Source organism: Ranitomeya imitator, chromosome 1 (assembly GCF_032444005.1).
Source record: "Ranitomeya imitator isolate aRanImi1 chromosome 1, aRanImi1.pri, whole genome shotgun sequence".
In the NCBI taxonomy this organism is placed as follows: Eukaryota; Metazoa; Chordata; class Amphibia; order Anura; family Dendrobatidae; genus Ranitomeya; species Ranitomeya imitator.
Genome location: NC_091282.1, coordinates 14,376,426 through 14,520,604, shown reverse-complemented (window position 1 = coordinate 14,520,604; position 144,179 = coordinate 14,376,426). Strand labels below are relative to the sequence as shown.

General features: G+C 46.5%; 1 long non-coding RNA gene and 1 pseudogene across 1 annotated transcript; both read right to left on the bottom strand.

Moving 5' to 3' along the window:
- Positions 1-29,348: 29,348 nt before the first annotated feature.
- LOC138658406 (zinc finger protein 585A-like) lies at positions 29,349-138,167 on the bottom strand (annotated as a pseudogene).
- On the bottom strand, positions 80,920-82,297 carry LOC138657483 (uncharacterized). Its single transcript, XR_011317055.1, has 3 exons — positions 82,207-82,297; positions 81,421-81,567; positions 80,920-81,118 (listed from the first exon to the last, which is right to left on the bottom strand). It is a non-coding gene; the product is annotated as an uncharacterized lncRNA (long non-coding RNA).
- Positions 138,168-144,179: the final 6,012 nt, after the last annotated feature.

The following is a 144,179-nucleotide window of genomic DNA, read 5'->3' as shown; positions in this document are numbered from 1 at the left end:
GGGACCCCAAAGCAGGATAGAAGCCCCCCACAAATAATAACGGTGAGGTAAGAGGAAATGACAAACACAGAAATGAACCAGGTTTAGCACAGAGAGGCCCGCTAACTAATAGCAGAATATAGAAAGGTAACTTATATGGTCAACAAAAAACCCTATCAAAAATCCACACTGGAAATTCAAGAACCCCCGAACCGTCTAACGGTCCGGGGGGAGAACACCAGCGCCCTAGAGCTTCCAGCAAAAGTCAGGATACAGATTAGGAACAAGCTGGACAAAAATACAAAACCAAAAACAAATAGCAAAAAGCAAAGTAAAAGACTTAGCTGAATAACCGGACCAGGATCAGTAGACAAGAGCACAGCAGATTAGCTCTGATAACTACGTTGCCAGGCATAGAACTGAGTATCCAGGGAGCTTATAAAGCAACGCCCCTAACTAACGACCCAGGTGCGGATAAAAGGAAAGACAGAAAAACCAGAGTCAAAAAACTAGTAACCACTAGAGGGAGCCAAAAAGCAAATTCACAACAGCGCTGCGCCCCAGCTTTTGCAAACCTTTTTTTAGGGTGGTGGGAGCACACTGTCGTCTATGTCTCCAATTTCTTCATCAATAAGGTACGGCATTGGTCGCGATTCATAGACGACATTTTCTTTATTTGGTCAGGCTCTATTGAGGAATGTCTGGAATTTCTGGACGTCCTCAATCATAATCCTTTTAATATTTTTTTGACTCACCAGTTTTCTTCTGTTGCAGTGCAATTTCTGGATCTTGAGGTTAAATGTCAGAATGGCAAATTATCTACTTGTCTTTATCGCAAGCCCACAGCGGTTAATAGTCTGTTGGAGTATCGTAGCTTCCATCCAAAACATACGAGGGATGGCATTCCGAGGGGACAATTCCTCAGGGCACGACGAAACTGTACCGATGACGAGGATTTTCGTAGGGAAGCCCATGATCTTACAGAGAGATTTAGAAGGAGGAATTACCCCAAGAAATGTATCTCTCGGGCCTATCAGAGAGCAAAAATACAGACACAGGACACCTTACTGGTCCCTACAAAGAAGGAAACGGACAAATTTGTGCGCTTCATTACCGGATACCATACTCAGTGGAACCAGGTAAGGGACATCCTGAACAATCACTGGAGAATCCTGACTGCTGACACGCAAACAGCACAGGTGATCAGCCCACGACCCTTAGTGACCGCAAAAAGGGCTCCCAATTTTAGGGACATACTTACGAGGAGCCATTATTCTAGGCCCACTCATAAATTGAATCGTGGTATTGTCCTGAAAGGTTCTTTTCCGTGCGGGAATTGCACGGTATGTACATATATGCACCCCACGCGAGATTCCTTTATTAACCCAACAGATCAGACGCCACATAGATTAAAGTCCTACATTAATTGCAAAACATCTAATGTTATCTATGCCATCATATGTACTTGCCCTCGTGTCTATGTAGGCCAGACCACACAGGAGCTGCGCCGGAGGATTCAGGGACATTTTTCCACGATCAATACAGCGGTGGCTGATAGACGCAAAGGTAAGACCCTTACTACGGTGGCGGCTCATTACTTGACGCATCATGCTGGGAGTTATACCAATACTAGAGTTATTGGTTTGGAACATCTGAGGACCTCCGATAGGGGTGGCACATTGCATAAGAAATTGCTACAGGTAGAATCCCGTTGGATCTACCAGCTCCACTCTATGGCGCCCCATGGAATTAACGAGGACCTCCTTTTTACAGGTTTTTTGGGATAACTCGGCTATTCTTCTTCAGGATTTCTGCGGTGGTGGTGGACGTTTGGAATAGAGTTATGCATTTCCCGAACAGCATATTGAGTGGCATCGACTCCCTCTGGTTGTGATATGGAAGTCTGGAGAAGAATTTATATGTTTTTTTTTTTGTTTTTTTTACAAAACTTCGGAGAAGAGGAAAAGACTCTGGACCTAAATGGAACATTATATGGGGGAAAGGGAGAGGGATCCAATTCTTCTCCTCCCCATTGGACCATATACTACATAACAGGACAATTGAAGTATCCGCCTGTAATCCTGTGTAATATCATATCATGGAAGTGTTATCCATATATATTGTGAGGATGCTGTATATATATTGATGAAATAATCTGATTCAGCATAGTTTGATAGTATTTAATTCTGTCTTCAATGTACTGTATGTTCTAATGAAGTCTGCACACCGGAATACATATATATATATATATTTATTTCATGTTATAACACTATGATCTATATATGTGCTTATTTATTGGTATACATATGTACATAATCATAAAATCTTTTTTCAGGATTTAATCTTCTGGTTCTATATTAATCTTATAGGATTTGTTCTGCTTTCTCTTCCTTGCTGTGTACTTGCTGCCTCTCTCTATGGACTGTACAAGTATGCTTCCTCTCTTGTGCCCATAGATGTGCTGACAGTCATGCATCGCAGGACTGTCACCACATCTGCTCCCGGGAGCTGCGCTGTCATAAACACTTACGTTTCTTCAGGCTTTTTGCCTGTATCCATTCAGCTGTTTTGACCTTCCATTGGCACATGTGCAGTGTGTTATTCAGGACACTTTCATTTTCCCTTCTTCCTGGTGAGTCACTTCCGGTTTTCCGGCCCCCATGCTCTGCCAGCCACACACCTGACCTGACCACACAATTGATTATAAGGTATTTAAGCGCTATTGGGGGTATTTGCACTACTTCCCCTGACGAAGCTGTCCTAGAACAGCGACACGCGTTGGGCTTCTCCTCCGGTCGCATTTGCCCTGTGACTATTCAGCCTCACAGCATCCTGCAGCAGGATTTATCCTATGGTGCTTTCTCCAGCACTATCTTCACCTTTTGACCACTCCTAGGATCAAACTATGCAGGGTATTTCAGGGTATATATTTGGACATCTTCCCCTGTCCCTTTCTTTGGATATCTAGGGCAGTTTATTTTATCTGCTCCTCTGGGTCCATAGGTTTTTTTGCTGGAAGCTGCATATTGTGGTGGGGTGTTGCATGCTATTTGCATGCTGTGTGGCTTGTATTATACTTGACTGTGTGCATATTTGTTGTTATATGGTTGTATACAGCGTGTTCATTTCAAATTTTGACTATATATAGTTACATTAATAATATTAAGTGCAGAGGGCAGGGACACGTCTGGAAGATTTCATACGTTTATATATCTATGTATATTTTGGCATACAGTGTTCACAGGGGCATCTGCACGGAGGTTATGTGTGATTTTAGATGTTTTTAATTATGTTCCCAATAAAGCTTATATTATTTTTATCATAACTTTGGTGGTGTGCAGATATTTTGATGGCTCTTGTTTCTTGTGCTTTTGTTAGTTTGCATTATTAGCCATCAGTCTTGCACCCCCTTTATATATTATATCTGCATATTGCAGTGGTGCGTCAGCTATCCCATATGAACCACGAAAGTTGTTGTACAATTTGTCCTGAGTACGCTGATATCCCATATGTGGGGGTAAGCCCCTGTTTGGGCGCACGGCAGGGCTTGGAAGGGAAGGAGCACCATGTCACGTTTGGAGAGCCCCCGTGTGCCTAAATATTGGAGCTCCCCCACAAGTGACCCCATTTTGGAAACTAGACGCCCCAAGGAACTTATCTAGATGCATAGTGAGCCCTTTAAACCCCCAGGTGCTTCACAAATTGATCCGTAAAAATGAAAAAGTACTTTTTTTTTCACAAAAAAATTCTTTTAGCCTCAATTTTTTTCATTTTTACATGGACAACAGGATAAAATGGATCCTAAAATTTGTTTGGCAATTTCTCCTGAGTACACCGATACCTCACATGTGGGGGTAAACCACTGTTTGGGCACATGGTAAGGCTCGGAAGGGAAGGAGCGCCATTTGACTTTTTGAATGAAAAATTATCTCCATCGTTAGCGGACACCATGTCGCGTTTGGAGAGACCGTGTGTGCTTAAACATTGGAGCTCCCCCACAAGTGACCCCATTTTGGAAACTGGACCCCCCAAGGAACTTATCTAGATGCCTAGTGAGCACTTTAAACCCTCAGGTGCTTCACAAATTGATCCGTAAAAATGAAAAAGTACTTTTTTTTCACAAAAAATTTCTTTTCGCCTCAATTTTTTCATTTTCACATGGGCAATAGGATAAAATGGATCCTAAAATTTGTTGGGCAATTTCTCCCGAGTACGCCGATACCTCATATGTGGGGGTAAACCACTGTTTGGGCACAAGGCAGGGCTCGGAAGGGAAGGCGCGCCTTTTGACTTTTTGAATGGAAAATTAGCTCCAATTGTTAGCGGACACCATGTCGCGTTTGGAGAGCCCCTGTGTGCCTAAACATTGGAGCTCCCGCACAAGTGACCCAATTTTGGAAACTAGACCCCCCAAGGAACTTATCTAGATGCATACTGAGCACTTTAAACCCCCAGGTGCTTCACAGAAGTTTATAATGCAGAGCCATGAAAATAAAAAATAATTTTTTTCTCAAAAATGATTTTTTAGTCTGGAATTTCCTATTTTGCCAATGGTAATAGGAGAAATTGGACCCCAAATGTTGTTGTCCAGTTTGTCCTGAGTACGCAGATACCCCATATGTGGGGGTAAACCACTGTTTGGGCGCACGGCAGGGCTCAGAAGGGAAGGCACGCCATTTGGCTTTTTAAATGGAAAATTAGCTCCAATCATTAGCGGACACCATGTCGCGTTTGGAGAGCCCCTGTGTGCCTAAACATTGGAGATCCCCCACAAATGACCCCATTTTGGAAACTAGACCCCCAAAGGAACTAATCTAGATGTGTGGTGAGCACTTTGAACCCTCAAGTGCTTCACAGAAGATTATAACGCAGAGCCATGAAAATAAAAAAAAAAAATTTCTTTTCTCAAAAATGATCTTTTAGCCCGCAATTTTTTATTTTCCCAAGGGTAACAGGAGAAATTTGACCCCAAAAGTTGTTGTCCAGTTTCTCCTGAGTACGCTGATACCCCATATGTGGGGGTAAACCACTGTTTAGGCACATGCTGGGGCTCGGAAGTGAAGTAGTGACGTTTTGAAATGCAGACTTTGATGGACTGCTCTGTGGGCGTCACGTTGCGTTTGCAGAGCCCCTGATGTGGCTAAACAGTAGAAACCCCCCACAAGTGACCCCATTTTGGAAACTAGACCCGAAAGGAACTTATCTAGATGTGAGGTGAGCACTTTGAACCCCCAAGTGCTTCACAGAAGTTCATAACACAGAGCAGTGAAAATAATAAATAAGTTTTCTTTCCTCAAAAATAATTTTTTAGCCCAGAATTTTTTAATTTTCCCAAGGGTAAGAGGAGAAATTTGACCCCAATATTTGTTGTCCAGTTTCTCCTGAGTACGGTGATACCCCATATGTGGGGGTAAACTATTATTTGGGCACTTGCCGGGGCTCGGAAGTGAAGTAGTAACGTTTTGAAATACAGACTTTGATGGAATGCTCTGCGGGCGTCACGTTGCGTTTGCAGAGCCCCTGATGTGACTAAACAGTAGAAACCCCCCACAAGTGACCCCATTTCGGAAACTAGCCCCCGAAATGAAATTATCTAGATATGTGGTGAGCACTTTCAACCCCCAAGTGCTTCACAGAAGTTTATAACGCAGAGCCGTGAAAATAATAAATACGTTTTCTTTCCTCAAAAATAATTTTTTAGCCCAGAATTTTTTATTTTCCCAAGGGTTACAGGAGAAATTGGACCCCAAAAGTTGTTGTCCAGTTTCTCCTGAGTAAGCTGATACCCCATGTGTGGGGGTAAACGGTAACCACTGTTTGGGCACACGTGGGGGCTCAGAAGGGAAGTAGTGACTTTTGAAATGCAGACTTTGATGGAATGGTCTGCGGGCGTCACGTTGCATTTGCAGAGCCCCTGGTGTGCCTAAACAGTAGAAACCCCCCACAAGTGACCCCATTTTGGTAACTAGACCCCCAAAGGAACTTATCTAGATATGTGGTGAGCACTTTCAACCCCCAAGTGCTTTACAGAAGTTTACAACGCAGAGCCGTGAAAATAATAAATACGTTTTCTTTCCTCAAAAATAATTTTTTAGCCCAGAATTTTTTATTTTCCCAAGGGTTACAGGAGAAATTGGACCCCAAAAGTTGTTGTCCAGTTTCTCCCGAGTACGCTGTTACCCCATGTGTGGGGGTAAACCACTGTTTGGGCACACGTCGAGGCTCAGAAGGGAAGTAGTGACTTTTGAAATAACATACATAGTAACATAGTAACATAGTTAGTAAGGCCGAAAAAAGACATTTGTCCATCCAGTTCAGCCTATATTCCATCATAATAAATACCCAGATCTACGTCCTTCTACAGAACCTAATAATTGTATGATACAATGTTGTTCTGCTCCAGGAAGACATCCAGGCCTCTCTTGAACCCCTCGACTGAGTTCGCCATCACCACCTCCTCAGGCAAGCAATTCCAGATTCTCACTGCCCTAACAGTAAAGAATCCTCTTCTATGTTGGTGGAAAAACCTTCTCTCCTCCAGACGCAAAGAATGCCCCCTTGTGCCCGTCACCTTCCTTGGTATAAACAGATCCTCAGCGAGATATTTGTATTGTCCCCTTATATACTTATACATGGGTAGATCGCCCCTCAGTCATCTTTTTTCTAGACTAAATAATCCTAATTTCGCTAATCTATCTGGGTATTGTAGTTCTCCCATCCCCTTTATTAATTTTGTTGCCCTCCTTTGTACTCGCTCTAGTTCCATTATATCCTTCCTGAGCACCGGTGCCCAAAACTGGACACAGTACTCCATGTGCGGTCTAACTAGTGATTTGTACAGAGGCAGTATAATGCTCTCATCATGTGTATCCAGACCTCTCTTAATACACCCCATGATCCTGTTTTCCTTGGCAGCTGCTGCCTGGCACTGGCTGCTCCAGGTAAGTTTATCATTAACTAGGATCCCCAAGTCCTTCTCCCTGTCAGATTTACCCAGTGGTTTGCAGACTTTGATGGAATGGTCTGCGGACGTCACGTTGCGTTTGCAGAGCCCCTGGTGTGCCTAAACAGTAGAAACCCCCCACAAGCGACCCCATTTTGGAAACTAGACCCCCAAAGGAACTTATCTAGATATGTGGTGAGCACTTTGAACCCCCAAGTGCTTCACAGACGTTTACAACGCAGAGCCGTGAAAATAAAAAATCATTTTTCTTTCCTCAAAAATGATGTTTTAGCAAGCAATTTTTTATTTTCTCAAGGGTAACAGGAGAAATTGGACCCCAGTAATTGTTGCGCAGTTTGTCCTGAGTATGCTGGTACCCCATATGTGGGGGTAAACCACTGTTTGGGCACACGTCGGGGCTCGGAAGTGAGGGAGCACCATTTGACTTTTTGAATACAAGATTGGCTGGAATCAATGGTGTCGTCATGTTGCGTTTGGAGACCCCTGATGTGCCTAAACAGTGGAAATCCCTCAGTTCTAACTCCAACACACCCCTAAACCTTATCCCAACTGTAGCCGTAACCCTAATCACAACCCTAACCCCAACACACCCCTAACCCCAACACACCCCTAACCCTAACCCCAACACACCCCTAACCACAACCCTAACCCTAAGGCTATGTGCCAACGTTGCGGATTCGTATGAGATTTTTCAGCACCATTTTTGAAAAATCCGCGGGTAAAAGGCACTGCGTTTTACCTGCGGATTTACCGCGGATTGCCAGTGTTTTTTGTGCGGATTTCACCTGCGGATTCCTATTGAGGAACAGGTGTAAAACGCTGCGGAATCCGCACAAAGAATTGACATGCTGCGGAAAATACAACGCAGCGTTCCCGCGCGGTATTTTCCGCACCATGGGCACAGCGGATTTGGTTTTCCATATGTTTACATGGTACTGTAAACCTGATGGAACACTGCTGCGGATCCGCAGCCAAATCCGCACCGTGTGCACATAGCCTAATTCTAAAGGTATGTGCACACGCTGCGGAAAACGCTGCGGATCCGCAGCAGTTTCCCATGAGTTTACAGTTCAATGTAAACCTATGGGAAACAAAAATCGCTGTGCACATGCTGCGGGAAAACTGCACGGAAACGCAGCGGTTTACATTCCGCAGCATGTCACTTCTTTCTGCGGATTCCGCAGCGGTTTTACAACTGCTCCAATAGAAAATCGCAGTTGTAAAACCACAGTGAAATGCGCAGAAAAACCACGGTAAATCCGCGATAAATCCACAGCGGTTTAGCACTGCGGATTTATCAAATCCTCTGCGGAAAAATCCGCAGAGGACCAGAATATGTGTGCACATCCCTACCCCTAACCCTAGCCCTAACCCTACCCCTAGTTCTTACCCCAACCTTAGTGGAAAAAAAAAATTCTTTATTTTTTTTATTGTCCCTACCTATGGGGGTGACAAAGGGGGGGGGGGAGGTCATTTACTATTTTTTTTATTTTGATCACTGAGATAGGTTATATCTCAGTGATCAAAATGCACTCTGGAACGAATCTGCCGGCCGGCAGATTCGGCGGGCGCACTGCACATGCGCCCGCCATTTTGGAAGATGGCGGCGCCCAGGAAAGAAGACGGACGGACCCCGGGAGGCTAGGTAAGTATAAGGGGGGGGAGATCAGGGCACGGGGGGCGTCGGAGCACGGGGGAGGGGGGTGGATCGGAGCATGGAAGGTGGATCGGAACACGGGGGGGTGGATTGGAGCACGGGGTGGGGGATCGCTGTGCGGGGGGGGGGATCGGAGTGCAGGGGGGTTTGATTGGAGCACGGGGGGTGTGATTGGAGCATGGGGGGAGCGGACAGGAGGACGGGGGAGCGGAGCACAGGAAGGAGGGGAGCGGACCACAGATCGGGGGGCGATCGGTGGGGTGGGGTGGGTGCACATAAGTGTTTCCAGCCATGGCCGATGATATTGCAGCATCGGCCATGGCTGGATTGTAATATTTCACCCGTTTTTTAGGTGAAATATTACAAATCGCTCCGATTGGCAGTTTCACTTTCAACAACCAATCAGAGCGATCGTAGCCACGGGGGGGGGGGGGGGGGGTGAAGCCACCCCCCCTGGGCTAAACTACCACTCCCCCTGTCCCTGCAGATCGGGTGAAATGGGAGTTAACCCTTTCACCCGATCTGCAGGGACACGATCTTTCCATGACGCATATGCTGCGTCATGGGTCGGAATGGCACCAACTTTCATAACGCAGCGTATGCGTCAAAGGTCGGGAAGGGGTTAAAGGTGCAAGTTCAGTAGACAAGCGCACACTCACACAGCGGAGTACAGATACAATAGAAAGTCACAGAGCAGAATGGATGTAGTCACACATCGAGTAATATCACGGAACTGATAGTGAGATCTGTGACACTCAGAGCAGGAAATAATCTGACCCGATTTGTGACTCAGACTCGGACATTCAGGTCTATGGGGATCCATGAGGCACAGATGCAGATCGGAGGCTCCACATATTCTTCCATTTTCCATCACGGATCTGTTGCTTTGTGATAAACTTGAATGAAAACGTGACGGACAAAGGATTTTCTTTTTGGCTTGGAAGCGAGGACCCCTCTACACACAGAAGCATCCAGGGTACAACTAGGAGGACACCTGAGAAGATCGGTCTATTTGTCTCAGAATGTAACGTATGTGGAAACGTAGCCTTAGACTGTGAGACGAACCCGTTGATATCGGTGGGTGCGGCCTATATTAGTCTAGTGAGTATAAGGGGTTATCCAGGATTAGATCATTACTAGCTGAAGAGCCCGGCGTTGCCTGGGCAAAGTAAATATCTGTGGTTAGTTATAGCACGTCACTTCTCTTATTTTCCCATCACGCCTCTCATTTTTCCCCTCACATCTCTCATTTTCTCCCTCACTCCTCTCATTCCCCCTAACACTTGTCATTTCGACCTCACATCTGTCATTTTCCTATCACTACACTATTTTCCCTCACTCCTCTCATTTTGCACTCACACCTTTTCATTTTCACCTCACACCTCTCATTTTCACCTCAGTATATACATGTTTGTAATCTCCCTTATATATATTATACATCTGTATGTCATCTCCTGTATATAGTATATACCTGTATGTCATCTCCCCTGTATATAGTATATACCTGCTGTGTGTCATCTCCCCTATATATAGTATATACCTGTATGTCATCTCCTCCTATATATAGTATATACCTGTATGTCATCTCCTCCTATATATAGTATATACCTGTATGTCATCTCCTCCTGTATATAATATATACCTGTAGGTAATCTGCTCCTGTATATAGTATATACCTGTGTGTCATCTCCTCCTGCATTTAGTATATACCTGTATGTCATCTCCTCCTGTATATAGTATGTACCTGTATGTCATCTCCTCCTCTATATAGTATATACCTGTGTGTTATCTCTCCTGTATATAGTATATATCTGTGTGTCATCTCCCCTGTGTATAGTATATACCTGTGTGATCTCCTGTATTAGACCTCGTTAACACGTTATTTGCTCAGTATTTTTACTTCAGTATTTGTAAGATAAATTGGCAGCCTGATATATCCTGTTATGAAAGGTAATTCAGTACCACAATGGACATAGAGGTCAGCGCACATACAGTGACCTGGCAATAACCCAAAAAACAAGAACGAGCTCTGAGACGTGGGAACTCTGTTGACCGCAATCCCTAATCCTCTCCAACCACACTAAAGGCAGCCGTGGATTGCGCCTAACGCTGCCTATGCAACTCGGCACGGCCTGAGAAACTAGCTAGGATGAAGATAGAAAATAAGCCTACCTTGCCTCAGAGAAATACCCCAAAGGAAAAGGCAGCCCCCACATATAATGACTGTGAGTTAAGATGAAAAGACAAACGTAGAGATGAAATAGATTTAGCAAAGTGAGGCCCAACTTTCTGAACAGAGCGAGGATAGGAAAGGTAACTTTGCGGTCAACACAAAACCCTACAAAAACCACGCAAAGGGGGCAAAAAGACCCTCCGTACCGAACTAACGGCACGGAGGTACACCCTCTGCGTCCCAGAGCTTCCAGCAAGCAGAAAAAAAACAAATTGACAAGCTGGACAGAAAAAAAACAGCAAACAAATAGCAAAGAGGAACTTAGCTATGCAGAGCAGCAGGCCACAGGAACGATCCAGAAGGAAACAGGTCCAATACTAGAACATTGACTGGAAGCCAGGATCAAAGCACTAGGTGGAGTTAAATAGAGAAGCACCTAACGACTTCACCACATCACCTGAGGAAGGAAACTCAGAAGCCGCAGTACCACTTTCCTCCACCAACGGAAGCTCACAGAGAGAACCAGCCGAAGTACCACTTGTGACCACAGGAGGGAGCTCTGCCACAGAATTCACAACAGTACCCCCCCCCCCTTGAGGAGGGGTCACCGAACCCTCACCAGAGCTCCCAGGACGACCAGGATGAGCCATATGAAAGGCACGAACAAGATCGGGAGCATGGACATCAGAGGCAAAGACCCAGGAATTATCTTCCTGAGCATAACCCTTCCACTTAACCAGATACTGGAGTTTCCGCCTTGAAACACGAGAATCCAAAATCTTCTCCACAATATACTCCAACTCCCCCTCCACCAAAACCGGGGCAGGAGGATCAACAGATGGAACCATAGGTGCCACGTATCTCCGCAACAATGACCTATGGAATACGTTATGTATGGAAAATGAATCTGGAAGGGTCAGACGAAAAGACACAGGATTAAGAACCTCAGAAATCCTATACGGACCAATAAAACGAGGCTTAAACTTAGGAGAGGAAACCTTCATAGGAATATGATGAGAAGATAACCAAACCAAGTCCCCAACCCGAAGTCGGGGACCCACACAGCGTCTGCGATTAGCGAAACGTTGAGCCTTCTCCTGGGACAAAGTCAAATTGTCCACCACATGAGTCCAAATCTGCTGCAACCTGTCCACCACAGTATCCACACCAGGACAGTCCGAAGACTCAACCTGCCCTGAAGAGAAACGAGGATGGAACCCAGAGTCGCAGAAAAACGGTGAAACCAAGGTAGCCGAGCTGGCCCGATTATTAAGGGCGAACTCAGCCAAAGGCAAAAAGGACACCCAGTCATCCTGATCAGCAGAAACAAAGCATCTCAGATATGTTTCCAAGGTCTGATTGGTTCGTTCGGTCTGGCCATTAGTCTGATAATGGAAAGCCGAGGAAAAAGACAAGTCAATGCCCATCCTACCACAAAAGGCTCGCCAAAACCTCGAAACAAACTGGGAACCTCTGTCAGAAACGATATACTCCGGAATTCTCTGCGACAAAACAGCCCCTGCTCCAATCTCAGAAGCATCAACCTCGACCTGGAACGGAAGCGAAACATCTGGTTGACACAACACAGGGGCAGAAGAAAAACGACGCTTCAACTCTTGAAAAGCTTCCACCGCAGCAGAAGACCAATTGACCATATCAGCACCTTTCTTGGTCAAATCGGTCAATGGTTTAGCAATACTAGAAAAATTGCAGATGAAGCGACGATAAAAATTAGCAAAGCCCAGGAACTTTTGCAGACTTTTCAGAGATGTCGGCTGAGTCCAATTATGGATGGCTTGGACCTTAACAGGATCCATCTCGATATTAGAAGGGGAAAAGATGAACCCCAAAAATGAAACCTTCTGAACACCAAAGAGACACTTTGATCCCTTCACAAACAAAGAATTAGCACGCAGGACCTGAAACACCGTTCTGACCTGCTTCACATGAGACTCCCAATCATCCGAGAAGATCAAAATGTCATCTAAGTACACAATCAGGAATTTATCCAGGTACTCTCGGAAGATGTCATGCATAAAGGACTGAAACACTGATGGAGCATTGGCAAGTCCGAATGGCATTACTAGATACTCAAAATGGCCCTCGGGCGTATTAAATGCAGTTTTCCACTCATCGCCTCGCTTAATACGCACAAGATTATACGCACCACGAAGATCTATCTTGGTGAACCAACTAGCCCCCTTAATCCGAGCAAACAAATCAGATAACAATGGCAAGGGGTACTGAAATTTAACCGTGATCTTATTTAGAAGGCGGTAATCTATACAAGGTCTCAGTGAACCATCCTTCTTGGCTACAAAAAAGAACCCTGCTCCCAATGGCGACTATGACGGGCGAATATGCCCCTTCTCCAAAGACTCCTTCACATAACTCCGCATAGCGGCGTGCTCAGGCACAGACAAATTAAACAGTCGACCTTTTGGGAATTTACTACCAGGAATCAAATCGATAGCACAATCACAATCCCTATGCGGAGGTAGGGTATCGGACTTGGGCTCATCAAATAAATCCCGGTAATCAGACAAGAACTCAGGAACCTCAGAAGGGGTGGATGACGAAATAGACAGAAATGGGACATCACCATGTACCCCCTGACAACCCCAGCTGGACACAGTCATGGATTTCCAATCTAAAACTGGATTATGGACTTGTAGCCATGGCAACCCCAACACGACCACATCATGCAGATTATGCAGCACCAGAAAGCGAATAACCTCCTGATGTGCAGGAGCCATGCACATGGTCAGCTGGGTCCAGTACTGAGGCTTATTCTTGGCCAAAGGTGTAGCATCAATTCCTCTCAATGGAATAGGACACTGCAAGGGCTCCAAGAAAAACCCACAACGCCTAGCATACTCCAAGTCCATCAAATTCAGAGCAGCGCCTGAGTCCACAAATGCCATGACAGAATACGATGACAAAGAGCAGATCAAGGTAACGGACAGAAGAAATTTTGACTGTACCGTACCAATGGTGGCAGACCTAGCGAACCGCTTAGTGCGCTTAGGACAATCAGAGATAGCATGAGTGGAATCACCACAGTAGAAACACAGCCCATTCAGACGTCTGTGTTCTTGCCGTTCAACTCTGGTCAAAGTCCTATCGCACTGCATAGGCTCAGGTTTAAGCTCAGGTAATACCGCCAAATGGTGCACAGATTTACGCTCGCGCAAGCGTCGACCGATCTGAATGGCCAAAGACATAGACTCATTCAGACCAGCAGGCATAGGAAATCCCACCATGACATCTTTAAGGGCTTCAGAGAGACCTTTTCTGAAAATAGCTGCGAGCGCATTCCACTGAGTGAGCACGGACCACTTTCTAAATTTCTGACAATATACCTCTATTTCATCCTGACCCTGGCACAGAGCCAGCAAATTCTTCTCTGCCTGATCCACAGAATTAGGCTCATCGTACAGCAATCCGAGCGCCAGGAAAAATGCATCGATATTACTTAATGCAGGATCCCCTGGCGCAAGGGAAAATGCCAAGTCCTGAGGATCGCCACGCAAAAAAGAAATAACGATCCTAACTTGTTGAACTGGGTCACCAGAGGAGCGAGGTTTCAAAGCCAGAAATAGTTTACAATTATTTTTGAAACTCAGAAATTTAGTTCTATCTCCAAAAAACAAATCAGGAAAATAAGCCTACCTTGCCTCAGAGAAATACCCCAAAGGAAAAGGCAGCCCCCACATATAATGACTGTGAGTTAAGATGAAAAGACAAACGTAGAGATGAAATAGATTTAGCAAAGTGAGGCCCAACTTTCTGAACAGAGCGAGGATAGGAAAGGTAACTTTGCGGTCAACACAAAACCCTACAAAAACCACGCAAAGGGGGGCAAAAAGACCCTCCGTACCGAACTAACGGCACGGAGGTACACCCTCTGCGTCCCAGAGCTTCCAGCAAGAAGAAAAAAAACAAATTGACAAGCTGGACAGAAAAAAACAGCAAACAAATAGCAAAGAGGAACTTAGCTATGCAGAGCAGCAGGCCACAGGAACGATCCAGGAGGAAACAGGTCCAATACTAGAACATTGACTGGAAGCCAGGATCAAAGCACTAGGTGGAGTTAAATAGAGAAGCACCTAACGACTTCACCACATCACCTGAGGAAGGAAACTCAGAAGCCGCAGTACCACTTTCCTCCACCAACGGAAGCTCACAGAGAGAACCAGCCGAAGTACCACTTGTGACCACAGGAGGGAGCTCTGCCACAGAATTCACAACAATATCCCCAGCCAACAGGAAGCCCTCCCCCAGGCAGTATATATTAGCTCACACATACACATAATAGACAGGTCATGTGACTGACAGCTGCTGTCTTTCCTATATGGTACATTTGTTGCTCTTGTAGTTTGTCTGCTTATTAATCAGATTTTTATTTTTGAAGGCTAATACCAGAGTTGTGTGTGTTTTAGGGCGAGTTTCGTTTGTCAAGTTGTGTGTGTTGAGTTGCGTGTGGCGACATGCATGTAGCGACTTTTGTGAGATGAGTTTTGTGTGGCAACATGCGTGTAGCAACTTTTTGTGTGTCGAGTTGCATGTAACAGGTTAGTGTAGCAAGTTGTGTGCAGCAAGTTTTGCGCATGGCGAGTTTTGCGCGTGGCGAGTTTTATGTGTGGTGCCTTTTGAGTATGTGCAAGTTTTGTGTGAGGCAACTTTTGCATGTGTTGCAAATTTTGTGCATATGGCAATTTTTCCGCGTGTGCAAGTTTTGCGTGTGGCGAGTTTTCCATGAGGTGAGTTTTGCACTTGTGGCGAGTTTTGCGTGAGCCTAGTTTTTGCATGTGGCAAGTTTTGCGCGTGGCGAGTTTTGAGTTGCGACTTTTGTGTTTCGACTTTTATGTGGCGAGGTTGGTGTATGTGTGGTGAAATGTGTGCTGAGGGTGGTATATGTGTTCAAGCACGTGGTAGTGTGTGGCGCATTTTGTGTGTGTGTTCATATCCCCGTGTGTGGTGAGTATCTCATGTCGGGGCCCCACCTTAGCAACTGATCGGTATATACTCTTTTGCGCCATTGCTCTCACTCTTTACGTCCCCCTTGTTCACATCTGGCAGCTGTCAATTCGCCTCCAACACTTTTCCTTTCACTTTTCCCCATTATGTAGATAGGGGAAAAATAGTTTGGTGAATTGGAAAGCGCGGAGTTAAAATTTCACCTCACAACATAGCTTATGACGTTCTCAGGGTCCAGACATGTGACTGTGCAAAATTTTGTGTCTGTAGCTGCGACGCCTCCAACACTTTTCCTTTCACTTTTTTCCCCATTATGTAGATAGGGGCAAAATTGTTTGGTGAATTGGAAAGCGCGGGGTTAAAATTTCACCTCACAACATAGCCTATGACGCTCTCGGGGTCCAGACGTGTGACTGTGCAAAATTTTTTTTCTGTAGCTTCAACGCCTCCAACACTTTTCCTTTCACTTGTTTCCCCATTATGTAGATAGGGGCAAAATTGTTTGGTGAATTGGAAAGTGCGGGGTTAAAATTTCACCTCACAACGTAGCCTATGACGCTCTCAGGGTCCAGACGTGTGACTGTGCAAAATTTTGTTGCTGTAGCTGCGACGCTTCCAACACTTTTCCTTTCACTTTTTTCCCCATTATGTAGATAGGGGAAAAATAGTTTGGTGAATTGGAAAGCGCGGAGTTAAAATTTCACCTCACAACATAGCTTATGACGTTCTCAGGGTCCAGACATGTGACTGTGCAAAATTTTGTTGCTGTAGCTGCGACGCTTCCAACACTTTTCCTTTCACTTTTTTCCCCATTATGTAGATAGGGGCAAAATTGTTTGGTGAATTGGAACGCGCGGGGTTAAAATTTCGCCTCACAATATAGCCTATGACGCTCTCGGGGTCCAGACGTGTGACTGTGCAAAATTTTGTGGCTGTAGCTGCGACGGTGCAGATGCCAATCCCGGACATACACACACACACACACACATACAGCTTTATATATTAGACTAGCTGAAGAGCCCGGCGTTGCCTGGGCATAGCAAATATCTGTGGTTAGTTATAGCACGTCACTTCTCTTATTTTCCCATCACGCCTCTCATTTTCCCAATCACATCTTTCATTTTCCCCCTCACATCTCTCATTTTCTCCCTCACTCCTCTCATTCCCCCCTAACACTTGTCATTTCAACCTCACATCTGTCATTTTCTGATCACTCCACTATTTTTCCTCACTCCTCATTTTGCACTCACACCTTTTCATTTTCACCTCACACCTCTCATTTTCACCTCATCACCTCAGTATATACATGTTTGTCATCTCCCTTATATATAGTATACATCTGTATGTCATCTCCCCTGTATATAGTATATACCTGCTGTGTGTCATCTCCCCTATATATAGTATATACCTGAATGTCATCTCCTTCTATATATAGTATATACCTGTATGTCATCTCCTCCTGTATATAGTATATACCTGTGTCATCTCCCCTGTATATAGTATATATCTGAGTGTCATCTCCTCCTGCATATAGTATATACCTGCATGTCATCTTCTATATAGCATATACCTGTATGTCATCTCCTCTGTTGTGAATTCTGTGGCTGAATTCACTCCTGTGGTCACAAGTGGTACTGCAGCTTCTGAGCTTCCTCCCTCAGGTGTTCTGGTGAGCTCGTTAACTGCTTCATTACTTAACTCCGCCTGATGCTGCTATCCTTGCTCCTTGTCAATGTTTCAGTGTTGGATCTGAGCTTCTCCTGATTGTTCCTGTGACCTGCTGCTCTGTATAGCTAAGTGCTTTTTGCTTTTTTGTTGCTTTTTTTCTGTCCAGCTTGTCTTTTGTTTTGCTGGAAGCTCTGAGACGCAAAGGGTGTACCGCCGTGCCGTTAGTTCGGCACGGTGGGGTTTTTTTGCCCCCTTTGCGTGGTTTTGCTTTAGGGTTTTTTGTAGACTGCAAAGTTCGCTTTACTGTCCTCGCTCTGTCCTAGAATATCGGGCCCCACTTTGCTGAATCTATTTCATCCCTACGTTTTGTCTTTTCATCTTACTCACAGTCATTATATGTGGGGGGCTGCCTTTTCCTTTGGGGAATTTCTCTGGGGCAAGTCAGGCCTATTTTTCTATCTTCAGGCTAGCTAGTTTCTTAGGCTGTGCCGAGTTGCCTAGGTAGTTGTTATGCGCAATCCACAGCCGCTTTTAGTTGTGTTTAGGATAGGATCAGGTGTGCAGTCTACAGAGTTTCCACGTCTCAGAGCTCGTTCTTGTATTTTTGGGTATTTGTCAGATCACTGTGTGCGCTCTGATCGCTAAGCACACTGTGTTTCTGGATTGCCTTCATAACACCTGTCATTAGCAAACATAACAGTACAAGGAGCCAAACTAATGATTCTCAATAGAGGGAAAGAAAAAGTTCTGACATCATTTTTTTTTTTTCTGCTCTGTGTTCACTTTTTTTTTTCCCCTAGACATTTGGGTGATTCTGGACACAGGTGTGGACATGGATATTCAGGGTCTGTGCTCTTCAATGGATAATCTCGTTATAAATGTACAAAAAATTCAAGATACTATTGATCAGAAATCTATGTTAGAACCAAGAATTCCTATTCCTGATTTGTTTTTTGGAGATAGAACTAAGTTTCTAAGTTTCAAAAATAATTGTAAGCTATTTCTGGCCTTGAAACCTCATTCTTCTGGTAATCCTATTCAACAGGTTTTGATTATTATTTCTTTTTTGCGCGGCGACCCTCAAGACTGGGCATTTTCTCTTGCGCCAGGAGACCCTGCATTGAGTAGTGTCGATGCGTTTTTCCTGGCGCTCGGATTGCTGTACGATGAGCCTAATTCAGTGGATCAGGCTGAGAAAAATTTGCTGGCTTTGTGCCAGGGTCAGGATGATATAGAAGTATATTGTCAGAAATTTAGGAAATGGTCAGTACTCACTCAGTGGAATGAATCTGCGCTGGCAGCTTTGTTCAGAAAGGGTCTCTCTGAGGCTCTTAAGGATGTCATGGTGGGATTTCCTATGCCTGCTGGTTTGAATGAGTCTGTCTTTGGCCATTCAGATCGGTCGACGCTTGCGCGAGCGTAAATCTGTGCACCATTTGGCGGTACTGCCTGAGGTAAAACCTGAGCCTATGCAGTGCGATAGGACTATGACTAGAGTTGAACGGCAGGAATACAGACGTCTGAATGGTCTGTGTTTCTACTGTGGTGATTCCACTCATGCTATTTCTGATTGTCCTAAGCGCACTAAGCGGTCCGCTAGGTCTGCCGTCATTGGTACTGTACAGTCCAAATTCCTTCTGTCCATTACCTTGATATGCTCTTTGTCGTCGTTTTCTGTCATGGCGTTTGTGGATTCGGGCGCTGCCCTGAATCTGATGGATTTGGATTATGCTAAACGTTGTGGGTTTTTCTTGGAGCCTTTGCGGTGTCCTATTCCATTGAGAGGAATTGATGCTACACCTTTGGCCAAGAATAAACCTCAATACTGGGCCCAGCTGACCATGTGCATGGCTCCTGCACATCAGGAAGTTATTCGCTTTCTGGTGTTGCATAATCTGCATGATGTGGTCGTGTTGGGGTTGCCATGGCTACAAACCCATAATCCAGTATTGGATTGGAATTCCATGTCGGTATCCAGCTGGGGTTGTCAGGAGGTACATGGTGATGTTCCATTTTTGTCGATTTCGTCATCCACCCCTTCTGAGGTCCCAGAGTTCTTGTCTGATTATCAGGATGTATTTGAAGAGCCCAAGTCCGATGCTCTACCTCCGCATAGGGATTGTGATTGTGCTATCAATTTGATTCCTGGTAGTAAATTCCCTAAAGGTCGATTATTTAATTTATCCGTGCCCGAACACGCCGCTATGCGCAGTTATGTGAAGGAATCCCTGGAGAAGGGACATATTCGCCCATCGTCATCACCACTGGGAGCAGGGTTCTTCTTTGTAGCCAAGAAGGATGGTTCGCTGAGACCGTGTATTGATTACCGCCTTCTTAATAAGATCACTGTTAAATTTCAGTATCCCTTGCCATTGTTATCTGACTTGTTTGCTCGGATTAAGGGGGCTAGTTGGTTCACTAAGATAGATCTTCGTGGTGCGTATAATCTGGTGAGAATCAGGCAAGGAGATGAATGGAAAACTGCATTCAATACGCCCGAGGGTCATTTTGAGTATCTAGTGATGCCGTTCGGACTTGCCAATGCTCCATCTGTGTTTCAGTCTTTTATGCATGACATCTTCCGTGAGTATCTGGATAAATTCCTGATTGTTTACTTGGATGACATTTTGATCTTCTCAGATGATTGGGAGTCTCATGTGAAGCAAGTCAGAATGGTTTTTCAGGTCCTGCGTGCTAACTCTTTGTTTGTGAAGGGATCAAAGTGTCTCTTCGGTGTGCAGAAAGTTTCATTTTTGGGGTTCATCTTTACCCCTTCTACTATCGAGATGGATCCAGTTAAGGTCCAAGCCATCCAGGATTGGATTCAGCCGACATCTCTGAAAAGTCTGCAAAAGTTCCTGGGCTTTGCTAATTTTTATCGTCGCTTCATCTGTAATTTTTCTAGCATTGCCAAACCATTGACCGATTTGACCAAGAAGGGTGCTGATTTGGTTAATTGGTCTTCTGCTGCTGTGGAAGCTTTTCAGGAGTTGAAGCGTCGTTTTTGTTCTGCCCCTGTGTTGTGTCAGCCAGATGTTTCTCTTCCGTTCCAGGTCGAGGTTGATGCTTCTGAGATTGGAGCAGGGGCGGTTTTGTCACAGAGAGGTTCTGATTGCTCAGTGATGAAACCATGTGCTTTCTTTTCCAGGAAGTTTTTGCCCGCTGAGCGTAATTATGATGTGGGCAATCGAGAGTTGCTGGCCATGAAGTGGGCATTCGAGGAGTGGCGTCATTGGCTTGAAGGAGCTAAGCATCGCGTGGTGGTATTGACTGATCATAAGAACTTGACTTATCTCGAGTCTGCCAAGCGCTTGAATCCTAGACAGGCCCGTTGGTCGTTATTTTTTGCCCGCTTCGACTTTGTGATTTCGTATCTTCCGGGTTCTAAAAATGTGAAGGCGGATGCTCTGTCTAGGAGTTTTGTGCCCGACTCTCCGGGTTTATCTGAGCCAGCGGGTATCCTCAAGGAAGGAGTCATTGTGTCTGCCATCTCCCCTGATTTGCGGCGGGTGCTGCAAAAATTTCAGGCGAATAAACCTGATCGTTGTCCAGCAGAGAAACTGTTCGTCCCTGATAGGTGGACTAATAAACTTATCTCTGAACTTCATTGTTCGGTGTTGGCTGGTCATCCTGGAATCTTTGGTACCAGAGAGTTAGTGGCTAGATCCTTCTGGTGGCCATCTCTGTCACGGGATGTACGTACTTTTGTGCAGTCCTGTGGGATTTGTGCTAGGGCTAAGCCCTGCTGTTCTCGTGCCAGTGGGTTGCTTTTGCCCTTGCCGGTCCCAAAGAGGCCTTGGACACATATTTCGATGGATTTCATTTCTGACCTTCCCGTTTCTCAAAAGATGTCAGTCATTTGGGTGGTCTGTGATCGCTTTTCTAAAATGGTCCATCTGGTGCCCTTGGCTAAATTGCCTTCCTCCTCTGATTTGGTACCTTTGTTCTTTCAGCATGTGGTTCGGTTGAATGGCATTCCTGAGAATATTGTTTCTGACAGAGGTTCCCAGTTTGTTTCAAGGTTTTGGCGAGCCTTTTGTGGTAGGATGGGCATTGACCTATCCTTTTCCTCGGCTTTCCATCCTCAGACTAATTGCCAGACCGAACGAACCAATCAGACCTTGGAAACATATCTGAGATGTTTTGTTTCTGCAGACCAGGATGATTGGGTGTCCTTTTTGCCGTTGGCTGAGTTCGCCCTTAATAATCGGGCCAGCTCGGCTACCTTGGTTTCTCCATTTTTTTGCAATTCTGGGTTCCATCCTCGTTTCTCTTCAGGACAGGTTGAGTCTTCGGACTGTCCTGGTGTGGATTCTGTGGTGGATAGGTTGCAGCAGATCTGGACTCAGGTAGTGGACAATTTGATCTTGTCCCAGGAGAAAGCTCAACTTTTCGCTAATCGCAGACGCCGTGTGGGTCCCCGACTTCGTGTTGGGGATCTGGTTTGGTTATCTTCTCGTCATATTCCTATGAAGGTTTCCTCTCCTAAATTTAAACCTCGTTTTATTGGTCCGTATAGGATTTCTGAGGTTCTCTATCCTGTGTCTTTTCGTTTGACCCTCCCAGACTCCTTTTCCATACATAATGTATTCCATAGGTCATTGTTGCGGAGATACGTGGCACCTATGGTTCCATCTGTTGAGCCTCCTGCCCCGGTTTTGGTGGAGGGGGAATTGGAGTATATTGTGGAGAAGATTTTGGATTCTCGTGTTTCTAGACGGAAACTCCAGTATCTGGTTAAATGGAAGGGTTATGCTCAGGAAGATAATTCCTGGGTTTTTGCCTCTGATGTTCATGCTTCCGATCTTGTTCGTGCCTTTCATGCGGCTCATCCTGGTCGGCCTGGGGGCTCTGGTGAGGGTTCGGTGACCCCTCCTCAAGGGGGGGGGGGTACTGTTGTGAATTCTGTGGATGAATTCACTCCTGTGGTCACAAGTGGTACTGCAGCTTCTGAGCTTCCTCCCTCAGGTGTTCTGGTGAGCTCGTTAACTGCTTCATTACTTAACTCCGCCTGATGCTGCTATCCTTGCTCCTTGTCAATGTTTCAGTGTTGGATCTGAGCTTCTCCTGATTGTTCCTGTGACCTGCTGCTCTGTATAGCTAAGTGCTTTTTGCTTTTTTGTTGCTTTTTTTCTGTCCAGCTTGTCTTTTGTTTTGCTGGAAGCTCTGAGACGCAAAGGGTGTACCGCCGTGCCGTTAGTTCGGCACGGTGGTTTTTTTTTGCCCCCTTTGCGTGGTTTTGCTTTAGGGTTTTTTGTAGACTGCAAAGTTCGCTTTACTGTCCTCGCTCTGTCCTAGAATATCGGGCCCCACTTTGCTGAATCTATTTCATCCCTACGTTTTGTCTTTTCATCTTACTCACAGTCATTATATGTGGGGGGCTGCCTTTTCCTTTGGGGAATTTCTCTGGGGCAAGTCAGGCCTATTTTTCTATCTTCAGGCTAGCTAGTTTCTTAGGCTGTGCCGAGTTGCCTAGGTAGTTGTTAGGCGCAATCCACAGCCGCTTTTAGTTGTGTTTAGGATAGGATCAGGTGTGCAGTCTACAGAGTTTCCATGTCTCAGAGCTCGTTCTTGTATTTTTGGGTATTTGTCAGATCACTGTGTGCGCTCTGATCGCTAAGCACACTGTGTTTCTGGATTGCCTTCATAACACCTGTCATTAGCAAACATAACACTCCTCCTGTATATAGTATATACCTGTGTGTCATCTCCCCTGTATATAGTATATATCTGAGTGTCATCTCCTCCTGCATATAGTATATACCTGCATGTTATCTTCTATATATAGCATATACCTGTATGTCATCTCCTCCTGTATATAGTATATACCTGTATGTCATCTCCTCCTGTATATATATGTACCTATATGTCATCTCCTCCTCTATATAGTATATACCTGTGTGTCATCTCTCCTGTATATAGTATATATCTGTGTGTCATCTCCCCTGTATATAGTATATACCTGTGTGTCATCTCCTCCTGTATTAGACCTCGTTCACACGTTATTTGTTCAGTATTTTTACCTCAGTATTTGTAAGCCTGATAAATCCCCAGCCAACAGGAAGCCCTCCCCCTGGCAGTATATATTAGCTCACACATACACATAATAGACAGGTCATGTGACTGACAGCTGCCGTATTTCCTATATGGTGCAATTGTTGTAGTTTGTCTGCTTATTAATCAATTTTTATTTTTGAAGGATAATACCAGACTTGTGTGTGTTTTAGGGCGAGTTTCGTTTGTCAAGTTGTGTGTGTTGAGTTGCGTGTGGCGACATGCATGTAGCGACTTTTGTGAGATGAGTTTTGTGTAGCAACATGCGTGTAGCAACTTTTTGTGTGTCGAGTTGCATGTGACAGGTTAGTGTAGCAAGTTGTGTGCAGCAAGTTTTGCGCATGGCGAGTTTTGCGCGTTGCGAGTATTATGTGTGGTGCCTTTTGAGTATGTGCAAGTTTTGTGTGAGGCAACTTTTGCATGTGTTGCAACTTTTGTGCATGTGGCAATTTTTCCGCGTGTGCAAGTTTTGCGTGTGGCGAGTTTTTCATGAGGAGAATTTTGCACTTGTGGCGAGTTTTGCAAGAGCCTAGTTTTTGCATGTGGCGAGTTCTGCGCGTGGCAAGTTTTGAGTGGCGACTTTTGTGTTTTGACTTTTATGTGGCGAGGTTGGTGTATTTGTGGTGAAATGTGTGCTGAGGGTAATATGTGTTCAAGCACGTGGTAGTGTGTGGCGCATTTTGTGTGTGTTCATATCCCCGTGTGTGGTGAGTATCCCATGTCGAGGCCCCACCTTAGCAACTGTACGGTATATACTCTTTGGCGCCATCGCTCTCATTCTTTAAGTCCCCCTTGTTCACATCTGGCAGCTGTCAATTTGCCTCCTACACTTTTCCTTTCATTTTTTCCCATTATGTAGATAGGGGCAAAATTGTTTGGTGAATTGGAACGCGCGGGGTTAAAATTTCACCTCACAACATAGCCTATGACGCTCTTGGGGTCCAGACGTGTGACTGTGCAAAATTTTGTGGCTGTAGCTGCGACGGTGCAGATGCCAATCCCGGACATACACACACACACACATACACACACATACACACACACACACACACATTCAGCTTTATATAGTAGATTTTATCATGCGCCTAAGAACAGGCAACTAGCTGATGTCTCCCAGCACGGGGCTGTTACAGACCGCTCCTGGCAGCGATTCTAAGGCTTCTGTTGATGTCACTTTGAAAAAGCAATGGCTTCTCTTCTGCTTTGTTGACAGACATGACTGTGGAGCCAGCTCTCATTCACCATGACATCAGCTGTAACACCCCATCGACAGAGCAGCCCGGAAGAGGAAGATCTGCTCTATTGCTGTGGAGCAGCTGAATCACCGGCAGCAGCGGTCAGTGACTGTTCTGAGCTGGCGCCGGACAGAACAGGCAGGAAGTTACCAACTACAGTAGTGTTCAAAATAACAGCAGTCCAATATGACTGACCAGTTTAATCACCGTTTTTGGTATAAATTATATCAACACCTGTCACACAATTTACCAATTGGTGCTGTAGATTGTAAGAAAACCACCAGACTCCGCACTCATGATCTGCAGGTTTCTGAGTCTCTGTATTAGAATAATTAATTGAAAAGAAAGAAGTGCGGACAATGATCGACTGTTCAGCTAAAATGATCTCCAATGTTTTATAATGGAAATCCAAACCGGAGAGATGTGGAAGAAAACATAAGACTGCTATTCTAATGGATGGAAGAATGACCAGAATGGCAAAGACTCAGCCAATGATCGGCTTCAGGATGATCACAGTCCCACGTTACCAGTGATCGGCTCCAGGATGATCACATACAGTCCCACGTTACCAATGATCGGCTCCAGGATGATCACAGTCTCACGTTACCAATGATCGGCTCCAGGATGATCACAGACAGTCTCACGTTACCAGTGATCGGCTCCAGGATGATCACATACAGTCTCACGTTACCAGTGATCGGCTCCAGGATGATCACATACAGTCTCACGTTACCAGTGATCTGCTCCAGGATGATCACATACAGTCTCACGTTACCAGTGATGAGCTCCAGGATGATCACAGACAGTCTCGCGTTACCAATGATCGGCTCCAGGATGATCACAGACAGTCTCACGTTACCAGTGATCGGCTCCAGGATGATCACAGACAGTCTCACGTTACCAGTGATCGGCTCCAGGATGATCACAGACAGTCTCACGTTACCAATGATCGGCTCCAGGATGATCACAGACAGTCTCACGTTACCAATGATCGGCTCCAGGATGATTACAGTCTCACGTTACCAATGATCAGCTCCAGGATGATCACAGACCGTCTCACGTTACCAATGATCGGCTCCAGGATGATCAGTCTCACGTTACCAGTGATCGGGTCCAGGATGATCACAGTCTCACGTTACCAATGATCGGCTCCAGGATGATCACAGTCTCACGTTACCAATGATCGGCTTCAGGATGATCACAGTCTCCCGTTACCAGTGATCAGATCCAGGATGAACAAAGACCGTCTCACGTTACCAATAATCGGCTCCAGGATGATCACAGTCTCACGTTACCAATGATCAGCTCCAGGATGATCACAGACAGTCTCACAATACCAATGATCGGCTCCAGGATGATCACAGTCTCACGTTACCAATGATCAGCTCCAGGATGATCACAGACAGTCTCACGTTACCAGTGATCGGCTCCAGGATGATCAGTCTCCCGTTACCAATGATCGGCTCCAGGATGATCACAGACCGTCTCACGTTACCAGTGATCGGCTCCAGGATGATCACAGACAGTCTCACATTACCAGTGATCCGCTCCAGGATGATCACAGACAGTCTCACGTTACCAATGATCGGCTCCAGGATGATCACAGACAGTCTCACGTTACCAGTGATCGGCTCCAGGATGATCACAGTCTCCCGTTACCAATGATCGGCTCCAGGATGATCACAGTCTCACGTTACCAATGATCGGCTCCAGGATGATCACAGACCGTCTCACGTTACCAATGATCGGCTCCAGGATGATCACAGACAGTCTCACATTACCAGTGATCGGCTCCAGGATGATCACAGACAGTCTCAGGTTACCTGTGAGCACTGTAACAGAAGATGCCTGTGTGACGGTAATCTCTCAGTAAGAAGTCCCCGCAAAGTCCCACTGTTAATGAACAGACATATACAGAAATGGATACAATTTGCAAAAGAACATATCAACCGGCCTAAAGGGAAATGGAGAAACATCTTATGGACTGATGAAAGTAAAATTGCTCTTTTTGGGTTCAAGGGCTGCAGTCTTCAGATGACCTCCAAACTTTGCATGCAGCCACAGTGAAGCACCATGATATGGGCATCTTTCTCTTACTATGGTGCCAGACCTATTTACCGCATACCAGGGATCATGGACCAGTTTGCAGATATTACAATACTTGAAGTTTTCATGCTGCCTTACTCTGCAGAGGATATGCCCCTGAAATGGGGGTTTCACCAAGACAACGACACTAAACACACCAGTAAACCAGCAAAATTTTGGTTTCAGTGCAACAAAATTGAGGTTATGGAGCGGCCAGACCAATCCCCGGACCTTAATCCAATAGAACACTTGTGGGGCGACATCAAAAATTCAATTTCTGAGGCAAAGCTAACAAATGCCAAGAAACTATGGTATGTATCCAAGAATCCTGGGCTGGAATAACAGGTGACCGGGGCCAGAGGTTGGGTGATGCTATGCGACATCGATATGAAGCCGTTCTAAAAAACTGTGGGAATAAAACCAAGTATTAGGTTATAGATTCACAGGAATGATAAATCCTCCTCCTAAAAATAGTAAAGACAAATGCAGACACTTATTTATTAGAGCAGCCCAATGGTCATTTGTTGTTATTTTCTGTTAAGGAGTTATAAATTATCTACATAGCAGAGAGCAACGTTCTCAATGCTGGAAATAACAACCAGGGGAAAGATTGTGTGAGTAACTCATGTTTTTGAACACACTGTGACTATTTTGAACACTACTGTACCTGCTTTTTATTTTTTAGCTCACAGTAATAAAATGAATATAGTCTTGAATAACCCCTTTACCTACTATCTAAAGGGTGTGGGCATTTTCGGTCTGACTTACCGGTAGGACGTGACCACATAAGGTGCCTAGGGCAGCACGAATGTCACATACGGCCCTGAGCACAACTCTAATAAAGTCATTAGAGCGTCAGACAAAGGGGGATCAGATACAGGTCTGGATAGTGACTTGTATGAAGCGGAGGTTATGAGCAAACGATACTAATATATACCGCACTCTAGATGGAGATCCTACTAGTTCTTTCACTACCCCTTACACTGTCTTTTGGAGGAGAGTTTGGCATTGGGTGCACTTAATACCAAACAAATAGGATGATTAAAGGCAACCTGTCACCCCCACCGGCATCAGGGGCTTACCTACAGCATTCTGTAATGCTGTAGATAAGCCCCTGATGTATCCTAATAGATGAGAAAAAGAGGTTAGATTATACTCACCAGGGCGGGCGGTCCGGCGCCTCCTATCTTCATCAGATGACGTCCTCTTCTAGTCTTCACGCTGCGGCTCCGGCACAGGCGTACTTTATCTCCCTGTTGAGGGCAGAGCAAAGTACTGCAGTGCGCAAGTGCTGGGAAAGGTCAGAGAGGCCCAGCGCCTGCGCACTGCAGTACTTTGCGCTGCCCTCAACAGGGACGATAAAGTACGCCTGTGCCGGAGCCGCAGCGTGAAGACTAGAAGAGGATATCATCTGATGAAGATGGGAGGCGCCGGACCGCAACACCCTTCGGACCGCCCCTGGGTGAGTATAATCTAACCTCTTATTCTCATCTTTCAGGATACATCGGGGGCTTATCTACAGCATTCCAGAATGCATTACAGAATGCTGGAGATAAGTCCCTGATGCTTGTGGGCTTACCTCACCCTCGACTATGGGGGTGACAGGTTCCCTTTAATGGAAAATCCCCCGCAATGTCCGATATTCATACATTGCAGAAAATACAAGAAATCTTTCCTCCATCCTTGTGATCTATTACAGCTAGTGTGGGTTCACTGATGGACAAATGATGTAAATGGTTGGATAAACGTCTCCAGCCTCTAGTCAGGAGACTTCCCAGTTATATAAAGGACGTTTTAAAGATTACAGAAAATATTAATTGGTAGAAGAATTGCAGTTGGGTCACATGTGATGTGGTGGAAATACAAAATACATTTATAACTATTAACCCTTTTGTGTCCGCCATCCACTGTATGGACGTTTCATTGATGACATTCTCATCTTCTGGGAGGGCAATGCCGCGTCCATACCACTGTGTGTGATATACATTAATGCAAATCATTGCCATCTTACACTTACCCATAATGTGCAGCGCCTTCCGTAGGCTTTTTGGATAGTCTCTTGAGGGAGACGTTGATACGAGACGTATTCACACTACTATCTACAGAAATCCGATAGTTGGGATTTCGATACCACATGCACTGATCTCTCATCCCAGACATGTCATTCTGGTGAATACATTAGAGCTAAACGAATATGTAATGATAAAGATACGCATGATCATGAATGTGACAGAATAGATTAGAGATTAACCCAACGAGGATATAAACCTCACGTCTTAAATACGGCAAAAATCAAAGCCGATACTAAATTCAGAGATAATTATCTGCTGATAAATAAAAACCTGCTTCAATCTAGAGATAAATCCAATACTGGCTGCAGGGAAGATTTCTGTAATATAGTGAATATTATCAGAGAACATTTACCTTTTTTATACACTGACGAGGGTCTAGCAGAGATTGTGAGACCTGGCTGTTCCTTCATTGCTAAGAGGGACGTTATTATCGGTAACATTTCTCCTAGTTTATATCTCTACAAGGAAGTCAACCGACACATGGGAGACAAATACCAAAGGTTTTATTGGATGTGGTCGACCTAAATATGGTTTGTACAAGTATGTGCCCATAGCAAAAATACATCATCTACTAAACAGAATAATATAATACTGGACGTCTCATTAGTTGTAGCTCCACACGTCACTGACATCATACAGTGTGAAGCTTGCCCTCTGCAATATGTGGGGAGCACGGTCAGAACCTTAAGTCTCCGCATTGGGGACACATTAGGGACGTTCTCAGACCCACAACACGTAATACATCTGCAGCATCACAACATTTCATAGAACACAATAGGAATATCATCAGTTTACAGTTGTGGGTAGTGAATGTTACCAGACCAGATAAGAGCTGAGTACAGACACGCTGTGGGATTTTTTTGACCCCCTTCCTCCCAGCTTTCCCCCTGCTCACAATACAGCTGTAATGTGAAACCAGTGTGCTGGGAGCAGGCCTACTCCGCTTTGTGTAAGAGCATGGTCGGGGGCATTCCCTATGTTCTCTTAAACTGGAATATAATTACGCAGTTTAAGTCTGGAAGTAGGACAAATACATTTTTGGCCGAGCCATCTCCCAGTATGTTTTCGAAGTGCAGCGCCTGGCAGAAACGGAGGAACGAATTATGACTTAATCGGGTCACCCAGCTACGCCATGTGTAGACTTAAATGGAAGCTAACCTCGTGAAAAGACATGCAATACGTTCGTCGTCACTCTACGAGGTTCACTAGGATGAATGAGTTTTAATTAAGTTCTGAGTCTCTCTGGAAAGGGGAATGGAGTCCATAACTTCGCCCACTCAGTGATGTCACAACCAGGGGGTATAAGTGAGGGGGAGCTCATTTTTCACTAGTCTTTGCCAAGGAAAAGACCTAACAGCAGCTCTGCAAGCTGCTCTGATCCATTTTGATATTGCTCCTCCCCCCAGCCGCATGGTCAGCCATGATCTGAAATGATATGAGAGAACTGTAAGTGTTTTTTCAACTTTTATCAATTTTTATTTGTAATCGTTCTGTACATACGAAACTGGTCTCCTTTTTACAATTTTTTTTATACTTTGTAAACACTGCCTACCTTTAGGAGTAAAATAAATAAAATTACTAGCTTCATTTCTCCTTGCTCTATAACGTACTGTCACGTCCTCTGAGGAAATTACGCTACTAATTGGGTTGGCTCCTGACCCATTACCAATTCAGGAATAGGAGCGGGGGGCAGCGGAAAGTGTCCTGAGCTGTTGGAAAAACTGGTAGCGATGGACAGCATTGATAATTATTGTTCCCGCCTGAGTGGGAGTAGTTATATTGCCCTTGCTGCAGTGTGCCCATTAGCCAGTACATAGTAACGCAGCCTTTCTGGCGACTAATTATCCTAGGTGCAGTAACCTGTCTGACCTGAAGGTAAGAGGACGCCAGAGATCTGCAAGTTCCAAACCAGAACTGAGAAGTGGGATATATATAAATCCCCTTCACAAAAGAACTGGGGCCAAACAAACAACCCCGGTTCATGACATATTGGTGTCAGCGATGGGGGATAATAAAAATATCCCCCCTGTGATTCGTGACAGATGGATATTAAAATTGTGTAGGTTTTTCTTTTTTTTATTCAAATATATTTTTATTAAGAATAACAAGATAAGTGACATGTTACATTCTAATTTTCAATACAAATTTTTTTCCCCCTTCAAGCAACCCCCTTCGTAGGTTTTTCTCTTAATAAAAAGAACATTGAAAAAAAAAATTGTGTAAGTTTTGTTATAATTGTTGCCTATGCAATGTATTGTTCTGCATCTCTTTGGCATGAGGCACCTCATTTTATTTATTTTTTTGTTTTAATATGAATAATAAATATATATTTTTTCTCATCTACCTTTTTGCACACTTCTTGAACCAAGATTTTCTTTCATCGTCATTATATATTAAGATTTGATTTATGTATAAACATGTGACACTGAGTCACTACTCACGGACAAGCCTAGAGAAAGAGTAGACAGGACGTCTGAGGTCAGATATTAGGAGGGCACAAATTAAAGGGAAGGTGCCATCAAAAAAAATTTTTTTTCAGAAATTGTAAAAATGTAAAGAATTAATGATTACATTTTCTTAACAAATATTATCATTTGTTTATAATTTAGTAAAATATGAAAAATAATTTGAAAAGTTTTGGAATTTCCACTTTTCAACACTAGGGGGAGCAGCTGCTGAAATTTCAGAAAAACCTAGTGTACAACTAGCTCACATTACTGCACTGCTGTAATTATGGGCGGAGTCTGCTGACGTGTGTGATGTCTCCTCCCCTTCTGGGTGTTTGCTAAGGGATTAGAGAGGATGATATTCAGGAACCCAGTGAGCAGCCATTTTGTTGGTGACTGCAGAGTATGGCTGCCATCACACTATCAGTATTTGGTCAGTATTTTACCTCAGTATTTGTAGCCAAAACCAGGAGTGGAACAAATAGAGGAAAAGTATAATAGAAACATCTGCACCACTTCTGTATTTATCACCCACTCCTGGCTTTGGCTTATAAATACTGAGGTAAAATACTGACCAAATACTGATAGTGTGAAAGCAGCCTTATACTGACAAGTCTACGGTCACCGAGGATGGCAGGCAGCAAGGATTCTGGGAGATATGTGGTGGAGGGAGCAGGGTGACAGCAGCACAGAGTATTTCAGGAGAGCAGTGTGCTGGTCTATAGAGGCCCCCTGTTTGGTGCGCGGAGCAGCCAGGGATTGTACATAGGGCGCTGTCTTATACACATGGATGGACCGTCTGCTCCACAGAAATCCAGGAAACATTTCTGCGGATTGATGGCCTGGCCTGATCCAGACTTTGCATGCAGACCCCATTCCCTCCTCAGATCCTGTCTTCTCCATCCTGTCCTGGCGATGTGTGAAAGCGAGGTGACAGGCGCAGTCCGGGGTGACGCTGGGAAGGAAATGTAGCCATATAGTAACGATAAAAATGAGACCCCTCTCTTCAGCTGCCTCACCAGCCCTCCCCTGACTGCACCTAACTGGAGGTCACGCTGTCCCCTCTATTACCCCAGAGCCGCGTGCAGGTGCTCAGCCAGAACCACCATAGAATGGGTCCGCTTTCTGAAGATAATACTGCCATAGTGTTCTCACATAATACCGCCATATAGATCACACAAAATACTATCAAATAGATCACACAATACTGTCATACAGTTCTCACATACCACCATATAGATCACACATAATACCGCCAGTGTTCTCACATACCACCATATAGATCACACATACCGCCAGTGTTCTCACATACCACCATATAGATCACACATACTGCCAGTGTTCTCACATACCACCATATAGATCACACATAATACCGCCAGTGTTCTCACATACCACCATATAGATCACACATAATACCGCCAGTGTTCTCACATGCCACCATATAGATCACACATAATACTGCCAGTGTTCTCACATAATACCCCAGACCCGCGTGCAGGTGCTCAGCCAGAACCACCATAGAATGGGTCCGCTTTCTGAAGATAATACTGCCATAGTGTTCTCACATAATACCGCCATATAGATCACACAAAATACTATCAAATAGATCACACAATACTGTCATACAGTTCTCACATACCACCATATAGATCACACATAATACCGCCAGTGTTCTCACATACCACCATATAGATCACACATAATACCGCCAGTGTTCTCACATACCACCATATGCTTCTCACATAATACCGCCATATAGATCACCCATAATGCCGCCACATAGATCTCACATGTATTGTAAATAATGACTCGGCCAGAATAAAGTCCTTTATTAATCTTTTTTATACCATAGCGAACGCATAATCCTCGACTCCCTCATCTCCCACAACAAAAATAATAAACCACAATGGGGAAAGACACGCAGGGGGGAGAGGAGTGCATAGGAGAGGATTAGATACTGACTGCTGAGCCGTGTATCTAATCCTGTCCTGTGTGATACTGTGCTGCGCCGTGTATCTAATTGTGTGATACTGTACACAGGACAGGATTAGCTACACAAGAGTAGATTAGCTACACAGGACAGAGGTAGCAGTGGTAGATGGTATATAGAGGCAGGCAGCAGTGGTAGATGGTATACAGAGGCAGGCAGCAGTGGTAGATGGTATACAGAGGCAGGCAGCAGTGGTAGATGGTATATAGAGGCAGGCAGCAGTGGTAGATGGTATATAGAGGCAGGCAGCAGTGGTAGATGGTATATAGAGGCAGGCAGCAGTGGTAGATGGTATATAGAGGCAGGCAGCAGTGGTAGATGGTATATAGAGGCAGGTAGCAGTGGTAGATGGTATATAGAGGCAGGCAGCAGTGGTAGGTGGTATACAGAGGCAGGTAGCGGTGCTATACAGAGGCAGGTAGCGGTGCTATACAGAGGCAGGCAGCAGTGGTAGATGGTATATAGAGGCAGGCAGCAGTGGTAGATGGTATATAGAGGCAGGCAGCAGTGGTAGATGGTATATAGAGACAGGCAGCAGTGGTAGATGGTATATAGAGACAGGCAGCAGTGGTAGATGGTATATAGAGGCAGGCAGCAGTGGTAGATGGTATATAGAGGCAGGCAGCAGTGGTAGGTGGTATACAGAGGCAGGTAGCAGTGCTATACAGAGGCAGGTAGCGGTGCTATACAGAGGCAGGTAGCGGTGCTATACAGAGGCAGGTAGCGGTGCTATACAGAGGCAGGCAGCAGTGGTAGATGGTATATAGAGGCAGGCAGCAGTGGTAGATGGTATATAGAGGCAGGCAGCAGTGGTAGATGGTATATAGAGACAGGCAGCAGTGGTAGATGGTATATAGAGACAGGCAGCAGTGGTAGATGGTATATAGAGGCAGGCAGCAGTGGTAGATGGTATATAGAGGCAGGCAGCAGTGGTAGATGGTATATAGAGGCAGGCAGCAGTGGTAGATGGTATATAGAGGCAGGCAGCAGTGGTCGGTGGTATACAGAGGAAGGTAGCGGTGCTATACAGAGGCAGGTAGTGGTGCTATACAGAGGTAGCGGTGCTATACAGAGGCAGGTAGCGGTGCTATACAGAGGCAGGCAGCAGTGGTAGATGGTATATAGAGGCAGGCAGCAGTGGTAGATGGTATATAGAGGCAGGCAGCACTGTTAGGTGGCATACAGAGACAGGTAGCGATGGTATACAGAGGCAGGCAGCAGTGGTAGATGGTATATAGAGGCAGGCAGCAGTGGTAGGTGGTATACAGAGGCAGGTAGCGGTGGTATACAGAGGCAGGTAGCGGTGGTATATAGGGGCAGGTAGCAGTGGTATATAGTGGCTGGTAGCAGTGGTATATAGGGGCAGGTAGCAGTGGTATATAGGGGCAGGTAGCAGTTGTATATAGGGGCAGGTAGCAGTGGTAGATGGTATACAGAGGCAGGCAGCAGTGGTAGATGGTATATAGAGGCAGGCAGCAGTGGTAGATGGTATATAGAGGCAGGCAGCAGTGGTAGATGGTATATAGAGACAGGCAGCAGTGGTAGATGGTATATAGAGACAGGCAGCAGTGGTAGATGGTATATAGAGGCAGGCAGCAGTGGTAGATGGTATATAGAGGCAGGCAGCAGTGGTAGGTGGTATACAGAGGCAGGTAGCAGTGCTATACAGAGGCAGGTAGCGGTGCTATACAGAGGCAGGTAGCGGTGCTATACAGAGGCAGGTAGCGGTGCTATACAGAGGCAGGCAGCAGTGGTAGATGGTATATAGAGGCAGGCAGCAGTGGTAGATGGTATATAGAGGCAGGCAGCAGTGGTAGATGGTATATAGAGACAGGCAGCAGTGGTAGATGGTATATAGAGACAGGCAGCAGTGGTAGATGGTATATAGAGGCAGGCAGCAGTGGTAGATGGTATATAGAGGCAGGCAGCAGTGGTAGATGGTATATAGAGGCAGGCAGCAGTGGTAGATGGTATATAGAGGCAGGCAGCAGTGGTCGGTGGTATACAGAGGAAGGTAGCGGTGCTATACAGAGGCAGGTAGTGGTGCTATACAGAGGTAGCGGTGCTATACAGAGGCAGGTAGCGGTGCTATACAGAGGCAGGCAGCAGTGGTAGATGGTATATAGAGGCAGGCAGCAGTGGTAGATGGTATATAGAGGCAGGCAGCACTGTTAGGTGGCATACAGAGACAGGTAGCGATGGTATACAGAGGCAGGCAGCAGTGGTAGATGGTATATAGAGGCAGGCAGCAGTGGTAGGTGGTATACAGAGGCAGGTAGCGGTGGTATACAGAGGCAGGTAGCGGTGGTATATAGGGGCAGGTAGCAGTGGTATATAGTGGCTGGTAGCAGTGGTATATAGGGGCAGGTAGCAGTGGTATATAGGGGCAGGTAGCAGTTGTATATAGGGGCAGGTAGCAGTGGTATATAGGGGCTGGTAGCAGTGGTATATAGTGGCTGGTAGCAGTGGTATATAGGGGCAGGTAGCAGTGGTATATAGTGGCTGGTAGCAGTGGTATATAGGGGCAGGTAGCAGTGGTATATAGGGGCTGGTAACAGTGGTATATAGGGGCTGGTAACAGTGGTATATAGGAGCAGGTAGCAGTGGTATATAGGGGCTGGTAGCAGTGGTATATAGGAATCATGTTCAGGGCAGAGCAGTGTGACGATCTCCCTGCTCTGCTCTGAACAGGTCGGCAGTGAGCAGTGATTGCAGCCTGTGTTGTAATACTAAGTACAGGCTGCAATCACAGCTCCTGGCTGCAGATACTCAACCCGAACCTCTCTTCCCAGCAGCAGCTTCTCCCTGGCAGCTCCTGCTATGATCGCACACACTGAGCTGTGTGTGCGATGACAGAGGAAGATAAAAAACAAAATGGCCGCGATCTCCTCTCACAGCTGTGACGTAGCAGCCCAGTGGGCGTGCCCAAGTCACAGCTGAGAGGCAGGAGAAGCGGTCGGAGCCCGACTGTTGGCTCCTATGCCCATGGCTGCCGTAAGTGAGGTGTGCAAGTGTCGTGCCCAGACACTTACACCCACACTAATGAAAATGGCGGCCTCCAGTGGCAAAAGTAAAAATGAATAAATAAAAAAGTATTAAAGTACTATATTTACTTTTGTATTAAAAATAATTGATTATATAATCAATAATTATTAATACAAAAACTAAAATCACGGCACCCTCCATTTAAAGAGCAGCAAGACCAAGTCGCGGTCAGGTAACAGTCCAGGGTCAAATACCAGGAGGGTACGTCAAAACTAGGGAGTAAGAAAAACAGACAGAGACCAAGTACGGGGTCAGGTACCTGCAATCAGAGAGCGTCAAGAGCAGAAGGGATAACTATATGAATAGTTACAACAAATCCTACGTCCGGCAACAAGATCAGAGAAAGACACAATCAGACAGAGCTAAGCACACACCAAACTAAGCTCAGCTACAGCTGACACCGATCTGCTCACAGCTAGCCAGCTAAATAGCTAGAAAATTACCAAGGATGAGAGGCATCTGGAAAAATGCCCAAAGGCTTGACCAGAATGAGCAGCAGGGCTGTTGATCAAAATGCTGCAAGCCCAGAATGCCCCAGGATCAGATTGGATAAATGGACTGTCACTCACAACACTGACAGTCCGGCAAACACCAGATCCCATTGTGAGGTTGAGCCATCACTCACAGCCTCCCTAGTCCAGAGTAAAAATGAGACCATGACAAAAAGATTTCCCACATTCTGAATATGAATACAGCTTTTCTCTGTATGACTTCACTCATGTCTAACAAGATATGAGTTACTAAAGATTTTCCACACATTGAACATGAATATGGCTTATCTCCTGTGTGACTTCTCTTCAGAGAAGACGTGATTTATGTATAAAAGATTGATCAAATTCTGGACTTGAATACGGCTTCTTTCCTGTGTGAGTTCTCCGATGTTTATCAAGTTGTGATTTCTCTGTAAAGCATTTTCCACATTGTAAACATGAAAAAGGTTTCTCCCCTGCGTGAATTCTTAGATGTATTACAAGATTTGTTTTTTGGTTAAAAAATTTCCCACATTTTGAACATGAATATGGCTTCTCTCTTGTATGAATTCTCTGATGTGCAATAAGATTCCCTTTGTCCGCGAAGGACTTCCCACATTTTGAACATAAATATGGCTTCTCTCCTGTATGAATTCTCTGATGTCTAATAAGATGCCCTTTATATGTGAAGGACTTCCCACATTCCAAACATGAAAATGGCTTTTCTCCTGTGTGAATTCTCTGATGTGTACTAAGAGTCCCTTTTTCTGTGAAGGATTTCCCACATTCTGAACATGAAAATGGCTTTTCTCCTGTGTGAATTCTCTGATGTTTAATAAGAGTCCCTTTATCTGTGAAGGATTTCTCACATTCTGAACATGAAAATGGCTTTTCTCCTGTGTGAATTATCTGATGTCTAAAAAGATTCGTTTTATCTGTGAAGTACTTCCCACATTCTGAACATGAAAATGGGTTTTCTCCTGTGTGAATTCTCTGATGTCTAATAAGACTCTTGTTATGTTTGAAGGATTTCTCACATTCTGAACATGAAAATGCCTTTTCTCCTGTGTGAATTCTCTCATGTATAACATATTTTGATTTCTTTGCAAAGCATTTCCCACATTCTGAACAGGAGTATGGCTTCTCTCCTGTATGAATTCTCTGATGTTTACTAAGAGTCCCTTTAACCGCGAAGGACTTCCCACATTCCGAACATGAAAATGGCTTTTCTCCTGTGTGAATTCTGTGATGTTTAATAAGACTCCCTTTTTCTGGGAAGGATTTCCCACATTGTGAACATGAAAATGGCCTTTCTCCTGTGTGAATTCTCTCATGTATAACATATTTTGATTTCTTTGTAAAGCATTTCCCACATTCTGAACAGGAGTATGGCTTCTCTCCTTCATGTTTGCTTTGAGTTAGATAATCTGAACTTTTAGTAAATTCCTTGTCACACTGAAATCTTGTATCCACTTTGTCACCTGGAATTGTGGTAACAATACGAGATTTCTCAGAAGAGGGTTCCTCATGATTAGGAGGATTATAAGAGATTGAAGTACTGTGAAGTCCACGAGATCCATGAAGGGTAATGAGGTTTTCTCTATTAGAGTGCTTTATGATATCTTCTGTTTTACAATTTAGTGATAAACTGTTATTATCACAAGGATTTCCTATAAAGATGAGAGATAAAATTTACAAAAGGGATTTTGAAATTTGATGGAGCTCAAAATGAAGACCCTCATCAGTGAAAGTACCGGTAATAAGGAAGACAACTACATGCCATAACATTAACACAATGACGGGTTAAGTGAATACCATTTCTAAAATAGTAACATTGACACAAATAGACCTCTAAAAATTTACCTTTATTTATGTATTTAAAAGGGTTAAAAAATACTTGATTATCTTTATAAGGGTGAAAAAAATGGAGGGTCAATAGTGGGAATAAAAAAAAATCTAGGACTAATCTCTCCCTAGATGAGCCCTAAAGTTCACCCTACCTGCCAGCGGAGGTTGGCACCCTAGTTGTAGACGTGATGACACCCCCGCTGAACGTCGGTAGCACTAGGGACCCTAATGCACCCAGAACATCCTACACACTATAATATACACAAAAAAACACACACATACAAAAACAATTAAAGGGAGTACCTAAGATATAAATATCTCGAAGTTATTGCTGTATGTTCCAGGAGGGATGCAGACAAGAGGTGTAGTCACATTAATAACCCAACAAAGATAACATGGCCAGAACATGCAATCACATTTAGGCCGGCTTCACACTTGCGAGTTTTACGGACGTAAGAGCGCAGAAACTACGTCCGTAAAACTCGCAAAAAATACGGCACAATTATTCTCTATGCCCCTGCTCCTATCTGCCGTATTTCATTGATCAGTATTATACGGCTTTCTACGGCCGTACAAAATCGCAGCATGCTGCGTTTGTCACCGTACTGCGCAAGAAATACGCCAATGAAAGTCTATGGAAGCGTGAAAAATACGGATTACACACGGACAAGCAGTGTGACTTGCGAGAAATACGCAGCGCTGTTAGAGAGAAAAGCCGGTAATTCAGTGCGGTGTACAGTAAAATCACACTGACAGCTTACAGTCCAATAGGTAGAATAAATGTGTACACATAGAATAGGTATATATATATATATATATGTCAGTGAGACACATATATGTATATATATTAATATTTATTCCAGCGCTATACAGCTTGAAAGCCGGTAATTCAATTACCGGCTTTTTCTTTCTCCTTCCTAAACCCGACATGATTTGAGACATGGTTTACATACAGTAAACCATGTCTTCTCTCCATTTTTTTTTGCAGATTCCACACTACTAATGTCAGTAGTGTGTATCTGCAAAATTTGGCCGTTCTAGCTCTTAAAATAAAGGGTTAAATGGCGGAAAAATTGGCGTGGGCTCCCGCGCAATTTTCTCCGCCAGAGTAGTAAAGCCAGTGACTGAGGGCAGATATTAATAGCCTGGAGAGGGTCCACGGTTATTGGCCCCCGCCTGGCTAAAAATATCTGCCCCCAGCCACCCCAGAAAAGGCACATCTGTAAGATGCGCCTATTCTGGCACTTGGCCACTCTCTTCCCATTCCCGTGTAGCGGTGGGATATGGGGTAATGAAGGGTTAATGCCACCTTGCTATTGTAAGGTGACATTAAGCCTAATTAATAATGGAGAGGCGTCAATTATGACACCTATCCATTATTAATCCAATTGTAGTAAAGGGTTAAATAAAACACAAACACATTATTTAAAATTATTTTAATGAAATAAAAACAATGGTTGTTGGAGTATTTTATTCTACGCCCAATCCAGTCACTGAAGACCCTCGTTCTGTAAGTAAAAAAACATAATAAACCAACAATATACTTACCCTCCGCAGATCTGTAACGTCCAACGATGTAAATCCTTCTGAAGGGGTTAAAACATTTTGCAGCAAGGAGTTCCGCTAATGCAGGCTGCTCCTTGCTGCAAAACCCCGGGGAATGAGGCTAAATATAGATCAATGATCTATATTTAGCTTCATTTGCGGTGAGGCGCCCTCTGCTGGATGTTCATAGATCGTGGGAACTTACCTAGAAAGCTCCCAGGCTTTGTGTTTTATTTAACCCTTTACTACAATTGGATTAATAATGGATAGGTGTCATAATTGACGCCTCTCCATTATTAATTAGGCTTAATGTCACCTTACAATAGCAAGGTGGCATTAACCCTTCATTACCCCATATCCCACCGCTACATGGGAATGGGAAGAGAGTGGCCAAGTGCCAGAATAGGCGCATCTTACAGATGTGCCTTTTCTGGGGTGGCTGGGGGCAGATATTTTTAGCCAGGGGGGGGCCAATAACCGTGGACCCTCTCCAGGCTATTAATATCTGCCCTCAGTCACTGGCTTTACTACTCTGGCGGAGAAAATTGCGCGGGAGCCCACGCCAATTTTTTCCGCCATTTAACCCTTTATTTTAAGAGCTAGAATGGCCAAATTTTGCAGATACACACTACTGACATTAGTAGTGTGGAATCTGCAAAAAAAAATGGAGAGAAGACATGGTTTACTGTATGTAAACCATGTCTCAATTCATGTCGGGTTTTAGGAAGGAGAAAGAAAAAGCCGGTAATTGAATTACCGGCTTTCAAGCTGTATAGCGCTGGAAAAAATATTAATATATATACATATATGCGTCTACTGACATATATATATATATATATATATATATATATATATATATATATATATAACAGTATATATATATATTTTTTTTTTTCTTTTTGGGACACATGGATCACTTCTATAGCGGTATGTTGGTTTTGCAAGCCTGCGAGAAAACCACGCAGTACGGATGCCATACGGATTACATACGGAGGATGCCATGCGCAAAAAACGCTGACACACCCTGCCTACGGAGGAGCTACGGACCAATATTTTCGGGACTTTTCAGCGTATTACGGCCGTAATATACGGACCGTATTTTCATACGCTGAGTGTGAAGCCGACCTAATAGTCATCTTTGGGGCTACAATCTAGACAAAGAAAATCTATGATCCATATCGCTATTACACAGTGTCTATAATATTTATATGGTTTAGAATATCACTAATGGAACGCCAATCAAATGGGTGCACAGTCAGATATCACATGACAAGATACCATTAGATAATTAGCTCCTTTCTGTTCACTTAATTCAAAAGTCTAATGCCCAATGTGATATCTTCTGTTTACCCCCCTCACAAAAAATGGGTGCATAACTGAACATAAATTCGCCATACAAAAATCCCTCACAATATAGGTATTAATCCTCTCCTACTCTCGTAACTTCAGAAACCAGCACATAACTGGGTATATAATCCAGTATCAATAGCCATGAGAAAGAAATTCCACACAGTCGTGGTATATATCCGCCATTCTTAGCTCCCTCTTATCCCGATGTGTTTCCCTCTAAGGAAGTATAAGGGTTCATCCGGGGATCCAGGGTTGAGGGCTTCAGTGTTCCCTCTGGACGTAGTCAATGCTATATTTCCATTAACAGATAATGGACCTGAGTGGGGACTTGTTATTTTTGTGGATTGAGTTGAAGCTTTTATTGGGAACATTTTAAATAACGTTTGGGATCACATTTATCCGGCACTCTACGCTGAGCACTTACTTTAGGGTTTCCATCTAAATCTCTGAGTGACGTGATTCAGATGAAACCCCCGAGGGATCCATTCACTATAATGAGGCAGCAGAGTTACTCTCGACTCCGTCTGGCCTCTGTTCAGCGGTGTCCTTTTCAGAAGTGCACAAAACAGTGGCCGACTGGACTTTTATGCAATCCTAAAAAGAAGGACACTACCGGATTACAGGTCAGACAGCGTCCACAGGGCCTCCATCTGCCTCATTATAGCAGAGCGCAGGATAAATGTGCGCTGAGCGTTACTGCAATCTTTGGGAGGAAGAATGAAAATAAATGAACAGCATGTGAAGAATTGGATTATTTATTTTTTACACCGTTGCTCGTGCGGTATAAGTGATTAGTCAAATTTATTCTTCGGGTCAGTGCAATTACAGCGATACCAGATTTATAGCGGGTTTTTTTGTTTGGCAGCTGCCACACACTAAGACGCTTGCTGGGATTTTTTTCACAGTCCGATTTCAGCTAATCATAAAATCGCAAATGAGATGTCACCTATTGACTAACATTGATTTTTTATCGGATTGCACTCGTCCGTTTTGCTCGCAAGCGAGTATGAGCCCTAAATGAAATGTTTTCTGAGGCCCTATTCTATGTATTTTCCAGGGGGCATTACATTCCCTCCTTCTAATTTTTGATAGGTCTTGCACTTAGTGCATAGGCTTCAGCAGTCTACGATTCCCAGAAATTCAGAAATCTCATGCACACGATTCCTTTTTTTTCTTTCACAAATGGAAAATTGCTGCATTTTTGAAAGAAGCAGCATGTCGAGTCTTTCGGTGATTTTTTTTCACCAGTGAAAGCAAAGGGGTGGAGGAGGTTTTTTTTCTCTCCTTTTTAATTTTGCTATATAAACAAGTCCTACAAGAAAGGAAGTTTCCTAACCTTTTATTCCAGTAAAATCCATTTTATATGCGGTTTTGTATCTTTTATTGTCAGTCCATAAAAGTGGCACAATACTCATTGACAACATTGTTCGCAGTAGTGACCTGGGAGTCAGAGATGTGTCCAGGCGTCTTCCCCCTGCTGTTCCCATGTCATTAGAGCCCCGTTTATATCCAAGTCAGAGATTTTACTACGATATCACATGCTGGTCATCATCATCATCACACGCCGGACATTACTACATACCTGTGGAAACATCTCCCGGACTCTCCTCCTTCCCGTCACTCACACACGGCTGATCCCCCCTCATCATCTCTTCTTCTTCTGTCTCTTCCTTCACTTTATTCTTAGTCAGATCTTCCTCCTGATAGATCAGATGTAACAATCAGCACAATACAAGAAACCACCAAAATCTGTGACCTCTATGACCTCGATCAGAAATGTCCCCCCATATACAGATCAGGTACAGGGCTCAGCACCGTCTACCTGATGATCCTCTAGGATGTTGTGATTCTCCTCCGGACAGTCCTGGGGATACAGAGGACGAGGACATCTCTCTGGTGGATTTCTCCAACTAGGTCCATCTGTGGAGACACATCCTCGTTGACTGAATCTGTCCTACATGTCTCTCAATACCATTAGCTTTTTTTTAACAGAGCCCAAGAATCATTGTTGTGGTCCTCACCACCACTTGTGCTGAGCTGCAAATGTCTTGCAGGATGATGGCATTTCGTAGTCTGTAGGCATTTCGTAGTCTATAGTCCCATCAGATATTGTAGGTTCTTTAAGGACATTTTGTCCTCCAAATTTCTGTCGCTACAGGTATGGATACCACTGAGGTGACAAAGTTCTACATTTATATACTGCCTTTATTGACCAATTCTCCATCTGGCTTCTTCACTTTATGTCTGCTGACATTCCCACCATCATCATGGGTGACTTCAACATCCCCACTGATAGTCAATAGCCTCCAAACTTCTGTCCTTAACTTAATCTTTTGGACTTACTCAGTGGTCCTCCGCAGCCACCCACACAGACGGGCATATATTAGACCTGGTCTTCACCCATCTCTGCTCTCTATCTAACTTCACCACCTCCCGTCTCTCTCTCTCTGACCACCATCTGCTCACTTTCTCATCCCTGTCCTCCTCACCGGTCATCCATGTCCAGGAACATGTACACCCCCCAGAAACCTTGCACACCTAGACACCCACACACTCTCTAACTCTATCCTACCACTGGCATCCATATCCTCACTCCACGACACAGACAGTGCCACTGTTTTCTACAATGCCACTATTGCATCAGCTATTGATACGGTTGCCCCTTTCGTTCATGTCAGAGTTGCGACATATCAACAGACAACCCTGGCACAATAACACCACTAAAAAGCTGCGGCAAGTGTCCAGGGTTGCAGAGCGGCGTTGGAAGAAAATACATTCGCAAGATGACTTCACTGAAAACAAGCAAAACTCGCTTTCAAATCTGCTCTCACCTCTGCTAAACAGGCCTACTTAACAACCCTCGTATCTTCCCTATTCTACAATCCCAGTTATTCAAAACCTTTAACTCCCTCCTCAGCCCACCACTGCCCCTTCCAACCTACCTCATCTCTGCTGAGGACTTTGCCACACACTTTAAAAATAAGATCGACCAAACAAGGCAAGTTCATTGTTCAACCACCACAACACCTTTATATACCAGACCAATGCCCAAACCCCATAACCTCCCTATCCAACATCACTGAAGGGGGGCTTAATTGTCTCCTCTCCAAATCGCACCTCACCACCTGTGCGCTCGACCCCATCCCATCCCACCTCCTCCCCAACCTCACCACCACTTTTAACCCATCCCTAACCCACCTCTTCAACCTATCACTAACTTCTGGCACCTTCCCTTCTGCTTTCAAACATGTCACAATCGCGCCTACCCTTAAAAAGCCAACCCTCGACCCTACCACTATGTCCAGCTTTTGCCCAATATCGCTGCTCACATTCGCTTCCGAACTCCTGTAGCAGCACGTCTACGCTGAACTTTCCTCCCACCTCTCATCCAACTTCCTCTTTGACAATCCACAATCTGGTTACCGCCCCCATCATTCTACTGAGACAGCCCTGACCAAAATTACTAATGTCCTACCTATAGCCAAAGCTAACGGACAATACTGTGTACTCCTCCTTCTAGACCTGTCCTCTGCTTTCGACACAGTTGACCACTGTCTGCTACTGCAGATCCTCTCCTCCTTTGGCATCAAAGACCTCGCCCTATCCTGGATTTCCTCATACCTTTCCAACAGCACATTCAGCGTCTCCCACTCCCACACTACCTCCTCATCCCACCCTCTCTCTGTTGGAGTCCCCCAAGGCTCTGTTCTAGGACCCCTACTCTTCTCAATCTATACGCTTGGCCTGGGACAACTCAAAGTCCCATGGATTCCAGTAGCACCTTTATGCTGATGACACTCAGATCTACCTCTCTGGCCCAGTCACCTCTCTGCTGTCCAGAATCCCGGAGTGTCTACCAGCCATATCCTTCTCCTCTCTCGTCCTCAAACTCAATGTGGACAAATCTGAACTCATCATCTTTCCTCCATCTCATAGATCTTCCTTACCTGATCTATCCATCACAATAAATTACATCACGCTTCCCCCCATACCAGAAGTCTGCTGCCTCAGAGTAACCCTTGCCTCTGCCCTGTTCTTCAAACCACATATCCAAGCTCTTTCCACCTCCTGTCGCCTCCAGCTCAAAAAAGATTTCCAGAATCCCTCCTTCCTTCAACCCTCAATCTACTAAAATGCTTGTGCATGCCCTCATCATCTCCCGCCTTGACTACTGCCATATCCTCCTCTGTGGCCTTCCTGCTAACACCCTTGCACCTCTCCAGTCCACCCTTAACTCTGCTGTCTGACTAATTCATCTCTCTCCTTGCTACTCCTCCGCTTCCCCCCTCTGCAAATCTCTTCACAGGCTCCCATTCCCTCGGCGTATCCAGTTCAAATTACTAATACTGACCTACAAAGTCATCCACAACCTGTCTCCTCCATATATCTCTGATCTAATCTCCCGATATCTTCCCTCATGTAATCTCCTGTCCTCCCAAGACCTCCTTCTCTCCTCCACATGTTTTCGCTCCTCACCTAATCGCCTTCAAGACTTCTCTCGAATATCCCCCATCCTCTGGAATTCTGTGCCCCAACACGTCCGATTATCAACCACATTCAGATCCTATAAACGGAACCTGAAAACCCATCTCTTCAGGAAAGCCTACACCCTGCACTGACCCACCAAATTTTAAACAATACAAGAAATAACAGAAAAATGGGGTGGGAACTATCCGAGCTGTCAAGGGGGCTTCTTAGAAACCGAATTACTGGTAAGTCTAATTCTATTTTCTCAAATAACCCTCCACGACAGCACCACAGGAGAAATACCAACGATTAATAATAGCGAGGGACAATGGCCTGGAGAACTTTTCTCCCAAAGGCTAAATCTTTGATGGACATCAAGTCAAGTCTGTTTGTTATAAACATCTTTTTTTTTATTTTACACATACTGAGAACAAAGAAATAACAGATGGTGGTGTAGAAGAAGTTAAAGAGCGCTGAGCAGGCATTCTTTAGAAATTTGGTAACATTGTTATAGAGGTACATCGAATATCAAAAACCAATAATCAATCGTAATTATCTGACAAAGATATGGTAATCTACCAATAACCACAAGTCATTGCATAACTATTGTTGATAGTATGCTCTAAGGCTACGTTCACATTGGCGTTCCGCCAATGTGCGTCGCTGTTGCGCCGGCGACGCAGCGGCGACGCTGCGGCGACGCAGCGGCGACGCGCCCCTATGTTTAACATAGGGGACACGTGCGTCGTTTTGGTGGCGTTTTTCGCCACGTGCGTCGTTTCCGACGCTAGCGTCGGACGCAAGAAAACGCTACATGTAGCATTTTCTGTGCGTCCGATTTTCGTCGGAAAACGACGCACGCGTCGCAAAACGCGCGCGTTTTTGCGCGCGTTTGCGCGCGTTTTAGCGTGCGTCGCGCGTTGCGTCGCCGACGCACGGCGGCGCAACGCTAATGTGAACGTAGCCTAACAGCAATAGGTCAACTGACCACCTTTAACAGTACGAAATATAGACGCAAAAATGAGAGAGAGGGGAGGAAAAAAAAGGAGGGGGGTTCTTTCCACGAGGAAAGAGAGAAGGAATCGGCGGGTTGTAATGATCTATACATGGAATCTATCAGTGAGTCTATATCTATGACCATCAATGTAGTCTACAAAGTGATTTATGGGATACTCTGTCATCTTAGTAAAGGACATCAAGTCAAGGCTATAGGGTTTGGAGAAGGTATGGACCGAGGACCAGGTAGCGGGGCTCTGCAGATTAGGTCAATAGAAGCGACTGCCTTCTCGGCCCAGGAGATAGCCCTAATGGAGCGAGCTGTAACATTTTTCATACCATGACTAAGGCTTATCGCTGAAACGCGTATGTTTTTCATATGAGCATCATCTGTACAGTTACCCACATTGATTGCTTACAATTTTAAATGGCTTAAATAAAAAATAGTTTTTATCCCTCCATTGGGACCATCTTTTCCATCGCTAGAGACCTTTCATTTTTTCAGTAAATTTTTCTGGAGACGAAAGATTCTGGTTTCAATATGTTTCGTAAATTGTTTTCTTGATACAGTTGGTAATTGCGCTTTTTGATGTTTTCATACCTTTATTTGGGCCTTAGAGCTGGATGAAGAGGTTCTGATCCTTCGTCCAAGATTGTATTTGTTGAATGTAGTGAACGACCAGTCTTCGCACATCTAAGGAATGGAATTCTTCCTCTTTATCGTTTGCTGTGCTGGAATTTGGCAAAAGGAGGGAAGAATAATTTCCTGTGATCTGTGAAATACTGAGACCACCATGGGAAAAAAAAGGATGGGTCAAGTTGGAGAATAAGTCTATCACCAAAAATTCTCAAATAGAGGGTCTTTGATTGAGAGAGCCTGAAGGACTACACGCCCACCAAGATACAAAAGGTTTCTATATTTTATGATAAATGGCTTTTGTTACTGGTTTTCTACTTTTTTGGAGAGTCTGCAAGACTATCTGAGATGCCTTTACTTTTTAGGATTGAAAACTCAGAAGCCAAGCAGTCAGACACATACTTTCGGGGTCCAGATGGTAGATTGGACCCTGGTGAAGAAGGTTGCTTCTTCTAAACTCAAGTTGTTCACAGTGCCTAACAAGCTTCTCTTCAACCAGAGAGATGCCACTAAGATTATTTTCACCTTCTATGTTCTTATCTTTTGGAGCATCATTGGCAGGATCGGAATCGGCAGAAATGGATAAGCCAGGCTGTATTTCCAGGGATCAGCAAATGCGTCCACCTCCATGCAGGCATCATTTGGGTTCAAGGAGAAGTAGTGATCCATTTTTTCATTCTGATGACTTAAAAGCAGGTCTGCTTCTGGATGCCCCCATCTTATGGTTAGCATTTGGAAAACCTCTATATTTAAGCTCCATTCGCTTGGACGCACATCTCTTCTGCTCAGAATATCGGCCTGGATGTTGGCAGAGCAGATAGACAGAGATGTTCTTCTGCCCAAGAAAAGACTCTTGTTGAGACTGCTTTTTGATCTTCGCGCTTACTTGATGACGGAGGTAAGCAACCGTGGTCATGTTGTCTGAGTAAACCCTTACGTGGGTGCCTGCCTTGAATTATGGATGTTCCGATTGGAGTACCTCCTCTTCTTCAATGTTTCCCAACTCCGGTCCTCAAGAGCCATCAAGAGGTCATGTTTTCAGGATTTCCGGAGTATTGCACAGGTGATTGAATTATTACCTGTGCAGGTGATGCAATTATCACCCGTGCAATACTAATGAAATACTGAATACATGACCTGTTGGTGGCTCTTGAGGACCGGAGTTGGGGAACAACTGCTCTACTACCTTCAGGTCTCTGAAATTGGAGGATAGATGGCTGATCTCCCATGTCCAGAGCCCCTGAAAGGAAGTGAGGGAGATCATAGCCCCCCATCTTCGCCTGCTGGCATCCACTGATATTGTTGATAGGGGGTTCTGAATCCAGGGGACTCTTCTCTTTTGGTTCCCTTGATTGTGACATCAGGTCAGAGAGGACTTTACCCAATTGGGCACCGGAATCTGTGTCTTTGAGATATAATTGTTGCTGCCCTACTGGGGTCATTTTGCTTCTACCTTAGTTTAGGCAAGTTATATTTAGCAGCATAAATGAGATGCTCTTCTTGCTCTCCTTATATATTCCATTGCAGTGTAAAACTATTCTAACATGGTTATGTACTTGTTTACTAGATGTATTGGATGTAATAATTTTGAAATACACTTGTACATGCCAAATACAGTGGGGGGAATAAGTATTTCATCCCTTGCGGATTTTGTAAGTTTACCCACTGACAAACACATGAACAGTCTATAATTTTAAGGGTAGGTTAATTTTAACATTGAGAGATAGAATATCAAAAATAAAATCCAGAAAAAAAAAAATCACATTGTATAAATTATTTGCATTTTGCAGTGAGAAATAAGTATATGATCCCCTACCAACTATTAAGGGTATGTTTCCACGGGTACAAACCGGCAGTGCTTTGAACGCAGCACATGTCCGCTCCGTCCAAAGAGCTGCCGGAACCAATATCAATCAAAAGGAACCAATAGAAAAAAAATGATCTGCTGTTGCTGGGTACTGGCCGTCAGATCTTGCAGTGTGCCAGCCATTTTTTTTTTAATTTTAAAAGATCATGTGAAGGGCCGGGGGAAGGATCAGGAGGGCCCGGGGATGGCGGAGGTACCGGAGCTGCTCAATGGGCATTTTTCTCTCCTCTGACGAGTAGATCACCTTTTTTTTTTACTTGATTGCCATTATTCATTGAATAACAGCGATCACGTGATCGAGGATCGGAAAATCCAGCTCTGATCATGTTCTCCAGGCCCTCAGCTACCTGTTGTGAATTCTGTTGTCGAACTCCCTCCTGTGGTCGTGAATGGTACTTCGGCGAGTTCTGTCTATGGGCTCCCTCTGGTGGCTATGAGTGAAGCTGCGGCTTCTGAGGTTCCTTACACAGGTGACGTGGTTTATCCTTTGGTTGGCTTCTCTATTTAACTCCACTCAGATCGTTACTCCATGCCAGCTGTCAATGTTTTTGCATTGGTTCAGTTCGCTCCTGGATCTCTCTGGTGACCTGCCTTCTCCTGCTGAAGCAAAGTTCCTGATAGTCATTATTTGTTCACTGTTTTCTTGTCCAGCTGGTTATCATGATTTTGTCTTGCTAGCTGGAAGCTCTGGGATGCAGAGTGGCCCCTCCGCACCGTGAGTCGGTGCGGAGGTCTTTTTTGCACACTCTGCGTGGTCTTTTGTAGGTTTTTGTGCTGATCGCAAAGTTACCTTTCCTATCCTCTGTCTATTTAGTAAGTCTGGCCTCCCTTTGCTGAAACCTGTTTCATTTCTGCGTTTGTGACTTTCATCTTTACTCACAGTCAATATATGTGGGGGGCTTCCTTTACCTTTGGGGAATTTCTCTGAGGCAAGGTAGGCTTTATTTTCCATCTCTAGGGCTAGATAGCTCTTAGGCTGTGACGAGGCGCATAGGTCTGGTCAGGAGCGCTCCACGGCTATTTCTAGTGTGTGTGATAGGATTAGGGCTTGCGGTCAGCAGAGTTCCCACATCCCAGAGCTCGTCCTGTATGTGGTTTAACTATCAGGTCATTCCAGGTGCTCCTAACCACCAGGTCATAACAGCTACCCCCGGTAGATGAAACCCCAGAGATTTTCTGATGCTGGGGCGCTACACCCTTATTTCTCAGTGCCGTTAAAAAGCGGCACTGAGTAATATGTATCCTTAAGTGCCATTGCTAAAAGGTGTATCGACGGTTATTAAGGGGTTAAACAGGAATTTTTGACTACATGTGGAGTATCGCCAAGCTCAGAAAAAAGTGAACATCAAACTGTGAGGTTCATTTTTCATGTTACTTCTTGAAAAAGTGAAAAATTTGGGAGGTAAAGCAACATTTTGATGAAAAAAAATGAAACATTTTAATTTGAGGACCTAATGTTATCAAATGCTGTGCAGTACATGTGAGTTTTAAATGTTCACTATAACCCTGGATAAAATAGTTGAGGGGTGTAGTTTCCAAAAAAGGGGTCACTTGTGGGGGGGGTTTCTGCTGTTTAGGTATCTTAGAGGCCCTGCAAATGCAACATGGTGCCTGCAATTTCTATCAGCAAAACAGGGATTTTTGTGTACTCACTGTAAAATCGTTTTCACCGAACCACTCATTGGAGGACACAGGACCATGGGTGTATGCTGCTGCCATTAGGAGGCTGACACTAAGTGATTATAAAAATAAAATATAGCTCCTCCTCTGCAGTATACACCTACCACTGGCTCCAGCCCGAACCAGTTCAGTGACAAAGCAGTAGGAGATCATAACCATCAAATACAGGTACAACAGATCAAACCAAAGAACAAATACAGCCATCAGGCCAAAAGGTGGGTGCTGTGTCCCCCAATGAGTGGGCTGGAGAAAAGGATTTTACGGCGAGTACACAAAAATCCCTGTTTCTCCTGCGCCACATTGGGTACACAGGAACACGGGACGTCCCAAAGCAGTCCCTGGGTGGGAAAACAACATAACAAATCAAACCTCACGTAACTGTCTAGAGATGCACTACTGCAGCCTGCAAGATTCGTCTGCCCAGGCCAGCATCTGCGGAAGCCTGGGTGTGAATATTGCAGTGCTTTGAAAACGTATGCAGACTGGACCAAGTCGCAGCTTTGCAAACCTGTTCCGCCAACACCTGGTGCCGAATAGCCCAAGAAGCGCTTACCGACCAAGTGGAGTGTGCCTTAATCCCCGCAGGGATAGGCTTGCCCCTGACACGGTAGGATTCCTGAATCGCCGAGCGTATCCACCTGGCTATTGTGGACTTTGAGGTGGCTAGACACTTCCTGTGACCCTCAGGAAGAACGAACAAAACGTCCGACTTACGGAAGGATGCCGTCCACGAGACATGCCTTCTGAGAGCTCTCACCAGATCCAGACTGTGAAGGGCTCTGTCAACACGGTGTACCAGCGCCGGGCAGAACAAGGGCAGGAGAAGGTCCTCGTTAAGGTGGAAGGAAGCGACCACATTGGGCAAGAAGGATGGGGACGGCCTGAGTACCACCTTGTCCTGGTGGAAAATTACGAAAGGGAGCACGACAGGAAATAGCGGCAAGTTCCTGGGACCGAGCTACAAACTCTGGGACCTTGTTGTTTAATCTCGAAGCCATCATCTCCACGTCCAGTGTCCCCCAACGGACACAGATCTGGTTGAAAACCTCCGGATGAAGAGCCCACTCCCCTGCAGCGAGACCCTGGCGACTGAGGAAGTCTGCTGCCCAGTTTTCCAAGCCCGGGATATGAACTGCTGAAATAACCGCATGGTTCTTTTCAGCCCAGCGGAGAATTTCAACCACATCTCGCATTGCTGCCCTGCTGTGGGTGCCCCTCTGATGATTGATATATGCCACAGCCGTGGCATTGTCCAATTGAATCCGGACGGGGCGCCCTGCCAGAAGATGATGGAACCGCCACAGGGAAAACCAGATCGCCAAAATCTCCAGAACATTGATTGGAAGGCGCGCCAGCCGATGAGACTGGCATCGGTAGTGACCAGCCATTGAACCAGAACAAAGGTTCTGGTTCTTGATTGAGGGAAGACCGCAACTTACACCACCTGAGCGCCTGTCAGACCCCACAGGGAAAGGCGGCACAGCCGGTCGAGGGAGAAGGGGCTCCTGTCCCAAGCTGCCAGAAGCGCATGCTGCAGAGGACGGAGGTGTAGCTGAGCAAAGGGAACAGCTTCCATCGCCGCCATCATCTTGCCCAGGACTCTCATGCCAAATCAGATGGAGTGAGAACCTGAGAGACAAAGGACCCAGGCTCCTTGATGAAGGGCTAAGACCTTGTCAAGAGGGAGAATCACCAATCCTCGGAATGTGTCCAGGGTCACGCCTAGAAAGGAAATCTGCTGAGCTGGGACGGGGGAAGACTTGTTCAAGTTTATCAGCCAGCCCAGGCGAGAAAGTGTATCCAATGTGATACGGACGCACTCCGCGCAGGCTTGAAAGGACAGCCCCTTGATCAGGAGGTGATCTAGGTTAAGGCAAAAGACCATGTCCTGAGAATGCAGAATGGACATGACGGCCACCATGACCTTTGTGAACACTCTGTGAGCGGTCGCGAGGCCGAAGGGCAAGGCTGTGAACTGAAAATGTTCCTCGCGGACAGCAAAGCGCAGGAACCTCTAGTCAGGGGGAAAGATCGGGATATGAAGGTAAGCATCCCGGATGTCGATGGATGCTAGGAACTTCCATTTTTCCATCAAGGAAATGACAGAGCGGAGGGACTCCATCCTGAAGTGCCGGACCTTGAAAAGGAGAGATTTGTTTAGGAGTTTTAGTTCCAGAATGGGGCTCACCGTTCCATCCTTCTTTGGAACCACGAATAGGTTTGAGTAGAACCCCTCGACCCTCTCATGTTCTGGAACCGGAATAATGACCCCGTATTGGCGAAGAGAATTGATGGCTCGTTAAAAGGACCTTGCATGCGTGTCCGCTTTGGGGGGGCGAGAGGGGAAGAACAGTGCTGTGGGGCGGGCAGCAAATTCTATTTTGCATTCGGAGGACACCAGGTCCCTGACCCAATCGTCATGAACAACAGAGAGCCGGGCATGGCGAAACCGGAGTAGGCGACTGCCTACTCTGCTGGTGTCGACAGGACAATGCCACGAGTCATTTGGCTGAGAATTTATGGGATCTGGGTCCCTTAGATCTGGACTGCTTGGATCAGCCCTTCCAGGACTGGTTGGTCTTATATGAGACCAGGGGATCCTTGTCCCCCTGAGGGAAGCGCCCAGATCCAGAAGAGTTTGCTCTGGAGGACCAACCGGGATTTGTGCGAAAGGACCGGAAACGTGTCTGTTGCTGGCGGCGAAAGGGTCGCCTAACTCTCTGCTGGGTGAGGAATTTACTTTTCCCTCTTGTGGCGTCAGATCAGCTGATCCACCTTCTCTCCGAACAAACGACTGCTCTGGTAAGGCATGGAGGTTAGGGACTTCTTGGATGCAGAGTCCGCTCGCCATTCCCTGAGCCATAGTGCCTGCCTTATAAAGACCGCGTTTGAGGCCGCAAGTGCAATGCAGTTAGCCCCATCCAGGGATGTTTACCAAATAGTCCCCGGCCAAGGAGATCTGATTGGCCAGATCCATTACCTCCGGGGGAAGATCACTACCCTGTATGGTGCTACTCAAAGTATCTACCCAGGAGACCATACCCTTGGCTACCCATGTCGCAGTAAAGGAGGGAGAGAGTGTCGAAACAGAGGCCTCAAAGACTGAACGGGCAAGGCTCTCAGACAGTCCGTGGGATCTTAAGGCTATGTGCACACGTTGCGGATTTACTGCAGATCCACAGCCTTTTTTCCATGCAGAAATGCTGCAGAACCGCAAGTAATTTACAGTACAATGTAAATCAATGGGAAAATAAAAATGCTGTGCAAATGGTGAGGAAAATTCCGCACAGAATCCGCAGCGGATTTAAAAAAAAGGACCATGTCAATTCTTTGTGCGTTTCTGCAGCGTTTCTGCACCCAATCCATTATAAGAAAACACAGGGGTAAAAACGCATGAAATCTGCACTGAATTCGCAGCAAATCTGCAGTAAAACGCACAAAATCCACATAAAAAGGGCAGATTTTGACCTGCGTTTTCTGCCAAGAGATGCAGAATCCGCACAGAAAATTTCACAGGCAAATCCACAATGTGTGCACATAGCCTTAATGGAAGATCCATCCGGCAAGGATAGGAGGGTTTTGGAGGTCAAGCGAGATGCAGGTGGATCTACCGAAGAGGATTTCGCCTATTGCTTACGCAGATCAGAAGAAAAAGGGCATCTCGCATCAAGAGGCGTCTGCCCTGTGAAGCGTTTGTCCCGCCATTCTCTATGCGGCCGTACTATGTCCTGAAATTCGGGGTGATTGGCAAACAACCTATGAAGACGTTTGGCCCTTTTGAAAGACACTGCGTGGTCCGGGATATACTGTAGGTAGATTCCTCGTCAACCTTCAAAGTCTGGTTGATGGCCTCAGACTATCCACTGTCGCCTGATAACCCAGCGAGTCCAGGTCGAGGGGCCAGTCAGACTCGTACTCAAGAGTTCTGTTCGCTGCAAACCCCTAGTGAGGGAGAACGAGAAAGGGAGCTCATGGATGCCGAGGAGAGAGAAGGCCCAGGAGATGTGATATGGGTCTGTTTTCTAGATGCCTGTGTATCTTTTGACCGAGAGCGACCCCTACAGGCCGACGGTTACCGTGTGGTAGAGGAACCACACGATCGACCAAACCACTGCACAACCAGCTCTATCCTCACCTACTGTATCCTCACCAATCCCTTGTAGATTGTGAGCCCTCGCGGGCAGGGTCCTCTCTCCTCCTGGACCAGTCGTGACTTGTATTAAGATTATTGTACTTGTTTTTATTATGTATACCCCTCCTCACATGTAAAGCGCCATGGAATAAATGGCGCTATAATAATAAATAATAACCCTCTAAAACAGGCAGACGGATACCCCTACCTATGGAGGGATCATGAAGGGACTCAATCACTTTAGCTAGAGAAGCCATGGACTGCGACAGTGACGTAGCCCACTCAGGGTGACTAGGTACACTGGGAATCAGTAACGGCGGGGGCTCTGCCTTCAGGTGGTCAGGGGGCTGCAGTATGGACGGTGCAGGAACCCTCAATCCACCATCCCTTTGTCAGGCAGGTGGAGAGCGACCATCTGCCTCCTTCCATCACCGCTTCTGTCAGTGGTGATGCAGTGGGCGCCGCGCAGACGCCATAGGTGCTTCTGTACATCCTAGGGTTTCATTACCTCAGGATGGGACAGGGCTATATGTCCGGCTGCAAGCCTGGCTGCAGAAGGGGGTACATGAAGGCGACATTCCATATTCCCATCTGTTGCTGGTGCAGGGAGATCGGGGCCCTGAAGAGTCCCGTCGCCCCTAAAATAACACAGGCATGACTTGAACGGTGCAGGAGGGGGTACGTGGAGGCGACACTCCGTGTTCTCGCCTGTTGTTGGTTGGGGGGGGGGGGGAAACAGATCCCTGAAGAGATCCGTCACCCTGTAATCCATGGGGAAAAAAATAAAAAGTTGCAAAATGCAAAAATTAGAATAAAAAATAAAATAAAAAATTGTGGTCTGAAGACCAGACCCATGTGCCTCCTAGGGACACTAAGCATGAACTGGTTCGGGCTGGAGCCAGTGGGCGGTGTATACTGCAGAGGAGGAGATAATTTTTTTGTGTCGCCTCCTAGCGGCAGCAGCATACACCCACGGTCCATGTCCCCCCAATGTGGCGAAGGAGAAATTTGTGTTCCAAAATGCAAATGGTGCTTCTTCTCTTCTGATCCCAGCTGTGTGTCCAAACAGAGGTGTCTGACCACATGTGGGGTATCAGCGCGCTCAGAAGAAACGAGGTAACAATTTGTGGGGTCTATTTTCTTGTGTTAATCCTTGTATAAATGAAGAAAATAGGGGTAAGCAACATTTTAGAGTAAAAATTACAATTTTTTTTTAATTTGACTTTGCATTAATCCTTTGTGAAGCAGCTGAACGGCGAAAACATTTCCTGACAACAGTTTTGAAGTATTTTGAGTGATGCAGTTTGTAAAATGGTCTCACTTTTGGGGTGTTTCCACTATATAGGCCCCATAAAGTCCATTTACATCTGAACAGGTCCCTAAACAAACAGATTTTGTACATTTCTTTAAAAAAATTAGAAATTGTTACTAAACTTTTATCCCTTCTAACTCACTGACAAAATAAAACGACGTTTGAAAAATGATGCAGATGTAAAGTAGAAATATGGGAAATGTTATTTATTCGTAATTTTTTTACAGCATGACTAAATGGGTGGAGGATATAAAGATTGAAAATTGCAAAATTTGAGTTTATGAAAATACAGACCTCTCAGAAAAAGACGAAAAATAATAATAATAATAATAATAATGTCGCTTACATTTGCTATCGCTGTAATCGCACTGGCCTGACTGAGAATCGCGTTTCCAGCTCAATATTACCGTATAACGAACGCTGGAACAACAATCACAGATTTTATATTTTTCATTTTCTGCTTCATCATTTTACTACTTATTCCTGGTTTTCATTACATTATATGGTAAAATGAATTGTGTCATTCAAAACTACAACTGCAAGAAACAAGTCCTCATACTGCTGAGGGGACGGGAAAAACGTGTCATGGCTCTCAAGAGAAGGGGGAAAACCAGACAAGACGGGTCTCATGAAGGTCGGAGAGGCCAGGACATACAACCAAAGCGCTGAACCTCATAGTCAGGATTAAATCTCAGCCCCTTATGCTCTTGTCCTCCGATAGGGTAAACTGGACATTCAGGAACAAGACACTATACAGCCCGGGATAAAATCTAATATGTTACGGTGGATATCCAAATTATGCAAAGAAACGATGGCCAGGGTAAAGGCAAATGCGGTCTGGTCACAGGAGCTCGAATACGGAAGGGCAGGCATCAAGGACGCTCACTATCCCATCAAATGTCTATACTCATCCTGGAACACTTCCTCCGAAAAATCCAATCCAACACCAACATTAAGGGTATTTGCATTAGTGGCTTACCCTAGAAGACTGCGGCTTTCGCGGATTATCTTTTTTCCCCATTAACGACTCAACTACTCTTCCAAACTTGACGGCAGAATCCAGTACACACAATAGACTATTAAACTTTAAAAATAATCTTTCCAAAACAGAATCCCCAAATATCAGTATTTCCCCCTCTATTTTAGAGCCCCTGAAAACAGCCTTTCAATTCAAAAGAGCTAAATCAGCTAAAAAATCCTTAGGTTTATTATCACCGAGGACACAAGCTCGACATTCTCTCTCTCGATTTCCTTAAACTTTACAATCGGCACAGAAGGACTGCTCAAGATGGTGGAGGAATGTCTTTAATTGGTTTTGCAGACGCGCAATCTGTAAACTGAACATCTTCCATTGGATTTTCAGTGGGTACGGAAAGTATTCAGACCCCTTTACATTTTTCACTCTTTGGTTCATTGCAGCCTTTTGGTAAATTCAAAAAAGTTCATTTTTTTTCTCATTAATGTTCACTCTGCACCACATCTTGACCGAAAGAAAAGTAGTAATTTTTGCAAATGTATTAAAAAAGTAAAACTATCACATTGTCATAAGTCTTCAGCCCCTTTGCTCAGTATTGAGTAGAAGAACCTTTTGAGCTAGTACAGCCATGAGTCTTCTTGGGAATGATGCAACAAGTTTTTCCCCCCTGGATTTGGGGATCCTCGGCCATTCTTCCTTGCAGCTCCTCTCCAGTTCTGTCAGGTTGGATGGTCAACGTTGGTGGACGCCATTTTCAGGTCTCTCCAGAGATGCTCCATTGGGTTTAGGTCAGGACTCTGGCTGGGTCAGTCAAGAATGGTCACAGAGTTGTTCTGAAGCTGCTCCTTTGTTATTTTAGCTGTGTGCTTAGGGTCATTGTCTTGTTGGAAGGTGAACCTTCGGCCAAGTCTGAGGTCCAGAGCACTCTGGAAGAGGTTTTCAGATGTCTACAAATATCTCAAGGGCTGTCACATTGTAGAAGGATCATCTTTATTCTCATTTTCACAAGGAAAGACTAGAAGCAATGAGATGAAACTGAAAGGGAGGAGACACAGATTAGATATTAGAAAACACTTTTTGACAGTGAGGGTGATCAATGAGTGGAACAGGCGGCTGTTGTGAATTCTGTGGCTGAATTCACTCCTGTGGTCACAAGTGGTACTGCAGCTTCTGAGCTTCCTCCCTCAGGTGTTCTGGTGAGCTCGTTAACTGCTTCATTACTTAACTCCGCCTGATGCTGCTATCCTTGCTCCTTGTCAATGTTTCAGTGTTGGATCTGAGCTTCTCCTGATTGTTCCTGTGACCTGCTGCTCTGTATAGCTAAGTGCTTTTTGCTTTTTTGTTGCTTTTTTTCTGTCCAGCTTGTCTTTTGTTTTGCTGGAAGCTCTGAGACGCAAAGGGTGTACCGCCGTGCCGTTAGTTCGGCACGGTGGGTTTTTTTTGCCCCCTTTGCGTGGTTTTGCTTTAGGGTTTTTTGTAGACTGCAAAGTTCCCTTTACTGTCCTCGCTCTGTCCTAGAATATCGGGCCCCACTTTGCTGAATCTATTTCATCCCTACGTTTTGTCTTTTCATCTTACTCACAGTCATTATATGTGGGGGGCTGCCTTTTCCTTTGGGGAATTTCTCTGGGGCAAGTCAGGCCTATTTTTCTATCTTCAGGCTAGCTAGTTTCTTAGGCTGTGCCGAGTTGCCTAGGTAGTTGTTAGGCGCAATCCACAGCCGCTTTTAGTTGTGTTTAGGATAGGATCAGGTGTGCAGTCTACAGAGTTTCCACGTCTCAGAGCTCGTTCTTGTATTTTTGGGTATTTGTCAGATCACTGTGTGCGCTCTGATCGCTAAGCACACTGTGTTTCTGGATTGCCATCATAACACCTGTCATTAGCAAACATAACAGGCGGCCACAAGAGGTGGTGAGTTCTCATTCAATGGAAGTCTTCACACAGAGGCTGGACAGACATCTGTCTGGGATGATATAGTGAATCCTGCTTTGAGCAGGGGGTTGGACCAGATGACCCAGGAGGTCCCTACCAACTCTACCATTCTGATTCTAGGATATCTCTGTACATGGCCACATTCATGTTTCCTTCAATAACAACCAGTCATCCTGTCTCTGCAGCTGAAAAACACCCCCATAGCATGATGCTGCCACCATGTTTCACTGTTGGGATTGTATTGGGCAGGTGATGAGCAGTGCCTGGTTTTCTCAACACATACAGCTCAGAATTATCACCAAAAAATGTGAGAGAATATTATTCCTCATAGTCTGGGAATCCTTCAGGTGTTTTTAGCAAACTCTATGCGGCTTTCATATGTCTTACACTGAGGAGAGGCTTCCGTCGGTCCAATCTGCTATAAAGGCCTGACTGGTGGAGGGCTGCAGTGATAGTTGACTTTGTGGAACTTTCTCCCATCTCCCTACGTCATGTCTGGAGCTCAGCCACAGTGATCTTGGGGTTTTTGTTTACCTCTCACCAAGGCTCTTCTCCCACGATTGCTCAGTTTAGCTGGACGGCCAGGTCTAGGAACACGTCTGGTGGTCCCAAACTTCTTCCATTTAAGGATTATGGAGGCCACTGTGGTCTTAGGGACCTTGAATACTGCAGAAGTTCTGTTGTAACCTTGGCCAGATCTGTGCCTTGCCACAATTCTGTCTCTGAGCTCCTTGGCCAGTTCCTTTGGCCTCATGATTCTCATTTGGTCTGACATGCACTGTGAGCTGTGAGGTCTTATATAGACAGGTGTGCGCCTTTCCGAATCACGTCCTATCAGTTTAATTACACACAGCTGGACTCCAATGAAGGAGTAGAACCATCTCAACGAGGTTCACAAGGAAAAGGACAGCACGTGACTTACATATGAGGGTCTGAGAAAAGGGGCTGAAGACTTATGACCAGGTGAGATTTCAGATTCTCTTTTTCATTAAATTTGCAAAAATTTCCACATTTCTGTTTTATTTTCCAATCAAGATGGGGTGCAGAGTGTACATTAATGAGAAAAAAATGAACTTTTTTTGAATTTACCAAATGGCTGCAATGAAACAAAGAGTGAAAAATTTAAAGGGGTCTGAATACTTTCCGTACCCACTGTATATGTTAATCAAGCCCTTCTGATTAGGGCTCGCCATTCTTCAGAAGTCTTACTTCGGTCCAAACCAAGGTTACATGGTCTGGTAAACCTCCCCGCATCAGTAGATCTATATTGTACTGTTCTAAGTCCTTGGGGGTAGAGCCTTGCCCGATTTCAGATCATATCGGTGGGAAAGCCTGTGCTGAGACGGAGAAAGGCTTTACAAATATCCCTCTAGTTGCTCCCCCTGGACAGATCTGGCTGTGGTTAAGGAACTTATCACACATCCCATATTTTGTGCTACGCTAGCCTGCAGCTAGGTCCGTTCTCCAATCTTACCGCAATCCTCCTCAATGTGTCCTATTTTGGGTTTGGAGGATGGAGGTTTTCGCTGATGTATAAAGAGTGGATGTTTTAGAGTATCGCACCTTGGAGACGGACATACTTGGCCCTCGAGGGACCACTTCTTCAGCCTCTCTGCTCCCTCCCCACTAGGAATCTTGAGAATCGGACAGATTTCCCACTTTCTAGATAGTTTTACAGTAACAAGACGGCTATGGAAGAGCTCGGACACAGGACCCTTAAGGCTTATGTTGTCCTTTTCATACTCTCTGATGATCGAGCCTCCAGACCAACTTACATCCATTTTCAGACCCAAAGAGAGAATGATCTGGGTCTCACACAGAGTATTTTACTCTATCGCACAAGTCCTCTCTCTGCTCCCGCTTCCGTGAAGCCGGGTATAAATTACTATCTCGGTGACATCAGGCCCCGTGTGTTGGAGATGTGGCGAGGAGGACAGTGACCTGATATTCATTTATTGCCTACACTCACCTTTTTGAGCACAAGTGATAGGTAAAACCACAGACCTGATTTCTGGCCTGGACCCGGCTCTCATCCTCCTCCATCACAGTGACAGATCATTAAAGATATACAGGAACTCCATCCTGAGACACGACTGGCAGAGCGACTATCCTCTACTATGGGAAGAAGACACCACCGAGAATGGCCGCCTGGTCTGCCAAGATTAATGAAGTGAGGCTTAAGGAGGAACTCGCCTCTAGGATCAATAACTCCTGTGAAGCTTCTACACAACCTGGATTTGCTCTCTGGAATATCGATCCTCTGTGGATTACCTGGCTCTAACAGGAGAGAAGAGATCTGCAGAAACATCCCCCTCCCTGTTCCTTCCTCTCACCGTCCCTCTTTCCATCTCTTCTGCTTTTCGCTCTTCGCTTTCTTTCGTCTTCTTCTTCTGACCTTACTTACACGTTGCCGTTAGATCATTGACTATGAAACTATAATTAGGGAATTAATATTCTGCCCTCAGTATAAGTCCGATGATAAGTTCTAGACTGTGCAGAATCCTGGGAACTGACACCACTGTACTCGGATTATTACTCTCCGGTGATCGTCTGATATCACCGCGGTTACTGCCCCGATTGTAACACTTGTAAATTTATAAACCAATAAATAAAGATAAATCTAGAATAAATTCTCCATCAGCGGCAGAGAATCATCTGCACGACCCGAATGTGAGGTCCGATCAGCCGTTATAGGAGAGACTCATCCCACAGAGAAAACACGGAAATATCTGTGTCTGCATCACTAATAGCAACCGACCAACGCTGAAGAGACAATCTGATGTCAGGGGAAGGTTCCTCTCACCTCGTGGTGTAAGAGGCCGGAGCTCCTCCATCATCACATCCTGGTACCGATCCTGGTGTCCTTCTAGATACTCCCACTCCTCCATGGAGAGATAGACAGCGACGTCCTGACACCTTATAGGAACCTGACAACAGCCACACCGTCATCACCCAGAATCCTCCAGTGCTGTATAATCTCCCAGCAGTCACCTCTCCGCTCATCACCCAGAATCCTCCAGTGCTGTACAATGTCCCAGCAGTCACCTCTCCGGTCATCACCCAGAATCCTCCAGTGCTGTATAATGTCCCAGCAGTCACCTCTCCGCTCATCACCCAGAATCCTCCAGTGCTGTATAATGTCCCAGCAGTCACCTCTCCGCTCATCACCCAGAATCCTCCAGTCCTGTATAATGTCCCAGCAGTCACCTCTCCGCTCATCCCCCAGAATCCTCCAGTGCTGTATAATGTCCCAGCAGTCACCTCTCCGCTCATCACCCAGAATCCTCCAGTGCTGTATAATGTCCCAGCAGTCACCTCTCCGCTCATCACCCAGAATCCTCCAGTGCTGTATAATGTCCCAGCAGGCACCTCTCCGCTCACCACCCAGAATCCTCCAGTCCTGTATAATGTCCCAGCAGTCACCTCTCCGCTCATCACCCAGAATCCTCCAGTGCTGTATAATGTCCCAGCAGTCACCTCTCCACTCATCACCCAGAATCCTCCAGTGCTGTATAATGTCCCAGCAGTCACCTCTCCGCTCATCACCCAGAATCCTCCAGTCCTGTATAATGTCCCAGCAGTCACCTCTCCGCTCATCACCCAGAATCCTCCAGTGCTGTATAATGTCCCAGCAGTCACCTCTCCGCTCATCACCCAGAATCCTCCAGTGCTGTATAATGTCCCAGCAGTCACCTCTCCGCTCATCACCCAGAATCCTCCAGTGCTGTATAATGTCCCAGCAGTCACCTCTCCTCTCATCACCCAGAATCCTCCAGTGCCGCCCTGTATAATGTCCCAGCAGTCACCTCTCCGCTCATCACCCAGAATCCTCCAGTCCTGTATAATGTCCCAGCAGTCACCTCTCCGCTCATCACCCAGAATCCTCCAGTGCTGTATAATGTCCCAGCAGTCACCTCTCCGCTCATCACCCAGAATCCTCCAGTGCTGTATAATGTCCCAGCAGTCACCTCTCCGCTCATCACCCAGAATCCTCCAGTGCTGTATAATGTCCCAGCAGTCACCTCTCCTCTCATCACCCAGAATCCTCCAGTGCCGCCCTGTATAATGTCCCAGCAGTCACCTCTCCGCTCATCACCCAGAATCCTCCAGTGCTGTATAATCTCCCAGCAGTCACCTCTCCGCTCATCACCCAGAATCCTCCAGTCCTGTATAATGTCCCAGCAGTCACCTCTCCGCTCATCACCCAGAATCCTCCAGTGCTGTATAATGTCCCAGCAGTCACCTCTCCGCTCATCCCCCAGAATCCTCCAGTGCTGTATAATGTCCCAGCAGTCACCTCTCCGCTCATCACCCAGAATCCTCCAGTGCTGTATAATGTCCCAGCAGTCACCTCTCCGCTCATCACCCAGAATCCTCCAGTGCTGTATAATGTCCCAGCAGGCACCTCTCCGCTCACCACCCAGAATCCTCCAGTCCTGTATAATGTCCCAGCAGTCACCTCTCCGCTCATCACCCAGAATCCTCCAGTGCTGTATAATGTCCCAGCAGTCACCTCTCCGCTCATCACCCAGAATCCTCCAATGCTGTATAATGTCCCAGCAGTCACCTCTCCGCTCATCACCCAGAATCCTCCAGTGCTGTATAATGTCCCAGCAGTCACCTCTCCGCTCATCACCCAGAATCCTCCAGTGCTGTATAATGTCCCAGCAGTCACCTCTCCGCTCATCACCCAGAATCCTCCAGTGCTGTATAATGTCCCAGCAGTCACCTCTCCGCTCATCACCCAGAATCCTCCAGTGCTGTATAATGTCCCAGCAGTCACCTCTCCGCTCATCACCCAGAATCCTCCAGTGCTGTATAATGTCCCAGCAGTCACCTCTCCGCTCATCCCCCAGAATCCTCCAGTGCTGTATAATGTCCCAGCAGTCACCTCTCCGCTCATCACCCAGAATCCTCCAGTGCTGTATAATGTCCCAGCAGTCACCTCTCCGCTCATCACCCAGAATCCTCCAGTGCGGTATAATGTCCCAGCAGTCACCTCTCCGCTCATCACCCAGAATCCTCCAGTGCTGTATAATGTCCCAGCAGTCCCCTCTCCGCTCATCCCCCAGAATCCTCCAGTGCTGTATAATGTCCCAGCAGTCACCTCTCCGCTCATCACCCAGAATCCTCCAGTGCTGTATAATGTCCCAGCAGTCACCTCTCCGCTCATCACTCAGAATCCTCCAGTGCTGTATAATGTCCCAGCAGTCACCTCTCCGCTCATCACCCAGAATCCTCCAGTCCTGTATAATGTCCCAGCAGTCACCTCTCCGCTCATCACCCAGAATCCTCCAGTCCTGTATAATGTCCCAGCAGTCACCTCTCCACTCATCACCCAGAATCCTCCAGTGCTGTATAATGTCCCAGCAGTCACCTCTCCGCTCATCACCCAGAATCCTCCAGTGCTGTATAATGTCCCAGCAGTCCCCTCTCCGCTCATCACCCAGAATCCTCCAGTCCTGTATAATCTCCCAGCAGTCACCTCTCCACTCATCACCCAGAATCCTCCAGTGCTGTATAATGTCCCAGCAGTCACCTCTCCGCTCATCACCCAGAATCCTCCAGTGCTGTATAATGTCCCAGCAGTCACCTCTCTGCTCATCACCCAGAATCCTCCAGTGCTGTATAATGTCCCAGCAGTCACCTCTCCTCTCATCACCCAAAATCCTCCAGTGCTGTATGTCCCAGCAGTCACCTCTCCGCTCATCACCCAGAATCCCCCAGTCCTGTATAATGTCCCAGCAGTCACCTCTCCGATCATCACCCAGAATCCTCCAGTCCTGTATAATGTCCCAGCAGTCACCTCTCCGCTCATCACCCAGAATCCTCCAGTCCTGTATAATGTCCCAGCAGTCACCTCTCCGCTCATCACCCAGAATCCTCCAGTCCTGTATAATGTCCCAGCAGTCACCTCTCCGCTCATCACCCAGAATCCTCCAGTGCTGTATAATGTCCCAGCAGTCACCTCTCCGCTCATCACGCAGAATCCTCCAGTGCTGTATAATCTCCCAGCAGTCACCTCTCCGCTCATCACCCAGAATCCTCCAGTCCTGTATAATGTCCCAGCAGTCACCTCTCCGCTCATCACGCAGAATCCTCCAGTGCTGTATAATGTCCCAGCAGTCACCTCTCCACTCATCACCCAGAATCCTCCAGTCCTGTATAATGTCCCAGCAGTCACCTCTCCGCTCATCACCCAGAATCCTCCAGTGCTGTATAATGTCCCAGCAGTCACCTCTCCGCTCATCACCCAGAATCCTCCAGTGCTGTATAATCTCCCAGCAGTCACCTCTCCGCTCATCACCCAGAATCCTCCAGTCCTGTATAATGTCCCAGCAGTCACCTCTCCGCTCATCACGCAGAATCCTCCAGTGCTGTATAATGTCCCAGCAGTCACCTCTCCACTCATCACCCAGAATCCTCCAGTCCTGTATAATGTCCCAGCAGTCACCTCTCCGCTCATCACCCAGAATCCTCCAGTGCCGTCCTGTATAATGTCCCAGCAGTCACCTCTCCGCTCATCACCCAGAATCCTCCAGTGCTGTATAATCTCCCAGCAGTCACCTCTGCGCTCATCACCCAGAATCCTCCAGTGCCGTCCTGTATAATGTCCCAGCAGTCACCTCTCCGCTCATCACCCAGAATCCTCCAGTCCTGTATAATGTCCCAGCAGTCACCTCTCCGCTCATCACCCAGAATCCTCCAGTGCTGTATAATGTCCCAGCAGTCACCTCTCCGCTCATCACCCAGAATCCTCCAGTCCTGTATAATGTCCCAGCAGTCACCTCTCCGCTCATCACCCAGAATCCTCCAGTGCTGTATAATGTCCCAGCAGTCACCTCTCCGCTCATCACCCAGAATCCTCCAGTGCTGTATAATGTCCCAGCAGTCACCTCTCCGCTCATCACCCAGAATCCTCCAGTGCCGTCCTGTATAATGTCCCAGCAGTCACCTCTCCACTCATCACCCAGAATCCTCCAGTGCGGTATAATGTCCCAGCAGTCACCTCTCCGCTCATCACCCAGAATCCTCCAGTGCCGTCCTGTATAATGTCCCAGCAGTCACCTCTCCACTCATCACCCAGAATCCTCCAGTCCTGTATAATGTCCCAGCAGTCACCTCTCCGCTCATCACCCAGAATCCTCCAGTGCTGTATAATCTCCCAGCAGTCACCTCTCCGCTCATCACCCAGAATCCTCCAGTGCTGTATAATCTCCCAGCAGTCACCTCTCCGCTCATCACCCAGAATCCTCCAGTCCTGTATAATGTCCCAGCAGTCACCTCTCCGCTCATCACCCAGAATCCTCCAGTGCTGTATAATCTCCCAGCAGTCACCTCTCCACTCATCACCCAGAATCCTCCAGTCCTGTATAATGTCCCAGCAGTCACCTCTCCGCTCATCACCCAGAATCCTCCAGTGCTGTATAATCTCCCAGCAGTCACCTCTCCGCTCATCACCCAGAATCCTCCAGTGCTGTATAATGTCCCAGCAGTCACCTCTCCGCTCATCACCCAGAATCCTCCAGTCCTGTATAATGTCCCAGCAGTCACCTCTCCGCTCATCACCCAGAATCCTCCAGTGCTGTATAATGTCCCAGCAGTCACCTCTCCGCTCATCACCCAGAATCCTCCAGTGCTGTATAATGTCCCAGCAGTCACCTCTCCGCTCATCACCCAGAATCCTCCAGTGCTGTATAATGTCCCAGCAGTCACCTCTCCTCTCATCACCCAGAATCCTCCAGTGCTGTATAATGTCCCAGCAGTCACCTCTCCGCTCATCCCCCAGAATCCTCCAGTGCTGTATAATGTCCCAGCAGTCACCTCTCCGCTCATCCCCCAGAATCCTCCAGTGCTGTATAATGTCCCAGCAGTCACCTCTCCGCTTATCACCCAGAATACTCCAGTCCTGTATAATGTCCCAGCAGTCACCTCTCCGCTTATCACCCAGAATACTCCAGTCCTGTATAATGTCCCAGCAGTCACCTCTCCGCTTATCACCCAGAATACTCCAGTCCTGTATAATGTCCCAGCAGTCACCTCTCCGCTCATCACCCAGAATCCTCCAGTGCTGTATAATGTCCCAGCAGTCACCTCTCCGCTCATCACCCAGAATCCTCCAGTGCTGTATAATGTCCCAGCAGTCACCTCTCCTCTCATCACCCAGAATCCTCCAGTGCTGTATAATGTCCCAGCAGTCACCTCTCCGCTCATCCCCCAGAATCCTCCAGTGCTGTATAATGTCCCAGCAGTCACCTCTCCGCTCATCCCCCAGAATCCTCCAGTGCTGTATAATGTCCCAGCAGTCACCTCTCCGCTCATCACCCAGAATACTCCAGTCCTGTATAATGTCCCAGCAGTCACCTCTCCGCTCATCACCCAGAATCCTCCAGTGCTGTATAATGTCCCAGCAGTCACCTCTCCGCTCATCACCCAGAATCCTCCAGTGCTGTATAATCTCCCAGCAGTCACCTCTCCGCTCATCACCCAGAATCCTCCAGTGCTGTATAATGTCCCAGCAGTCACCTCTCCGCTCACCACCCAGAATCCTCCAGTCCTGTATAATGTCCCAGCAGTCACCTCTCCGCTCATCACCCAGAATCCTCCAGTGCTGTATAATGTCCCAGCAGTCACCTCTCCGCTCATCACCCAGAATCCTCCAGTGCTGTATAATGTCCCAGCAGTCACCTCTCCGCTCATCACCCAGAATCCTCCAGTCCTGTATAATGTCCCAGCAGTCACCTCTCCTCTCATCACCCAGAATCCTCCAGTGCTGTATAATGTCCCAGCAGTCACCTCTCCGCTCATCCCCCAGAATCCTCCAGTGCTATATAATGTCCCAGCAGTCACCTCTCCGCTCATCACCCAGAATCCTCCAGTGCTGTATAATGTCCCAGCAGTCACCTCTCCGCTCATCACCCAGAATCCTCCAGTGCTGTATAATGTCCCAGCAGTCACCTCTCCGCTCATCACCCAGAATCCTCCAGTGCTGTATAATGTCCCAGCAGTCACCTCTCCGCTCATCACCCAGAATCCTCCAGTGCTGTATAATGTCCCAGCAGTCACCTCTCCGCTCATCCCCCAGAATCCTCCAGTGCTATATAATGTCCCAGCAGTCACCTCTCCGCTCATCACCCAGAATCCTCCAGTGCTGTATAATGTCCCAGCAGTCACCTCTCCGCTCATCACCCAGAATCCTCCAGTGCTGTATAATGTCCCAGCAGGCACCTCTCCGCTCACCACCCAGAATCCTCCAGTCCTGTATAATGTCCCAGCAGTCACCTCTCCGCTCATCACCCAGAATCCTCCAGTGCTGTATAATGTCCCAGCAGTCACCTCCCCGCTCATCACCCAGAATCCTCCAGTGCTGTATAATGTCCCAGCAGTCACCTCTCCGCTCATCACCCAGAATCCTCCAGTCCTGTATAATGTCCCAGCAGTCACCTCTCCTCTCATCACCCAGAATCCTCCAGTGCCGCCCTGTATAATGTCCCAGCAGTCACCTCTCCGCTCATCACCCAGAATCCTCCAGTGCTATATAATGTCCCAGCAGTCACCTCTCCGCTCATCACCCAGAATCCTCCAGTGCTGTATAATGTCCCAGCAGTCACCTCTCCGCTCATCACCCAGAATCCTCCAGTGCTGTATAATGTCCCAGCAGTCACCTCTCCGCTCATCACCCAGAATCCTCCAGTGCTGTATAATGTCCCAGCAGTCACCTCCCCGCTCATCACCCAGAATCCTCCAGTGCTGTATAATGTCCCAGCAGGCACCTCTCCGCTCACCACCCAGAATCCTCCAGTCCTGTATAATGTCCCAGCAGTCACCTCTCCGCTCATCACCCAGAATCCTCCAGTGCTGTATAATGTCCCAGCAGTCACCTCTCCGCTCATCACCCAGAATCCTCCAGTGCTGTATAATGTCCCAGCAGTCACCTCTCCGCTCATCACCCAGAATCCTCCAGTGCTGTATAATGTCCCAGCAGTCACCTCTCCGCTCATCACCCAGAATCCTCCAGTGCTGTATAATGTCCCAGCAGTCACCTCTCCGCTCATCACCCAGAATCCTCCAGTGCTGTATAATGTCCCAGCAGTCACCTCTCCGCTCATCACCCAGAATCCTCCAGTGCTGTATAATGTCCCAGCAGTCACCTCTCCGCTCATCACCCAGAATCCTCCAGTGCTGTATAATGTCCCAGCAGTCACCTCTCCGCTCATCACCCAGAATCCTCCAGTGCGGTATAATGTCCCAGCAGTCACCTCTCCGCTCATCACCCAGAATCCTCCAGTGCTGTATAATGTCCCAGCAGTCACCTCTCCGCTCATCCCCCAGAATCCTCCAGTGCGGTATAATGTCCCAGCAGTCACCTCTCCGCTCATCCCCCAGAATCCTCCAGTGCTGTATAATGTCCCAGCAGTCACCTCTCCGCTCATCACCCAGAATCCTCCAGTGCTGTATAATGTCCCAGCAGTCACCTCTCCGCTCATCACCCAGAATCCTCCAGTCCTGTATAATGTCCCAGCAGTCACCTCTCCGCTCATCACCCAGAATCCTCCAGTCCTGTATAATGTCCCAGCAGTCACCTCTCTGCTCATCACCCAGAATCCTCCAGTCCTGTATAATGTCCCAGCAGTCACCTCTCCGCTCATCACCCAGAACCCTCCAGTGCTGTATAATGTCCCAGCAGTCACCTCTCCGCTCATCACCCAGAATCCTCCAGTCCTGTATAATGTCCCAGCAGTCACCTCTCCGCTCATCACCCAGAATCCTCCAGTCCTGTATAATGTCCCAGCAGTCACCTCTCCGCTCATCACCCAGAATCCTCCAGTCCTGTATAATGTCCCAGCAGTCACCTCTCCGCTCATCACCCAGAATCCTCCAGTCCTGTATAATGTCCCAGCAGTCTCCTCTCCGCTCATCACCCAGAATCCTCCAGTCCTGTATAATCTCCCAGCAGTCACCTCTCCGCTCATCACCCAGAATCCTCCAGTCCTGTATAATGTCCCAGCAGTCACCTCTCCGCTCATCACGCAGAATCCTCCAGTGCTGTATAATGTCCCAGCAGTCACCTCTCCACTCATCACCCAGAATCCTCCAGTGCTGTATAATGTCCCAGCAGTCACCTCTCCGCTCATCACCCAGAATCCTCCAGTGCTGTATAATCTCCCAGCAGTCACCTCTGCGCTCATCACCCAGAATCCTCCAGTGCTGTATAATGTCCCAGCAGTCACCTCTCCGCTCATCACCCAGAATCCTCCAGTCCTGTATAATGTCCCAGCAGTCACCTCTCCGCTCATCACCCAGAATCCTCCAGTGCTGTATAATGTCCCAGCAGTCACCTCTCCGCTCATCACCCAGAATCCTCCAGTGCCGTCCTGTATAATGTCCCAGCAGTCACCTCTCCACTCATCACCCAGAATCCTCCAGTGCTGTATAATGTCCCAGCAGTCACCTCTCCGCTCATCACCCAGAATCCTCCAGTGCCGTCCTGTATAATGTCCCAGCAGTCACCTCTCCACTCATCACCCAGAATCCTCCAGTCCTGTATAATGTCCCAGCAGTCACCTCTCCGCTCATCACCCAGAATCCTCCAGTCCTGTATAATGTCCCAGCAGTCACCTCTCCGCTCATCACCCAGAATCCTCCAGTGCCGTCCTGTATAATGTCCCAGCAGTCACCTCTCCACTCATCACCCAGAATCCTCCAGTGCTGTATAATGTCCCAGCAGTCACCTCTCCGCTCATCACCCAGAATCCTCCAGTGCCGTCCTGTATAATGTCCCAGCAGTCACCTCTCCACTCATCACCCAGAATCCTCCAGTGCTGTATAATCTCCCAGCAGTCACCTCTCCGCTCATCACCCAGAATCCTCCAGTGCTGTATAATCTCCCAGCAGTGACTTCTCCGCTCATCACCCAGAATCCTCTAGTGCTGAATAATGTCCCAGCAGTCACCTCTCCGCTCATCACCCAGAATCCTCCAGTGCTGTATAATGTCCCAGCAGTCACCTCTCCGCTCATCACCCAGAATCCTCCAGTGCTGTATAATGTCCCAGCAGTCACCTCTCCGCTCATCACCCAGAATCCTCCAGTGCTGTATAATGTCCCAGCAGTCACCTCTCCGCTCATCACCCAGAATCCTCCAGTCCTGTATAATGTCCCAGCAGTCACCTCTCCGCTCATCACCCAGAATCCTCCAGTCCTGTATAATGTCCCAGCAGTCACCTCTCCGCTCATCACCCAGAATCCTCCAGTCCTGTATAATGTCCCAGCAGTCACCTCTCCACTCATCACCCAGAATCCTCCAGTGCTGTATAATGTCCCAGCAGTCACCTCTCCGCTCATCACCCAGAATCCTCCAGTGCTGTATAATGTCCCAGCAGTCACCTCTCCGCTCATCACCCAGAATCCTCCAGTGCTGTATAATGTCCCAGCAGTCACCTCTCTGCTCATCACCCAGAATCCTCCAGTGCTGTATAATGTCCCAGCAGTCACCTCTCCGCTCATCACCCAGAATCCTCCAGTCCTGTATAATGTCCCAGCAATCACCTCTCCGCTCATCACCCAGAATCCTCCAGTGCTGTATAATGTCCCAGCAGTCACCTCTCCTCTCATCACCCAGAATCCTCCAGTGCTGTATAATGTCCCAGCAGTCACCTCTCCGCTCATCACCCAGAATCCTCCAGTGCTGTATAATGTCCCAGCAGTCACCTCTCCGCTCATCACCCAGAATCCTCCAGTCCTGTATAATGTCCCAGCAGTCACCTCTCCGCTCATCACCCAGAATCCTCCAGTGCTGTATAATGTCCCAGCAGTCACCTCTCCGCTCATCACCCAGAATCCTCCAGTGCTGTATAATGTCCCAGCAGTCACCTCTCCGCTCATCACCCAGAATCCTCCAGTCCTGTATAATGTCCCAGCAGTCACCTCTCCGCTCATCACCCAGAATCCTCCAGTGCTGTATAATGTCCCAGCAGTCACCTCTCCGCTCATCACCCAGAATCCTCCAGTGCTGTATAATGTCCCAGCAGTCACCTCTCCGCTCATCACCCAGAATCCTCCAGTGCTGTATAATCTCCCAGCAGTCACCTTTCCGGTCATCACCCAGAATCCTCCAGTGCTGTATAATGTCCCAGCAGTCACCTCTCCTCTCATCACCCAGAATCCTCCAGTCCTGTATAATGTCCCAGCAGTCACCTCTCCGCTCATCACCCAGAATCCTCCAGTCCTGTATAATGTCCCAGCAGTCACCTCTCCGCTCATCACCCAGAATCCTCCAGTGCTGTATAATGTCCCAGCAGTCACCTCTCCGCTCATCACCCAGAATCCTCCAGTCCTGTATAATGTCCCAGCAGTCACCTCTCCGCTCATCACCCAGAATCCTCCAGTCCTGTATAATGTCCCAGCAGTCACCTCTCCGCTCATCACCCAGAATCCTCCAGTCCTGTATAATGTCCCAGCAGTCACCTATCCGCTCATCACCCAGAATCCTCCAGTGCCGTCCTGTATAATGTCCCAGCAGTCACCTCTCCGCTCATCACCCAGAATCCTTCAGTCCTGTATAATGTCCCAGCAGTCACCGCTCCGCTCATCACCCAGAATCCTCCAGTGCTGTATAATGTCCCAGCAGTCACCTCTCCGCTCATCACCCAGAATCCTCCAGTGCTGTATAATGTCCCAGCAGTCTCCTCTCCGCTCATCACCCAGAATCCTCCAGTGCCGTCCTGTATAATGTCCCAGCAGTCACCTCTCCGCTCATCACCCAGAATCCTTCAGTCCTGTATAATGTCCCAGCAGTCACCGCTCCGCTCATCACCCAGAATCCTCCAGTGCTGTATAATGTCCCAGCAGTCACCTCTCCGCTCATCACCCAGAATCCTCCAGTCCTGTATAATGTCCCAGCAGTCTCCTCTCCGCTCATCACCCAGAATCCTCCAGTGCTGTATAATGTCCCAGCAGTCACCTCTCCGCTCATCACCCAGAATCCTCCAGTGCTGTATAATGTCCCAGCAGTCACCTCTCCGCTCATCACCCAGAATCCTCCAGTGCTGTATAATGTCCCAGCAGTCACCTCTCCGCTCATCACCCAGAATCCTCCTGTGCTGTATAATGTCCCAGCAGTCACCTCTCCGCTCATCACCCAGAATCCTCCAGTGCCGTATAATCTCCCAGCACTCACCTCTCCGCTCATCACCCAGAATCCTCCAGTGCTGTATAATGTCCCAGCAGTCACCTCTCCGCTCATCACCCAGAATCCTCCAGTGCCGTCCTGTATAATGTCCCAGCAGTCACCTCTCCGCTCATCACCCAGAATCCTCCAGTCCTGTATAATGTCCCAGCAGTCACCTCTCCGCTCATCACCCAGAATCCTCCAGTCCTGTATAATCTCCCAGCAGTCACCTCTCCGCTCATCACCCAGAATCCTCCAGTGCTGTATAATGTCCCAGCAGTCACCTCTCCGCTCATCACCCAGAATCCTCCAGTGCTGTATAATGTCCCAGAAGTCACCTCTTCGCTCATCACCCAGAATCCTCCAGTCCTGTATAATGTCCCAGCAGTCACCTCTCCGCTCATCACCCAGAATCCTCCAGTCCTGTATAATGTCCCTGCAGTCACCTCTCCGCTCATCACCCAGAATCCTCCAGTGCTGTATAATGTCCCAGCAGTCACCTCCCCGCTCATCACCCAGAATCCTACAGTCCTGTATAATGTCCCAGCAGTCACCTCTCCCCTCATCACCCAGAATCCTCCAGTGCTGTATAATCTCCCAGCAGTCACCTCTCCGCTCATCACCCAGAATCCTCCAGTGCTGTATAATGTCCCAGCAGTCACCTCTCCCCTCATCACCCAGAATCCTCCAGTGCTGTATAATGTCCCAGCAGTCACCTCTCCGCTCATCACCCAGAATCCTCCAGTGCTGTATAATGTCCCAGCAGTCACCTCTCCGCTCATCACCCAGAATCCTCCAGTGCTGTATAATGTCCCAGCAGTCACCTCTCCGCTCATCACCCAGAATCCTCCAGTCCTGTATAATGTCCCAGCAGTCACCTCTCCACTCATCACCCAGAATCCTCCAGTCCTGTATAATCTCCCAGCAGTCACCTCTCCGCTCATCACCCAGAATCCTCCAGTGCTGTATAATGTCCCAGCAGTCACCTCTCCACTCATCACCCAGAATCCTCCAGTCCTGTATAATCTCCCAGCAGTCACCTCTCCGCTCATCACCCAGAATCCTCCAGTCCTGTATAATGTCCCAGCAGTCACCTCTCCGCTCATCACCCAGAATCCTCCAGTCCTGTATAATCTCCCAGCAGTCACCTCTCCACTCATCACCCAGAATCCTCCAGTCCTGTATAATGTCCCAGCAGTCACCTCTCCGCTCATCACCCAGAATCCTCCAGTCCTGTATAATGTCCCAGCAGTCTCCTCTCCGCTCATCACCCAGAATCCTCCAGTCCTGTATAATCTCCCAGCAGTCACCTCTCCGCTCATCACCCAGAATCCTCCAGTCCTGTATAATCTCCCAGCAGTCACCTCTCCGCTCATCACCCAGAATCCTCCAGTCCTGTATAATGTCCCAGCAGTCACCTCTCCGCTCATCACCCAGAATCCTCCAGTGCTGTATAATGTCCCAGCAGTCACCTCTCCGCTCATCGCCCAGAATCCTCCAGTGCTGTATAATGTCCCAGCAGTCACCTCTCCGCTCATCACCCAGAATCCTCCAGTGCTGTATAATGTCCCAGCAGTCACCTCTCCGCTCATCACCCAGAATCCTCCAGTGCTGTATAATGTCCCAGCAGTCACCTCTCCGCTCATCGCCCAGAATCCTCCAGTGCTGTATAATGTCCCAGCAGTCACCTCTCCGCTCATCACCCAGAATCCTCCAGTGCTGTATAATGTCCCAGCAGACACCTCTCCGCTCATCACCCAGAATCCTCCAGTCCTGTATAATGTCCCAGCAGTCACCTCTCCGCTCATCACCCAGAATCCTCCAGTCCTGTATAATGTCCCAGCAGTCACCTCTCCGCTCATCACCCAGAATCCTCCAGTCTTGTATAATGTCCCAGCAGTCACCTCTCCGCTCATCACCCAGAATCCTCCACTGCTGTATAATGTCCCAGCAGTCACCTCTCCGCTCATCACCCAGAATCCTCCAGTGCTGTATAATGTCCCAGCAGTCACCTCTCCGCTCATCACCCAGAAGCCTCCAGTCCTGTATAATGTCCCAGCAGTCACCTCTCCGCTCATCACCCAGAATCCTCCAGTCCTGTATAATGTCCCAGCAGTCACCTCTCCGCTCATCACCCAGAATCCTCCAGTCCTGTATAATGTCCCAGCAGTCACCTCTCCGCTCATCACCCAGAATCCTCCAGTGCTGTATAATCTCCCAGCAGTCCCCTCTCCGCTCATCACCCAGAATCCTCCAGTCCTGTATAATGTCCCAGCAGTCACCTCTCCGCTCATCACCCAGAATCCTCCAGTCCTGTATAATGTCCCAGCAGTCACCTCTCCGCTCATCACCCAGAATCCTCCAGTGCCGTATAATGTCCCAGCAGTCACCTCTCCGCTCATCACCCAGAATCCTCCAGTGCCGTATAATCTCCCAGCAGTCACCTCTCCGCTCATCACCCAGAATCCTCCAGTCCTGTATAATGTCCCCGCAGTCACCTCTCCGCTCATCACCCAGAATCCTCCAGTCCTGTATAATGTCCCAGCAGTCACCTCTCCGCTCATCACCCAGAATCCTCCAGTGCTGTATAATGTCCCAGCAGTCACCTCTCCGCTCATCACCCAGAATCCTCCAGTGCTGTATAATGTCCCAGCAGTCACCTCTCCGCTCATCACCCAGAATCCTCCAGTGCTGTATAATGTCCCAGCAGTCACCTCTCCGCTCATCACCCAGAATCCTCCAGTCCTGTATAATGTCCCAGCAGTCACCTCTCCGCTCATCACCCAGAATCCTCCAGTCCTGTATAATGTCCCAGCAGTCACCTCTCCGCTCATCACCCAGAATCCTCCAGTCCTGTATAATGTCCCAGCAGTCACCTCTCCGCTCATCACCCAGAATCCTCCAGTGCTGTATAATGTCCCAGCAGTCACCTCTCCGCTCATCACCCAGAATCCTCCAGTCCTGTATAATGTCCCAGCAGTCACCTCTCCGCTCATCACCCAGAATCCTCCAGTCCTGTATAATGTCCCAGCAGTCACCTCTCCGCTCATCACCCAGAATCCTCCAGTGCCGTCCTGTATAATGTCCCAGCAGTCACCTCTCCGCTCATCACCCAGAATCCTCCAGTGCTGTATAATGTCCCAGCAGTCACCTCTCCGCTCATCACCCAGAATCCTCCAGTCCTGTATAATGTCCCAGCAGTCACCTCTCCGCTCATCACCCAGAATCCTCCAGTGCTGTATAATGTCCCAGCAGTCACCTCTCCGCTCATCACCCAGAATCCCTCAGTGCTGTATAATGTCCCAGCAGTCACCTCTCCGCCCATCACCCAGAATCCTCCAGTGCTGTATAATGTCCCAGCAGTCACCTCTCCGCTCATCACCCAGAATCCTCCAGTCCTGTATAATGTCCCAGCAGTCACCTCTCCGCTCATCACCGAGAATCCTCCAGAGCTGTATAATGTCCCAGCAGTCACCTCTCCGCTCATCACCCAGAATCCTCCAGTGCTGTATAATCTCCCAGCAGTCACCTCTCCGCTCATCACCCAGAATCCTCCAGTGCTGTATAATCTCCCAGCAGTCACCTCTCCGCTCATCACCCAGAATCCTCCAGTCCTGTATAATGTCCCAGCAGTCACCTCTCCGCTTATCACCCAGAATCCTCCAGTGCTGTATAATGTCCCAGCAGTCACCTCTCCGCTCATCACCCAGAATCCTCCAGTGCTGTATAATGTCCCAGCAGTCACCTCTCCGCTCATCACCCAGAATCCTCCAGTGCTGTATAATCTCCCAGCAGTCACCTCTCCGCTCATCACCCAGAATCCTCCAGTGCTGTATAATGTCCCAGCAGTCACCTCTCCGCTCATCACCCAGAATCCTCCAGTCCTGTATAATCTCCCAGCAGTCACCTCTCCACTCATCACCCAGAATCCTCCAGTCCTGTATAATGTCCCAGCAGTCACCTCTCCGCTCATCACCCAGAATCCTCCAGTCCTGTATAATGTCCCAGCAGTCACCTCTCCGCTCATCACCCAGAATCCTCCAGTCCTGTATAATGTCCCAGCAGTCACCTCTCCGCTCATCACCCAGAATCCTCCAGTCCTGTATAATGTCCCAGCAGTCACCTCTCTGCTCATCACCGAGAATCCTCCAGTGCTGTATAATGTCCCAGCATTTATCTCTCCGCTCATCACCCAGAAGCCTCCAGTCCTGTATAATGTCCCAGCAGTCACCTCTCCGCTCATCACCCAGAATCCTCCAGTCCTGTATAATGTCCCAGCAGTCACCTCTCCGCTCATCACCCAGAATCCTCCAGTCCTGTATAATGTCCCAGCAGTCACCTCTCCGCTCATCACCCAGAATCCTCCAGTGCTGTATAATCTCCCAGCAGTCACCTCTCCGCTCATCACCCAGAATCCTCCAGTCCTGTATAATGTCCCAGCAGTCACCTCTCCGCTCATCACCCAGAATCCTCCAGTCCTGTATAATGTCCCAGCAGTCACCTCTCCGCTCATCACCCAGAATCCTCCAGTGCCGTATAATGTCCCAGCAGTCACCTCTCCGCTCATCACCCAGAATCCTCCAGTGCCGTATAATCTCCCAGCAGTCACCTCTCCGCTCATCACCCAGAATCCTCCAGTCCTGTATAATGTCCCCGCAGTCACCTCTCCGCTCATCACCCAGAATCCTCCAGTCCTGTATAATGTCCCAGCAGTCACCTCTCCGCTCATCACCCAGAATCCTCCAGTGCTGTATAATGTCCCAGCAGTCACCTCTCCGCTCATCACCCAGAATCCTCCAGTGCTGTATAATGTCCCAGCAGTCACCTCTCCGCTCATCACCCAGAATCCTCCAGTGCTGTATAATGTCCCAGCAGTCACCTCTCCGCTCATCACCCAGAATCCTCCAGTCCTGTATAATGTCCCAGCAGTCACCTCTCCGCTCATCACCCAGAATCCTCCAGTCCTGTATAATGTCCCAGCAGTCACCTCTCCGCTCATCACCCAGAATCCTCCAGTCCTGTATAATGTCCCAGCAGTCACCTCTCCGCTCATCACCCAGAATCCTCCAGTCCTGTATAATGTCCCAGCAGTCACCTCTCCGCTCATCACCCAGAATCCTCCAGTGCTGTATAATCTCCCAGCAGTCACCTCTCCGCTCATCACCCAGAATCCTCCAGTGCTGTATAATCTCCCAGCAGTCACCTCTCCGCTCATCACCCAGAATCCTCCAGTGCTGTATAATGTCCCAGCAGTCACCTCTCCGCTCATCACCCAGAATCCTCCAGTCCTGTATAATGTCCCAGCAGTCACCTCTCCGCTCATCACCCAGAATCCTCCAGTCCTGTATAATGTCCCAGCAGTCACCTCTCCGCTCATCACCCAGAATCCTCCAGTGCCGTCCTGTATAATGTCCCAGCAGTCACCTCTCCGCTCATCACCCAGAATCCTCCAGTGCTGTATAATGTCCCAGCAGTCACCTCTCCGCTCATCACCCAGAATCCTCCAGTCCTGTATAATGTCCCAGCAGTCACCTCTCCGCTCATCACCCAGAATCCTCCAGTGCTGTATAATGTCCCAGCAGTCACCTCTCCGCTCATCACCCAGAATCCTCCAGTCCTATATAATGTCCCAGCAGTCACCTCTCCGCTCATCACCCAGAATCCCTCAGTGCTGTATAATGTCCCAGCAGTCACCTCTCCGCCCATCACCCAGAATCCTCCAGTGCTGTATAATGTCCCAGCAGTCACCTCTCCGCTCATCACCCAGAATCCTCCAGTCCTGTATAATGTCCCAGCAGTCACCTCTCCGCTCATCACCGAGAATCCTCCAGAGCTGTATAATGTCCCAGCAGTCACCTCTCCGCTCATCACCCAGAATCCTCCAGTGCTGTATAATCTCCCAGCAGTCACCTCTCCGCTCATCACCCAGAATCCTCCAGTCCTGTATAATGTCCCAGCAGTCACCTCTCCGCTTATCACCCAGAATCCTCCAGTGCTGTATAATGTCCCAGCAGTCACCTCTCCGCTCATCACCGAGAATCCTCCAGTGCTGTATAATCTCCCAGCAGTCACCTCTCCGCTCATCACCCAGAATCCTCCAGTGCTGTATAATGTCCCAGCAGTCACCTCTCCGCTCATCACCCAGAATCCTCCAGTCCTGTATAATCTCCCAGCAGTCACCTCTCCACTCATCACCCAGAATCCTCCAGTCCTGTATAATGTCCCAGCAGTCACCTCTCCGCTCATCACCCAGAATCCTCCAGTCCTGTATAATGTCCCAGCAGTCACCTCTCCGCTCATCACCCAGAATCCTCCAGTGCTGTATAATGTCCCAGCAGTCACCTCTCCGCTCATCACCCAGAATCCTCCAGTGCTGTATAATCTCCCAGCAGTCACCTCTCCGCTCATCACCCAGAATCCTCCAGTCCTGTATAATGTCCCAGCAGTCACCTCTCCGCTCATCACCCAGAATCCTCCAGTGCTGTATAATGTCCCAGCAGTCACCTCTCCGCTCATCACCCAGAATCCTCCAGTCCTGTATAATCTCCCAGCAGTCACCTCTCCGCTCATCACCCAGAATCCTCCAGTCCTGTATAATCTCCCAGCAGTCACCTCTCCGCTCATCACCCAGAATCCTCCAGTCCTGTATAATCTCCCAGCAGTCACCACTCCGCTCATCACCCAGAATCCTCCAGTGCTGTATAATGTCCCAGCAGTCACCTCTCCGCTCATCACCCAGAATCCTCCAGTCCTGTATAATCTCCCAGCAGTCACCTCTCCGCTCATCACCCAGAATCCTCCAGTCCTGTATAATCTCCCAGCAGTCACCACTCCGCTCATCACCCAGAATCCTCCAGTGCTGTATAATGTCCCAGCAGTCACCTCTCCGCTCATCACCCAGAATCCTCCAGTGCTGTATAATGTCCCAGCAGTCACCTCTCCGCTCATCACCCAGAATCCTCCAGTGCTGTATAATGTCCCAGCAGTCACCTCTCCACTCATCACCCAGAATCCTCCAGTGCTGTATAATGTCCCAGCAGTCACCTCTCCGCTCATCACCCAGAATCCTCCAGTCCTGTATAATGTCTCAGCAGTCACCTCTCCGCTCATCACCCAGAATCCTCCAGTGCTGTATAATCTCCCAGCAGTCACCTCTCCGCTTATCACCCAGAATCCTCCAGTCCTGTATAATCTCCCAGCAGTCACCTCTCCGCTCAGCAGCTCAATCATCTTGTTGCTGAGCTCCAGGATCTTCTTGTTCCTCTCATGTAGCAGGGAGTGCGGGGGAGGCTCTGTGATGGGGCCCGGGCTCCGCCCTCCTGACTCCTGGAGATGGATGATGGGAGTCACACCGTCCCCCGGTGTCTTCCTCACTATTGTGTAATCCTGTGTATGGAGAGAGACACTTAGGGAGAAGATTCCTTCCTGACTCCAGATCTGACAATCAGTAGAAATCCCGGGATCAATAACCGTCTCCAGTAATCTGGGGCCATAACCGGGAATATTATTCCCCTCCGGACAGACATCCCGGCCCCTCTACAGCTCTTATAGGGAATCCCCATGACAACTCCTCCGGGCAGAGAGCTCCACACAATCACTGCTCTTACAGTAAAGAATCCTTCTCTCTATTCTGGATGTCGGACTTGTCACAGAACACAATAAAGCTGATAGAAATGTAGAGGAGTTACCTCTCCGCTCAGCAGGGAGATGATCTCCAGGGCGAAGTGGAATAATCTTCTGGTGGTCTCATCCCTGTCCTCGTCCATCCTCGGGGTCATTCAGGAGGAGGAGGGATGAGCACTGGATCAGCTGGAGGGATCTCGTCCTGCCGGCGTCTTCATGATGAAGGAGAAGATGGAAATCACTGGGGATGACAGAACGACAATCACTAAATTCTGCCAAATATCAACATTTATCAGGAGGAATCTGGAGGAAAAGCCACAAAACTCCACCGCGGCCTCCTCCGCCGATCTGACCGCTCATTATCAGCCTCGTAGGAGGAGGACGGTCACCGTGGTAACTACAGCACCAGGAGAGAACGGTCACCGTGGTAACTACAGCACCAGTGAGGAGATGGTCACCGTGGTAAGTACACCGCCAGCAGAGGATGGTCACCGTGGTAACTACACCTCCAGCAGAGGATGGTCACCGTGGTAACTACAGCACCAGTGAGGACGGTCACCGTGGTAACTACACCGCCAGCAGAGGACGGTCACCGTGGTAACTACACAGCCAGCAGAGGACGGTCAGTATGATAAGTACACCACCAAAGGGGGTCGGTGACCGTGGTAACTACACCTCCAGCGGGGGCCGTGAGATGAGGAGCAGACGCTGCACACCCCCCATACAATGCTGCCCGTCCCCAACACTGAGGAGCCGCAGTCACAGGGAGCAGGAGCCTCCACAGGAACAGCTCTGATCTCACCCCACACTCTCCTCTCACAGATTTACCACAAACCCTCCTGTAATCTCACCGGAATGGCGGGAAATCTGCTGCTGGCTGACACCAGAGAACACGAGCTGCACACAACCAGGACGGAGCTGCTGCACTGAGAGCGGAAGGACCTGTGGTGACGTCACCGTCATGTGATCAGGGGGCGGGGCTCAGGAGAGAGGAGGTGAAGGACCTGTGGTGACGTCACCGTCATGTGACCAGGGGGCGGGGCTCAGGAGAGAGGAGGTGAAGGACCTGTGGTGACGTCACCGTCATGTGACCAGGGGGCGGGGCTCAGGATTTACAGTAGAATCTTTGGTTTTTCTATTATTATTGTGATATAAATTCTCCTGGTCAGGGCCGGCTCCAGGTTTTTGAGGGCCCCGGGCAAAAGAGTCTCAGTGGGCCCCCCCTTTAACACATACCAAGATTCATGATCGCATATAAACACAGCCATGTAGTATATAACACAGCCCACGTAGTATTTAACACAGCCATGTAGTATATAACAGCCCACGTAGCATATAACACAGCCACATAGTACATAGCACAGCCCACGTATGATATAACAGCCCATATAGTATATAGCACAGCCACATAGTATATAACACGGCCCATGTAGTTTATAGAACAGCCATGTAGTATACAGCACAGCCCACATAGTAGTATACAGCACTGCCCACACAGTAGTATACAGCACAGCCCACACAGTAGTATATAGCACAGCCCACACAGTAGTAATAGCACAGCCCACACAGGAGTAGTATATAGCACAGCCCACACAATAGTATATAGCACAGCCCACACAGTAGTATATAGCACAGCCCACACAGTAGTATACAGCACTGCCCACATAGTAGTATACAGCACTGCCCACATAGTAGTATATAGAACAGCCACACAGTAGTATACAGCACTGCCCACATAGTAGTATACAGCACTGCCCACGTAGTATATAGCAGCCCACGTAGTATATAGCACTGCCAACGTAGTATATAACACTGCCCACGTAGTATATAACACAGCCCACGTAGTATATAGCAGCCCACGTAGTATATAGCAGCCCAGCCCACGTAGTATATAGCAGCCTGGCCCACGTAGTATATAGCAGCCCATGTAGTATATAATAATAATAATAATCTTTATTTTTATATAGCGCTAACATATTCCGCAGCGCTTTACACACATTATCATTGCTGTCCCCATTGGGGCTCACAATCTAAATTCCCTGTCAGTATGTCTTTGGAATGTGGGAGGAAACCGGAGTGCCCGGAGGAAACCCACGCAAACACGGAGAGAACATACAAACTCTTTGCAGATGTTGTCCTTAGTGGGGCTTGAACCCAGGACTCCAGCGCTGCAAGGCTGCTGTGCTAACCACTGCGCCACCGTGCTGCCCTATAGCAGCCCACATAGTATATAGCAGCCCACGTAGTATATAGCAGCCCACGTAGTATATAGCAGCCCAGCCCACGTAGTATATAGCAGCCCATGTAGTATATAGCAGCCAACGTAGTATATAGCAGCCCACGTAGCATATAGCAGCCCATGTAGTATATAGCACAGCCCACGTAGTATATAGCAGCCCAGCCCACGTAGTATATAGCAGCCCAAGTAGTATATAGCAGCCAACGTAGTATATAGTAGCCCACATAGCATATAGCAGCCCACGTAGTATATAGCAGCCCAGCCCACATAGTATATAGCAGCCCATGTAGTATATAGCAGCCAACGTAGTATATAGCAGCCCACCTAGCATATAGCAGCCCATGTAGTATGTAGCACAGCCCACGTAGTATATATCACAGCCCACGTAGTATATAGCAGCCCAGCCCTTGTAGTATATAGCAGCGCAGCCCATGTAGTATATAGCACACAGCCCACTTAGTATATAGCAGCCCACGTAGTATATAGCAGCCCAGCCCACGTAGTATATATCAGCCCAGCCCATGTAGTATATAGCAGCCCACGTAGTATATAGCAGCACACGTAGTATATAGCAGCCCAGCCCACGTAGTATATAGCAGCCCATGGAGTATATAGCAGCCCACGTAGTATACAGCAGCCCAGCCCACGTAGTATATAGCAGCCCACGTAGTATATAGCAGCCCACATAGTATATAGCAGCACAGCCCACATAGTATATAGCAGCGCAGCCCATGTAGTATATAGCAGCCCATGTAGTATATAGCAGCCCAGCCCACGTAGTATATAGCAGCCCAGCCCACGTAGTATATAGCAGCCCAGCTGCCCATGTAGTTTATAGCAGCGCCACTCACTCAGGCACTGGTAGGAGCTCCTCCGGAGTCTGCCTCATAAGTTCAGCAGCACTGCAGCCAGCCAGGGGCGGAGATCAGAGCAAGAGAACGTGCTCTCTCTGCCCACAAACAATGTCACACTGGCTGCCTTCTCTTAACCCCTATGTGTGCCTGCCTGGCTGCACTGACTGAGTGAGAAGATGCTTGTGTCAGAGCTGGCACATAGGGGTTAAGAGAACGCAGCCAGCAGTGACTTTGTGGGCGGAGAGAGCATGTTCTCCTGCTCTGCTCTCCCAGCTGTATCTATGACAGCATGAGTGGGCCCCCCTCTCTCTCTAGGGCCCCGGCATTTGCCCAGGTGCGCCGGGTGCTGACGCCGGCCCTGCTCCTGGTGACAGACGACTCCTGATATCAGTGCAAAATAAAATGGGAAACAAAACCCCACAATGAATAAAGAATGTACACAATGAATAAAATCCCATCGTGTCCTTTCTTTTATTTGAGCCTCCCGGCTTCTCATTACACTTTCTACATCTCCCTCTATTCTTGATTTGAATATTCTCTCTATATTTATAACGATTCCAGCTTTCCACGATAACAATCTAAAAAATGCTCTGAACCTTGTGATGTTTCTATCAGAGCCGCATTCTCTCTACATCATGAATATGTTCTGCTTTGATACAATTCTGTACCCGTCAGGTAGAAGTTTTGCTGTCAGGATCCTCGTTTAGGATGCACAGGTGATTTCGTATAATTTTCCTAATTGCAGAAAACTGATTATTATACTGTAGAACTAGTGTGACTGGACCCGTAGTCGTGCGTTCTTTTCTTTTTTGTTTCGAGTATAAGCGCAGTCTCCCCTCTACTATTTTCTCAGCTCGATTGAGATTCCAATGTGTGAACCCTCTTTTGCTTAATCTTTTTTGATTAATTTCAGCTTTATAATCTATTTGTGAGCTACAATTGCGTTTGGCTCTGATCATTTCACCTACCAGAATGCTCTTAGTAGTATGTTTTGATGATGGCTGTGGGCATGCTGGATGGTGTTACCTGTAAGTGGAGGTGATAACCGTATCTCCAGGTGTACCCCTTAACTTTAAATCAAGAAAATTAACCTCATTGTGTTCCTGACAGACCGTGAATCTGAGATTGAAAAAATTGCAATTAAGATAAGATTCATATTTTTGTGCCGCAGAAATGTCAGGACCCCAAATTAGAATGACATCATCAATATATCTGCCGTACCACAATATGTGGTCTTTGAAAGCATGGTCAACGGTGTAAATATATAGTTCTTCCCACCAGCTCATGACAAGATTGGCAAGAGACGGGGAATATTTAGCCCCCATAGACACGCCATTAGTTTGTCTAGAAGTAATTATTAGAGACTAGATGCTGGCCCGATTCTAACGCATCGGGTGTTCTAGAATATGTATGTAGTTTATTTATGAAGTTTTCAGAATAATGCAATTTATACACAGGATTCGGCCGGCCGCGACCAATTAGCGAAGCGTGGTTCAAATTCCGTGCCAATTCGCGGGTGGACTGCGACTGTCACTGATTGTACGCGGCCTCGCGATACCAATCAGTGAAGCAAGGGCCGGCTCCAGGTTTTTGAGGGCCCCGGGCGAAAGAGTCTCAGTGGGCCCCCCTCTTTAACACATACCATGATTCATGATGAACAGATACAGCAGAGAAATATAGCACAGCCAAGTAGCATATAACACAGCCCACGTAGTATATAACACAGCCTACATAGTAAATAGCACAGCCACGTAGTATATAACACAGCCTACATAGTAAATAGCACAGCCACGTAGTATATAACACAGCCTACATAGTAAATAGCACAGCCACGTAGTATATAACACAGCCTACATAGTAAATAGCACAGCCACGTAGTATATAACACAGCCTACATAGTAAATAGCACAGCCACGTAGTATAAAGATAGAAGCTACCCAAAGCGATGTATCTCAGCTGCCTATGAGCAGGCTAGGTCGCAAACACAGGTATCCTTATTGACTACTAGGACGAAAGTTGCTAATTCCGGACCTCGTTTCATCACCACTTTCAATTCCCATTGGTCACATGTGAGGGGGATCCTTCGCAGACACTGGGACATTTTGACGACTGACTTGCAGACCTCGAGTATTGTTAGTGTACACAATACTCGAGGTCTGCAAGTCAGTCGTCAAAATGTCCCAGTGTCTGCGAAGGATCCCCCTCACATGCGACCAATGGGAATTGGAAGTGGTGATGAAACGAGGTCTGGAATTAGCAACTTTCGTCCTTTGCTCACGGCTAGAAGGGCTCCCAACTTTAGGGACCTTCTTACTAGGAGCCACTATACGAGACAGACAAGTAGATTACAGCAGGGTGTGGTTCTTAAAGGCTCTTTTGCATGTGGCAGTTGCAACATATGCCCCTATATGTGTGCTTGTGTGCTAACAACGATTTTTTTGTCAATCCTAGGGATGGAACTAGATATGCTTTGAGGAATTATATCAATTGCAAAAGCAGTTGTGTCATCTATGCCTTGATATGCCCATGCCGTATGGTAGACGTGGGGCGGACATCCCAAGAGCTTCGACGCCGTATACAGAAGCATTTTTCAACCATTAACTTGGCCTCTCTGGATCAAGCGAAGGGTAAACCTCTCACTTCAGTGGCATCACACTTTCTCGCCCACCACTCTGGCAAAATTCACAACACACGGGTGGTTGGGTTGGAAAAGATACAGCTTTCCAATAGGGGGGGATGTCCTAGGAAATTGCTCTTACGGTCAGAATCCCGCTGGATTTTCCTTCTTAACTCCATAACTCCAGCAGGCCTTAATGAGGAGCTTTTATTTACGGGCTTTTTGGGAGAATAACAGCTTCCCTATTCCCTGGTGGGTTTGGTTTTCTAGGGTTACTAGTCATCTTATTCATTTCCTGTTTTTTCCAGGAGCCGCATGTCCCTCCCTTATTTTTCGCCTGTCTTGGTAATAGGGTCATCATATTCCTACACCATTGGGCTGGATGTGGGACGAGCCTCAAGCATTCTTGGAATACACCCTGGAGTGGACTATGACTATTATGGATGGCTTACAGACCGTGAGTTCCTGGACTTCTTGGGCTTATGGATACCTCTATCTATCTGCAGTGGATATCGTTCTGCTTCCTTATAGACTGTGTTTCCTGCTGCTACCGTTGGACGTGCCCTCCCTTTCTTTGCCTAAAGTTTATAATGTACATTGTGGCTGTATTATATATTGATTGACCTCCTGATCCGTGTCGTTTGGATCTTCATGTAGACCTTCATCTATCCATATTTACTATCATCCGGCTTCCTGATGGATTGTATATTTTTTGTACTATGTCTGGTTATGTTCTTTTTTGTCCCTAGGTTCATGCTCCATAGCATTGGCATTGTTTGGTCCCGTCATATATGAGCCCTTTCGGGCCTTTACGGTCCACCCCAATTCTTGGGTGGCTTTCCCTTCTTTGTGACATTCGGGTCTACTCCTTACCTTTTATCGGTTGCTACTCCTTGTGCTATTTTTGGGGTTTCTTTTCTTTTTTCTTTTTTTGGCCCTCTTTGTTAATTTACAGCGTCGCTTCCTGGGGGCTTGCTTTGGAGCTGGACATGTGTTGGTGCTCCCTCTACATACACAAATAAATATATTTTGTATGTTACACTTCATGGATCTTGTGTTTGTGGCCCAATTTTGCTTTCTTTGTTATTTTTCATTTATTGTGTCTTATTTTATGTAGGTATATGTGTTGCATGTTGGGTTGCATGAGTATGAGTAGTTACATGTTTTATATGTTTATGTTTGTTTCTATGTTGTGGCGCCTTGTCTTGTTTTGTTTTTTATTATTTTCCTTACATTTACATGTATGTTTACATACTTTTTCTTTATTTTCTGCCATTTTGGCCGGTCCTTTTTGATTTATGTTCATCAATTGGACATCATTCTTAATGGGCATGTCACTTTGTATGTTGTTCTGGTCCATTTATGACCCGGTCTCCATGGCCCTCTGTCTCAATCATGGTGCTTTCTATCTGTGCTTGCTGCTCCTTTGCTTTTATGGCCAGGGGCACTAAGGGAGTGTGTGTTTTTTCTTCATGCGCCCATTGCTCCATGATCTTAGTGTATCCGGCGCTGTTCTATACTATATATACGGGCGGTTTATGCCTGTGAATCTTCTACGCAGGCGCTGTGAATTTGTGTCTCCCTGCTCATGCGCGCACCAGCATTGTTACGTGCTGTGTGCCTGGGCCATCCTGGCTCCTTATCCTTTAACGCAGGCGCTGTTGCGCTGTATCTCTGTGCCCATGCGCGGCTCTGGATTGCCTCATACAACCTACTTCCGGTTTCGGCTTCTATGTCTCTCCTGGACACCTGTGTTCCACACCGGCGCCCGGTGCGCCCATCAGCTGGCAGGTATTTATATGACCTGCGTTTATCCGTATACATCTTCCCCTGACTAAGCCGTACGGGTTACGGCGATACGCGTTGGGTCGCGCCCCGCTCCCATTTTCATCTGGGGCCCCCTCCTGGTTGGTATTTCCCTCCTTTGTTGGCCTGCAAGTCATACTTTTACTATGGCCTATATATTTGGCTCTGTGCTACTTTAGGTGCACACGTGACTAGGGCCGTGTCATACATTTCTCTATCTGTGCCGGCCTGGTTACTGGCCTTCTATGGGCTATGGTAGCTTGCCCTTCGGAATATTTCAGAGCATGACCAATTTCCTATTATAGGTTTATATTGGTCTGAGTAGGATACATATTAGCCACTAAACTACCTGTGGCTGTGTCTCTGTTTTGTTACATGGTCATTTTAGGAGGTCGTATATATTTGCCATTCCACATGCATTTGCATTTGTCTACATGTTTTTGATGACTATTATATATTTATATCCATATTCTTTGCTATTTTGCATTTATCATTTTGTCATTAATCATGTATTTGTAGGGGGTCCATGAGTGGGGTGCTCTTGTGCTGCTTTTACTTATGTTTTATAAGTGTTTGTTGCTGTTTTTGGTGTACCCAATAAAAATTTCATATATTATTTGGTGTAGTGTGCGGGCTTTTCGGTAGTCCTTTTCTATTTTTTGTTCAGCCCACGTAGTATATAACACAGCCTACGTAGTAAATAGCACAGCCACGTAGTATATTGCCCAGCCACATAGTATATAGCAGACACGTAGTATATAGCAGACACGTAGTATATTGCCCAGCCACGTAGTATATAGCACAGACACCTGGTATGTAGCACAGCCAAGTAGTATATTGCCCAGCCACGTAGTATATAGCAGACATGTAGTATATTGCCCAGCCACATAGTATATTGCCCAGCCACGTAGTATATTGCCCAGGCGACGTAGTATATTGTCCAGCCACGTAGTATATTGGTCAGCCACGTAGTATATTGCCCAGCCAGGTAGTATATTGCCCAGCCACGTAGTATATTGCCCAGCCACGTAGTATATAGCAGACACGTAGTATATTGCCCAGCCACGTAGTATATAGCAGACACGTAGTATATTGCACAGCCACGTAGTATATAGCACAGCGACGTAGTATATAACACTGCCCATGCAGTATATAACCCAGGTCACGTAGTATAGAGCACAGCGATGTAGTATATTGACTAGTCGAGTAATATATACCACAGCTACATAGTATAACACAGCCCACGCAGTATCTAAAACAGCCCACGTTGTATATAGCAATGTGGGCACCATATCCCGGTTAAAAAAAAAAGAATTTAAATAAAAAATAGTTATATACTCACCTTCCATCGGTCCCCGGGATCCCAGCCCAGGCATTTACCGATGCTCCTCGCGATGCTATGGTCTCAAGAGTGAATTGCGGTCTCGCGAGATGATGTCATCATCTCGCGAGACCGCAATGCATGGACCCGAGCGTCGCGAGGAGCGGGAAAGGCCTGCGCTGTATGCGGGGGCCGACAGAAGGTGAGTATAACGATTTTTTATTTTTTTTTATTATTTTTCACAGTAGATCTTTTTACTAATGATGCTGCATAGGCAGCATCAATAGTAAAAAGTTGGGGACACACAGGGTTAATAGCAGCGTTAGCGGAGTGTGTTACACCGCAGCATAACGCGGTCCGTTAACACTGCCATTAACCCTGTCTGAGCGCTAACTGGAGGGGAGTATGGACGGGGCACTGACTGCAGGGGAGTAGGGAGCGGCCATTTCGCCGCCGGACTGTGCCCGTCGCTGATTGGTCGTGGCCGTTTTGCTGCGACCAATCAGCGACCTGGGATTTCCGTGACAGACAGACGGAAGTGACCCTTAGACAATTATATAGTAGATGAGGAAAATTAGAACATCACCGATAAAATCTTGAAATTCCTGTGAGAAATTACTATATTTCTGTAGATGAAATGTTAGTGCATGTAGGGCCACTTTATGAGGTATAGATGTATAAAGGGAGACCACATCTGAAGTAATCCAAGAAAACCCACTACACCAGGTGAAATTCTGCAAGGCATCCAACACATCCGAGCTATCCCTTAAGTAACCGGGAATCCTTTGAACAAAGGGTTGTAGAAGTAAATCCAACCACTCACCTAACTTCTCACCAAGGGCACCAATACCCGAGACAATTGGTCTCATAGGAGGGGGATTGGTGCCCTTATGCGTTTTTGGTAAAGCATAAAGGATTGGGGTTACAGGGTTTGTCACCTTTAGATAGTCCATTTATTTTTTGCTGAAAAAGCCCAAGTGAAAACCTTCATCAATAATTCTATGGGTGCGCACTTTGATAGTCTCTGTAGGATTGCTCCCCAGACGCTCATAAGTGACATCGTCATGCAGCATACTCTCTACCCAATTAACATAATCGGTTTTATTCATGATAACTACCACCCTTGTCAGAATTTTTAAAGACAAGGTTATCATTATTCATTTGTTCATGGGCTATTTTCAGATAGGATGTTAAATTGGAACTGGACGAGGGTTTGCTGAGTGAATTCTCAGAAACAGATTTCAATTCTAATTCTACAGCATTTTGAAATGTATCCATGGCAGGTCTCCTGGACTAGGGTTGAGTGAAACGGATCGTCCATTTTCAAAAGTCGCCGACTTTTGGCAAAGTCGGGTTTCATGAAACCCGACCCGATCCCTGTGTGGGGTCGGCCATGCGGTACGCGACTTTCGCGCCAAAGTCGCGTTTCGTATGACGCACCCGGCGCCATTTTTTTCAGCCAATAAAGGAGCGCGGGCAGAGTGATGACATAGGTCTTAGGGGCGTGGACGCCTATCGTCATGTTGTCGCTTGTGCGCTGTAGCGATTTGCACTGTGTAAAGTTCAGGGATGGAGAGAGAGAGAGAGAGAACGTATTGAAGTAAGGGCACCATCATTGTATTGTGCGCCGATATCCAGTGACGTGGATATCACGAGCCTGTGTTGCCAAGTAACCAGGTTGCCACCCACTGACTAACCCGGTTACCATGCTAAACGCAGGACACTTCCGCTGTATTGTGCGCCCATGCACAATGACGTGAATATCAGGTGCCTGCGTTGCTAGGTAACATACTGCCGCCCGCTGACTTACCAAATAACCATGCTCAACGTAGGACGCTGCCTCCATATTGTGCGCCGAGATCCGGGTGACGTCATTGTGGAGTGCCTATATTGCTAAGGGACCAAATAGCCGCTTGCTAACTAACCAAGTCGCCCTATACTGCGCAGATGCGAAAATGTGCTGCAACCATGTAACCCAAATACCCTTATGAACATATACGTTTATGCACAATAAGTGTAGCCAACAGCTACAAGAGTCCTAATATTTATCGGTACGAATGTGACAGCCGATTGTAAACAATATAAATGTCTAGTGCCATGTTGCTAAATTATCTATACACTAGACTCCATCGTTCTTCACATAAGGACGTACAGTGCGCAACTACAGGCAGATATTCCATCTCAATCATGGTACTACAACGCAACCTGGCAACAGAAAATCCCGGCACACAATCAAATACCTATCCATGAACACTCACGTTGACTAGTAATCATAACGCAGGTGTCATACAAGATGACAAATGGCACCACGAGGGAAATTTAGCACAAGCTGGAGCCAGCAACGTTCAGCTCAAGCCAAAACAACGCACAACCTGACAACCACCGATCCAAACCTCAAGTACAGTTGACATATATATTGATCTTATGCAGGTAAGTATAATTATACACAAAATATAATAATGGACAACTGCTGTCCACTACAAGAGTGAACCACTTTATACAACCAGTACTATGGTATGTAAACAGCCCTAGATTAAAGAATCTGTACTCAAATCAAGTTGTCTATTAATATGATAACATATTGTTAAAAGCAGCGCAAAAATTGCGCTGAAAGTGAATGAATGTTAAAAATAGATAATAATCATTAATTGTACGTAGGTGAATTTAAATCAGGGAAGACAGGTTTATTGGCGCATGTAAATACGGGGGCCCATGCTAAAGGATTCACGCACCCCCGGACCGACCACGCCAGCACACCAGCCATAAGGGGTGGGGTGCCGGAGTGATACCAAGGCCAGGGGCGAGAAAACCCAACATGTGGCACACGCTGCCATGCGCACTAAAAACCAAAAAGAGTTGGTGATACCAACCTTATAGTGCTAGTGCAAATGTATATATATAATGGATATCTCCAATCTGGACTATATAACCCTTGAGTCCGGATAAATAGTATGTGACACAAGGTATATTCCATGCACTAAGACAGGACAATACCCCGAAAGTGCTGCGTGCAAACAAAGACTAAAACATCCATAGACAACTTTTGTTGAATCACATATCTTGTAAAATTCTTTTATACTTCACAATAGTCCAAAGAAGCCTTTTATCACTCTAAAGTTCAAAGTGCAAGGTAATTCTTGACCGGCAGGGCTGATGCAAATCAGATGTCCATTCCTTTCGGTAGCAGGTCGTATTTGGCAGATAGTATTAATGTAAGACAAATGTCCATCCTTGCTCATAAATTCAACTCGATGGATGATGTAAGGCTGAAGCTCAATAGATGTTGATTCTATAGACTAATAGCGTGAAAGAAAATAAAAAAGGTTAAAATCAACATTAAACAAAACAAACAACATAACCCACACTAACCCATAAAACTGTATCAGACATAAATGTAGAACAAAGAAACACAATTACAAGAAAGCTCCAAAGCCTAAGGTTTCATTGAGTCCCTGAGGAGCCATAGTGCCCAACCGGTATATCCACCGACTTTCGCTTTGGGCTAGGATTTTGCTGATATCACCTCCTCGTATCCCCATGCTAACAGAATCTATACCTCTCACTATCAGGCCCGCAGCACTGCATGCATGATATTTTTTGAAGTGTCTCGGCAGAGTTTTTAGACTAGTTTCATCACTTACTGCCTTAGCCCTTTCAATATCTCTGCAGTGTTCTCGTATTCGAATTTTCAACTCACGGGTAGTGAGGCCGACATAGATTCTGCCACATGGGCAAGTGGCGTGATAAATGACTCCTCGAGTCGAACAAGTGATGTACTTCCTTATTTCATAACACTTGGACCCATCAAAATTAGTAAAACTTTTAGTTCTAATAGTATTGGAACAAGCCTTGCATAGGCCACATGGATGGAAACCCGCGTTGGTCACCTTTTTAGATTTATTTGATCCTGTTGGGTCATAAAAGCTGTGAACCAAGGTATCGGAAAGATTTTTGGATCTTCTAGCTGTTATCTGTGGTTTTGTTGGTAAAACTCTTTTTAGAATCGGGTCAGTGAATAACACGTCCCAATGTTTATTTATAATTTCACGGAATTGATACCACTTGTTGTGGAATGTGGTAATCAACCTGACCTGGTCAGAATCAGCTTTCCTGACAGTGGTCCGTCCACTGGTTCCATACAACAAATCTGCCCTAGAGCTCTTATTTGCCCTCACAAAGCCCCTTCTAATAGTTCTCCTACTATACCCCCTTTCTTGAAAGCGATCGGCAAGATCTCGTGACTGTTCAATGAAGTCGAGAGAGAGGCAATTGATTCATTGGCCAACCTTACCGATGTGTTGTTCAAACCCTCGGACAAGGGCGGCAACATAGTAATTTGGCCAAATGCTATGTACGAGAAACAGGCACTAAGACTATTGAACGATAAGGAATGCTATCGTAAATTGATTAGCAATCCCATGCACTCCTTCCAGCAAGAATTAATCCAAATATTGGAAGATGCCTTTGCTATTGGCATTATTCCTCAGAAATTCCTGGAAATCATCAAGGACATGCACCCACGGCTCCCGACTTTATATCTGATCCCCAAGATTCATAAGGATCCCATGGATCCGCCTGGGAGACCAATAATTTCTGGCAATGGGGGTTTATGCGAGGTGGTCACCAAGATCATTGACCATTATCTGAAACCTTTGGTGAGCGAACTACCATCATATATACAAGACACCAATTCAGCGCTTCGCAGAATTGAGGGTATTCAGCTAAATGATAGTGCGGTTATGGTGACCGCGGATGTAGAGGCGTTGTACACCTCCATACGCCATAGAGATGGTCTCCAGGCGGTACGTTGGTTTTTGGACTCTAGCAATATGGACAAAGACATCGTCAAATTGCTCATGCAACTCTTAGAATATGCGCTAACACATAAACACATAACATCTTTATTTTCAAAAATAGCACGTATTTGCAATTACAAGGTACGGCGATGGGGGCCAGTTGTGCCCCCTCGTACGCCAACTTATTCCTTGGGGCCTGGGAACGGGAGGTCTTTGTCAGTGAACCTATACCTCATTCCAGCCAGGTTTCTGGCTGGATGAGGTATATTGATGATATTTGGTTCATATGGGAAGGCACCGTGGGTGATCTAACTGCATTCATGAATCTTTTGAATGATAATAAAATAAATGTCAAACTTACTTTCAAATTTGGCCGCAAGGTGGAATTTTTGGATCTTTCTGTTTGTGCTGACACAGATGGCAACCTTTATACAAATCTCTATAGAAAGCCGACAGCCACTAACTCGTTCTTACATGCAACATCGTCCCACCCTCAAGCTACGATCCGGGGGATCCCAGTGGGACAATTCTTGAGAGCGAAAAGAATATGCACCAACACGGATGACTTCATTGAACAGTCACGAGATCTTGCCGATCGCTTTCAAGAAAGGGGGTATAGTAGGAGAACTACTACAATGTCTGCAATAAACTTCCATTTATCCATGACCTCTTTATCAATAACAAACTCTCCTTCCTCGGCATCACTGAAACCTGGCTCACCCCTTCTGACACAGCCTCCCCTGCGGCACTCTCTTACGGTGGCTTCCACCTTTCTCACACACCCCGCCCCAGCAGCAAGCATGGCGGAGGAGTTGGTTTTCTCCTGTCAGATAACTGCTCCTTCACCCCAATCCCACTGCCACCCTCTGTTATCCTCCCTTCCTTTGAGGTGCACTCTGTGCGCATCTACTCCCCCTCCAACCTCCAACTGGCTGTCATCTACCGTCCCCCAGGGCCAGCCACCACCTTCTTCGACCACTTCACCACCTGGCTACTCCACTTCCTCGCCGCTGACATCCCCACTATCATCATGGGCGACTTCAACATCCCCATTGACACTTCCCTCTCAGCTGCCACTAAACTTCTATCTCTCACTTCCTCCTTTGGCCTCACTCAATGGTCTTCTACAGCCACCCACAAAGATGGTCACACACTGGACCTCATTCTCACCCGCCTCTGCTCCCTATCTAACCTCTCAAACTCACCTCTTCCTCTTTCTGACCACAACCTACTTACATTCTCTTCCCTTTCCACTCCTTGTCTACAACCCCCACCCCACAAACTCTCACACCCTCGCAGAAATCTTAAACACCTTGATCTTCACTCACTCTCTGAATCCCTCCTCCCTCTCACAGACATAAGCTCCCTACACAATGCGGATGATGCTGACGCTCTATATAACACCACAATAGCTGCAGCTTTGGAATCTCTTGCCCCTCTCACACATACCAAAGCTCGCAAAATCAACAGACAACCCTGGCACACCAGCATGACAAAAGAACTGAGGCGAGCTTCCAGAGCTGCTGAGCGCAGATGGAAAAGATCCCACTCCATCGAGCACTTCATCGCATTCAAACAGTCCCTCACTGCTTTCAAAACCATGCTCGCCACAGCAAAACAAACCTACTTCTCATCTCTCATATCCTCCCTGTCTCACAACCCCAAACAGTTATTCAACACCTTCAACTCTCTCCTCCGTCCCCCAGCACCTCCTCCCTCCCCACTCATCTCAGCTGAAGACTTCGCCTCATTTTTCAAGCAGAAAATTGAGAACATCAGAGACAATTTTAGTAAACAACCCCCAGAACCCTTCCTCCCAACTACCCAGCCCTCCACCTCCAAAACCAACTTCTCCACCATTACAGAAGACGGACTCTCCACTCTACTCTCAAGATCGCATCTCACCACCTGTGCACTTGACCCACTCCCATCCCACTTCATCCCAAACCTCACCACAGTCTTCATCCCAACCCTAACCCATCTCTTTAACCTATCACTAACAACTGGCATTTTCCCCTCAAGCTTTAAACATGCCACAATCACACCTATCCTCAAAAAGCCCTCTCTTGACCCATCCTCTGTATCTAGCTATCGCCCTATATCACTTCTCCCCTTTGCCTCAAAACTACTGGAACAACATGTCCATATTGAACTGTCCTCCCATCTATCTTCCTGCTCCTTCTTCGACCGCTTTCAATCAGGCTTCCGGTCACACCACTCCACTGAAACTGCCCTAACTAAGGTCACCAATGACCGATTAACCGCCAAGAGCAAGCGACACTACTCTGTCCTCCTCCTCCTGGACCTGTCCTCTGCCTTTGACACAGTGGACCATTCCCTGCTGCTGCAGACCCTCTCATCCCTTGGCATCACAGAATTGGCCCTATCCTGGATCTCATCATACCTAACTGACCGTACATTCAGCGTCTCCCACTCACACACCACCTCCTCACCTCGCCCCCTATCTGTCGGAGTCCCGCAAGGCTCAGTTCTAGGACCCCTGCTCTTCTCCATCTACACCTTTGGCCTGGGACAGCTCATAGAATCTCACGGCTTTCAGTATCATCTCTATGCTGACGACACACAGATCTACATCTCTGGACCAGATATCGCCTCCCTACTAACCAGAATCCCTCAATGTCTGTCTGCTATTTCATCCTTCTTCTCCACTAGATTTCTAAAACTTAACATGGACAAAACAGAATTCATCATCTTTCCCCCATCTCACGCGATCTCCCCAACGAACCTATCCATTACAGTAAACGGCTGCCCACTCTCCCCAGTCCCACAAGCCCGCTGTCTTGGGGTAATCCTTGACACTGATCTCTCCTTTAAACCACATATCCAAACCCTTTCCACTTCCTGCCGCCTCCAACTCAAAAATATTTCACGGATCCGCACATTCCTAAACCAAGAATCTGCAAAAACCCTAGTCCATGCCCTCATCATCTCCCGCCTTGACTACTGTAACCTCCTGCTCTGTGGCCTCCCCTCTAACACTCTTGCACCCCTCCAATCTATTCTAAACTCTGCTGCCCGACTAATCCACCTGTCCCCCCGCTATTCCCCGGCCTCTCCCCTCTGTCAATCCCTGCACTGGCTCCCCATCACCCAGAGACTCCAGTACAAAAGCCTAACCATGACATATAAAGCCATCCACAACCTGTCTCCTCCATACATCTGTGACCTCGTCTCCCGGTACTTTCCTGCACGCAACCTCCGATCCTCACAAGATCTCCTTCTCTACTCCCCTATTATCTCCTCTTCCCACAATCGCATACAAGATTTCTCTCGTGCATCCCCCCTACTCTGGAATGCTCTACCACAACATATCAGACTCTCGCCTACCATCGAAACCTTCAAAAAGAACCTGAAGACCCACCTCTTCCGACAAGCCTACAACCTGCAGTAACCACCGATTGACCAAACCGCTGCACGGCCAGCTCTACCCTCACCTACTGTATCCTCACCCATCCCTTGTAGATTGTGAGCCCTCGCGGGCAGGGTCCTCTCTCCTCCTGTACCAGTTGTGACTTGTATTTTTCAAGATTATTGTACTTGTTTTATTATGTATACCCCTCCTCACATGTAAAGCGCCATGGAATAAATGGCGCTATAATAATAAATAATAATAATAATAATAATAACTATTAGAAGGGGCTTTGTGAGGGCAAATAAGAGCTCTAGGGCAGATTTGTTGTATGGAACCAGTGGACGGACCACTGTCAGGAAAGCTGATTCTGACCAGGTCAGGTTGATTACCACATTCCACAACAAGTGGTATCAATTCCGTGAAATTATAAATAAACATTGGGACGTGTTATTCACTGACCCGATTCTAAAAAGAGTTTTACCAACAAAACCACAGATAACAGCTAGAAGATCCAAAAATCTTTCCGATACCTTGGTTCACAGCTTTTATGACCCAACAGGATCAAATAAATCTAAAAAGGTGACCAACGCGGGTTTCCATCCATGTGGCCTATGCAAGGCTTGTTCCAATACTATTAGAACTAAAAGTTTTACTAATTTTGATGGGTCCAAGTGTTATGAAATAAGGAAGTACATCACTTGTTCGACTCGAAGAGTCATTTATCACGCCACTTGCCCATGTGGCAGAATCTACGTCGGCCTCACTACCCGTGAGTTGAAAATTCGAATACGAGAACACTGCAGAGATATTGAAAGGGCTAAGGCAGTAAGTGATGAAACTAGTCTAAAAACTCTGCCGAGACACTTCAAAAAATATCATGCATGCAGTGCTGCGGGCCTGATAGTGAGAGGTATAGATTCTGTTAGCATGGGGATACGAGGAGGTGATATCAGCAAAATCCTAGCCCAAGTCGAAAGTCGGTGGATATACCGGTTGGGCACTATGGCTCCTCAGGGACTCAATGAAACCTTAGGCTTTGGAGCTTTCTTGTAATTGTGTTTCTTTGTTCTACATTTATGTCTGATACAGTTTTATGGGTTAGTGTGGGTTATGTTGTTTGTTTTGTTTAATGTTGATTTTAACCTTTTTTATTTTCTTTCACGCTATTAGTCTATAGTATCAACATCTATTGAGCTTCAGCCTTACATCATCCATCGAGTTGAATTTATGAGCAAGGATGGACATTTGTCTTACATTAATACTATCTGCCAAATACGACCTGCTACCGAAAGGAATGGACATCTGATTTGCATCAGCCCTGCCGGTCAAGAATGACCTTGCACTTTGAACTTTAGAGTGATAAAAGGCTTCTTTGGACTATTGTGAAGTATAAAAGAATTTTACAAGATATGTGATTCAACAAAAGTTGTCTATGGATGTTTTAGTCTTTGTTTGCACGCAGCACTTTCGGGGTATTGTCCTGTCTTAGTGCATGGAATATACCTTGTGTCACATACTATTTATCCGGACTCAAGGGTTATATAGTCCAGATTGGAGATATCCATTATATATATACATTTGCACTAGCACTATAAGGTTGGTATCACCAACTCTTTTTGGTTTTTAGTGCGCATGGCAGCGTGTGCCACATGTTGGGTTTTCTCGCCCCTGGCCTTGGTATCACTCCGGCACCCCACCCCTTATGGCTGGTGTGCTGGCGTGGTCGGTCCGGGGGTGCGTGAATCCTTTAGCATGGGCCCCCGTATTTACATGCGCCAATAAACCTGTCTTCCCTGATTTAAATTCACCTACGTACAATTAATGATTATTATCTATTTTTAACATTCATTCACTTTCAGCGCAATTTTTGCGCTGCTTTTAACAATATGTTATCATATTAATAGAAAACTTGATTTGAGTACAGATTCTTTAATCTAGGGCTGTTTACATACCATAGTACTGGTTGTATAAAGTGGTTCACTCTTGTAGTGGACAGCAGTTGTCCATTATTAGATTTTGTGTATAATTATACTTACCTGCATAAGATCAATATATATGTCAACTGTACTTGAGGTTTGGATCGGTGGTTGTCAGGTTGTGCGTTGTTTTGGCTTGAGCTGAACGTTGCTGGCTCCAGCTTGTGCTAAATTTCCCTCGTGGTGCCATTTGTCATCTTGTATGACACCTGCGTTATGATTACTAGTCAACGTGAGTGTTCATGGATAGGTATTTGATTGTGTGCCGGGATTTTCTGTTGCCAGGTTGCGTTGTAGTACCATGATTGAGATGGGATATCTGCCTGTAGTTGCGCACTGTACGTCCTTATGTGAAGAACGACGGAGTCTAGTGTATAGATAATTTAGCAATATGGCACTAGACATTTATATTGTTTACAATCGGCTGTCACATTCGTACCGATAAATATTAGGACTCTTGTAGCTGTTGGCTACACTTATTGTGCATAAACGTATATGTTCATAAGGGTATTTGGGTTACATGGTTGCAGCACATTTTCGCATCTGCGCAGTATAGGGCGACTTGGTTAGTTAGCAAGCGGCTATTTGGTCGCTTAGCAATATAGGCACTCCACAATGACGTCACCCGGATCTCGGCGCACAATATGGAGGCAGCGTCCTACGTTGAGCATGGTTATTTGGTAAGTCAGCGGGCGGCAGTATGTTACCTAGCAACGCAGGCACCTGATATTCACGTCATTGTGCATGGGAAGTGTCCTGCGTTTAGCATGGTAACCGGGTTAGTCAGTGGGTGGCAACCTGGTTACTTGGCAACACAGGCTCGTGATATCCACGTCACTGGATATCGGCGCACAATACAATGACGGTGCCCTTACTTCAATACGCACTTTCTCTGATGTGATGGTGATTGGCTGGTGATTCATTTAAATAGACCCTCATTTCCTCTTTCTTATACACGCCCCCAGAAGAAGAACTATATCGAAACGCGCGTTGGGGTATCACACCGGCTTTCTGTGAAGTACGTGCAGCGGTAATTATGATTTTGGATTAGGGCTATTGATGGCCTTTATTTATGTTTGTGCAACTTCAGGTATATTATCTCCTGGGTGCCATATAAATTATGGTATGTAGTTACGTTGTGATGGACTTGTTTATGATTTGATTTAGGCCTTGTTGGCCATACGACACACTTTGGGGATCAAGCCCTAGTTGTCTATTTCCACACCATTGAACCTATGTACCATTTAGGTGTTATACAGGGGTATGTGATCTGGATTACGACCAGTTTCTTTATGTTTTGAAATAAGCCTCATTGGCCACCAGATACATCTAAGGAATTTCAGTTTGATACACGGACACATAATATATAATGGTATAAACGAATCCCCTTGTATACACCAGTAGCCCCTTAGGATACCAACATGTTACCATCAGTTTAAGGATATAGGTTAATTAACCATTTAAAGTGTTATTTTGCACAAACATTAAACTTTTGATTGCTGTATTTCTGCATTTCATGTAAAGTCGGACATTGGATTGGAGGCATTTGTTATTATTGGTGAAAGTATTTTTTACTCTGTTTGTTAATAATAAATTATATTTTTGAACTTTAAACATTCTGTGGCCTGATTTTTACAGTCGATAGGCCTTAAATATAAAAGAACCTAGACATGTTTGGTGTCTATGAACTCGTAACGACCTGGAAAATCATAATGACAGGTCAGTTTTAGCAACTAGTGAACATGGTGAAAAAAATTAAAATAACCTGTGGAATTGCACTTTTTTTGCAATTTCACCACACTTGGAATATTTTCCCCTTTTCCAGTAGACAATGTGTTAAAAACAATGGTGTCGTTCAAAAGTACAACTTGTCCCGCAAAAAAGACCTCACATGGCCATAGTGACGGAAAAATAAAAAAAAGTTATTTATCTGGGAAGAAAGGGAGCAAAAAGCAAAATCTAAAATACATCTGGTGATGAAGGGGTTAATAATCATGGAGGCCACACAAAATACTAGCTGTAGCAGTGTTCGATGTGGGGTGTACTCCTGTTTTACTCAAATACGTTGATGCAAAAAGAAGATTTTGTAACGAGAGTTATATGATTAAACTAACTTTCATGTTATTGGTTAATAAAAATGTTCTAATAACCTCCGTATTGGCAACATCTTAGAAAGTGTTCTCGTGTTCAGTGAGGTATTAAAATCTTACTTATCACAGTGGGTGTACTCATTTATGCTTAATACTGTTTATTAAAGTTTATAAAGCACAGTGAACATAATTAGTTTCTTTCCTGTATGACTTCTCATGTCTAACAGGATTTGATTTATTACTATGCTTTTCTTATATAGCGCCATCTTATTCCGCAGCACTTTACAGACATTATCATCGCTGTCTCCAATGGGGCTCACAATCTAAATTATATACAATTAATAATCAGAACTCTCTAAAGAAAACCCAAACCAATCGGAGGGTAACACCATCAAATTAATACATAATGCCCAATGAACATAGTGATGCCCCTGGAAAAAGCAGAGCGAAACACATGTGGGGGTGGAGGGATGCAAGACTTTCGTTACCTGTGGATACCCTTCTAGGTAAAAAACTAATTCCTTTAAACTTGTATTTATATCTATTGACTCATCCACCCTAGGCACTAATAATTAAAAACTGCACTTCATTATCTTGAATCACTTGCATCCAGCACACTGGTACTATGGTGTCAGGAATATAATGTATTTGATTGTCTATTATCACGCACACTGAGCTCTGCTACATCCAAGAGCTGAGTACAGACACACGATGTGGGCTTTTCCGTCCTCCCTTCCTCCCAACTTTCCCCCTGCTAAGAATGCAGCTGTAATGTGAAACCAGTGTGCTGGGAGCAGGCCTAATCCGCTTTGTGTAAGAGCATGGTCGGGGGCATTCCCTATATTCTCTTAAACTGGTATATAATCTCGTAGCTTAGGTCTGGAAGCAGGATAAATACATTTTTGGCATCTGCATCGGCCGGGCCATCACCCAGTGCGTTTTCAAAGCGCAGCGCCTAGCATGTGTAGACTTAACTGGAAGCTAACCTCGTGAGAAGACATGCAATACATTAGTTGTCACTCTATGAGGTTCCCAGCGAGGACTCTGCGCGAAAAAGTTTTGGAGAACGAACTCAGTGTTTTAGTCCTGAGATGATACCGTGTGTGCTTTCGATTACCCCCTCTTTTTCTCATTGTTATTCTATGCTATCTTTTATTTGGAAATGATGGCTGCAAAATGAGAAGACTGGTACACCCAGCAGAATAAGGACACTTGTTGGAATATGCATGTACCACGGCCTAGACCCCATGGCAAAACCAAGGCCCAAATAGTCACAGAACTGGTAAGATTTATAGGGGACCAAGCCCGTCCTCATAGCCCAGTGGACGCAGAAGCCAGCACCAGCGCAGGTGGTGCTGCTGCCGAGGACAACCGCTGAATGCCGGCCCTACTTGCAACCAGGGGAGCGTGGACCCCTGCCTGCAGCTGGCTCTGCAACAATGCTCCGCCGATGACATAGACATCTGAAGTTTATCTAAAGTTTATGCTAAAAAGGAAGAAAGAAATGTTCATCAAATGGAGAGAGGTAGGCATATCTAAAGAAGAATATAATGCTGTCTGTAGGACACGAATCAGATTAACTAAAGCATACAATGAATTAAGGCTTGCAAGAGACGTCAAAAGCAATAAAAAAGGATTTTGGGGATATGTCAAAAGTAAAAGAAAAGTCAAAGATGCTATAGGATTTTTACGGGATGGAAATGATAAAATGGTAAGAAAGGATGTTGAGAAGGCCGAACTTTTAAATTCCTATTTTACATGTATTTTCACTCAGAAAGGAAATGGAACATCAACTGATATTCACTGTCCTATTAAGGGAATAGAAGAATCCAGGATATCTATAAACAGAACAATAGTGAGGAAACACTTAGCTAACATAAATGAATTCAAGTCTTCAGGTCCAGATGAATTACACCCTAGAGTACTGAAGGAAATAGCAGAAGAAATTTTTAAACCACTCTCCATAATCTTTGAAAATTCTTGGAGAACAGGAGAAGTCCCAGAAGACTGGAGAAGAGCAAATGTTGTTCCTATCTTCAAAAAGGGGAAGAAGGTGGACATACAATAATTATCTCCTTTTATAATATCTTTTTAAACATTTGTGTAACAACTCTGCTGGCATCACAGCATGGCCTCACATCTCTCACATAATCTTACCCACTGCTCCAGGCCATGATGTGGTTTCTGTTTCTTGCCAGCTCCATGTTCTGTGTCTCTGCTCTGTGCATGCCTCATGGCTATGTGTATAGGGGGCCGGCGCCTGAACTCTCTGGTTCTTATAGGAATCAGGTGCACCTGTCTAATCAGTTCCTGACCAATTACCAAGAGGCCTCCTGTATATAGTGCAGCTCCACCCTGTGCTCTGGGCCTGTGCAATGTGTTAGCTCAGTTAGTGTTTAGCAGCTGAGTTTGCCTGGCCTTGCTCTGAGTTACTCCCTCTGAGCTTTTCTCTGTGCTATTGCCTTGATCTTGTAGTCCGCCCTCCAGGAGGCAGAATATCCTGGTCCCTGTGTCTTTGTCCCTGTGTCTTGTTCCATTGCCTTGTCTGTACTTTGTCTTTTCTCGGTCTCCTTGTCTGTGGCTTCCTTCCCTGCTTTGTCTTTCCTTGTGTTCTCAGTCTGCTTACACTCCGCACTCTTGCGGCTCTGCACTCAGACCTTGCTTCGCACTCTCTAGCTTTGCTCTGTGGCTCCGCTCTTTGCGGTTCTATCTGGCTCCGCTCTTTGTGGTTCTATCTGTCTCCCCCTCCTGTGTTTCTGCACTTGGCTCCGTCTCTGCTCTTGGCTCCGCCTCCAGCATCTCCGCTCTTGGCGTTACCTCCAGCGTCTCCGCTCTTGGTTCCGCCTCCAGCGTCTCCGCTCTTGGCTCCGCCTCCAGCGTCTCCGCTCTTGGCTCCGCCTTCAGCGTCTCCGCTCTTGGCTCCGCCTCCAGCGTCTCCGCTCTTGGCTCCGCCTCCAGCATCTCTGCTCTTGGCTCCGCCTCCAGCGTCCCTGCTCCGCCTCCAGCATCTCCGCTCTTGGCTCCGCCTCCAGCATCTCCGCTCTTGGCTCCGCCTCCAGCATCTCTGCCTTTGGCTCCGCCTCTTGCGGCTCCGCCCTTGGCTCTGCCTTCTCCTTCTCTTCTCTTAGTTCCACCTTCTACTTGTTACTTAGTCCTCCTGTCTGTACAGGCTCCTACCTGTTTCTCATACCTGCCTGCAGACCGGTCCCTACCGGTTCTTCCTATGTTCCAGCCGTACCCGCCTGCCTACCAGAGAGCCAGCCATGTCCGCCTGCTCGCCAGTGTCTCTGTTGTACCCGTCTGCCTGCCTGTGTCCCAGCCGTGCCCGCCTGTCAGCCAGAGTGCCAGCCGTGCCCGCTCCGTTCTTTAGTGGGATCAGCAGCCACAGCCAGACACCACCCTGGAGTAGCACCTGGCAGCTGCCTGCTGCACAAGCCTGACCTCACCATCAGAGGCTCCAGTGAAAACCCAGGCAGCTGTCATAGTCACGCCCCTTCCAGGGTAGTCTGGTTTGTGGCACAGTGGGGCCACAAACCACACCCGTATGCCCGTGCCATTCAGTCTGGGCGCGTGCGTGACAATTTGAAAACACTGTCTATTTTTTGGAGTAAAAGATATAAAATTACTAGCTTCATTTCTCCTTGCTCTACAACGTACTGTCCTCTGAAGTATATTATGCAACTAATTGGGTTGGCTCCTGACCCATTACCAATTTAGGAATAGGAGCTGGTGGCAGCGGAAAGTGTCCTGAGCCGTTGGTAACTGGTAAAGACGGACAGCATTGATAATTATTGTAACCGCCTGAGTGGCAGTAGTTATATCGCCCTCGCTGCAGTGTGCCCATTAGCCAGTACATAGTAAGGCAGCCTTACTGGCGACTATTTATCTTAGGTGCAGTACTGATATGTGATTAAGATATGTATAAATGTGTGACACTGAGTCACTACTCACGGACAAGCCTAGAGAAAGGGTAGACAGGAGGTCTGTGGTCAGATACCAGGAGGGCACAAGATAAAGAGCAGCAGGAGAAAGTTGTGGTCAGGTAACAGTCCAGGGTCAAATACCAGGAGGGTACGTCAAGACTAGGGAGTAAGAAAAACAGACAGTCAGAGGCCAAGTACGGGGTCAGGTACCTGCAGTCAGAGCGCGTCAAGATCAGAGGGCATAATCCACATGAATAGTCAAGACAAATCCTACGTCCGGCAACAAGATCAAAGAAAGACACAATCAGACAGAGCTAAGCACACACCAAACTAAGCTCAGCTACAGCTGACCCCAATCTGCTATCAAGGATGAGCGGCATCTGGGGAAATGCCCGAAGGCTTGACCAGATTGAGCAGCAGGGCTGTTGATCAAAATGCTGTGAGGCCAGAATGACCCAGGATCAGATTGGATCACAATACCGACAGTCCAGCATATACCAGATCCCATTGCGAGGTTGAGCCATTACTCACAGCCTCCCTAGTCCATAGTAAAGATGAAACCATGACAAAAAGACTTCCCACATTCTGAATATGAGAACAGCTTTTCTCTGTATGACTTCACTCAAGTCTAACAAGCAGGGCGTTGCCGGCAACTGAAAATGACCAGACGGAGACATGTGTCTCTTTTTTTGGGGGATCGCGCAGATCTCTGGCCCCCGTTTATTGTGTATCACTTTTCAGAATCATAGAAATTATACTTTAACCAATCAGCATAAGAACACGCTCACAGTTATTAACCTATAAGAATGCAGGAACAGTCTGCACGTCAAGGTCTTGTAGAACAATACACCCTCAGTCTCATGTCCTGTCCAGGTTGCAACAATCAAGGTCTCATAACAGCTGTGAACTTTAGTAACAAAATTTATATCAAAACAGCAAAATGGAGTCAAAGTACAAAATGGAGAATCTTTCTTAATTTGTTTCTTCACATTGTAAACATGAAAACAGTTTCTCCCTTGTATGAATTCTTAGATGTGTTACAAGATTTGCTTTTTGTCTAAAACATTTCCCACATTCTGAACATGAAAATGGCTTTTCTCCTGTGTGAATTCTCTGATGTGTAATAAGACTCCCTTTTTCTGTGAAGGATTTTTCACATTCTGAACATGAAAATGGCTTTTCTCCTGTGTGAATTTTCTGATGTCTAATAAGACTGCCTTTTTCTGTGAAGGATTTCTCACATTCTGAACATGAAAACGTGTTTTCTCCTGTGTGAATTCTCTGATGTCTAATAAGACTCGCTTTATCTATGAAGTACTTCCCACATTCTGAACATGAAAATGGCATTTCTCCTGTGTGAACTCTCTGATGTCTAATAAGACTGTCTTTATCTGTGAAGGATTTCTCACATTCTGAACATGAAAATGGCTTTTCTCCTGTGTGAATTATCTGATGTCTACTAAGTTTCCCTTTATCTGGGAAGGATTTCTCACATCCTGAACATGAAAATGGCTTTTCTCCTGTGTGAATTATCTGATGTCTACTAAGATTCCCTTTACCTGTGAAGGATTTCTCACATTCTGAACATGAAAATGGCTTTTCTCCTGTGTGAATTCTCTCATGCACAGCAACTTGTGATTTATATAAAAAACATTTCCCACATTCTGAACATGAAAATGGCTTTTCTCCTGTGTGACTTATCTGATGTTTATGAAGATTCCCTTTATCTGTGAAGGATTTCTCACATTCTGAACATGAAAATGGCTTTTCTCCTGTGTGAATTATCTGATGTCTACGAAGATTCTTTTTATCTGTGAAGGATTTCCCACATTCTGAACATGAAAATGGCCTTTCTCCTGTGTGAATTATCTGATGTCTACGAAGATTCCCTTTATCTGTGAAGGCCTTCCCACATTCTGAACATGAAAATGGCTTTTCTCCTGTGTGACTTATCTGATGTTTACGAAGATTCCCTTTATCTGTGAAGGATTTCTCACATTCTGAACATGAAAATGGCTTTTCTCCTGTGTGAATTATCTGATGTTTACGAAGATTCCCTTTACCTGTGAAGGATTTATCACATTCTGAACATGAAAATGGCTTTTCTCCTGTGTGAATTATCTGATGTCTACGAAGATTCTTTTTATCTGTGAAGGCCTTCCCACATTCTGAACACGAAAATGGCCTTTCTTCTGTGTGAATTCTCTCATGTATAATATATCTTGATTTCGTTGTAAAGCATTTCCCACATTCTGAACAGGAGTATGGCTTCTCTCCTTCATGCTTGCTTTGAGTTAGATAATCTGAGCTTTTAGTAAATTCCTTGTGACACTGAAATCTTGTATCCACTTTGTCATCTGGAATTGTAGTAACAATGCAAGATTGCTCAGGAGAGGGTTCCTCATAATTAGGAGGATTATAATAAAGTGAAGTACTGTGAAGTCCAGGAGGTCCATGAAGGGTAATGAGGTTTCCTCCATTAGAGTGCTTCCTTATATCTTCTTTTTTACAATTTAGTGATAATAACAGTTTATCACAAGAATTTCCTATAAAGATGAAAGAAAAAATTCACAAAAGGCATTTTGAAATTTGATGGAGCTCAAAATGAAGACGCTCGTCATTGAAAGTACCGGTAATAAGGAAGACAACTACATGCCATAACATTATCACAATAGGTAAAGTGAATAACATTTATAAAATGGTGACATTGGCACAAACAGACCTCAAAAATTAACCTTTATTAATGTATTTAAAAGGGTTAAAAATACTTGATTATCTTAAAAAAGTGAAAAATGGAGAGTCAATAGTGGAAAAAAAATATCTAGGACTAATCTCTGCTTAGATGAGCCCTAAAGTTCATCCTATCTGCCAGCGGAGGCTATTATTATTATTAATTATTTATATAACACCATTGATTCCATGGTCTGTACATGAGAAGGGGTTACATACAAATTACAGACATCACTTACAGTAAACAAACTAACAATGACAGCCTGATACAGAGGGGCGAGGACCCTGCCCTTGCGGGCTTACATTCTACAGGATGGTGGGGAAGGAGACAATAGGTTGAGGGTTGCTGCAGCTCCAGTGTGGATGAGGCGGTATCTCCGGTAGTGATGAGGTTGGCACCCTAGCTGTAGACGTGATGGCACCCCCGCTGATAGTCGGTAGCCCTAGGGACCCTAATGCACCCAGAACATCCTACACACTATAATATACACAAAAAAACACACACATACAAAAACAATTAAAGGGAGTACCTAAGATATAAATATCTCGTAGTTATTGCTGTATGTTCCAGGAGGGATGCAGACAAGAGGTGTAGTCACATTAATACCCCAACAAAGATGATATGGCCAGAGCATGCAATCACATTAATAGTCATCTTTGGGGCTACAATTTAGACAAAGAAAATCTATGATCCATATCTCTATTACACAGCGCCTATAATATTTATATGGTCTAGAATATCACTAATGGAACGCCAATCAAATGGGTGCACAGTCAGATATCACATGACAAGGTACCATTAGATAATTAACCCCTTTCTGTTCACTTAATTCAAAAGTCTAATGCCCAATGTGATATCTTCTGTTTGCCCCTCCTCACAAAAAATGGGTGCATAACTGAACATAAATTCGCCATACAAAAATCCCTCACAATATAGGTATTAATGCACTCCTCTCCTAATTTCAGAAACCAGCACATAACTGGGTGCATAATCCTGTATAAAAGACATGAGAAAGAAATTCCACACAGTCGTGGTACTTATCCGCCATTCTTAGCTCCCTCTTATCCCGACGCGTTTCCCCCTTAGGAAGTATAAGGCCGGGGTCACACAAGAGAGGAATACGGACGTATTCACAAAAACAACGCATTGCACACGGACCAATGATTCTCTATGGGGCAGCTCCCACCAGCCGTACATTTCTCTGCCATATTCAGGATCTGAGTGAAATCGCAGCATGCTGCGTTTGTCACTGTATTGCGCAAAAAATTCCGCCAATGAAAGTCTATGGTGGCGAGAAAAATACGGATTACACGCGGACCATGCATGTGACTTGCGAGAAATACGCAGCGGTGTTCTGTATAAAAGCCGGTAATTCAGTGCGGTGTACAGTAACATCACACTGACAATAGAATAGAATTTCTACCGCTTATAGCAGTCAGTACAATAAAATTAGACAGATCATTCTTAAATATCTCCCTGTAGTCAATCAGGACAAATCTTTATGCACAATTCTTCAGAATGGATGCAGAGTAGTGGCCAGGAGAGGTTGCACACTGGGGAATATTTTGTCTCCCAGTATGGTGCGCCAGAAAAAAACTCCCACATCATGGCTATCAATAAAAGGTTTTTTTAAATGTTCTGGTAACAGATGTAATGTCTGCCAATTTGTAGACAACAAAAGAACTACCTTTTCCTCGAATCACAATATTACTTATAATATAAAATCATTTATTAATTGTGATTCTGACCACGTCATATACTGCATAAAATGTAAGGCTTGCAACATTTGCTATATAGGTTACACCACAAGGAAAATCAAAAAAAGAATTTCAGGACACATAGCAAATATAAATAACAATAATTCAGGCTATTCTGGGGCTACGAAACACTTTATTTCTGTACATAAAGGAGCCCTATCAGATTTTTCATTTTTTGGCATAGAAAGGGTTAGTCAGTCACCTAGAGGTGGAGATTGGAAGAAACAATTAGCACTGCGGGAAGCCTTTTGGATTCTGACTTTAGACACTAAACATCCACACGGTATGAATTACAGGAATGACCTTTTTTACATATATTGAACTAACAGATATATCTTGCCACAATTTAAAGTATATATTTATGCAATTTCAGTGTATTTGAAATAGGAGAAAAAGTCTTGTTGTGTGTCTAGCTGCAGCTTTTTTCAATGTAATTGATTGCTATGTCTGTGATTGGTTCCTTGCTATATATAAACCTGTTCATCTATATGGTATTAGTTCCTATGACTAAGGGCGCCGTGGTGCGCCAGAAACGCGTCAGGCAGAGAGAGTCTCCCTCTCTCTTTTTTAATATTGTTTTTTAAAATGTTTCAATAAATTTTGGATATTTTACTTACACTGGATGGACGTGCTGGATATTCCCTTTTCCTTTCCTCTACTTCAGCTGAAATCACCAGCAGGTACGGCACCCACCAGCTATATTCATTTGCAACGGTTTACAGATGCATATCTCGGCGTGTCAAGCTCCTAACCTTCCCTCTCCCCCCCTCCTCTTTTCTTGAGAGAAAATAAATGTCTACACGTAGTATAGGTATATATAGAAGAAAAATAGAGCAGCACAAAGTCAGAGTCCGGGTGCAGAGCCCCCCAGGCAAATACCAAACCTCAATATATAAATCCAGACAAATTGCAGGCAGCGCAGCGTTTATAGTGAAGAGGAGCTATTTAATCAGCCCAGAGGGCGACGTTTCGGTGCCACCAGGAACCTTTCTCAAGCAGTGAACATGTGAAAGTGCCAGGTATATGAAGAGTATACATGATTATAATCATTTGCATTAATCATCATTGTAAGAGCATGTAATTACATTACAATTAATATGCATAAAGTGCAGGCAGTGATACAGGAATTATTCATCACATAAAGTGCAGTGCATGAATATAGATAGAAAAGGCAATGAAAAATCTGCATTTAGACACCAATTGGTAATGATAAAACAGGTGAGCAGCCTTGTTAATCACATCCGTGACTTGCCACACTCCCTTGTGTAAAAAAAGAATATATATATATATATAAACAGAAAAATAAATGTACAGCGGTGTTATAGCACGGTTATAATTCAGCTCTCATCTTGTGATAATATAAAACACCATAGTTGTAAGTCTATCATTTTCAAGCATGTTACAAAGGAACGAAACCTCAGCGCTGCAATATATTCATATAACGACTGATAAGCTACATCTTATATATATATATATATACAGATAAACTAAACATACAGCACATAGAGGGTTAATATAGCAGCACTTTGATATTGAACAATATTTGTGTCACTATAAGTATAATGCTAATAAAAATCACATCGCACCATAGATATGAGACTCGTTCTCCAGCAGGTTCTACAGAGGATTCCCATTAACATGAGATATTAGAAGGGCTGGGAGAAATCCATAATGGTGAGAACGCCCCCATTACTGGGGACCCACCACACGGGGAATGGGGGAGACACAAGCCTCGCTAACGAAATGGGTCTCATCCCCAAACTCTTCCATGGATAATATTCTCCTCTGAAGCCGCATCTCACATCTTTACAATAGAGGGAATTATCCCCAAATTACAGGAAGGCGTCAAGAATAAATGTATCTGCATTATTGTTCCATCTCAAAAACGAAACGTCGCCTTCTGGGCTGATTAAATGGCTCCTCTTCACTACAAACAGTGCGCTGCCTCCAATTTTTCTGGATACATACATATATATACACACACACATATATTGTAAGATTGCACTTACTTGCGGGTTGGGGAATACTCGCTTGGCAGCGACAAAACACACGGCAATACATTTTCTCCTCAAAGACTCCACTGGGTTTATTACTCCATAAACCCCAGTGGCAGAAAACGCAAAACAACAATCTTCATATCACGGCAAATCAAAGTAACAATGTTCACAGCGTGACTCTGTTCCATCAGGACGGTGACTATACACTCTTGGTGGAGTCCAATATTCCGGCTCGCTCTGGAGCCAAACAAACAGTCTGGTATTACCTGCTCGTCAGTGCTGCAGGTTTTCCACTGGCAGTACCACACGGGACCTGTTTCTGGCTCTGCAGATCCCTGTCCTCACCTCGTGGTGTTCAGGGATCCAGTCCTCCTCCCAGGACCTCCCAACACCCAGGTTACTCGGGATCACACAGATGGCCTGTCCGGGTACTATTCAGGACGTCCATCCCCAGCTGGGACCGTCCAATACCCAGGCCAACAGTAATGTTTTACAGTTAGAAAACCCCCCCATAAAAAATAGATACTTTATTAGATAACAATAATTGAAAAAATAAGGATAAAAACCTACAAAACCCTATCAAATACGTTCAGTCCTTCAGGGGAGAGGAATATAATCCCCTACAGTAAACCCTAATACATACTGGTAGAATGCCCCACACGAAAAAATGTAGATATCATAACAGACATGTGATAAAACAATTTGTGATATCAAGTAGCAGCTATAAGGGTGTATCGATATAAGTGGAAATATCCCTCCAGGCTACAAAAAATATACCTATAAGCTGATACTACCTAGATGCGGAGGTTGGCACCCTAAGAGAAATATCGAGAAAGGCGCCCCCGCTCTTACTACGACTATCCCTGGTCTCCTACCTTCTCCCTACAAGGGATAGGTGAAGAAACAGAAGGCCAGATGGCTGGAAATAACGTGTGGAAATATGTGATACCAATTATACAGCAACCCTATCTTTGTTATTTGTTACTGCCATGTCGTTATCTAGTCTCTCCTGATGAACCCAACTATGTGGGGGAAACGCGTCGAGAGGTGTTTTGGAGGTGTTGTTCGCGCAGTCATTGTGTTTTGAGCCACTACATCTGGATTGATCATCAGCTGTGGACGATTGAATGCAGTAGATGAGTATATCATCACTATCTTGACTGTATTGTCTATTAACTGCATTATCCACATTGCTGAATGTATTTATTTGTTATTTATCTAGGTGTTTGTGGTGGCACTGTGTTGTTTATCTATATGGTATATGTGTATTACTAGTCAGTTCTAAGTAGCATTGGTTATGGATCTTTTATTAGTCAACAATAGTACTGGTTTATTTATTTTGTATGTCCTGTAGTTTCCATTTGTCATTAATGATATATATAGTGATATCATAGTTAGTCTTCTCCATCCTTGGGCCTTACATCACATTGGAGGGGAGGGCCTGAGTTGCTGTATAATTGGTATCACATATTTCCACACGTTATTTTCAGCCATCTGGCCTTCTGTTTCTTCACCTATCCCTTATAGGGAGAAGGTAGGAGACCAGGGATAGTCATCGTACGAGCGGGGGCGCCATTCTCGATACTTCCCCTAGGGTGCCAACCTCCGCATCTAGGTAGTATCAGCTCGTAGGTATATTTTTTGTAGCCTGGAGGGATATTTCCACTTATATCGATACACCCTTATAGCTGCTACTTGATATCACAAATTGTTTTATCACGTCTGTTATGATATCTACATTTTTTCGTGTGGGGCATTCTACCAGTATGTATTAGGGTTTACTGTAGAGGATTATATTCCTCTCCCCTGAAGGACTGAACGTATTTGATAGGGTTTTATAGGTTTTTAGCCTTATTTTTTCAATTATGGTTATCTAATAAAGTATCTATTTTTTTATGGGGGGGGGGTTTCTAACTGTAAAACATTATTACTTTCCCTTAGTTTATTTATTAGTTTAGTAAGTCCCAGGCCAACAGTAGCAAAGTCCCACCACGTGCTCTTCAGGGCTAGCACACCCAACACCGAGGTTTCTCTCAGGACCTTGCACCTGTACCATCCTGGTCTGCACACTCAGACCACACAGGACCCCTGTGCAGTGTCCGGCCAGGACACATGGAAGTGTGTCCACACTTGCAGACTCCCAAACACTCACCATGTGCTACACACACCTCCTTTACATAGGTGTAACCACACCCAGGTACCTGAGAGCAGGCGCCCACAAACCACCTTCCTTGTACGACCCCGCAGCCATCTTGGGTCCGGGGGTCTCTATGGAGACCATCAGGACAAAGAGATAGCATTGTGTTGTCCTGATGAAAGCGCACAGGGAGCCCCCTCCCTGTGCGATCCTCCTCTATGTCGATGTCACTACTGACAGTGGCATCAGAGGGCTAAAATGCCCACAACTGATGCTAGCACCGATCGTGGGCGTTGCTGCGGGGTGTCAGCTGTCACATACAGCTGACACCTGCACACGATAACTGCGGCGCTCAGCGTGAGGCTGCGCGATCGTGCTGCCGTACATATACTTCTCTTTGCGGGAACACACCTCCCGCAGAGCAGTATAGGTGCGGCGCATGTCAGAAAGGGGTTAATGACTTCAGATTTATTATGTTGCAATAGTCTCCCACCGATTTCTTCATTGAAAACAGACCCGAGTGGTAACAGAGACCCCATTCTGACTCTGGCACTGGAACCACTGCTCCTGAATTCACCAACTTCTTTACATCTGCAGCAGCCTTGTTGTGACCTGGGGAGATTGGATAGTTGTCAGGTGGAATCTTCCTTGGGTACCTGCACGAATTGTATCTTGTAACCCTCTGCTATCGTTTGCAGTATCCATGGGTTCTTGGATACCTCTGTCCGTGCCAGAATAAAGTTGTGGCGCCTTCCCCCCACTTTCCTTGGGTCCTTGCTTATGTGCACTATTTGCTGAACGGGAAAAGGCACGTCTTCCTTTACTGCCCTTCGGGTAGCTCCATCTACCGGTCTTCCCTTTACCTTTGTATTCCGGCTCCTGACTGGAATAAGGATGAAACTTTTTTTAGGTTCCTCTTCTGGAAACCCCTTCTTCTCATCCGACACCCTTTCCAACATGTTGTCCAGTACAGGACCAAACATTCGAAGGCCAGAAAAGGGGATGGAGCACAATTTAATTTTAGAGTGACAACCCCCTGACCACATTTTCAGCCATATTGTTCGTCCAGCTGTATTGGCTAGCTTCTCATTCCTTGCGGCAAATCTAATGGATTCTGCTGAGGTGTTCGCCGTAAAAGCTGTCGCCATTTTGAGTAATGGCATAGATTCCAACATCTACTCTCTAGGTATCTTCCTTAGATGAGACTCCAACTCTTCCATCCATCCATACATTCATGGATCTTGCCACAGAGGTAGAGGCTATATTAGCCTGAATTGTAGCTGCAGATGTCTCCCATGAGATGACCCTCTGCCTTTCTGGCCTTAGGATCTTTTAGTCATGACGAGTTTTAAAAGGGGATAGTCGTTTTCTTTTCTACCCTCGCTATAGGGATATCCACCTTAGGAGTCTTTCCAAATTGTATGTCATTCGACTCAAAAGGTAGACGTGATGTCAAACTTCCTGGAATTGTCAGTCTCTTTTCCACATCTTCCCACTCCTCTAGGATAATGCCTTTAATATGCTTATTGACCAGGAACACTTTGTTCACACAGCTCCTTAAACCTCCGAACACTTCATCTTGCATTGAGGAGGGGGCTGGTGGGTATCCACCACCTTCATAGTATTCCTGACGGCTGATAATAGAGCGTCAGTATCTTCCCAAGAGAAAAGGTACTTCTTTTCCTCTGCAGGTATTGTAACAAATTCTTCCCTTTCTTCTTGTTCAGGGTCAGTGTAATTTGATAATTTCTCCCCTTCTGGTCTGGATTTCATCTCCCGTCATGGTCTTTTTCGCCTGGCAGCCATCCGAAAGGATTGTGGGGTGACTAACTCTGTGACAGAACTCTGAACATCCTCTCTTACTATGGTCCTTATATCGGTCATAAATGAGGGGCGTTCATCTTTAACCACCTTGGCAATACACTCCGGGAATAACTGTTTCCCATATGTGTCCGGCAGTTTAGTATTACACATGGCACATCTCTTTCCTTTCTTTTTAGATGTTGATGGTGTCATGGACCTTTTAGGGGCTTTCTTGTCCTATAAAGGAACAAGGGCAGGTACTAGGAATTATAACCTAGACAACAGTGTGAGACCCAAACTCCCAGAACCTCACCTGTACCAGGGTTTGAGCAGGGGTATCAGACCTTGCATAGCGGGCTGACTAGATGCACTGGAACCTCAGCTCACCCCTGTCCATACTTGAAATAGTATTGTCTCACCTGTCTTCCATCTGAATCGTCAAAAGGCGGTTCCCCTTTAAATAAGAATCTGGTGCTTTTTTTTTTTTTTAGGTCTCCCAGAAGTACATTACACGATGGAACGCACGCTGGGTACTAGAAGCCTGCGCGTCATCCTTCTGTAACTGGAAGTTCCTCTGAATCTTCTGCGCATATCGGAGCCATGCGCAGAGATGGGCCGTGCTAGCCGAGAGCCCCTCTGGAGGGGAAGCGGCTCACTCCAGGAGCCACCGCTCAACTGGACAGGCTGAGGGACCCCTTATTCAGCGGGGTGTCGGCCTCCGTACCCTCTGCAGGAGGAAGGGGAGAGATGATGAGGACCCCGTCCCGATCCTCCTGCGTCCGGCAGCAGGAGCTCCAGCTTGCTGGAAGATGACAGGTACGACTCTTCTGCGTCCGTCCCTGATAGGGACAGGAAAAACACTGAGGGGCGGTGGAGGGAGGGGCCTTTTAACCTCTTGTGTGATCCTGTCCCTATCAAGGATAAGAAGGACAACCTCCTGATGGTGCTGTCAGGAGGGACATCCTGGAAAAAATGGTTTTGTAAATCTTGTTGGAAAAATTAGAAATTGCTGCTCAACTTTTAACCCTCATAACGTCCTAAAAAAAAATCAACAGCAGGTGAAGAATTGGATTTATTTATTTTTTACACCGTTCCTCGTGCACTATAAGTGATTAGGCGACTTTCTTTTCTTCAGGTCGGTGCGATTACAGCGATACCAGATTTATATCGGATTTTATGTTTGGCTGCTGTCACACAGTAAAAAACAGTTTTTTGTTCCAAAAACTAGTTTTTGCATCACCACATTTTGAGAGCTATAATTTTTCCATATTTCTGCCGACAGTCATGTGAGGTCTTGTTTTCTGCAGGACGAGCTGACGTTTTTATTGGTACCATTTTCGGGCACATGACATTTTTTAATCGCTTTCTATTCTGATTTTTAAGAGGCAGAATGAACAAAAACCAGCAATTTCAGAATTTTTTTTTTTTTTATTTAATGCCGTTACGAGTGTGGTAAAATTAATAAAGAAGCTTTATTCTTTGGGTCAGTACGATTACAGTGATACTACATTTTTATAGTTTTTTATGTTTGGCGCTTTTACAGAATAAAAATTATTTAATAGAAAAGATTATTTTTGCATCGCTTTATTCTGTGAGTTATAACTTTTTTATTTTTACACTGAAGGAGCTTCATTGGGGGAAACTGGAAACCATGGGACGTAACAAACAGTCCTCTACGGTTTGATAACAAACAAGGACTATTCTAAGGGTACCGTCACACTAAGCGACGCTGCAGCGATCCAGACAACGATGTTGATCGCTGCAGCGTCGCTGTTTGGTCGCTGGAGAGCTGTCACACAGACAGCTCTCCAGCGACCAACAATCCCGAGGTCCCCGGTAACCAGGGTAAACATCAGGTTACTAAGCGCAGGGCCGCGCTTAGTAACCCGATGTTTACCATGGTTACCAGCGTAAAAACGTTAAAAAAACAAACACTACATACTTACCTTCAGCTGTCTGTCCTCCGGCGCTCTGCTTTCCTCTGCACGGTCAGCCGGAAAGCAGAGCGGTGACGTCACCGCTGTGCTTTCCGGCTGGCCGGCGCTGACACAGGATGCAGGAGGAGTGCAGAGAAGCAGAGCGCTGGGGACAGACAGCTGAAGGTAAGTATGTAGTGTTTGTCTTTTAAACGTTTACGCTGGTAACCAGGGTAAACATCGGGTTACTAAGCGCGGCCCTGCGCTTAGTAACCCGATGTTTACCCTGGTTACCAGTGAAGACATCGCTGGATCGGCGTCACACACGCCGATTCAGCGATGTCAGCGGGAGATCCAGCGACGAAATAAAGTTCTGGACTTTCCTCAGCGACCAACGATCTCCCAGCAGGGGCCTGATCGTTGGTCGCTGTCACACATAACGATTTCCTTAACGATATCGTTGCTACGTCACAAAAAGCAACGATATCGTTAAAGATATCGTTATGTGTGAAGGTACCTTAAGGCACAATCAGAGACAAGAATCTCAGGTCAGAGATCGGCCACTTTAATATGCAAAACATTTCCACCCAGGCCCGAAAAAAAATACCAAAGGAGGCGGAAGGAGGGGAGAAGGACCTGGAAGACAAAAACGTAGAAACAGCTTAGAGAGCTGCTAATGGAGGCCTGATGAAGAATAGTGCAGGAGGCCCTTGGCCGAGATGACGAGAGCAGGAAGAAAGTTATGGCGGTCTGTCCCATGTCAATATACATCCAGATTAATAGAGTGGATCCAAACTAAGACAAATATGATGACTCTCCAGATGCAAAGGGGGAATCTGAGCGTCTGAAGAAACTGTTCTTGACAGATGGAGCGCTGAATCGCACTGTGACCAGATACAATATATCCAAGAGACCGATAAAGAGAATCAGAAGGAACAGAACGAGGATGACTCAGGAAAGGAAGAAAGAATGCTGTAGAGTCTTCAACACCAAACTCAGCCCCCCCCCCCCCCCAAGGCACACGGGAGGGCCGTTAAGAGATTTAGTAAGAGTGCTCACCCCACAGGAAATCTCAAACAAATGAAATGGAAAACTGCTTTTCCTGAAAGAACAGTAGAAACTTGCCCCTGGGGAGCTGAGGAACAAACTAGGCTAAAGATCCAACAATAGGGGGGTAAGAGGAAGAGAGAGGAAGGGGAAAAAAAGAGGGTTTCCCTACTTAGATCATAATCACGCCATGATCGGAGGAACCGGAGCCTGAATGCTGCTTTTCACGAGCAGGCCGTGAATCTGGAATAGTCAAAATAGCGAAGATGATGGATATGGAAAACATATATAGAAGTTTCCAAGTGGAGACTGTAAGAAAGTAGACTACCTCCATTGTAGAAGAAGGCGGGAGGAAGGGGGAGGGTTCGTGTAGGCGACTGTGAGAGTGTTGGAGAAGAATTTCTGAGTTGTGGAATCTGAGAGAGAACTGAAAAACCTCGTAGAGCACCCTGGATCTCTTCAGGACGATGTAGGGTATGCTCCACCATAAACGACTATGGACAAGAACAGTTGGATGAAAGAAAACGGAGATCCATCTGATGAGACAACCAATCTCAAGGCATGTCCGATTCACTGAATAGAGGAGAGAAAGAAACGTAGACAGCTGCTGCTATTGACCATAAGGTACATGACGGGTGGTGGGTCTGACTGGCCGGATAGGGGACAGAACACTGGCACCACTGCTGCAATCGGCTCTCAACACCCTGTGACTGACTGTGGATATAACCCGGAAGGGCACAGGAAAGAGCACTTCTGTGCTGCGGTCAAGGTCAGGATACCTGACAGCATTACACAGAATAGCAGTGTCTGACGTCCAGCTATATTGTGCACAGCACCACAAACTCTGTCCTGAAGCAAGTCCTGTTCTACCACATCTCCTGAGGACAGGGCAGCAGGGGCTACAGACCAGAGGGAGACTGCTGGCGAGCATGGAGCTTCTAGTCATCCGGGAGCTGGCGCATAAAAATAGTGTAGGCCTGGATGGAGCTCATCTCTCTTCATAATGCAGAGTAATGCCGGCATCTGATTCTGGAGAGGAAAGATGGCGCCGAGGGCAGAAAAGAGCAGAACGAGTTTCCGCGAGACAGAAAAAAAAAGCACTGATGTCCCGGATATCGAGGGAGCAAGGTGCGCTGTGATTGGATGAAAAAGGTGGACAGGAAGTGCTGGAGAGACAAAGTGACTGACTGGCTGGGATGATGGGGGGCGTGTCCTAGTTCCAGGAGAAGGCCCAGAGCTGAGCCGTGGACTAAATTTAGAAACCAGGCCGCCGGGAAGAACCAGGGTGGTGAGGGAGTCACAGCTGGACTAAAAAAGTAGGAAAAAAAGCCCCTAATGAGCTGTGCATGACCCAGAGATGAGGAAAGGGAAGGAAACCACATGTATGAAATAATAATGAATAAAAAACAAGCATTACTAATATTATATATAGTGTGACAAAGTCACTGGAGGGGAGATATGTAGCACTGAGCTTGTTGGCTTCAGTAATATAAACCTAGGAAAATGATCCAGCACACTAAGTGCTGAGAGGGGTTAATCGGCCATGTTTAGTGCTGGGTTGACTGAACAGCTGTAGAGTGGGAGGGTCCAGAGGATAAATACCCAGCCGTCTACAGCGTTCAGTGTGGGGTGGACCTGGAGGGAAAGCTCTGGAGCCGCATGTTCATGATCAGGAAAGCTGAACCTTGTGTAGTTTGTTCTTGAAATGTACGGATTCCTGCAGTAACAAGGACTGTGACACACGTTATGTTTTCCTTTCCGGTTAGGCCAAGAAGGCCATGTTTGTGTTGCTAACGTTGCCCTGGTTTATGCAGTACTCTAAATAAATCAGTGGAAGATTTAAAGAGGCAGTGTCCTTGCATATGCTGAGTGAAGACGGCTGTAAAAATGGAACAGCAGTCAGACAAAATGGAGGAGCTGATCAAGCACCTAATCCAAAGCCAGCAGCAGCACCAACAGCAGCACCAGCAGCACCAGCTGGCACAACAGGAGACAAGTAAGCAGCTGATCCAACAGCTCCAGCAACTGCAGATTGAGTTACTCAGAGGTAATGCATGGCACAGCGGCAGCTTCAACCCCAATGTCAGCTGATGATTTTTCTGTCCAGAAGGTGGTGAGGATAGCCTTGCAGAAAATGACACCACGCGATGACAGAGAGGCCTTTTTAACAGTTTTTGAAAGGGTCACAGATAGGTAGAAACTCCCACCAGAGTAGTGGGTGGAAGTCTTGAAGTCATTCTTAATGGGGGAGCCACAAAAAGCCTATTATGATTTTGGTTTACAGGACAGGATTTTGGTTTACAGGAAACAAAAATGTTTGGGCACTTGGGGGGTTACAATGTCTGTCAGGGCACAACTGGTCCACTGCTGGGCATATCACCATGGCAAATCTCCTCGCTCCCAAATGTTTGATCTGCTGCACCTCGTCCAAAAGTGGTTACAGCCACAGTCCTCTACACCAAAGCAGATGGTGGAGCGAGTTTTAATGGACTGGTTCGTGTACTACCTTCTGTTATGACCTGGTGGTTAGGACAATAATGGACCTAGTGGTTAAGAGCACACGGAATGACCTAATAGTTACTAATAATATAGGACGAGCTCTGAGACGTGGGAACTCTGCTGACCGCAATCCCTAATCCTATCACACACACTAGAAACAGCCGTGGATTGCTCCTAACGCTCCCTATGCAACTCGACACAGCCTAAGAAACTAGCTAGCCCTAGAGAAGAAAAATAAAGCTTACCTTGCCTCAGAGAAGTTCCCCAAAGGAAAAGGCAGCCCCCCACATATAATGACTGTGAGTAAAGATGAAAATTACAAACACAGAGATGAAATAGATTTAGCACAGTGAGGCCCGACTTACTGAACAGACAGAGGATAGGAAAGGTAACTTTGCGGTCAGCACAAAAACCTACAAAAAGACCACGCAGAGGGCGCAAAAAGACCCTCCGCACCGACTCACGGTGCGGAGGCGCTCCCTCTGCGTCCCAGAGCTTCCAGCAAGCAAGACAAAAATCAAAATAGCAAGCTGGACAGAAAAATAGCAAACCAGAGAAAAACAAGCAGTAACTTAGCTTCAGCTGGGAAGACAGGTCACAAGAACGATCCAGGAGAGAGCAAGACCAATACTGGAACATTGACAGGTGGCGTGGAGCAATGATCTAAGTGGAGTTAAATAGAGCAGCCAGCTAACGAATTAACCTCGTCACCTGTAGAAGGAAACTCAGAAGCCGCAGCTCCACTCACAACCACCAGAGGAAGCCCATGGACAGAACCAGCCGAAGTACCATTCATGACCACAGGAGGGAGCTTGACAACAGAATTCACAACAGTACCCCCCCCCTTGAGGAGGGGTCACCGAACCCTCACCAGAGCCCCCAGGCCGAGCCAAATGAAAGGCACGAACCAGATCGGCAGCATGAACATCGGAGGCAAGGACCCAGGAATTATCTTCCTGACCATAACCCTTCCACTTGACCAGGTACTGGAGTTTCCGTCTCGAAATACGAGAATCCAAAATCTTCTCCACCACATACTCCAACTCCCCCTCAACCAACACCGGGGCAGGAGGATCAATGGATGGAACCACAGGCGCCACGTATCTCCGCAACAATGACCTATGGAATACATTATGGATGGCAAAAGAAGCTGGAAGGGTCAAACGAAACGACACAGGATTGAGAACCTCAGAAATCTTATACGGACCAATGAAATGAGGCTTAAACTTAGGAGAGGAAACCTTCATAGGAACATAACGAGATGACAACCAAACCAAATCCCCAACACGAAGTTGGGGACCCACACAGCGCCGGCGGTTAGCGAAACGTTGAGCCTTCTCCTGGGACAATGTCAAATTGTCCACCACATGAGTCCAAATCTGCTGCAACCTATCCACCACAGTATCTACACCAGGACAGTCCGAAGACTCAACCTGCCCTGAAGAGAAACGAGGATGGAAACCAGAATTGCAGAAAAACGGCGAAACCAAAGTAGCCGAGCTGGCCCGATTATTAAGGGCGAACTCAGCCAAAGGCAAAAAGGACACCCAATCATCCTGATCAGCAGAAACAAAGCATCTCAGATATGTTTCCAAAGTCTGATTAGTTCGTTCGGTTTGGCCATTTGTCTGAGGATGGAAAGCCGAGGAAAAAGACAAATCAATGCCCATCCTAGCACAAAAGGCTCGCCAAAACCTCGAAACAAACTGGGAACCTCTGTCCGAAACGATGTTCTCCGGAAAGCCATGTAAACGAACCACATGCTGGAAAAACAATGGCACCAAATCAGAGGAGGAAGGCAATTTAGACAAGGGTACCAAATGGACCATCTTAGAGAAGCGATCACAAACCACCCAAATGACCGACATCTTTTGAGAGACAGGGAGATCCGAAATAAAATCCATAGAGACATGCGTCCAGGGCCTCTTCGGGACCGGCAAGGGCAAAAGCAACCCACTGGCACGAGAACAGCAGGGCTTAGCCCGAGCACAAGTCCCACAGGACTGCACAAAAGAACGCACATCCCGCGACAAAGACGGCCACCAAAAGAATCTAGCCACCAAATCTCTGGTACCAAATGACCAGCCAACACCGAACAATGAACCTCAGAGATAACTCTACTAGTCCATTTATCAGGGACAAACAGTTTCTCCGCTGGGCAACGGTCAGGTCTATCAGCCTGAAATTTTTGCAGCACCCGCCGCAAATCAGGGGAGATGGCAGACAAAATTACCCCCTCTTTGAGAATACCCGCCGGCTCAGGAACACCCGGAGAGTCGGGCACAAAACTCCATGACAGGGCATCAGCCTTCACATTCTTAGAGCCTGGAAGGTACGAAACCACAAAATCAAAACGGGAGAAAAATAGCGACCAACGAGCCTGTCTAGGATTCAAACGTTTGGCAGACTCGAGATAAGTCAAATTCTTGTGATTCGTCAAGACCACCACGCGATGCTTGGCTCCTTCAAGCCAATGATGCCACTCCTCGAATGCCCACTTCATGGCCAACAACTCTCGATTGCCAACATCATAATTGCGCTCAGCAGGCGAAAACTTTCTAGAAAAGAAGGCACATTGTTTCATCACCGAGCCATCAGAACTTTTTTGCGACAAAACAGCCCCTGCTCCAATCTCAGAAGCATCAACCTCGACCTGAAACGGAAGCGAAACATCTGGCTGGCACAACACAGGGGCAGAAGAAAAACGACACTTCAACTCCTGAAAAGCTTCCACAGCCGCAGAGGACCAATTGACCACATCAGCACCCTTCTTGGTCAAATCAGTCAACGGTTTAGCAACACTAGAAAAATTATTGATGAAGCGACGATAAAAATTAGCAAAGCCCAGGAACTTTTGCAGACTCTTCACAGATGTCGGCTGAGTCCAATCATAAATGGCCTGGACTTTAACAGGGTCCATCTCGATAGTAGAAGGGGAAAAAATGAAACCCAAAAATGAAACCTTCTGAACACCAAAGAGACACTTTGACCCCTTCACAAACAAAGAATTCGCACGAAGGACCTGGAACACCATTCTGACCTGCTTCACATGAGACTCCCAATCATCCGAGAAGACCAAAATATCATCCAAGTATACAATCAGGAATTTATCCAGGTACTCTCGGAAGATGTCATGCATAAAGGACTGAAATACTGATGGAGCATTGGAAAGCTCGAATGGCATAACCAGGTACTCAAAATGGCCCTCGGGCGTATTAAATGCTGTTTTCCATTCATCGCCCTGTTTAATACGCACAAGATTATACGCACGACGAAGATCTATCTTGGTGAACCAACTAGCCCCCTTAATCCGAGCGAATAAATCCGACAGCAGCGGCAAAGGGTACTGAAATTTGACTGTGATCTTATAAAGAAGGCGGTAATCAATACAAGGTCTTAAAGAACCATCTTTCTTGGCCACAAAAAAGAACCCTGCTCCCAATGGTGACGACGCCGGGCGAATATGACCCTTCTCCAAGGATTCCTTTACATAACTCCGCATAGCGGCGTGCTCTGGCACAGATAAATTGAACAGTCGGCCCTTAGGAAACTTACTACCAGGAATCAAATTGATAGCACAATCACAATCCCTATGAGGAGGTAGGGCACTGGATCTGGGCTCATCAAACACATCCCGGTAATCCGACAAGAACTCTGGAACCTCAGAAGGGGTGGATGATGAAATAGACAGAAATGGAACATCACCATGTACCCCCTGACAACCCCAGCTGGACACAGACATAGATTTCCAATCCAACACTGGATTATGGACCTGTAGCCATGGCAACCCCAAAACGACCACATCATGCAGATTATGCAACACCAAAAAGCGAATATCCTCCTGATGTGCAGGAGCCATGCACATGGTCAATTGGGTCCAGTACTGAGGCTTATTCTTGGCCAAAGGCGTAGCATCAATTCCTCTCAATGGAATAGGATACTGCAAGGGCTCCAAGAAAAAACCACAGCGCCTAGCAAACTCCAAGTCCATCAAATTCAGGGCAGCGCCTGAATCCACAAATGACATAACAGAATAGGATGACAAAGAGCAAATCAGAGTAACGGACAAAAGAAATTTCGACTGTACCGTACCAATGGTAGCAGACCTAGCGAACCGCTTAGTGCGCTTAGGACAATCGGAGATAGCATGAGTGGATTCACCACAGTAAAAACACAGCCCATTCCGATGTCTGTGTTCTTGCCTTTCAGCTCTGGTCAAAGTTCTATCACACTGCATAGGCTCAGGCCTATGCTCAGAGAACACCGCCAGATGGTGCACAGCTTTGCGCTCACGCATGCGCCGATCGATCTGAATGGCCAAAGACATAGACTCATTCAGACCAGCAGGCGTGGGAAATCCCACCATGAAATCCTTAAGGGCTTCAGAAAGACCCTTTCTGAAAATTGCTGCCAGGGCACATTCATTCCACTAAGTAAGCACAGACCACTTTCTAAACTTCTGACAGTACACCTCCGCTTCATCCTGACCCTGACACAAAGCCAGCAAGATTTTCTCTGCCTGATCCACTGAATTTGGTTCATCATAAAGCATCGACATCACGCAATGCAGGATCTCCTGGCGCAAGGGAAAATGCCCAGTCTTGAGGGTCACCACGCAACAAAGAAATAATGATTTTTACTTGTTGAGCGAGGTCAAAAGAGGAGCGGGGTTTCAAAGCTAGAAACAGTTTACAATTATTTTTGAAATTCAAGAACCTAGATCTATCCCCAGAAAATAAGTCAGGAATAGGAATTCTAGGCTCTAACATCGGATTCTGAACCACAAAATCTTGAATGTTTTGTACCCTTGCAGTGAGATGATCTACACAAGAGGACAGACCTTGAATGTCCATACCTACACCTGTGTCCTGAACCACCCAAAGGTCTAGGGGAAATGAGAAACAAAACACAGTGCAAAGAAAAAAAAATGGTCTCAGAAGTTCTCTTATCCCTCTATTGAGATGCATTAATACTTTGGGCCACCTGTACTGTTGTGACCTGGTGGTTAGGACAATAATGGACCTAGTGGGTAAGAGCACACGGAATGACCTAATAGTTACTAATAATATAGGACGAGCTGTGAGACGTGGGAACTCTGCTGACCGCAATCCCTAATCCTATCACACACACTAGAAACAGCCGTGGATTGCTCCTAACGCTCCCTATGCAACTCGACACAGCCTAAGAAACTAGCTAGCCCTAGAGAAGAAAAATAAAGCCTACCTTGCCTCAGAGAAATTCCCCAAAGGAAAAGGCAGCCCCCCACATATAATGACTGTGAGTAAAGATGAAAATTACAAACACAGAGATGAAATAGATTTAGCACAGTGAGGCCCGACTTACTGAACAGACAGAGGATAGGAAAGGTAACTTTGCGGTCAGCACAAAAACCTACAAAAAGACCACGCAGAGGGCGCAAAAAGACCCTCCGCACCGACTCACGGTGCGGAGGCGCTCCCTCTGCGTCCCAGAGCTTCAAGCAAGCAAGACAAAAATCAAAATAGCAAGCTGGACAGAAAAATAGCAAACCAGAGAAAAACAAGCAGTAACTTAGCTTCAGCTGGGAAGACAGGTCACAAGAACGATCCAGGAGAGAGCAAGACCAATACTTGAACATTGACAGGTGGCATGGAGCAATGATCTAAGTGGAGTTAAATAGAGCAGCCAGCTAACGAATTAACCTCGTCACCTGTAGAAGGAAACTCAGAAGCCGCAGCTCCACTCACAACCACCAGAGGAAGCCCATGGACAGAACCAGCCGAAGTACCATTCATGACCACAGGAGGGAGCTTGACAACAGAATTCACAACACCTTCAGAGCCCATTGCAGGGGTGTCAATACTTTTGGCCATGACTGTACATACCAGTCATCATCATCATCGTTAGGGCTGGAGGAACGCACCAAATAAATATAAAGATAGTAATAAGGTGCATTCGCAGCCCGGGGTCCACCGTGCAGAGATGGAACCTGCTGCTAAGTAATGGCATCACTCGGTGTGAATAGAAGCAAATTCTGTTACTCTACAGAGTCGCAGTAGAAACGCTGTACCCTGTTAGCAGTCACAGGGTGCAGTAGGTGGACGGTAGTGGGATCCTTAGAATTCACCCCACTACACTGGTGGATGGACTCGCTCTGACCCTCGGTGGCTTTTGAGCCCGCGCCTGAGGATGCCCAGAGCAGATGCTGAGTCCAAGCGGGAATTCCCACCCTAGAAGAGTGAACGCAGCTGTGAAGCCATTATTAGACGCTGACTTGTTTGCTCCACTCACCCTAATACCTAAACAACCACCAGAGGGAAGGGGATCATTTAGGAGCATTCACCTGAGTCAATCTCACAGCACACACATACATTGTCATACATACTAGCGCATGGCCGAGCAGCCATGCAAATCTTTTATAGTCGCAGCCTTTCGGGACCTTCCTGGTGGCACAACCAGAGCCGCTATAGGACCTGAGCATGTAACCTCCGGCCTCCAATGAGAGGTCGTCCCACGGGCATGCTCAGTAGACAAAAAGCAGGACTTAGTCCCTGGAGCGTTTGCTCGCCGCTGATTAATGCTGGTTACAATTGCTGGACCTGGAACGGCAGCAGTAACCAGGCGCTCAGCATCCGCTTGAGGAAGACGCTGGGACCGACGTCTCTGCTGAGCAAGCTGGGGAAAATGGGAGACCGCAGAGGACATGGTTCGAGATTCCCCCTGTGCAGCGGCGGGAACTCGACACCTAACAATCATCATCACCATGTGCCGGTAAATATCACTCACCTGTGAAAACATCTCCCGGAATCTCCTCCTTCCCGTCACTAACACACGGCTGATCCCCCCTCGTCATCGTTTCTTCTTCTGTCTCATCCTTCACTTTATTCTTAGTCGGATCTTCCTCCTGATATCAGATGTAACAATCAGCACAATTACAAGAAACCACCAAAATCTGTGACCTCGATCAGAAATGTCCCCCCATATACAGATCCGGTACAGGGCTCAGCACCGTCTACCTGATGATCCTCCGGGATGTTGTGATTCTCCTCCGGACAGTCCTGGGAATACAGAGGACGGGGACATCTCTCTGGTGGATTTCTCCTCCTGGATCCATCTGTGGAGACACACAGTGATGGAATAGATTGTGTCATGTGATGATGAGATGATGGGAGTAGTAGTAGATGACCACAAAACAGACATGACAGTCTCCCCTCCTCACCCTGCTGATCGGCCCATATTGCGATCGCCTCTTGTGCTCCATGTATAACCTCAACCTTAATATCAATCAGATCTTCACCCTAAAAAGAAAAACGTAAGATGAGCTCAGGTCCCATCACTTCATGGTCAGATGTTGTGGAGGCTTCAGTGTCATCTACCTGATGATCCTCCGGGATGTTGTGATTCTCTTCCGGACAGTCCTGGGGATACAGCGGACGGGGACATCTCTCTGGTGGATTTCTCCTCCTGGATCCATCTGTGGAGACACAGACTGAATACATCACCTGCCGTGTATCTGTCTATATATGAGACACGTCTCTCGGAACCGGTAATTCTAGGTTTATGTATCAGGGACTAAGTTACACTGTTGTGGTCCTCACCACCGGTACCGAGGTCCCAGCACATTGTGGCCCCAAGTATGAAGTGATAATCAGCGAGGCCAAAGCCTAATGCTCTCTGCTCTGCACTCGGAGGATGAGGACCCTGAGGAGAGGGACAGAGGAGACCCTCGTCAGTCAGATGGAGGAGCCGCACTAAGAAACACAACTTCTCCAAGTTTCCTCCACCAGGGATGGAACCACAGAGGAGCTGGAGAAAGCTCCACATTTCTATCCAGCGGTTTCTTCTCTCCTAATTCACCATTATGGAGATTGGGGGAAGGACGGCTACCATTTACCAGTGATTGTTTTCTGAGACCTCATGAGGTCACCATGAGGACACGGCCTCCCTCCTGGACAGGATCCTCTGATCACTAAAGGTACCGTCACACTGAGCGATGCTGCAGCGATACCGACAACGATCCGGATCGCTGCAGCGTCGCTGTTTGGTCGCTGGAGAGCTGTCACACAGACCGCTCTCCAGCGACCAACAATGCCGGTAACCAGGGTAAACATCGGGTTACTAAGCGCAGGGCCGCACTTAGTAACCCGATGTTTACCCTGGTTACCAGCGTAAAAGTAAAAAAAACAAACACTTCATACTTACCTTCCGCTGTCTGTCCCTCGGCACTCTGCTTCTCTGCTCTGTGGAAGCCCAGCGGCCGGAAAGCAGAGCGGTGACGTCACCGCTGTGACGTATGCATCATGGAGGGATCGCGTCCCTGCAGATCGGGTGAAAGGGTTAACTCCAATTTCCCCCGATCTGCAGGGACAGGGGGAGTGGTACTTCAGCCCACGGGGGGTGCCACCCCCCCCGTGGCTACGATAGCTCTGATTGGCTGTTACACTTTCAACAGCCAATCAGAGCGATTTGTAATATTTCACCTATGAAAACTGGTGAAATATTACAATCCAGCCATGGCCGATGCTGCAATATCATCGGCCATGGCTGGAAACCCTGATCTGCCCTCCGCCACCGAACATTTAGTGCCCAAATGTTTGGCATTTCTGTTGCAATGAGAGCCTGCCTAATTTATGGGTGCATATCTCCAGAAGAACGGGCTGGGCATAATGTCCTGGTCACTACAACGTATTGGTCACTACAATGGCAGTTTGCAATTTTCACTCAACAACATCCACTGCTGCCTGTTTATGGAAAAGACCCATGGAGTCAAAATCATCACTACACCTGTAGATAAATTCTCAAAGGGGTGTAATTTCCAAAATGGGGTCACTTGAGGGGAATCTGTATATGGAGTCTGCAAACTATTCTAGGAAAATCTGCACTCCAGAAGGCAAATAGCCCTCTGTAATCTCACCATATGGCTAAAAAGTACTGCACAGCCATACAGTATATGAGGTATTTCCACATTCAGCAACAGTTGTAGGACACACCAATCTCTCCCAAAATAGCACTCCAGAATTCAGTTGGCGTTCCTTCCTTCCCGAGCCTTGCCGTGCATGGAAACAGTAGTTTTCCACCACATATAGGATATCGGCGTACACAGAAGAAATTGCACAACAAATTTTAGGGTCCACTTTCTCCTGTTTTACTTACGAAATTTCAAAATTTGGACCTAAATCAACAAGTTTGTGGTAATTTTTTTTAATATTTTCACGGCTCAATGTTATAAACTTCTGAACTATGAGTTCAAAGTGCATACCACACTTCTACATATATTCCTTGAGGGGTGTAGTTTCCAAAATGGAGTCACTTGTGGTTTGTTTCACTGTTTAGGCACATCAGGGGCCCTGCAAACATGACATGGGGTCCACCATCTATTACACCCAATTTTGATTTCCTTAAGTCAAATGGTGCTTCTTCCTTTCCGAGCCTTGCTGTGCGCCCAAACAGTAGTTTTCTACCACATATGGGTTATCGACGTACTCAGGAAAAACAATAAAGCAATGTTTTTGTGGGGAAAAATAAAATCTTCATGTTTTCCCTCCACATTTCTTTAATTCTTATGAAGCTACTAAATGTTTCTTCTTGTATATGGTTTTGAGCACTTTGAGGGGTGAAGATTTTGAAATGGTGTCATTTTTGGGTACTTTCTGTCACATGGGCCCCTCAGAGTCACTTCAAATGGGATGTGGCCCCATGAAGTATCATCTCTATGCTGACGACACACAGATCTACAATTTCCCCTGACGAAGCCGTCCTTGCAACGGCGACACGCGTTGGGCTCCTCCCCATGCTGCTTTCTGCCTGATCTCACCTTCCCCCGGCTGCAGCACCTCTATTTCAGCTGTGTTATATGTGGGTTCTGCTGATTCTTACTTATTCGAGGCTGTGGTCGTGGATTTTGGCACAGCTTTTCATCCAGAACTCCCTGTTTCATGTGCCTTGTGGCCTCTGGTGCAATACTTACCTCTCTTTGCTGTCCTCTATGCTGCTGTCTTGTGACCACTGACAGTATAATCTTGCGTCTGCATACAGGTATTTCTGGTATATTTGCCTTAGGGAGTTTTGCTTCATGGTTGGCTTTATCGGTGGTTATTGCCCATCGGTTCTATACATTTCCGGGGTGTGTGTTTATGGTGTTTTCTATATTCTAGGTTGTTTTTTCATTGTGACTATGCATATTATCTTTGTATCTTTACTATATATATCATGACCTTTTGTATTTTGGCAGTAGCACTGGGGATGTTGTTGTATACATGTATTTTTTAAGTGTTTTTATATTTTTGTATCAATAAAAGTTTTGCCTCTTTATATATAATTATATAGCGGTGTGCTCTCTTTTGGAGTGGTTCTCTCTATCCATTTTTGTGACACACAGATCTACATCTCTGGACCAGATATCACCTCCCTACTAACCAGAATCCCTCAATGTCTGTCCGCTATTTCATCCTTCTTCTCCACTAGATTTCTAAAACTTAACATGGACAAAACAGAATTCATCATCTTTCCCCCATCTCACGCGACCTCCCCAACGAACCTATCCATTACAGTAAACGGCTGCCCACTCTCCCCAGTCCCACAAGCTCGCAGTCTCGGTGTAATCATTGACACTGATCTCTCCTTCAAACCACATATCCAAGCCCTTATTATTATTATTATTATTTATTGTTATAGCGCCATTTATTCCATGGCGCTTTACATGTGAGGAGGGGTATACATAATAAAACAAGTACAATAATCTTAAACAATACAAGTCATAACTGGTACAGGAGGAATGAGGACCCTGCCCGCGAGGGCTCACAATCTACAAGGGATGGGTGAGAATACAGTAGGTGAGGGTAGAGCTGGTCATGCAGCGGTTTGGTCGATCGGTGGTTACTGCAGGTTGTAGGCTTGTCTGAAGAGGTGGGTCTTCAGGTTCTTTTTGAAGGTTTCGATGGTAGAAGCCCTTTCCACTTCCTGCCGCCTTCAACTCAAAAATATTTCACGAATCCATTCATTCCTCAACCAAGAATCTGCAACAACCCTAGTCCATGCCCTCATCATCTCCCACCTCTACTACTGTAACCTCTTGCTCTGTGGCCTCCCCTCTAACACTCTCGCACCCCTCCAATCTATTCTAAACTCAGCTGCCCGACTAATCCACCTGTCCCCCCGCTATTCCCCAGCTTTTCCCCTCTGTCAATTCCTTCACTGGCTCCCCATTGCCCAGAGACTCCAGTACAAAAGCCTAACCATGACGTACAAACCCATCCACAACCTGTCTCCTCCATACATCTGTGACCTCGTCTCCTGGTACTTACCTACCCGCAACCTCCGATCCTCACAAGATCTCCTTCTCTACTCCCCTCTTATCTCCTCTTCCCACAATCGTATACAAGATTTCTCTTGCGCATCCCCCCTACTCTGGAACTCTCTACCACAACATATCAGACTCTCACCTACCATCGAAACCTTCAAAAAGAACCTGAAGACCCACCTCTTCCGACAAGCCTACAACCTGCAGTAACCACCGATCGACCAAACCGCTGCACGACCAGCTCTACCCTCACCTACTGTATTCTCACCCATCCCTTGTAGATTGTGAGCCTTCGTGGGCAGGGTCCTCTCTCCTGTACCAGTGGTGACTTGTATTGTTCAAGATTATTGTACTTGTTTTTATTATGTATACCCCTCCCCACATGTAAGGTGCCATGGAATAAATGGCGCTATAATAAATAATAATAATAAAGTGATACTGGTCAGAATTGTAAAATTTAACCTGATCATGAAGGTGAAAATAGACTCGAGGAGTGAAAGGGTTTAAGAGAAAAATCTCAACATCCCACCTTGATATAAACACTGGGATTTTTGCCCATTTCTCAAGGCAAAACTTCTCCAGTTCCTTCAAGTTAGATATTTCCTCTGGTGAACAGCGATCTTCAAGTCTGACCACAGATTCTCCTTGGATTAAGGTCTGGACTGACTCGGCCACTCCAGAAAATGTACATGTTTCCCCTTAAAACACCGGAGTGATGCTTTAGCAGTACGCTTTGGGTCATTATCTCTTTGGAAGGTGAACCTTCATACCAGTATCAAATCACTGACAGACTGTAACAGGTTTTGCTCAATAATATCTCTGTATTTCGCACCATTCATCTTCCACTCGACTCAGATCATTTTTCCTGTCCCTGCTGCAAAAAATCATCCCCACAGCATTATACTGCCACCACCATATTTCACTGTGGGTATGGCGTTCTTGGGGTGATGAGCTGTGGTGGTTTGACACCAGACATAGGGTTTTCCCTAGCGTCCAAAAAGTTCAATTTTGGTCTCATCTGACACCTTCCTCCATACAACTGGGGAGTCTCTCACACATCTTTAGGCAAACTCAAAACGAGCCTTACAATTTTTTTGTATAAGTAAAGGCTTTTTTCTACCCACTCTTCCATAAAGGCCACCTCTGTGGGGTGTGTGGCTTATTGTGGTCGTATGGACAGATACTTCTTCAGTCTCTGCCTGGGAACTCTGCAGCTCCTTCAGGGTTACCTTTGGTCTCTGTGCTGCCTCTCTGATTAATGCCTTCCTAGCACAGGCTGAAAGTTTTGACGTGTGGCAGGTTTGTTGTGGTAACATTCTTTCTATTTGATGATAATGGATTTGATGGTGCTTCGGGGGACCATCAGAGATTGGGGGATTTTTTCTTATCACTGAACCCAGACTTGCACTTTGTCCCTGACTTGTTTGGAGACTTTGTCTTCATGGTGCTGTTTGGTTAGTGGTGACGCCTTCTCCCTCTGCTCACCCCACTGCCTCTTCCTGCCTGTTGTGGTTCTGCTGCTTCCGCCACCTCTGCACTGCTGTCCTCGCTCTGCATGGCACCTCGCCAGGTTGGATCAGTGACTTCACCGTGCACAGAATCGGCTTTCACTTCCGCACTCTGGTCCGCCTCCCGACTTGTTGACTTAACATCACTTGTTGGCAACTGTGTCTCATCATCATCGTCCACTTGAGAATGTAATTGTGGTTCCCCACCGTAGTTTTCTTCTGATCGTCACTGCTCAAATATTTTGGCATGAATACATACGATCTCATGTCCCTCTTGAAATGTGCAGGACGGGAGGCCAGAATCAATAAATGGAAATGTAAAGACTCGCTCCTCAGAGTGTCCAAGTGTGGGATCACTTGTCTCCTGGGACTCATGGATGAGCATGTTTGTTGTGCTCCCGCCTGCAAACTGTACGGTGTTAATTTTGTAAAATAAAATATGTAGCCCTGAAAATGAATTTAACGTTAGAGACATCTGCTGACTCTCCAAAAAGTATGACTGAGGGCCACCTGATGGTGCTCACAAAATTATGAGTGCCTGCTGCCTGATAGCCCTTCAAAATGTGTAATTGAGGGTCCTCAAAAAAATTTGTTGCGAGGGTCGCATGATAACCCTGTTGATATGGTGTAGGAGGAGGAGAACAAGAAAAATAAAAAACCCATGAACTGTATCCTCATTTTAGGGTGGAAAGGGTGCATGGGAATACAGATGTGCCTATTAGTTATCATGACCCCGGCAGGAATAAAACCCCCCGGAATAACCTTCAGCAGGGAGGGAGAAGTGACTGCGGCCTGCAAGCCTTAGATCTGAGTCAACTCCGTGTAAAATAAACATAAAGATGCCATCATACAATGGGAGAAAGACCCAAATGTAACTCCTGTGTGAATAAATGGACAAAGGACTGGTGGTGTTCTGTCCCCAGGATGGGTTGGAGAACGTTCCCCCACATGAATATTCATTAGCAAAGGTTTCCAAGGAGATAAAGAAATGTTTTGAGCCCCCAGTTTTGATCTATGTGAAGCCTTGTGGGCTGCCTGAGGCTCTGAGCCGGCACAGGAGGAACTGGCGCCCACCTTAGATGGAGTCCGATGCCTGAAGGTCCTTGTTGTGCTAGTTGTATCCCGTGCCCCTGGATCTGGGACTCCTTGTTCTTGGCCTCAGAAGTCCCACTCCTTCTAAATGAAATGTTTTCTGAGGCCCTATTCTACGTATATTCCGGGGGTCTTACATTCCCTCATTCTAATGTTTGATAGGTCTTGCACTTAGTGCATAGGCTTCACCAGTCTACGAGTCCCAAAAATTCAGAAATCTCATACACACGATTCCTTTTTTTTCTTGACAAATGGAAAACTGCATTTTTTAAAGAAGTAGGATGTCAATACTTTGTGATTTTACAGTGTTTTTTCCACCATTAAAAAGCGCAAAAATGCAATAAAAACGGTGTGAACACAGCCTAAGAGGTGGAGGAAGGTTTTCTTCTCTCCCATTACTTTTGCCATATAAAGAAGTCATACAGGAAAGGATGTTTCCTAACCTTTTACTCATGTAAAATCCATTTTATCTGCGGTTTTGTATCTTTTATTGTCCGTCAATAAAAGTTCCGCAATACTCTGACAACATTGTTCGCAGTAGTGACCTGGGAGTCAGAGATGTGTCCAGGCGTCTTCCCCCTGCTGTTCCCATGTCACTTGAACTCCTTTTCCATCCATGTCAGAGATTTTACTACGATATCACATGTCGGTCATCATCATCACGTGCCGGACATTATTACTTACCTGTGGAAACATCTCCCGGAATCTCCTTCTTCCCGTCACTCACACACGGCTGATCCCCCCTCGTCATCGCTTCTTCTTCTGTCTCTTCCTTCACTTTATTCTTAGTCAGATCTTCCTCCTGATATATCAGATGTAACAATCAGCACAATACATTTAGGAGCATCTTAAGGGGTGCACGCGTGTGGGGTCAGGCACGCGCATCCCTGCAGATGAGCATCACGGCAGCTAAGCATCAAGACGCCGCAGTTATTTCAACGGCAGGAGTCAGGACCCCACTCTATGTATCTGTCTTTGGGTAAGTCTGCTGAGTAATCACTTCTTATTACTTGGATCTAGCTTTGCTATTAACCCATCTTAAGGCCCCGTCAAACTTAGCGACACAGCAGCGATCCCGACAACGATACGACCTGTCAGGGATCGCTGCTGCGTCGCTATGTGATCGCTGGTGAGATGTCAAACAGTGCGATCTCCCCGACGACGCAGTAGCGATGCGGCGATCTGTAGCGACCTCTAGAACGATGCTATTTCATGACGATTCAATGGGACGTCCTGTCAGCGAGGTCGTTGGTAAGGTGTCAAACACAGCGATGTGTGCTACCCAGCGGGACCTCAACGATCAAAAAATGGTCCAGGCCATTCCGACACGACCAACGATCTCACAGCAGGGGCCTGGTCGCTGCTACGTGTCACACAAAGCGAGATCGCTACTGAGATCGCTGTTGCGTCACAAAACTTGTGACTCAGCTGCGATCTCGCTAGCGATCTCGCTTTGTGTGACGGGGGCTTTCCTCTTTCACCATGTTTACATACGCCCTTACAGTGTTTGCTCCACTAATTCTGTCTCTCCTTTGCTATCCACAAACCCCAGCACCCTCTAACCAAATATTCATCTCCTCTTCCTTCATTCCTCCCAACCTGACCTCCTCTGCTGACCTGCTCCTCAACCTCAGATCTCTCTTAATAAAACATAAAACAAGCCGCCCACTCTCCTTCTCCCACCTGCTCTCCATTTCTCTGCTTCTCCTCACTGCTGGCGATTTATCTCCCAACCCTGGACCCCCGCAAATCATACCTCCCATTACTACCCCCTCCTATCGCTCCCTATCTAAAACGAAATACCGCAATCTTTCCAACATAAAACCCGTGCCCCTGATGCCCACCCCCCTGCTCCCTCTCTCTGGAGCACTCTGGAATGCCCACTCAATCTGCAATAAGCTTCATGTGATTCACAACCTTTTTCTCTCCCGCAATCTTGCCTTCCTCGGCCTCACAGAAACATGGCTAACACCCTCTGACACTGCCTCCCCTGCTGCGATGTCTTACGGCGGCCTCCACTTCACCCACACCCCTCGCCCTAGCAACAGCCATGGTGGAGGAGTGGCTCTTCTCCTTTCTTCAAACTTCACCTTTAACATAATCCCACCTCTACCCTCCCCTCTTTTGAAGTCCATTCTGTCCCCATCTACTCTCCCTCCAACCTCCAAGTGGCCATCATATACCGACCTCCAGGCCCGGCCACTGCCTTTATTGACCAATTCTCCACCTGGCTTCTTCACTTTCTTTCCACTGATATTCCCACTATCATGATGGGTGACTTCAACATCCCCACTGATGGCCTTCAGTCAACAGCCTCCAAACTCCTGTCCCTTACTTCATCTTTTGGACTTAGTGGTCCTCCTCAGCCACCCACACAGACGGACATACCCTAGACCTGGTCTTCACCCGTCTCTGCTCTTTATTTAACTTCACCACCTCCCCTCTCCCTCTATCCAACCACCTTCTGCTCACCTTCACATCCCTGTCCTCCTCACCGGTCACCCATGTCCAGCAACATGTGCACCCCCGCAGAAACCTTGCACACCTAGATACCCACACACTCTCTGACTCTATCCTACCACTGACATCCATATCCTCACTCCACGACACAGACAGTGCCGCTGCTTCTACAATGCCACTCTCGCATCAGCTATTGACGTGGTCACCCCTCTCGTTCATGGCAGAGTGAAACGTATCAATAGACAACCCTGGCACAATAACACCACTAAAAAGCTCCGGCAAGTGTCCAGGGTTGCTGAGCGGCATTTGAAGAAAACAAATTCGCAAGACGACTTCACTGCATTCAAACAGGCAACACTCGCTTTCAAATCTACTCTCACCTCTGCTAAACAGGCGACTTCACAACCCTCATATCTTCCCTATCCTACAACCGAAAACAGTTATTCAAAACCTTTAACTCCCTCATCTGCCCCCCACTGCATCCTACAACCTCCCTCAACTCTGCTGAGGACTTTGCCACACACTTTAAAAATAAGATCGACCAAACAAGGCAAGTCTTCATTGTTCAACCACCACAACCCCTTTGTATACCAGACCAATACCCAAACCCCATAACCTCCCTATCCAACATCACTGAAGGGGGGCTTAATTGTCTCCTCTCCAAATTGCACCTCACCACCTGTGCCCTCGACCCCATCCCACCTCCTGCCCAACCTCCCCACCACTCTTATCCCATCCCTAACCCACCTCATCAACCTATCACTAACTTCTGGCACCTTCCCTTCTGCTTTCAAACATGCCACAATCACGCCTATTCTTAAAAAGCCAACCCTCAATCCAACAGCTGTGTCCAGCTAATGACCAATATCACTGCTCCCATTCACTTCCAAACTCCTGGAGCAGCACGTCCACGCTGAACTTTCCTCCCACCTCTCATCTAACTTGCTCTTTGACAATCTACAATCTGGTTTCCGCCCCCATCACTCAACTGAGACAGGCCTGACCAAAATCACTAATGACCTACTAACAGCCAAAGCTAATGGACAATATTATTATTATTATTATTTATTTATATAGCACCATTAATTCCATGGTGCTGTACATGAGAAGGGGTTACATCAAAATAAAAATATCACTTACAGTAAACAAAACTAACAATGACAGACTGATACAGAGGGGCGAGGACCCTGCCCTTGCGGGCTTACATTCTACAGGATTATTGGGAAGGAGACAGTAGGTGGAGGGTTGCTGTAGCTCCAATGGTGTTGAGGTGGCCGTGTGGTCTTTACAGGCTGTAAGCTTCCTTGAAGAGGTGGGTTTTCAGGTTTCTTTTGAAGGATCCAAAAGTAGTGGATAACCGGATGTGCTGGGGCACTGAATTCCAGAGGATGGGTGATATTCGGGAGAAGTCTTGGAGGCGATTGAGTGAGGAGCGAATAAGCGTGGAGGAAAGGAGGAGGTCTTGGGAGGACCGGAGATTACGTGAGGGAAGATATTGAGAGATTAGTGTGGAAATATACAGAGGAGAAAGGTTATGGATGGCTTTGTAGGTCAGTGTTAGTAGTTTAAACTGGATACGCTGGGAAATTGGGAGCCAATGAAGGGATTTGCAAAGAGGTGAAGCAGGAGTGTAGCGAGGAGAGAGATTAATTAGTCGGGCAGCAGAGTTAAGGATGGACTGGAGGGGTGCGAGAGTGTTAGAAGGTAGGCCACAGAGGAGTATGTTGCCATAGTCGAGGCGGGAGATGATGAGGGCATGCACAAGCATTTTGGTAGAGTGTGGGTTGAGGAAAGGACAGATTCTGGAAATATTTTTGAGCTGGAGGCGACAGGAGGTGGCGAGAGCTTGAATGTGTGGTGTGAAGGACAGGGCAGAGTCGAAGGTTACTCTGAGGCAGCGGATTTTGGGGACAGGGGAAAGTGTGATTTCATTTATTTTGATAGATAGATCAGGTAGGGAAGATATGCGTGATGGAGGAAAGATAATGAGTTCAGATTTGTCCACATTGAGCTTGAGGAAGCGAGAGGAGAAGAAGGCGGATATGGCTGATAGACACTCTGGGATTCTGGAGAGCAGAGTGGTGACATCTGGGCCAGAGAGGTAAATCTGAGTGTCATCGGCATATAGATGGTACTGGAAGCCATAGGACCTTATGAGTTGTCCCAGGCCGAGTGTATAGATTGAGAAGAGTAAGGGTCCTAGGACAGAGCCTTGGGGGACTCCAACAGAGAGGGGGCGAGATGAAGAGGTAGTGTGGGAGTAGGAAACGCTAAATGTGCGGTTGGCAAGGTATGAGGAGATCCAAGATAGGGCAACGTCTTTGACACCAAAAGAAGAGAGGATCTGTAGTAGGAGGCAGTGGTCAACTGTGTCGAAGGCAGAGGACAGGTCTAGGAGGAGGAGTATAGAGAATTGTCTGTTAGCTTTGGCTGTAAGTAAGTCGTTAGTAATTTTGGTTAGGGCAGTCTCAGTAGAATGGTGGGAACGGAAACCAGATTGTAAGTTGTCGAAGAGAGAGTTAGATGCAAAGTGAGCGGAAAGTTCAGCATGGACATGCTGCTCAAGGAGTTTGGAAGCAAATGGGAGCAAAGATATGGGGCGATAGCTGGACATAACGCTTGGGTCAAGGGATGGCTTTTTGAGGATAGGTGTGATTGTGGCATGTTTGAAGGCAGAAGGGAAGGTACCAGAAGTTAGTGATAGGTTGAAGAGATGGGTTAGGGATGGGATTAGTGTGGTGGTAAGGTTGGGGAGGAGGTGGGATGGGATGGGGTCAAGTGCACAAGTGGTGAGGTGTGATTTGGAGAGAAGGTGAGCAAGCTCCCCTTCAGAGATTTTGGAGAGTGAAGTTATGGGGTTTGGGCATTGGTCAGGTATACAAAGGGGTTGAGGTGGTTGGACAACAAAGACTTGCCTTGTTTGGTCTATCTTATTTTTGAAGTGCGTGGCAAAGTCCTCGGCAACAATTAGGGAACTTGGAGGGGGCAGTGGTGGGCGGAGGAGGGAGTTAAAAGTGTTGAACAACTGTTTGGGGTTGTGGGATAAGGAAGATACGAGGGTTGTGAAGTAGGTCTGTTTAGCAGAGGTGAGAGCTGATTTGAATGCCAGTGTTGCTTGTTTGAGTGCAGTGAAATCATCTTGTGAATGCGTTTTCTTCCAACGCCGTTCTGCAATTCTGGATACTTGCCGAAGCTTTTTAGTGATGTTATTGTGCCAGGGTTGTCTATTGGTTCGTCGCACTCTGCTATGCATTACAGGGGCGACCGTGTCAATAGCTGATGCAAGAGTGGCATTGTAGAAAGCAGTGGCAGTGTCTGTGCCGTGGAGTGAGGATATAGAGGACAGTGGTAGGATAGAGTCAGAGAGTGTGTTGGTGTCTAGGTGTGCGAGGTTCCTGCGTGGGTGCGCATGGTGCTGGACATGGGTGACAGGTGAGGAGGACAGTGATGAGAAAGTGAGTAGATGGTGGTCAGATAGAGGGAGAGGGGAGGTTGTGAAGTTAGATAAGGAGCATAAACGGGTGAAGACCAGGTCTAATGTGTGTCCGTCTGTGTGGGTGGCTGAGGAGGACCACTGAGTAAGTCCAAAGGATGAAGTAAGGGACAGGAGTTTGGAGGCTGCTGACTGGTGGGTATCAATGGGGATGTTGAAGTCACCCATGATGATGGTGGGAATGTCAGCAGAGAGAAAGTGTAGGAGCCAGGTGGAGAATTGGTCAATAAAGGCAGTGGTCGGGCCCGGAGGTCGGTATATGATGGCTCTATACAATACTCTATACTCCTCCTTCTAGACCTGTCCTCTGCTTTCGACACAGCTGACCACTGCCTCCTACTACAGATCCTCTCCTCCTTTGGCATCAAAGACCTCGCCCTTTCCTGGATCTCCTCATACCTTTCCAACCGCACATTCAGCGTCTCCCACACTACCTCCTCATCCCACCCCCTGTCTGTTGGAGTCCCCCAAGGCTCTTTTCTAGGACCCTTACTCTTCTCAATTTATACACTTGGACTGGGACAACTCAAAAAGTCCCATGGATTCCAGTACCGCCTTTATGCTGATGACTCTCAGATCCACCTTCCTGGCCCAGACGTCACCTCCCTGTTGTCCAAAATCCCAGAGTGTCTATCAGCCATATCCTCCTCCTCCTTCTCCTCTCACTTCCTCAAACTGTGGACAAATCTGAACTCATCATCTTTACCCCATCCCATAGATCTTCCTTATCTGACCTATCTATCGCAATCAATGACATCATGCTTTCCCCCGTACTGGAAGTCCACTGCCTTGGATTAACCCTTGACTCTGCCCTGTCCTTCAAACCGCACATCCAAGCTCTTTCCACCTCCTGTCGCCTCCAGATCAAAAATATCTCCAGAATCCGTCCTTTCCTCAACCCTCAATCTACTAAAATACTTGTGCATGCCCTCATCATCTCCCGCCTTGACTACTGCAACATCCTTTTCTGCGGCCTCCCTGCTAACACCCTTGCACCTCTCAAGTGCATCCTTAACTCTACTGCCCGACTAATTCATCTCTCTCCTCGCTACTCCTCTGCTTCCCCCGTCTGCAAACCCCTTCACTGGCTCCAGTTCACATTACTAATACTGACCTACAAAGCCATCCATAACCTGTCTCCTCCATATATCTCTGACCTAATCTCCCGATATCTTCCCTCACGTGATCTCCGGTCCTCCCAAGACCTCCTTCTCTCCTCCACACTTATCCGCTCCTCACCCAACTGCCTCCAAGACTTCTCCCGAATATCCCCCATCCTCTGAAATTCTTTGCCCCAACACATCCGACTATCAACCACATTCGGATCCTTCAGACGGAACCTGAAAACCCATCTCTTCAGGAAAGCCTACAGCCTGCACTGACCCCGCTGCCTCCTCACCACTACCAGAGCTACCGCCTCACCAACACCGGAGCTACCGCCTCACCAACACCGGAGCCACCGCCTCACCAACACCGGAGCTACCGCCTCACCAACACCGGAGCTACCGCCTCACCAACACCAGAGCTACCGCCTCACCAACACCGGAGCTATTGCCTCACCAACACCGGAGCTACCGCCTCACCAACACCGGAGCTACCGCCTCACCAACACCGGAGCTACCGCCTCACCAACACCGGAGCTACCCCCTCACCAACACCGGAGCTACCGCCTCACCAACACCGGAGCTACCGCCTCACCAACACCGGAGCTACCGCCTCGCCAACACCGGAGCTCCTGCAACCCTCAACCTACTGTCTCCTTCCCCACCATCCTGTAGAATATAAGCCCGCAAGGGCAGGGTCCTCGCCCCTCTGTATCAGTCCGTCATTGTTAGTTTACTGTAAGTGATGTCTGTAACTTGTATGTAACTCCTTCTCATGTACAGCACCATGGAATCAATGGTGCTATAGAAATAAATAATAATAATAATAATAATAATAATCATAATAAAAAGTATACAAGAAACCATCAAAATCTGTGACCTCTATGACCTCAATCAGAAATGTCCCCCCATATACAGATCCGGTACAGGGCTCAGCACCGTCTACCTGATGATCCTCCGGGATGTTGTGATTCTCCTCCGGACAGTCCTGGGGACACAGAGGACGGG